This window comes from Oryx dammah, unplaced genomic scaffold (genome assembly GCF_014754425.2).
Source record: "Oryx dammah isolate SB20612 unplaced genomic scaffold, SCBI_Odam_1.1 HiC_scaffold_14, whole genome shotgun sequence".
Taxonomy (NCBI): Eukaryota; Metazoa; Chordata; class Mammalia; order Artiodactyla; family Bovidae; genus Oryx; species Oryx dammah.
Genome location: NW_024070198.1, coordinates 29616077 through 29760255, shown reverse-complemented (window position 1 = coordinate 29760255; position 144179 = coordinate 29616077). Strand labels below are relative to the sequence as shown.

General features: G+C 39.9%; 2 protein-coding genes and 1 long non-coding RNA gene across 5 annotated transcripts; 2 read left to right on the top strand and 1 right to left on the bottom strand.

The window, feature by feature from the left end:
- Nucleotides 1-16685: 16685 nt before the first annotated feature.
- On the top strand, nucleotides 16686-27837 carry SMNDC1 (survival motor neuron domain containing 1). 2 transcript variants are annotated; one of them, XM_040254412.1, is made up of 6 exons: nucleotides 16686-16920; nucleotides 18056-18175; nucleotides 22990-23132; nucleotides 23780-23941; nucleotides 25995-26148; nucleotides 26576-27837. In XM_040254412.1, the coding sequence occupies exons 2-6, from the start codon at nucleotides 18056-18058 to the stop codon at nucleotides 26711-26713; spliced, it is 717 nt and encodes a 238-aa protein (XP_040110346.1). In that variant the 5' UTR covers nucleotides 16686-16920; the 3' UTR covers nucleotides 26714-27837. The 2 variants fall into 2 exon arrangements, with proteins under 2 accessions (XP_040110346.1, XP_040110347.1); XM_040254413.1 differs by lacking the exons at nucleotides 16686-16920; nucleotides 18056-18175 and adding an exon at nucleotides 20706-20899.
- Nucleotides 27838-35208: 7371 nt separating this feature from the next.
- On the bottom strand, nucleotides 35209-128775 carry MXI1 (MAX interactor 1, dimerization protein). Of its 2 annotated transcripts, none has more exons than XM_040254410.1 (6): nucleotides 126917-128775; nucleotides 109093-109225; nucleotides 81427-81456; nucleotides 42284-42398; nucleotides 41498-41669; nucleotides 35209-35834 (listed from the first exon to the last, which is right to left on the bottom strand). In XM_040254410.1, the coding sequence occupies exons 1-6, from the start codon at nucleotides 127176-127178 to the stop codon at nucleotides 35671-35673; spliced, it is 876 nt and encodes a 291-aa protein (XP_040110344.1). In that variant the 5' UTR covers nucleotides 127179-128775; the 3' UTR covers nucleotides 35209-35670. The 2 variants fall into 2 exon arrangements, with proteins under 2 accessions (XP_040110344.1, XP_040110345.1); XM_040254411.1 differs by lacking the exon at nucleotides 126917-128775 and adding an exon at nucleotides 110633-110754.
- LOC120873621 lies at nucleotides 124489-126620 on the top strand. The gene is made up of 2 exons (XR_005723501.1): nucleotides 124489-124741; nucleotides 126478-126620. It is a non-coding gene; the product is annotated as an uncharacterized LOC120873621 (long non-coding RNA).
- Nucleotides 128776-144179: the final 15404 nt, after the last annotated feature.

Genomic DNA, 144179 nt, shown 5'->3' with positions numbered 1-144179 from the left:
ATGTGGTGATTAGCTTCGGCAATGGGAAAAACAGAATATGTGTACACTTTTCAAGTAGGGGTCATACTATAAACTTTGTAAGAGAATGGTTATTGTCTGGGAGCTCCCAGGAAGAGAATGCCAGGCCACAGAGGGCAGGAGTGGCATAAGCCAGTGAGGGCAGGGTAAGAGCTGGCTCACCCGACTCCAGCTCTGTTCCCACCCAGCTTTGGAAGATATAAGGTGGAGTGGCAGCAAGAGCAGGGATGCTCAGGAGGGCAGCTCAGGCGGGGGTGGCGCAGAGGCATCTCTTCAAAATTAATCATGACTCACACCTGTTCAGTGCGGTGAGCCAGATCTTTCCACAGGTTCCATCTTGCCTGGTTCAAGTTGGTCTCTAAGTTCAGAGAATCACTTTCCTAGTGTCAGTTTTACAGTTTTCTTTTCATGGTGCATCTGAAATCAATAATGCTGATGAGCTAGAAATGACTGCAAGCAAAATACAATGTTTTGAAGACATTTGGACCTTGTTTTGGCTTATGAGTTGCTTAAACCCAACCCATTCTAGATAGACCCATATACTGCTACTGCTACTGCTAAGTCGCTTCAGTCGTGTCCGGCTCTGTGAGACCCCATAGACGGCAGCCCACCAGGCTCCTCCTGTCCCTGGGATTCTCCAGGCAAGAACACTGGAGTGGGTTGCCATTTCCTTCTCCAGTGCATGAAATGAAAAGTGAAAGTGAAGTCACTCAGTCATGTCCGACTCTTAGCGACCCCATGGACTGCAGCCCACCAGGTTCCTCTGCCCATGGGATTTTCCAGGCAAGAGTACTGGAGTGGGGTGCCATTGCCTTCTCCAGACCCATAAGGGGGTCTACTAAATCTAGGTTAGACGCATAGACCCAAGAAATATGAATGATGGGCATGAATATCCTTCTTCCTCCTCTTCCCCAGTGTTTTCATGTTTCTGTTGGGTTATTTATCTGTTTTCTTAATGATACACAGGTTTTTTTTTTTTTTTTAAAGTCACGTCCGACTCTTTGTGACCCCATGGACTCTATAGTGCATGGAATTCTCTAGGCCAGAATACTGGAGTGGATAGCCTTTCCCTTCTCCAGGGGATACTCCCAACCCAGAGACTGAACCCAGGTCTCCTGCATAGAAGGCAGATTCTTAACAGCTGAGCCACAAAGGAAGCGATATACAGGGTTTTTAAAAAAATATTCTGCAAATATTTTCTTGTGGCCTGCGGCTTGTCTTTAACTTTGTAATGCTACTTTTGGTTGTATGCATGATTTAAATTTTAATACAGTCATTTTTTCAATCTTTTCAAGAATGAATCAACAGATTATTTGTAGGTGTATGTGCTGGAGGAGGAAGTTATCCAAGAAAATTCTTGACAAATGACCTTTCTTTTCTCTGTAAAATAAATATAATCAACTCTTAATAGATAGCTGCAGAGTCCTTAAGCTTCCTCCTTCAGCCAACATATATGAACTGAGTCTACAACAGATGCCTAGACCTGGGAGTTGGCCAGGTTGGGGGCATGGAGGCAGGGGATGAGATGGGATTTCATACATGGAATCCTGCCTTACTAGAGCTTATCATCAGAGGACTAACGTGTGTTAGATTGTGTAGCTTTGATATACTTCAGTAGAACCCCAGAGGAAGGAGAAATGTCGATAAGATCGAGTGATTGTATATGGACTGGATCTATCAGGGGAGATCATACGTCAGCTTTCTTGACTTCCTGATGCTGGTGGTGGTTTAGTCGTTCAGTCCTGTCTGACTCTTTGTGACCCCATGGACTGTAGCCCACCAGGCTCCTCTGTCCATGGAATCCTCCAGGCATGAATACTGGAGTGGGTTGTCATTTCCTTCTCCATAAACTAAGAATCGCAGAATCTCAGAACTGAAAGGAAAAATGGAAATGGAGGCTGGACAAAGTTAAGGTCTTCCTGCCGAAGGCCTCACAGCTAGTGAGAGGCAGGATCCACACTAGAACTACAGATCCTAGGTCCAGGGTGCTGTTTTACCTGCCAGTGAATCGAGCTGTCATGTTTTCCTTTGATCATAAAACAGAGATGCGAGAGCAATGCCAAAGAAAAACCAAGTCAAACAAGACAGGGCATCAATTACAACCAAAGCAAGCCCACGGCCATTTACTCTGCACAAACTGCTAGAAGCAGCTGTTATATTCACATCAAATGACTGTCTTATGAGGATACAGCAAATATGTTATCTTTTTTTCTTTTTTAGATGGGACATAAAAAAGTAAAGTGGCTTAACCTGGGCCACTTTACAAGTCACAGCAAAAATGAGAGTAAATAAACATGTGCTCTGTGTTCAATATTTTTCTCTTCATAAACCATAAAGCAAATGGCCACATATATCTGTAAACTGTAGTCACTTTCTCGTATCAGTTACATGAGTTTTGCTCTTCCACACTCAGGTTAATTGGTTCTGTTCACTCCGCCTGTGGAGCAAGCATCAAATTAGGCACCAACTCAGTAACACTGAAAACAACAACAAAAAAGGCGAGATACATTGATTGCTTATAATCAAGCAATTACAGTCAGGTTTTTCCTACCTAGATACTTAGCAGCAAACACAAAAGTAAAAATCACTTTCAACTCCCTGCAAAGAGATACATCATTAATTAGGATCAATCAGAAGTTTCTCTCCATCAAGAAAATGCCTCAAAATATTCATTCCTTATATCTTACTGTAGTAATAACCATATGTGGCAACTGATATTATGGGTCTATGTGTCAGAGAAATACCACAATGCTAATTACAAGGAATCTTTAGGATGTTCTCCAAAGCCAAATATAATGTTCACTGCTATCAAAAGTTTGCTTTTGATATCAAACTCCACGTTTCTCAAGGAGACCGAATTCTACTAGTCCCAGGCACAGCTTGCCAAATGTAGACAATGCAAAGAGCAAGATTAACCACTGCCCCTTAGACATGACGTCCTGTGTGTGTGAATGGTGAGTTGCTTCTTTAATGTTCCTGTAGAGTAGCCCAGCAGCTCCTCTGGCCATAGGATTCTCCAGGCAAGAACACTGGAGTGGGTTGCCATGCCCTCCTCCAGGGGGTCTTCCTGATCCAGGGATTGAACCCATGTCTCTTACATCTCCAACACTGGCAGGCAGTTTCTTTACCACTAGCGCCATCTGGGAAGCCTGAGGCCCAAGAGTTGCTCCATTCTAAACGCCAAGACTGAGCGACTTCACTTTCACTTTTCACTTTCATGCGTCGGAGAAGGAAACGGCAACCCACTCCAGTGTTCTTGCCTGGAGAATCCCAGGGACAGGGGAGCCTGGTGGGCTGCCGTCTATGGGGTTGCACAGAGTTGGACACGACTGAAGTGACTTAGAAGAAGAAACACCAAGAGCCCAGGATGTTTGCTGCTGGATGCAAAACACTAAGGGAGCAGACATAGGAAACAAGGAGTTCTGTGAAAGCTGGTGAGCAGTCACCAAAGTCCCATCAGAACTGGGTTATTAAAGGCATTTTTCCAGGCAGGAAAGTGGGAAAGGCATGTGACGCGAATCAGACACTAGGGGCAAAGCAGCAATGCATGAAAGGAAAGGGTAGGTTCCTACATGGCGAGTGTGGTCCATGCTCAGGCTGAGAAGCATGCTGTGACCGTATTGCCCATGGCCTTATATGCTAGGCTAACAAATGGGATGTTAACAAGCAGGTATGAGTATGTTTGGAAGATGCAGAAGGGTGGGCATGTGGAAGATCAGTCTGGGAGCCAAGTGTGGAAGATGCATCTTGGGGAAGGATTCCCAATCTTAGGCGACTGCCTCAGCCTAGGTGAGAAATGATGGATGACAGCTTGGTCTGCAGCACTGGCACGGAGAAGAAGAAATACACCCAAAAAGACACTGAGAGGGTAGAAGTAATCAAATTACTATAAGGGTGGGGGGAGTGATTCCTTCTGCTGAAACTGGAAAAAAATAAGAAGGACATCAGTATCACAGAATACAAAAGAAGGCAAAGTCAGGCAAAATAGAAAATTTTAAAAACTTCTTCATAAATAGTTGATCATGTATTTTCTGCCTGCAAAAAGGCTATTTTCAGGACATATCATTTATTCCTCCTTAAAAAAAAAAAAAAAAAACTTACCCTAAAGGCTTTTCTTTTTATAAAATTTGCCCTATTGGCTTTTGGTGTGCCAGAGTAAATGATCACCAATCGTGCCAAAAACTTTTGGAGCATCCTTCAACGACGGAAATCCTTAATCTTTGTACCTGAGATGCTTAAGCATGAGCAAGCTCTCCTACAGTAAGTGCGCACGTGTGCGCGCGCGCGCACGCGCACACACACACACACACACACACACATACACACACACACACACACACACACAAAATCAATTCAAAACAAACATCATCTGCAGGAAGAGCTAAGGTATTGTTCCATGAGCTTTTAACACAAAGAAAAGAAGATGAGAAGGTGGTTTCATGGCTTCTAAAATGAGTAGCTTCTGCAGGAGAGGCAGCCTCAGAGGTGCCAAAAATAAGGGTGCAATGGGGAGAGCACACCTTCTTCTCTAATGTGGATGCTGCAGTGTGCTGCCCACATTCCCTCTTCAGGACGGAGGGGCTCATCCTCCCAGAGGCAGGGAGTGTTAGTAGTTGACAGCTTTCAGCTTTTATTCCCCTTCACAGGGCAGCCCATATCTGTGGCTGATTATATGGGATTGGGTTCGTATAAAGTTCTGGCTCCCTTGACTTAAGGCGGGGAGCATCTCTGCAGGATCACCCTAGCTCCCAAGCTCCTACAGGATTGTTTGATGCCTTTGTTGCGACTCTTTTGCAGCTCTTCCTTTCTCCCTCTGCCCCATCCTGCTCCTGTCACCTCTCACAGCTGATGTCCCCAAGGGTTCAGTTTCAGTTCAGTCGCTCAGTCGTGTCTGACTCTTTGCGACCCCATGAATCGCAGCATACCAGGCCTTCCTGTACATCACCAACTCCCGGAGTTCACTCAAACTCATGTCCATCAAGTCTGCAATGCCATCCAGCCATCTCATCCTCTGTCATCCCCTTTTCCTCCTGCCCCCAATCCCTCCCAGGTAGACCCCAGTAAACATTCCGCAGAAGTCTGAGTTCTTTTCCCAGGGACCCTAACAAATGACCCCTATGAGGACCACAAAAAGCCCTTCGTGATCACTAATCACAGAGAATGAAGGTGTGCCTATAAAAGCATGTATTAAATGTTCTGAGTCTCGAACAACATGAGCCACATTTCCTACTTATATTCCAGCTTCTATTCTAAAGCTAACAACAGAGAGATGTAAACAGCACACAAGTGATCTAAAGGACTTTGGATATAAAGCTATTTTATTAAAAAATTATAGCAAGTACACATAAAAATGTGTCTATTAAAACCAAGAACAAGAGTTGAGTGCAGGTGATTAGCAGGCCTTCATCACTTGGATGCTATAAACCATAGTTGCTGGGTTTTTTTTTTTTTTTTTGGCTGTTTATTTTTCCCTTTCTCTTCCCCGACAAAGCTGTTCAGCAATGTTCTTTTACTAAGGCTCCATCACTGGGGGAGAAGGGGAGAAAATCGGATATCAAAAGATGCCTGTGTCTGTGACTTCCCTGGTAATCCAGTGGTTAAGACTATGGTTCCAAGGCAGGGGGCGTGGATTTGATCCCTGGTCTGGGGACTAAGATCCTACATGCTCTGCGGCCAAAATGAAAAACCAACAAACAAAAAGATATGTGTGTCCCTGCTGCCACCTAATGGTTCTCTGAGCATTACCATCTCCATTGTGTAGGGTTGTTGTTTTTTTTTTTCCCTGACTGCTGACACTATACGAATAAAATGGCTAAATGTGACCATATCAAACTACACACCACTAGTCTTACTGTGGCTAAACTCTGGGGCTCATTCTGGCTTCTGGAAAAAGTCATGCTGTCTCCTTTTTCCTCTTTACATCTGGGAATGTATACCCACCTACTGCCCATTGTTGTTTGGTCTAAGTATTCTTTTTTTTTTTTTAAATTGTTTTATTATCCACTGTGCAATTAAAGTGATATCGACTGTATCAGGTTCTTCCTGCCTTTTTTGCGATAAGCTTTTTCTAAGATAGATAAATAAACAGACAACATGAATCTGTGAGTGGGAAACACCCAAATAATAAGGGTAGCTTCAGGGGCTGTGATGCAGATGAATCCCATTAACTCTGGGTTTAAAAGATCATCTTAAGACCACTGATGGAGGCTATATATAAGAAAGCTAAACAGAACCAAAAAATTTTAAAAAGCTCCTGTCACCACATCAGAGGGCAAGGCCCATTGGACTCTCTCCTGCCTGTGGGGAAGTCAAAGCAATTCTTTCTCAAGTTTTCCTTCCTGACCTTCAAAGGGCTCCGGTGACTGCTTCCGCCTGCACTGCCCACACCTTTCTGCTAAGCTTTGACCCATCCAGCTTTCTGTGACCTTCTGTTTCCGACAATCACATAAACCTTTGAAATCTCGTATATTACTTCCGAGGTTGCTAAACTGCTGCTGGCTCCTAGATTTCCCCTTACCTATCCTGTCTGCTGCTTTTCCCCACCATCCCCCTTCAACACACGCAACACACAACAAAGCTATTCTAACTACTCTATGAACACTGTTTTCCATCTTTTGAAAATTTTGAAACACAATTCTTCAACCAAATCTGAAAGACTAGTACCATGAGCAGAAACATACATCCTCCACAATGACTGTTCAATATTTTGCCATGTTTTAATTCTTTATCTATCCATGTGTGTATGTGTATGTATATACACAAAATGAATTTCCCAATGTTTTATATAATTTTTTGATGGAACTATTTGAAGGTAAGTCATAGATGTAATGGTACTTGGTCCCTAATTACCTGAATAGGACATTCTCCTAAGTAACTTAATTCCACAGTAATAAAATGAACCATAATTCAGTATCAATTGATATCCAGTCTATAAAGAAATTTCCTAAAGTGTCCTCAAATATTCTTTTATAGCTTCATTTTTCCACACAAAAACCCAATCGGGATTTACTCACTGCATTTAATTATTACATCTTTTGTCTCATAATCTAGAGCAGTACTCCACTCTTCTTAATGACAGTACTTTCTGAAGGATTTAGGCCAGGTTTTGTATGTTACAAATTCTGAATCTGATTCTACCATCATGGTCATTTTACTTGTTTTTCTCTCCCTGTATTTCCTATAAACTAGAATTTGGGCCAAAAGGCTTCATTATATTTAAGTTAAGCATCTTGGGCAAGGTTCCTTCATAGGTAACGCTGTTTACTTCAGTTCAGTTCAGTCGCTCAGTCATGTCCGACTCTTTGCGACTCCATGGACTGCAGCACGCCAGGCTTCCCTGTCCATCACCAACTCCTGGAGCTTTCTCAGACTCGTGTCCATTGAGTCAGTGATGCCATCTAACCATCTCATCCTCTGTTGTCCCCTTCTCCTCATGCTGTCAATCTTACCCAGCCTCAGAGTCTTTTCAAATGAGTCAGTTCTTCACATCAGGTGACCAAAGTATTGGAGTTTCAGCTTCTGCATCAGTCCTTCCAATGAACATTCAGGACTGATTTCCTTTACGATTGACTGGTTGGATCTCCTCGCAGTCCAAGGGACTCTCAGGAGTCTTCTCCAACACCACAGTTCAAAAGCAGCAATTCTTCGGCACTCAGCTTTCTTTATGGTCCAATTCTCACATCCATACATGACTACTGGAAAAACCATAGCTTTGACTAGATGGATCTTTGTCGGCAAAGTAATGTCTCTGCTTTTTAACATGCTATCTAGGTTGGTCATAACTTTTCTTTCAAGGAGCAAGCGTCTTTTAATTTCAAGGCTGCAGTCACCATCTGCAGTGATTCTGGAGCCCCCCAGAATAAGTCTGTCATTGTTTCCATTGTTTCCCCATCTATTTGCTGTGATGAGACCAGATGCCATGATCATGGTATTTTGAATGTTGAGGGTTTTTTTTAATGTATTAATTTATTTATTTCTGGCTGAGCTGGGTGTTCATTGCTGCGCACGGGCTTTCTCTAGGTGTAGGAGTGGGGTCTACTCTCCAGTTGCGGTGGGAGGGCTTCTCTTGCTGCAGATCATGGGCTCTAGGCGCAGGCTCAGTAGTTGTGGTGCACGAGCTTAGTTGCCCTGCAGCATGTGGGATCTTCCCAGACCAGGGATGGAACCCATGTCCCCTGCATTGGCAGGCAGATTCTCAACCACTGGACTACCAGGGAAGTTCTGAATGTTGAGTTTTAGCCCAACTTTTTCTCTCTCCTCTTTCACTTTCATCAAGAGCTCTTCAGTTCCTCTTCGCCTTCTGCCATAAGGGTGGTGTCATCTGCATATCTGAGGTTATTGATAATTCTCTTGGCAATCTTGATTCCAGCTTGTGTTTCTTCCAGTCCAGCATTTCTCATGATGTACTCTGCACATAAGTTAAATAAGCAGGGTGACAATATACAGCCTTGACGTACTCCCTTCCCAATTTGGAACCAGTCCATTGTTCCATGTCTGGTTTGAACTGTTGCTTCTTGACCTGCATACAGATTTCTCAGAAGGCAGCTAGGGTGGTCTGGTATCCCCATCTCTCTCAGAATTTTCCACAGTTTGTTGTGATCCACACAGTCAAAGGCTTTGGCACAGTCAATAAAGCAGAAGTAGATATTTTTCTGGAGCTCTCTTGCTTTTCCCATGATTCAACAGATGTTGAAAATCTGATCTCTTGCTCCTCTGCCTTTTCTAAATCCAGCTTGAACATCAGGAAGCTCTCAGTTCACGTACTGTTGAAGCCTGGCTTCGAGAATTTTGAGCGTTACTTTGGTAGTGGGTGAGATGAATACAATTGTGCAGTAGTTTGAACATTCTTTGGCATTGCCTTTCTTTGGGATTGGAATGAAAACTGACCTTTTCCAGTCCTGTGTCCAATGCCAAGTTGTCCAAATTTGCTGGCATATTGAGTACAGCAGTTTCACAGCATCATCTTTTAGGACTTGAAATAGCTCAAGTGGTTGGGACATAGACTTGGATTATGGTGACATTGAATGGTTTGCCTTGGAAACGAACACAGATCATTCTGTCATTTTTGAGACTGCACTCAAGTACTGCATTACAGACTCTTTCATTGACTATGAGGGCAACTCCATTTCTTCTAAGGGATTCTTGCCCACAGTAGTAGATATAATGGTCATTTAAATTAAATTTGCCCATTCCAGTCCATTTTAGTTCACTGATTCCTAAAATGTCGATGTCCACTCTTGCCATCTCCTGTTTGACCACTTCCAATTTTCCTTGATTCATGGACCTAACATTCCAGGTTCCTATGCAATATTGTTCTTTACACATCAGACCTAACTTCCAACATCGTCACATCCACAACTGGGTGTTGTTTTCACTTTGGCTCCGTCTCTTCATTCTTCATTTTTCTGGAGTTATTTCTCCACTGATCTCCAGTAGCATACTGGGCACCTACCTGCCTGGGGCATTCATCTTTCAGTGTCGTATATTTTTACCTTTTCATACTGTTCATGGGGTTTTCAAGGCAAGAATACTGAAGTGGTTTGCCATTCCCTTCTCAGTGGCCATTCCATCTCCAGTGCCCCAACCACTAATGCCAAAGAAGCTGAAGTTGAATGGTTCTATGATGACCTACAAGACCTTCTAGAACTAACACTGAAAAACGACGTCCTTTTCATCATAGGGGACTGGAATGCAAAAGTAGGAAGTCAAGAGATACTTGAAGTAAAAGGCAAGTTTGGCATTGGAGTACAAAATGAAGCAGGGCAATGGCTAACAAGAGTTTTGCCAAGAGAAGGCACTAGTCATAGCAAACACCCTCTTCCAACAACACAAGAGAAGACTCTACACATAGACATCACCAGATAGTCAATACTGAAATCAAAGTGATTATATTCTCTGCAGCCAAAGATGGAGAAGCTCTATACAGTCAGTAAAAACAAGACCGGGAGCTGACTGTGGCCCAGATCATGAACTCCTGATTGCCAAATTCAGACTTAAATAGAAGAAACTAGGGGAAACCACTAGACCATTCAGGTATGACCTAAATCAAATCCCTTACGATGATACAGTGGAAGTGACAAACAGATTCAAGGGATTAGATCTGATAGACAGAGTGCCTGAAGAACTATGGATGGAGGTTTGTGACATTGTACAGGAGGCAGTGATCAAGACCATCCCCAAGAAAAATATATGCAAAAAGGCAAAATGGTTGTCTGAAGAGGCCTTACAAATTGCTGAGAAAAGAAGAGATGCTGAAGGCAAAGGAGAAAAGGAAAGATATATCCATCTGAATATATCTTCTTTCCAAAGAATAGCAAGGAGTGATATGAAAGCCTTCCTCAGTGATCAATGCAAAGAAATAGAGGAGAAACCATAGAATGGGAAGGAAAATCTCTTCAAGAAAATTAGAGATACCAAGGGATACATTTCAAGCAAAGATGGGCACAATAAAGGACAGAAATAGCTTGGACCTAATAGAAGCAGAAAACATTAAGAAGAGGTGACATGAATAACTAGAGAAGAACTACACAAAAAAAGATCTTCATGACCCAGATGACCACGATGGGGTGATCACTCACCTAGAGCCAGACATCCTAGAGTGCAAAGTCAAGTGGGCCTTAGGAAGCATCACTATGAACAAAGTTAGTGGAGGTGATGGAAATCCAGTTGAGCTATTTCAAATCCTAAAAGATGATGCTGTGAAAGTGCTATACTCAATATGCCAGCAAATTTGGACAACTCAGCATTGGACAGAGGACTGGAAAAGGTCAGTTTTCATTCCAATCCCAAAGAAGGGCAATGCCAGAGAATGCTCAAACTACTACACAATTGGACTCATCTCACATGCTAGCAGAGTAATGCTCAAAATTCCCCAAGCCAGGCTTCAATAGCACATGAACCTAGAACTTCCAGATATTCAAGCTGGATTTAGAAAAGGCAGAGGAACCAGAGATCAAATTGCCAACACCCGCTGGATCATTGAAAAAGCAAGAGAGTTCCAGAGAAACATCTACTTCTGCTTTGTTGACTATACCAAAGCCTTTGACTATGTGGATCACACAAACTGTGGAAAATTCAAGAGATCAGAATACCAGACCACCTAACTGGCCTCCTGAGAAATCCCCTGAGAAGCAACAGTTAGAACTGGACATGGAACAACAAACTGGTTCCAAATCAGGAAAGGAGTATGTCAAGGCTGTATATTGTCACCTTGTGCCAGGGTCCAGCCCCGGTGGATCCAGGGAATTCGAAGGTGGGGACGGAGTTGGCGTCTTTGGAAAAATACATATTTAATTACAGATACAGAGAGAGATTAGAAACGGATAGTGTAGTAGGAGAATTAGTGGAGAAAAGAGGCTGGATTCAGCCAGAGAAACGGGAGCAAGAAAGAAGCGACATGGTGGAATCAGTCTTTCCGGAAACTGATCCGATTTCTTTATTTTTGGGTTTGCTTATATACCTTTTGTTACACATAGGGATGAATACAGAGTCACGCGGGGGTCTTAGGGATATTACATCATCTTCTGGCCATGAGTGAGACCTGCTGACATTCTATGATCCTTTCTTTCTGATAACCAAAAACCTTATTTCTTCCAAGGGTGTTTTTTCTTAAACCAGGCACCACCCTCCAGATAAAGTTGCATTCCTATAGGGTGAGGGTGTAGTGAGTTACAATCAAGAAAGGAATTTATTTAACAAAAGGTTAACAGGATTAATCTTAAAGGTTAATACTTATTTCTCCTATATTTTTAAAGGTTAATACTTATTTCTCCTATATGTTAGTTATATTCATTATACGGGCAGGGAATATGGAGATTTAGCAGCAAACATCAGCCCAACAAATGAAAATCCTTTTACCAATGCTCCCCTTAAGATCTATTTAGTCTTAAGATAGCGATAAAGTTACATTTTTACATAACAAAGACACAGTGATTTATAACAAAGCACAGTGATCTATTACAAAAGAGAAAATCCATTAATTCAAAAAGTCTAGTATTGCTAACATCAAAAACTACTATATTTTCTTTTCTATATTCCAAATACATTGATTAATATATTCCCAGGTGCCTAAGGATATGGAGGCCTGGCGGCAATCATTGACTCAACAATGAGAAAAGCCCTATGCTAATTAAGACTCTCAAAATACTCCAAAACTCTCTGTGCTGTTTATGGTTGAGAGGTAGTAAACAATCATGTGAGTAGTGGCAGGAGTACGGATAATCCTGTCACACAAGCTAGTCTGTCAGCAGAGAGGTTTGACCTGAGACATCCTTGTCCCACCCAGAGCAGGGAATTAGCAACAATTATTGACATAACAAATGAAAAACCCTTCACCAATATAATTCCTAACCAACCCACTATACTAATAATTTCTAACTCCCCAAAAGAATTTGCATTTAGTAAGTCTAAAACATCTCATGCCTCTCAGATTGGGAGGCTGTAAACAATCACATGTGGCGGGAGGAACCTATACAGGCGGGCTAGATAACCTTCAGAGGAGTCCATAAGCTGAAACACTCTTGTCACGCCCAGAAATTTTTATTGCCTTGGAGCTGCAATTACTCCTTCTCCGAGAGAAATAGTTATGGGAGAGAACATAAAACAGACTCTGGTTTTGGGGTAGATGCTCGGGAACAGGGGGTTTCCTGAGGCTTGATCACGCCTTTGGGTATGCCAAGCCTCCTTCCTCATGACCTTTGCCATGGGCGGAATTCCTCACGCTGGCCCCCAACAATCTTGGTTATTTAATTTATATGCAGAGTACATCATGAGAAATGCTGGATTGGATGAAGCACAAACTGGGATCAAGATTTCTGGGAGAAATATCAATAACCTCAGATATGCAGAAAGTGAAGAGGAACTAAAGAGCCTCTTGATAAAAGTGAATGAGGAGAGTAAAAAAGTTGGCTTAAAATTCAGCATTCAGAAAACGAACATCATGGCATCTGGTCCCATCACTTCATGGGAAATAGATGGGGAAACTGGAAACAGTGGCAGACTTTATTTTTTGGGGCTCCAAAATCACTGCAGATGGTGACTGCAGCCATAAAATTAAAAGACGCTTGCTCTTTAGAAGAAAAGTTATGACCAACCTAGACAGCATATTAAAAAGCAGAGACATTATTTTGTCAACAAAGGTCCATCTAGTCAAAGCTATCGTTTTTCCAGTAGTCACGTATGGATGTGGAGTTGGAGTATAAAGAAAGCTGAGCGCTGAAGAGTTGACGCTTTTGAACTGTTGTGTTGGAGAAGACTCTTGAGAGTCCCTTGGACAGCAAGGAGATCCAACTAGTCCATCCTGAAGGATATCAGTCCTGATTATTCACTGGAAGGACTGATGCTGAAGCTGAAACTCCAAAACTTCGGCCACCTGATGCAAAGAACTGACTCATTTGAAAAGACCCTGATGCTGGGAAAGATTGAAGGTGGGAGAAGGGGATGAGAGAGGATCAGATTGTTAGATGGCATCACCAAGTCAATGGAAATGAGTGAGTAAACTCTGGGAGTTGGTGATGGACATGGAGGCCTGGCATGCTCCAGTCCATGAGGTTGCAAAGAGTCCAACACAATTTAGCGACTGAACTGAAGTTACTGAATGATTTGATAATTGATCATAGTCATTATTCTTTTAATGTCAAGACTGACTCATCTTTGGCCAACGCGGTCCCCTCAAGCTGGGTTCTGTTAGTTTTTGACTTGATCCTAAGAGTTTTGGGGCACTTCCTTGTTTTCTGGCAAGATGTTCCAGGCTCACGTTTGTACTGTTGTACTTTTCTGGCCTGAGACCCTAACTTCATCATTTCTCCAAGAAATACTGTTTCTTTCATGGGGAATGGTATTTAGATATCAACATATGGGCACACTCCACTAGGGTAACATTACTTCTAAGATATATAAATATATATTCAAAATTCAAATTTAACACCAGAGGACTTTTCACAAAAAATTTCTTTAATATTTGTTCCCTATTATTAGAGTTTTAACTAACAAAATTACTAATTATTCACTTTATCTAGAGTAGACAAAAGTTTTAAAATTATCTTACCTTACCAATACTACTATTAGCAATAAATCTGTGATGTTTGAGACTTTTTTTGGTTCTCTTTTTACCCTCAGAACATATTCTTGAGAAAATAGGAGTACAGTTAAACTGAGAAAATAGGGGTACATTTAAACATCACTTTCAAATAGATCTGAAGAACTTTGATGACTCTGTTATTTCTGATCCTTTTAAAGGCTTAGACTATCATCTTTTCAAATTGAACGAGTCCTTGTCTTCTGTTTTTAGTGGCATGCTTTCTATTCTCTGGTGGTACACGTGAAATACAGAATGGCTGAAAATGTACATCCTAAGACTAGGAAGACAATGCAGATTTCACTGAACAAATCAGGATTGCTATGACAGGTGAGCAACTGTATTCATCCATCAAACTTAAATGGATGATACCACCTATGTTCTGAATGCACTGTACCCCCCAAAATACTCAATAGGCAGAAAAAGCCAGTAGCTTGCCCTGCAACAAATCCCCATGTAAACATTCCGATTAAAAAGTGCAAAGGGTATAGTTATTATTACTATGTACACATCTCTCATCACATTAGGCATCTGTATAGATACCAAAAATGTAGGAAAATTTGGGGCTACTTCAGTGAAGGGATATAACAAAAGCTAAGCTAAAGAATGCAACCTCCCATTTAACCAAGATGTATAAATGTATGAATTTAGTGTATAGTTTTATGCTCTGCAAAGAGTTAGTGTATTCCAAAGGCATGGCTATGCTTTAATTTTCTTTAGGAGTGAAAGGAAATAGCTGTGGCATCTTTAAATTTTATTTGCTTATTGAGTTCAATAAAATAAATACCAGGTTTAAAGAACTAAAGGTTTTTGATACTATTCTTTTTGAAAAATAAACATGATTAAATTTTGAGTCAGAATGTTTTAAGAAAAATCCAACACTGAAAGAGGATTTTGACACTTCAAAGGAGGTGGTAAGTCAGAACACCTATTTGAAGTAGCAGGCTTAGTTAAAGCTTATACTTGCTTCAGTTTTGTCTTTAAAAACACACCAAATCATAGTGAAAAATAAATGAATACATGTAGAGTTTATAATGCTGCCTGGCACGCACAACTGTTATCTCTTTGTGAGAACTAATAACATTCAATATAACTTTTCTTTCCAAATATACTCTATGTTGCACAGAAGGAAAGATTAAAAGCAATCCTAAAAACAAAAAGCTATCAAAAAACTTTACTGGAGCTTATACATATTTTCCTATTCTCTGATCTAGGGGGTTCATGAAGAGTTCTTATGTGACAAACTTACACAGCTGTAAAATTTATTTTCAAGGAAGATCCTCCTGGCGTTAGTTCTTAAAATATACAATTAAAATAAGAGCAACAGTCAAAAACTACATCGTGTTTTTAACATATTTTTAATAATAGTGCATCCCCTCTGGTTTGTCTTCCCTCTTCATTCCAGCTACACGTGGCTGCCCTCTGCAGCAGTTTCAATTCTTACAAGTTGACTGCCACAAACCTGACCTGGTTTCATCTCTACAGGTTCTCTGACTCAATGAGGGATGTGTGTGTTTGTACAAAACAAAACAGGGAACTTTCTTTTCTGGCATTCATAGAGCCTCTTCGTGTCTTAGGTCTTTTTATTTATTTATTTATTTTTAATTAGAGAAAATTACATGCGTATGGGGGAAAGAATAAAAGTAGGAAGGATAATCAGTGAAAACATTTGGGTTCCACTCCAAATCTCTAGATAGATTTGTATATCCGTCCCTAAATAGTATATATTATTACACTTAATACACATCTCTTTTTAAACATTAAGTGCTTCCACAATCTGCTTATATTCAAGATTATAACTTGGCGACTGTTCCCTTGCAGGTGGCGTTAACCTATATAACTTAATTAAAACCAGTAAATGCTTATAAAAGGTGTTTGTTTGTTTTTGTTAATGGTACGAAAGGCCTTTGTTTACAACGGTAAACGGAAAAGGGGAGGATACACAGCTCCAGCTCCTGGGGCGGTCCACAGCCTGGGTAACCGCCCTCGAAAAGTCAAAATAGGTTTTAAATAATCTAATCTACTGTCCAATAGGTTCTGCCACAATCTAATCAGCTTTCTGTTGCCATTAAGATTTTTACTATTCTATTAATATGAAGCAGTGGTTCTCACACTCGAGCGGACATTGGTATCCCCTAGAAGGCTTACTGAAACAGGCTGCTGCGCCCATCTTCAACGTTTCTGATTCAAAGGTCTGAGGTGGGTGTTGAAAAAATAAACACCAGGCAATGCTGATGGTGCTGGGACCAAACTCTGAGAACCAGTCCCTAGGAAGAATACTGTATTAAACCCGGTTCTTTCCGCCACCCAGCACCCTGGGAACCTCAGGATTCGCCGGACTGAGCCAACACCTAAAATAACAGACTCCCCATTCCGAGCCGGAACTAAGAGAAGACGAGCCTACATCCGGCACCTGGCGCATCCCAGTACGTCATTTCCTATCTATGAGACCCGCCCTTTCCCTTCTCCCCCACCTCCTCCTCCCCCCCTTCCCCTCCCCCACCCCGCCACGGTCCACTTCACGTCCATGACGTGATTAAGGACCGGCGGCCTAGAGGGCGCTGGGAATCACGTGAATCGACAGACATCTCGCGAGGATTTTCAACCTCTCGCGAGACTTCACCCGCCTCCTCTATACCTCCTTCCAGTCCCCGGCTTTAGCCCTTTCCAGTTCACTCCCGGCTGAGACCCGAATTTCTACTCCGGGTTAACTAGTTGTCGACGCAGATTGTTTTGTTGTTGCTGCTGCTGCTGTTGCTGTTGCTGCCACCGCTGGGCTCATTTGCCCCCTACCCCTTCCCGCCGCCACTCTCCCAACCCCACACAAGGTAACGCGATGAGGGAGACAGTGAGGCCTCGTTGGGCCTCGACCTCTCACGAGTTGAACCGGAGGCCGGAGGCCAGAGGCCGAGGCCGCAGTGGAGACGCCCGGGCGCCGGCCTCCTCTTCCACGCAGAGTTGAGCCCGAGCGTCCCCGAACGGGGTTGGGCTGGTCGCGGGAGGCGTCTTAAGGACGCCCTCGGCCCTTCTGTGCGGAGCCTGTTTGCGGGTGGGGCTCCGGCTCCTCGGCCCTCGGCTCCGTTCTTGTTTTCGGTTTCCTTGGAAGTTGTTGGAATTTCGAGGTCTGAAATGGTCGAGCGAGTTGTGGCGGGCTTTGAGGTGTAGGGTGACTGAAGGGGAGCAGCCTGGCTTGCACCAGCCCTTTTGAAGTACTTCCAGGTTCCGGGCTGTGGTTGGCCGGGATTTGTTACACAGACGGGTCTCAGAAACCTTGTACGTTTGCTAATAAAGCGAGAAAGAATTCTCTCCGGTCTTATTTTCAGGAGAAGTACGAGCTGGATTTGGTGAAAGGCCCGTACTTTAGATTGCCTAAATTGGAGAGCATCTGTGATGTTTCTTTTACTGCGGAAAAATGCATTGGCAGTATTTAAGTGACTGGGTGAAAATATTTTTGCACTGTGGAGAAGTTTCTAAACACACACATTATAGCTCTTGTGGAGAAAGTCATCTGTGTAGTTAATCCAAAAGCCATTGAAGTACTGTTTAGCCCTTAAAGGTCGGAAGCCTCAACTCTTTAAACAGTTTAGTGCCTTCTATTTTATTTTTTGGTGATGATATAACAATCCTGTTCCTTGAGCCTAACACAATGTCTCTTCCCTGTTAATAGTTTAAAGAAAATTAGAAATTATTCTCCCTTTCCCTCTTATCTCGTTTTCTGTTTCTATATGGAATATATCTTACATGTTTATAATCTTCAGAATACTTGAAGTTTGTGGTTTGGCGCACAGCTTTTCTCTGAACTGAAAGTAAAGATGGTAGTAGTAATTTATGCTGCAGTGAATTATAAGGAGTTGGGAACAAAATTGGTAAGGGTTAATTCAGGCCGACAGGAAAAAAATTTTTTTTATGTTTTGGTTTTTTTTTTGGTTCTGTTTTCATGACTTTACTCTTTATTTTCACCAGATGTCAGAGGATCTAGCAAAGCAGCTGGCAAGCTACAAAGCTCAACTCCAGCAAGTTGAGGCTGCGCTGTCTGGAAATGGGGAAAATGAAGATTTACTAAAATTAAAGAAAGATTTGCAAGTAAGTATGGGGCAATACATGATAGCTTTATTGCTTGGAAAGAGTATTTCTGTGGCTTATAAGTGGCTTATTGCCTAGAATCTGTGGGTACCCATAATACCTTTGGAGGGAGTGTTTCTCCCCTTCACACCCCTTGTATGTACATGTGTGCACCCACAGAGGCATACATGACTTCTAAGAGAAGGGTTGCTTCCTCAGTTTGTGTACATCAAAACGGTTGAAACATTGTTCTTTGTTGTGTCATCCTTATATGCTCTTAAACTTTTTTAAAGTAAGAGTTAATTTTATAAGTCACTATCACTCAGAAGAGGTACATATGACTTGACAGTGGATAACATTGCTGTTTTTAAAGACTTGGAAAAGGAATTACTTCAAAGGGTAACTAAAATTAAAGGAGGAAAATATAGCTTAATCAGATTATATCAGATTATTTTTAATGCCACAAGATTTCTTTGAAAATGAAATAGAGCACCCATGCCAGAGATCCTGTGTGTGTGTAAGTGTAACAAAGCTAGCTCTAGTGCCTGTGTTAAAAACACATTATAAAAATACCTAAAGAGATGTTTGTTTTCTGCATAAATGTTACATAATGTTTGAACTTAAGGCTAGGTCTTATATGTAATTATTGTCACTTATTAGCAACTTGAAATTAAACCGAATCTATGTAAAAAGGTGATCTGAATTTAATGTGTTCCTTTTGTCCTGGAAGAGCAGTAAGTATGAAACCGGCTTTTTAAAACTTCCTCTGGGGTTTCAAGACAAACATAAAGCCATGGAAGTAAATAGATTCAAAACAATTCAAATCATCTTCATACTACATATCATTTCTCTCTGTTTATATCACCCTCTTGCCAATTAAAATGATCAGTATTTTAAGGATAGTAGAACTGCAAACAAAACTTATTTGAAATGGGGTCCAGATTCACAATTCTAAAAGCTTACCTGGGCATAATTTAAATGAGTTGAATATTTTTAGGTTCAACTTCTGGGTTTAGGATAGATGTGCATGAAGTTGCAATAGTATGTTATTTAAAAAAACAAAAATACAAACAGAAACCAAGGCACCTCTTCAGTATGTAAAAGTCAGGCCAGTGGATTTCAGGGAGCTAGTAAGAAAAAGATGTTTTGGGAGCAGTTTCTCCCATCTCAGGCCAACTTTCTACTTGTCTTAGAGAGCCTGACCTACCCCCATCTCTCTCTCTCTCTCTCTCTCTCATTAAAAACCAACTTAAAAGCAGTCCTTTTCTCCTTTGAAGAAAGTGAAATATTGTGTCAGTGTTGTATACATTGCTTCCTGTATTTAATTGGCAGTAAGAGGGAGGGGTATATGTGGAACTGGTGGAGCAGGGAGTTGGGAGTGAAGACAGCATTATTATGAGTCTTGGTATTTCAGTATTTCTACAATATATTTCAGAGCCTGGGCAGAATTATGTTAGGACATGATCTATAGTGGAAGTACTATAGGGAGGGAGATTGTTGTAGGCATTGTAGTAACCAGGTAAATGGCTTACTTAGGGTTCAGTTAATAATGACCTGTAAGTCGTTCTGTAAAATATTCTTTTTTAAATAACTATTTTGAAAAACATTGTCCAGTAGAACTTTCTGTGGCGATGGAAGTGTTCTATATCTGCTGTGCAATATTATAGCTTCTGGGTACATGGGGCTATCAAATACTTGGAATAAGACTAGGATGGCTGAAAAACTGAATTTTTAATTTTATTTAAGTAACCATATGTGGCTACCATATCAGATGGCACAGATTTAGAAGTGCACGTTCTAACACTTCAGTTAGCAATAACAGAGGATGTTTTTCCCGACCAATCTTGACCTCAAATTCTTTTCCTGTCATGGAAAAAAAGCAGTCATTTTGGTTACTAGATACAGGTTTGTTTTTGAACTGAAAATACTCAAAGATGGAACGCATCGTTTAATATTAGATAAAATTCTGAAAAATATTTTTCTATCTGCTTCCTTCTAGTAATTGTTATCTCCATTGACTATAGCTACAGATTCTATTTTGTTATAGGTTTTTGTTTTTAGAAAAATCCTTTTCCTTCCTTGCTTTCTGAGATATGCCTTGTGCCATTGGTATTTAATTCTATCTTTTATGTTTGCTGAAAAGTCTTCAGGCGGATGACCGAGTTTGTAGTCTCCTTTATATTTTTGTGTTCCTTTTATGGAATATCCTTACTCTGGTTAAGAATTTGTTTGCCCTTTCATTTATGCAGAACCCTTTTTCTGCATTTTTTCCAGTGACTTTCATTTTGCCAGTAAGACTTCTGTGTTTATCTCTTTAACACACTGTCTTTCATATAAAGTTACTCAATAGGCAGCAAATCAGTCTTCTGAAATCCTAATTTGTTTTCTTTTTCCACTTTATAGAAGTGAGTTTAGTAAAATACAGGCTAGCTAGTTGACTAGCTCCCCAGGCAGTCTGTGATAATCACAGAAAGAGTCAATTTATTAGGCTGTTTTGCTGAATAAACTGGTTCTAAAGGAGGCAGGGGTCAAGTCACTTGTCTCATATATTACAGTGGCTCTCTGCATCCCCGAAACGCCTTCCTTCAGTAAGCAGAGTGCTTGAGTGCACCCCCTTTGACCTGCTGATATGTAGATCACAACATCTGATGCTTCCTGGAATTGCCGATAACTGTAACTGCTGCCCATCTGTCAATGAAGGAGCAGTTTCAGAACTCAGACTTGGGGGAGGAAAAGTAATTAATGGTATGTACCTTTAAGAACTCCCTCATACATGAAATCATATTTATAATACTTTGGTCCATATGCACATGTGAATTAAAAAAACATTTAGAAGGGTCTTCATAATTGTTGGGAGGGGTATGTACAACATGGCAAAGTGAAAAGACAGCTAGAAATAAATGCTCAAGTGTCTTCAGTGCAGGGCCTTGGAAATTATAACTGCACAGCTTTTCAGGACCCTTCTCTTTGGTGAAAATTTATTTTCTTATGAAAACATAGTGGAAAGATGTTTTATTCTAAGAGAAGTAGAGTTCTAAATATTGAGATCTAAAAACACAGACTTCATGTTTGTGCATTAGTAGTCCAATGATCCCTAGTTAAATGAAATTATTTAATGATAGGAATTGCATAGGCTTTTGAGTCAGACTTACTGGATTACATTCTTAGTGCTAAAAGTGGTTAATTAAAAACAAGACTGGATAATTTACTCTCCTTTGTGTAGTACATTATCTATTTATTTGGACATCTCCTTGATTATTTGCAAAGGATTGTCTAATTAAAAGGTATTTGAATGGCTATTTGGCACCTAATAAAATTTCATTAAAGATATTAATCTACTGAATTTTTAACTTAAATCTGAGTCTTGTAGTATTCTCATTCGTAAAATTTTTTTATTCATAAAACTGATCTTTCTCCAAGGGCTTTAATGATCCTTTTTTTTTTTTTGGTCCTTAAGGCTCAAATATAAGTTTTTAAGAACTAGCTGGAAAGATTTAAAATCTTTAGGAGAGAAGTAATATTTCACTTGCTTGGCTATTATTAAACCTCAGTGGGAGCCAGGAGAAACTGAATAGAGTGTAACTTCGCTCATTTTTCTCCCAAAACATAAACTGTGATGTTTAAGGTATTTTATATGCAACAGCAAAGGATGAGTCTTCATCAGAGTAAAAATATAGCAGATTGGTAGCAGAATCTATCAATTTGTTTTTATTAAGTTTTTTAACCAACTCTACCAAACACCTTTGAATGAAGTCAGTAAGTGTAAGCGGAGAAGGCAACAGCAACCCACTCCAGTACTCTTGCCTGGAAAATCCCATGGATGGAGGAGCTTGGTAGGCTGCAGTCCATGGGGTCACTAAGAGTCGGACACGACTGAGCGACTTCACTTTCACTTTTTGCTTTCATGCATTGGAGAAGGAAATGGCAAGCCACTCCAGTGTTCTTGCCTGGAGAATCCCAGGGACAGGGGAGCCTGGTGGGCTGCTGTCTATGGGGTTGCACAGAGTCGGACATGACTGAAGCAACTTAGCAGCAGCAGCAAGTGTAAGCCTAAGTTAGAAAACGTATTTGTCACACAGAAAGGCTTTGCCTACCTGTGTGTTATATTTATTTTACTTTTTCCTTTTAGTTGAAGCTGTGCTAATGTGTTTAACATTATAGTGTTGGGATATTTTAAATCTGACTTGATAATTTGCTTACCCAGATGGGGTAAGTATTATAATAAATGACTAGAAAAACTACTGTTTTTTTATACATGCCTATAGTATTTTAGTAGGATCATTTTTATTACTAATAATGCTCTTTTGAGTGTTTTGGGGCTTATTTTATTTTTTTGCAGGGAGAGCATCCCTGTTGGCTAGGCAGTTAGTACTACTGCCAAGCAATGCCCTATAAAAAATTCATTGGAATTAAATACATGTGACAGTGATAATGAGATAAAAGGGATCTTGAATCTAGTTCAGTGCCGTAGAGTTGACTATTTCTCACCTTTAGAGAGATCTCTTTTGCTAAAATAGGTGCTTAAAAATAACGTACAATGTAAATTCAAGTTCACTGTATTTCTGTTAGTATTAGAGGTTAATTAAATTGAAAGGCAACTGCCTAGGTTTAAGTCCCACCACCACTGTATAAAATGTTTTATCTTAGTTTCTACATGGGGATAATCACAGTATCCATATCATAGTATCATTATGAACTGCAAATAAATATGTGTAGAGTAGTTAATGAGTGCTACATGGTATGAGAGCTGTTATCAAAAACTGAAAGAAGTTGCTTGTTGAAAGTAGGTGACAATGTGAATTATAAAGATAAAGGTTTTTGTTTTTCCTTTTTAGGAGGTTATTGAACTAACCAAAGACCTTCTGTCAACTCAACCTTCTGAAACTCTGGCAAGTTCAGACAACTTTGCTTCTACTCAGCCCACTCATTCATGGAAAGTAGGAGACAAGTGTATGGCAATCTGGAGTGAAGATGGACAGTAAGTGTAGAAAAAAACTAACTATAACATGAACTAGTAAAGTACAATGGTAAGGTGATTTTTATTCAGCTTGAACTACTCTTATTTTAGTCTTTATATGGCTGATATGGTATTTTAGTCTTTATGTGGCTGATATGACTTAAACAACCGATTTGATTCTTGGGTGGTTACATTACTATAGTTTAGTTTTTAGATTTAGAGTAAGTTTTAGGGCAGAAGAATGGCTTGGGTGCTAGAGGAGATAGACATGAAATAGAGGAAAGTGAATGGATTGTCTTTGTTTTAATACAGTCTATAAGTTCTTTTCTCCCTGGGTTGCAAATTGAGTAATGGTTGGCTCTCTTAGACTTCCGTGAAGCACATATACTGAAATGATTCATATAAGAAGTATGTTTTCTCACAGAAATTGACTAAAACACATTTAGTAGATGTGTCAGAGACTTCGGGCAATATTTTGGTTGGGACTTCCTTCCTTAAAAGCCAGTGGCTAACTCTAGCTGCTGTTTTGTATTATCTTTGCCAAAGGGACGTTTGATTGTATAAGTTTCATTTTAGACACATTTAATAGTTGAATCACTGCAGTATAAGTCTTATAGGCTGAGTACTAAACCTTTACTCACCTGCTTACAGCCATGATATCTTTACAGGTGTTATGAAGCGGAGATTGAGGAGATAGATGAAGAAAACGGCACCGCTGCAATCACTTTTGCTGGCTATGGCAATGCTGAAGTGACTCCACTGTTGAACCTCAAGCCTGTAGAAGAAGGAAGGAAGGCAAAGGAGGACAGTGGCAACAAACCCATGTCAAAGTAAGTGACTTTGACTTTAGCATTTTAAATGTAATCTTCCCCATTTGGGTATTTGAGGTTGTCTGCAGAATCTGTGCAGGCTATATTAGGGTAAGAAAGTTATAATACTGTTTACAATTGTTTTGAAGGTTAGCAGTGTATGGTTAACAGTGTCTGTTAATACGTATACCTAGGTAAAGTGAAGACATTTTGGTTCCTGCTTAGGCATTTAATACCTATTTATTAAGAGGATATCTTAAGAGTAAAATTAAGAGTATATCTCACTAAACCAGGTTCTGGGTTCCACCACAGCAAAGAAGACCAAAATAGGCCTTGTCCTAACTGCGTTTACAATCTGAAGAATAGACACATAATTCAAGAACTTTAGTGTAGAAGTAATGGAGGGAACACAACAGATACTTTTAGAGAACAAAGAAAAGGTAACAACCTGCAGTTTTGTCATGAGGGCAAATTTCTTGGAGGAAATGACATGTAAACTGAGATTTGAAAAGGACAGATGTTGGCCAGTTAATGAACTAGAAGGTATGATCTTGAGCAAGCTGCTTACCTTCTGATTCCTCATCTATAAAACAGGGATAGTAGTATCTCCATTATGGGGTTGTAAGGATTCATTCATAGCTTGAGAAAAACGTGGCACAGTTCTTGACATAGGCTTTCCTGATGGCTCAGTGATAAAGACCTGCCTGCCAATGCAGGAGATGTGGGTTCGATCCTTGGGTCAGGAAGATCCCCTGGAGAAGGAAATGGACACCCACTCCAGTATTCTTGGGGAAATTCCATGGACAAAGGAGCCTGGCGGGCTGTAGTTCGTGGGGTTGCAGAGAGTCAGACATGACTTAACAAGTAACTTAAACAAGAAGTACATTTAAAACCAAAAAATGGGGGGGAACATAGAAGTAACAGAAAGAAATCCTTTGGTTAAAAACTTGGGGCTTGAGGGTGGGTAGCTTAACAAGAGAAAGGTTAGAAAGGTAGAGGCCAGATCATAAAGAGCTAGAAAGCCACTGATGCATTTCAAGTGGAGAGGATTTGATATGTTCATATTTGAACTTTTGAGTGATTACTGGCAGCAGAGAGAAGGCAGCTACTGCTATCATCCAGGTAGTTGATGGTGACCTGAACCAAGCGAGTAGCAGTAAGGATGGAGCCGTGTATGGTTTGAGAGTTGTTTAGGAGATGGAATTAACAGTTTCCAGTTAACTTCTGCATACTTATCACAGTTTGCCATCTTTTGGTTTGTCTAGGTGTTTTCAGAACTTAATTTGCTACATAAATATATTTGAATTTGGGAAAATTATATCATTTATTAGCAATAACATTTGATTTAAGCATCCCAATAAGAAAAATAGATTGTAGAACAACATGAGATTTCTACTTTTAGTCTTTGACATTGTGTAAACCATACTTCATGGAAGTGATTATATGATACAGAGAAGTCTGAATCATATTACCTCATTTTGAATACCTCTATAATCATTCCTTTGGTGATAAGTGTTAACATAGCAGGAATTACTGAGAGAACTTTTAGGCCCTGATTGGAAAACCCTAGTTGTTTTTAAGAATTGCTAGCTATGGTTTCCCTTTGTGCTGCTGCTGAGCTCTTCCAGTCAAGATGAAATAGTTTTATCTGCATTGAATCTTTGCATTTTCCAAATGCAGCATATCATACTTGCTAACCCATTTAAAAATTGATAAAGGTTTAGTTAGCTTTTCATGTTGAAACTCATCTTTTCTTGAAACAAAACTTGTAAAAGCTATGTTAATGACAAATTAAAAGTCAGTTGAAATATTGCATTTAAATGGGTTATAGATTACTACAGTTGTGTTTAAAAGCTTCCAAGATACTGTATATTCCAAATAACATTTATTACTAGTCCTGAGTGATTGACATTGATGTTAGTGCTAGCATTGATGTTAGTGCTTTTATCTGTGGAGGGAAAAGTGTGTAAACTTATTCGATTTTGGGGTTTCTTTGGCGGGAGAGAGGTTGCACTGAAGTCATCTTTTAGTTGAGGTCATTTTGAATTGACATTTATGTGTTCTGTCCACACAGAAAAGAAATGATTGCCCAGCAGCGTGAATATAAAAAGAAGAAAGCTTTGAAAAAAGCACAGAGAATAAAAGAACTTGAACAAGAAAGAGAGGACCAGAAGGTAAAATGGCAACAGTTCAACAACAGAGCCTACTCTAAAAACAAAAAAGGCCAGGTTAGTAAATCCTTTCATCATACATACTTTGCAAATTTGCAGAGCATGGCTGTCATTAAAATAACTTTAAAATGAAAAAGGAGGTTCAATGAGATTTAAAAAAATACAACTGGATCTTGAATTCAGAATCCTCTTTAATCTTCTTCTTGACTTACTGAATATAAAATATTCCCATTAGCCACTGTCTCTGCAGTGGAAGCACTGTGAATGAATTTATATTAGGAATTATAAAAGATCTAGGTTATTTTCTTTTATAAACTAAAATTTGAAAACCTGTGTGTTATCTTACATACCACTTACTTACGTTGGGTATCACTGGAAGATTTTTTGATCACTCAAGTTTTCTTGATGTACTTTTCCTTAAAGGTGTATTATGAAATTTTCGTTTTTTTCCAAAACCAATCAAGAATTTTTTTTTTCTCTCTAGGTAAAGAGGAGTATTTTTGCTTCACCTGAGAGTGTAACTGGCAAAGTTGGAGTAGGAACTTGTGGAATTGCTGATAAACCTATGACACAGTATCAAGATACCTCTAAATACAATGTTAGGCATTTGATGCCTCAATAATCAGAAAAACTGTTGGATTTCATCTCTGCAGGGCTTTACATTTACCTTTTTATCCTTATATTTTTCTAAAGGTAAATTATTTGTTAGATGAGTAAAGAAGATACCATTGTTGTCATTGTTTGACTTCAATAGAATGAAACTTGAAATTGCATTTAATAACTGCTACTCATTTAAACTTTTTTTTCATTACTACTACCAGTTTCCTCAAAGTTTATTGGATAAAGCAACTTTTCTAGATAAATGCTGCATAAATACAGCACTTAAATGAATTATTCATCTTCTTAGTATCAGGTACCCACTTAATGGATGGTAAATACTTTTTGTAAAGTTCTAACTGGGAATTTTCAGATGCTTTGAACTTGCCACATACTCGAGCAATTCCCTGGAATATCAAGACAAAATACCAACGTGCTAAAAAGAATTTCTCTTCATTGTTTTTCTTATCTTCAGCTTAAATTTATCTGTTGCCCAATTAACCTAAAACTAGGTTAATTGGTAAATGGCAAAGTTTTCTCTTCTGCGGTTTTTCTCAGTAATTTGCTTCCTAAGCCTATTAGGCCATCTCTAAAATTGATCCAGCTCTTTATTCTTTTCATTGAATTTTAGTTTTATGTAAGAAACCATGTTTAGGACCAGCTACCTTTTCTAATGTTCTTTCTTTTTTTTTTTTGTACGTTTGCTTTCCTCCTGTGTTGATTTTCACTTAATGGTAGTGGTGACATTTTTTGGATGTGTAATGTTTATATGAGAAAACAAAAAGCTGATGTATAGCCCTGTATACAATGTAGATACTATTTTTGTAAAAAACCAAGGCTAAATTAATGAACAAGAGTACTGAATGTTTCATCATTAAAAATTTACTGTATTTCTTGTGCATTAATCTGACCATAATTTCCCTGTATATTATGTTCATGTAGCTGAGTTTATAATTTTTGTTAACTAGATCAAGTTGTCAGGATTTGTTGGTAAGTGTACTTCACAATTATCCTGAGTTGAGTTTAAGCCAAATATATGCATAGAAAAGGGTCCTCCTATTAGTGGAAGAAGATGATTTTTAAGATGTGTGTTAATTTCAGTTTTTGTATGTTTAACTTTTATTAAATAAAGTGTTTTTAAAATCTCCAGGGTGTGTTAACCGATAGGTAAAGTCTTAGCTGCCAGCATTGATACAGTGATTAAGCATACATCATTTCCACAGAAAAGAATATTGAGTAAGTAATAAAGGTTTCGGTAAATCTTTGTGTACTCCTTACATTGGACATAAGAAATTGGATCCTAAAGGAAAAAGTAGTTTTCTTTTTATTTTAAGGGCTGTGTTTAATAGAGATGTTTATAAATTTTTGGTAGAAGGAGAAAATAAAATTTTTTATTTCATGAATTTTAATTTTTTGGTAGACCTGTGCCACCTTTGGCCCTATGGGCCTTCCTTTTACAAATAGGCGTATGGCATGAAATCAAGAGCTCTGCTGTCAAAGATCTAGATGTGACCCTTTGAGAAATCCTGTTTGCAGGATGATGATAGTATCTCTGGACTAAACTTAAAAATTACGAATCCTGGGGAGACCTGTCTCATAGTGGGAAGCTGAAGTTGAGAAGTGCTTAGTGAGAAGCATGATACCAATAGTATTTTACAAATGCAGGTGGTTAACCTCTCAGTTTTATAAAATCAAATATGATGCTTGGTCTTATGAAGGGTTGTTACAAAATTTAATGTAGAGTTTCCCTGCTTGTCAAGAAAGGGGACTTGAAACTTTGAAACTGATGGACTGAACCATACTTAATGGCCCCCATGTGGCTATGGTTGCATTTGTCTTCTCAGAACTTAACATTTGACTGTGCATTTGACTTTGTTATTGACTGTTTCAAGGGAAGGACAGTCTTAACAACCGCCAAAAAAAAAACAATTTTAGATTTTAGTTGTGGCAATTTTCTGAGCCCAATTATGAAGACTTAGGCATCAAACCAAAATGAAATATTATTTGTTTAATGTAACAACTCATTTTTTAAAATGCTTGTTTCTTTTTCAGTGAAGGGGGTACATATGTGTGTGGCTTTCCATTGCAGTACAGTTTCAATGCTGTGTCTGCCTTTAAAATAGCAAAGGAAAACTTGTGACAAAAGAAATTCATCGTTTTTAGGTTGTGTGATGTCTATAGATTGAGCCAAGTATTTTTAAAGCTTTGATTTGAATTTTTGCTTCAACTTGGTATTAACTGAAATACAAAAGAAGGAAGAAAATCTATTAAAACCAATAAGGTTTTGTATTCGTTAAAATACTTGAGTTGAATAAACATGCACTGGATTGTATTAAGTATTTGTATTATACTATGAAACCACCAAGTAGTATAAATGATAATTTACAAATTCAGTAGTAAATGTAAACATTCTTTATATCTAGGAGTTTTGAGTTGCAAGTTAAACTGAATTTTTACTGCAGTGGAGAGGAAGAGCATAGCAGGTAAAATAACAGGTAATACCATAGTTTAAACAAAACCAAAGTTACCGAATCCCCTTATACTATGATCTTTTTTTTTTTAAAGCGTATCTGTATAAATGTACTCTTAAGAAACATCTCAAGAGGTTCGGAAACCAATACTGACTTTCTATGAATTTGTTTTGGCCTAGCCAGAGTAAGTATATAAAAAAACAACAACACAGATGAAGGTATTGGATTTCTGAGGGTCTTCACTTACCTTTCAGCTTATGTGTATATTAAGTTGGTGCAAATGCAATTGCGGCTTCGGACCTTGAATTTTAAGTCATAACTAGGGTCAAACACATCTTTATTAATCAAAATGGGAACCATTACAATGAACACATTTTTGCCAACAAGAAATAAGTTTATTCTTAGCATAAAAATCCAAGCCTTGGGATTCAACGAGTTCTTGGAAAGCATTTTCTGCCTCCTGCTGGTCATGGAAGCATTTTCCCTGCAAAAAAAAATCGTCAAGATTCTCAAAGTGGTATCTGGTTGGCGAGATGTCAGGTGAATAGGAGGCTGAGGGAAAACTTTATAGCCCAATTCATTCAACTTTTAAAGTGGTTGTGCAACTTGACAGTTATTAGGCAGTTAATTGGCTGTTGACCAATGCTAGTTGTAGGAGTTGCAGTTTTTGGTGCATCTCATCAATTTGCTGAGCATAGTTCTCAAATGTAATGGTTTCTCCAGGATTCAGAAAGCTGTAGTGGATCAGACTGGCAGAGGCCACCGAACAGTGGCCATGACCTTTTTTGGGTGCAGGTTTGGCTCTGGAACCTGCTTTTTGGAGGGTCTTAGTCCAACCACTGAGCTGGTCATCACTGGTTATCATATAAAATCCACTTTTCATCATGTCACAATCTTGAGAAATGGTTCATTGTTGCATAGAATAAGAGAAGGCACTATTTCAATAGTTTTTATTTTGTGGGCATGCATGAGGCACCCATTTACCGAGCTTTCTCACCTTTCCAATTTGCTTCAAATGTTGAATGACCGTAGGATGGTCGACATGGAGTTCCTTGGCAGTTTCTCTTGTACTTGTAAGAGGATCAGTTTCAACGATGGTTCTCAGTTGGTCATTGTCAGCTGATGGCTGGCCACTGCGCTTCTCATCTTCAAGGCGCTCTCCTACTTTGCAAAACTTCTTAAACCATCATTGCGCTGTAGGTTCATTAGAAGTTCCTGGGCCAGATGTGCTGTTGTGAGTTGTCTCTGTTGTTTTACAACCCATTTTGAACTCAAATAAAATTGCTCAAATTGCTTTATGTCTTAGTATTATTTCCATAGTCTAAAATATAAAATAAACAGCAAGTAATGAGTCACTAGCAAAAAAATAAAAGCATGAAATGCACGTTAAAATGATTAAGAATGTATTCCAATGTCAAAAAAGGTCAACAAGGCAGAATCGCAATTACTTCTGCACCAACCTAAGTTTCTTTGTGTGTGCCTTGAGCAGGGAAAAGCAGATCTGAGAAGAATGCTGGGCTTCTGGTAGTTGACAGCTGAACTTAACTAAAAATACCAAAATTTGGATACTTAAGCCATCTTTTAGTTGCTGGAATAAAAAAAAAAAAACCTGGCAGTTTACTTCCACCAAGCACTTGACCAGTTCATTTTTACAGAACCAGTACAGACTTGTTACTGGAATTATTAAAATTGTAATTTGTTTCCCCAGTTAATTTTAAAGAGCACAGCTAAAGAAACCATGGTTATGCTCACTTTAGCAGGATGCAGTGAATTTCTGATGACAGAAACAATTCAGGCTTGGAAGAAACACTTGACTTTAGAAAACTAGTGTTGAAGTCTGAGATCCGCAGCTAGGCTAGTCTTTAATAGATGGTAGTTGTCCAGTTGTTCATTGCCCAGAAGTATGCGGGAAGGAGGAGTAAGTATCCGTTTGGTTCTTTTGTCCAGAGTTTTTCCCTCCAAAAGCATTGTCAAGTTTAGTTGACCTAGCTTTCAGAGTAAGTGTGATGAAGCTGCTAATTTAGAAACAATTGACTTCTTAAATTTGTATTATATACATTTTAGAGGTATTTTATGGCTTTTGTGTTTTTACAATGCTATTCTGTGCCCTAGTGTGAAAATCTAGAATATCCCATTATTGTCCTACTGGTAAAGACTTTTAAAAGCATCCTCCATAGCTAAGAGCTAGAGAAAATAGAAAATTCCAAAATTATAGGAAGTTGGCAGAACTTTAAAAGAGTTTCATTTTCATTGTAAGTCATTTCCCCTAATAATTGATTACTGTATGAAAAGGTAGGGCTTCCCAGGTGGCACTAGTGGTAAAGAATCCGCCTGCCAGTGCAGGAAACGAAAGAGACTCTGGTTCAACCCCCTGGGTCAGATTATTTGGAGAAGGACATGGCAACCTGCTCCAGCATTCTTGCCTGGAAAATTCCATGGGCAGAGGAGCCTGGCAGGCTACAGTCCATGAGCCTGCAAACAGTCGGACACAACTGGGTTACTGAGCACAAAGGTAAAACAGAAGGAAGAACTGAAGCTGCCAGCCAGTACTGTTTTGATCTACACTTATTATTTAAAAGAATCAGATGTATTCCGTAAGAAAACTAGTTGCCTGTTAGATGTAGTACATAGGCCTGTAAGATTCTTTTTCATGGTGAGGCCAGCACTAAAATATTAACTGGGGCACTCTGTTATGCAGCAGTTACTATCAGTGTATAACATACTCAAACTCAGGTCCCTTTTTTTAAGGAAGACCAGGTAATCACTAAAACCAATGATAACATGACTCTCACAAAGCCTTTATTTAAAAATTACTATGGGATGTCAAAATTTCCGTCTTACAATGTATAACCTGCCACAGAATTTTGTGAAAATGAACCATTTTTAATAGCCTTTTTTGGGAAGACCCCAGAGTCAGAATAACTATAAAGTTCAAGATTAAAGAAGAGATTAGAAGGTTGCATTCATCAGAGAAAGTAGAGGAGTATATACCTCTTAATCTAGGTGCTACAAGCCCCTAGATTGTGGGGGTAGGGTTGAATTACCTATATCAGTTTTAATCCTTAACAGTCTTTCAAAATAGAGGTAGTATTTTTAACAACTTTTTCAGGAGGAAACAGTCTCCCTTAAGTAATTTAGTAACTTGCCCAGCATCCTTAACAAATGTTAGAACTGTTATTTAAATGTAGCCAAAACCCTTGTTCTATTATGCAATTTTTGGAAGGGGCTACAGAATATTTTGAGGTGGAAGGATAATAGAGAAAGGACTAAGTGGAAGAAAACAAACCCTCGAAAAAACCTTTACCAAGAAGGTGAACAGTTGGTAAACCTTTACCTAGAGGGTAAACAGTTCTCAAGAGAAATGACCCAGGAAACCGTCCATGTGGCCTTAGGTTTAGAAGCTTTGCCTCAGTAATTCTCACTGCCTTTTTAAATCCCCCTTCATAGTACTAAAAGCTGTTGTTGCTTCCCAGGTGGCACTAGTGGTAAAGAATCCACCTAAAAATGTGGGAGACACAAGAGAAACTGGTTCAATCCCTGGGTCAGGAAGATCCCCTGGAGGAGGAAATGGCAACCTACTCCGGTATTCTTGCCTGGGAAATCCCATGGACCGAGGAGCCTAGCAGGCAACAGTCCTTAGGGTTGCAAAGAGTCAGCCATGACTGAGTGAGTGAGCACACATCACAGCACCCCGGTCTTTTACATAGGGGGCAGTGTTAACTCAGGTTAGTGAGGGTTAAATGGTATCCTCCAGACTGGTTTTCAATTTGAATAATAGTATATAGCCAAAGGGGTTCCCTAAAAAGTTATTTGGAGAACAGATAATGATAAATGGCTTTGTGTCCTGCCCGAAGAAATTAAAATTATTTGGTACGTTAAGCCATTTGCAGTTAGGTTACATGGAATTATCAGTCAAGAAGGCACCTGTTCTAAAACTATAGAACAAGAAATGGCAATGATTTTAAACTGCCATTAATTCCAACCACTGAAGTGTAGTATCAACATGGACACTGAAAGATTTGCCTCTCAAGGTGTGGATGTTCATTTGTATTTTTTTCCTTCATAGAGAAGGGTGGTACAAAAAGCACTCGGGTATTCTTCATTCACAATTTTTATTTCTTGCGGTTAACTTTTTGTATCTTCAAAGTCAGTTTGTCTTTTAAAAAATTAATACTTACTCATCATACAGTCCATCCCCTTCCCCCAAAGAAAACAAATTCAGGGAAGGAGTAATTGAGGGGGCAGTTGAAATAGGTCCTATAGGTTTGTGACAAAGGCTTCCCAGCCCACCATCCTGTACATACACAGCAAAATGGCAGCGCCTCAAGTTCACCTAAATGAACTCCCAAATTCCAGCCCTAGGCAAGTGATTCCAGTGAATGCCATGGGAATAACAAAACAGAAACTTTGTCACTGGCTTCCATTTACTTTCCATGGTAGTTAGCAGTCTTCAAACTGTCTCCCTTGGGAAAGTCAAAAGTAAGCATATAGAGGAATATTTTGACTTGGCCAGGAGTAATTACAAATGAAACCAGAAATAATTTACTTGGGCCACAGAAACAAATTTCTTTGACCATGTTTTGCATTAAGTCCCCAGCACCTGAAGTAGCAAGTTCTAATAATGGGCTTCTAAAGGCATGCAGTTTTTCACACATCTACTTCAAAGAATTTCTTTCACTCAGACATACCACAATCAAGGATAAAATATTTCTGGAGGCACAGGAAGAGCACAAGAACAAATGAGTATATGATGAGGCCTTGTGTATGACCAAGATGGTTCACTTCGTATATAGAAGCAGTGAGAGCTGTTAAAAGTGCTACTTACAAAGGATAGTTTAACATACACACAACTCAACTGCACTGCTAAATATGGTTGTCTTTATTTTCTTTTTCCTTGCCCAGCCCTATCTAAACAAAATAAAACTACAGGACTGAAATTAACCCATTAAAATCAGCAATAAGTTATGAAAAATCATAAAGCTTTTTTTTTTCCTTTTTTAAGTAATTAAGGGTAGTTAAATTATTTAAAGTATACAAAGTCCAAAGAGTCAGGGTAAGGTCTCCAAGGCTTCCCAGGATAAGGGGAGGGCCGGGGAGAACCTTGGAGCTTGAAAGACAAAGGGAACACATGACATCAAAGTGCAGGCTAGAAATTTCACTTAAAATAACATTTCTGAAAATATTGACAAGAGCAACAATAGCACCTGCACAATGGGGCTGTGAGGAAGGAGAGAGACTGCCTGTAGGAAAACGGAAGCAAATCTTTACATTAAAATGAGACAAGTGCCAAACTTAACTATGTTAACTATGATAGTGTGTCTACTATAGATAATCAGATGGTTAAGAGATGATAAAAGGTAATGATTCTAATAGAAAACAAAAACAGCACTGACCTTTCTTCTACTTAGCCCAGACCTCATTCATTTTGTGCACTATAAAGAGTGAGGTGTGAGGTGTTTTATCATTATCAAATGCTGCATCAAAATAGATGATTTTTTTCCCATGTGTTTTACACTATAAAAGACGTCTATGTTTTTTATGGACAAGCTTTAAAAAGATGTCATTTTGGTTTTCAACACATACAAACAGTTATCAAAATCTGAAATAAAAATGCTGCCGTGGCTCAGACCTTGGCCTGCTAATCTGCGTGTACAACTCTTCTGGCCCACGCAGACAGAGAGGCACGTGGAGCTTTTTCCTTCTGGCCCCTCAATCCGAAATCAGGCCCTGCGTGGTAGACGCTGTCACGCACAGGGACTGCCCCACGTGCCCAAGGGCCTAAGGGCGGCTGACTGTAGAGCTGGCGATTGGGTGCCCTAGTGCTAACAATGCAGGATAAGGTTAACTTGCTTAGCATGGAATCCAACAGAAAGCTGAGCTGCGTGATGATCCCTTTCAAAAGGCTTCATGGGAGTCTCTCCTTTTGCAGAGCATGAAATGAGCTTTTTTTTTTTTTTCCTTTTTATAAAGAATTGATCATCCACAGGCTTCATGATAAGCTGTCCTAGGCTGTTTTATTTTATTTTTTTTCCTAGGCTGTTTTAATAGCTTTTTAGCTATCCAAGATTAATGCCTGATTATCTTGTCTTTACTACAGGTTTGATTCTTGTTTCTTTTTAGGACCAAAGAGCTCGGGAAGGGTTCATAATCCCATCCTTAAATGTGTCTACTCAATCAATATGATAGGAGCAAACTAGAAAAGAAAAAGAGGATGTAATCTCCAGTGTCCTCTTTCAAATCACTAAATTGAGAAAATTTCACACACATTTTCTGCTGCCATTAGAAACTGATTTTCAAATATGTATATTATGAATATTTGTTCTGCAGGGGAGGCTCTGCCCCACTTTTGGCTAAGTATTTGCTTAAATAGAGGTCTCTCGACCCTTTTGTTCAAGTATAGTTTTGCTTAGCTTTAAAGAGGAGACTGCATCATGAACCCAATTTAAGAGATTGTTTGGACTGAACTGGCCCAGTGAGTATTTTGCCCTGCACTGTCATGTCATGCTGGGTTCTAGGAAGTGAACGGAAGTTTGACACTGGCACTGGAGTAACCCTCGTCACTCCCAATACTCTGCAGGCTGCTGTGGTCATCAATGTCACTGATGCTGGTGGTACTGATATTGTCCACTTCTCCATGGGAGAACTCTGTGCTTTCAACATCCACTTCAATCTCCTCTGCCAAAGGGAAAAAAGGAGGAACATTAGTAATCTAGTATTTATGCACTTGCAAGAACTAACAGGGCATGAGGAAAAGTAATTACTTTTTGTAGTATAAAGGAATTATTATACAAACTGTTATCGGCGCTCTCTTAAGAACAGAAGGAACCAAAGATGAGAATGAATATATTTGCAAAGAAATGTCTGGTATACAGTGGTGGTCTCAATTTATGCAGCAAGTTTACTAAAGCTTTTGACACCAGTCTGTCTAGACCTCCCACCAAAAGCACTTGACCTGTTTGGGAATTAAGTGTTTAATATTGAAAGATCCCAATCCTGAGTGGTTTAACATCTGTTTTGCTTTAAACTAGAAACTAATTCTCAGTGATGTTTAAGCAGAACTCCCTTCATGGGGGTTGGTGGGGAGGGGGAGCAAAACTTAATATAGATGAACTAGAATATGTATCCATCCAGGCCTTTGGTGGTATAGTTCTATAGATTTCCAGGATTCATCATAAAGATCTCTGACTATTCAGTAACCAAAATAAGCCATCATTAATAAAGTGCAAAGAGAACACAGATTTGTCTTCAAATTAATTTTCTTTTATCAAATATAGCTTGAAATGAGGGTGTGAAGCTTAAGAGTCTCTGGATTATAGTCTATAGTAAAGATTATAGTAAAGGCATTTTACTTTAAATACTGGTGGTATTTCACTTTACTTCAAAAACAAAACATGATAAAATATAAATACATATGTGTGACCCATCTATATATACACTATAATTGTTAAATACTACATGTGCAATCAGCAATAATCATAAAAAGCAATACTTTTTTTTTTTTTTAAACGGAGCTGAAAGACTTTTCTCCCTTCAGTTCTCTTAAATTCAAAAGCCTGATGTTTCATATTGGCACTGATTTTAACGGTTCACACTGATCACAGTTGCTTTAGAAAAGTGGATTCTAGCTGAGCACAAGAAGACAGAGCAAGTTATTCTGAAGAATATAATTTTGAAGACGGCTTATTGCTTCAAAAAGTTTTAGCAGTCTTTTTAAAATGCACTCAGTTATCCAAACAAACTGTACAGATAATCCTATGAATGCATAACTATTTTCTTAATATCCATTAATCCTTCACAGGCTATTTAGTGTTTCCTAGATCACAGAACACTCATCCAACCTATACTTGGGAAACAAAATCAAAACACCCTATCCAGAGCATGCTGAATTTAAAAGTCCCTAACACTGGGAAAGAGGGCTTCCAGGTAAGAACAGGAATGGTATGATGAAGACATTCTACCTCTGAAATTTGGAGGTGGGGTGGGTATGAGCAGGAGACAGTAGCAGCAAGGGCAGCTAAAGCCTGAAGACTCAACAAGATCACACAGCTTAGTAGCCAGCAAAAGAAAGACAAGGACCAAGGTCTACCTCCTTACCAGGGTTATTTCTGCTATGCCTCTCACTTGTAAATGCATTATGACCTTGAGGCTTTTGCTGCAGCTTCTGGTGAACTTACTATTCTTCAAAACCAAGTGCCACACACAAAAAGTAAGCTTTTACATAACGACAACAAATCCACGAACTCCTAGGGTTGTGTTAAAAACTAGGGTTGTGTTAAAAACCTATTTGAAAGGTTCCCACAGAATATGGGGAATTTGGGTATTTAAAAAGAACAAGAATGACAACAATGGATTGGGACATATTTAGTACATGAAAAAATATGAGTTTACAAGATAATCAAAGAGCTAAACAAAAAAGTTACCTCTGAAGGTTGCTAAGGTGCCAATTCATTACTCAGAAAATTGATAAAGCAAAAACAAGCATTTATCCCATCTTTCCAGTAAAGACTTTATTTGAAGGTAACCAGAAAGTTGATGAAAAAATGTTCTTTAAAGAAGAAAAAGTTAATAAGCACAACAATGATAGAAAATCACTATTTTGGAACACCTAATAAAATAATGATCAGGGCAACAATCATCAATAACTGTTAAACTATTAAGCAAAAGGTTGATACATTTGCATTAATGTATCAAGATGACATCATCTGAACCCAATGACCAATGTTATCACTAGCGTGGGACAATTAAAAATACTACTGATGCACAGGAAGTACACAGCACCACCTACGAAATATCCGTGCCTCCAAAAAAAAAACTTGAATATAATCAAACCCCTAGACCTATCAACCAGTTTACAAGAAATATGAGGGCAGAACATGTTAAATGACACCATGAAGATTCATTCAGCCACATGTAGAATGTGAAAAACAGAAAAATCCAGTTTCCCAGGTTCTACAACAAATAAATGGCATTGAAAAAAAAGTGGGAAAGGGAAAACTACAGAAGTATAATTGACCCTTGAACAGCATGAGGGGTTAAGGATGCCAACCCTCCACACAGACAAAAATCTGAGTCAACTGTTGGAGTCAGCCCTCCCTGTCTGCAGATTCAACCAACCATGGGTCATGTAGTACTGTAGCACATACTTAATGAAAAATGTCTACATATAAATGTACCTGGGCAGTTCACACTTGTGCTGTTCAAGGGCTAACTGTACCTTAAAAGGTACAGACAAATGTAGACTTTGGATTCTTATTCAAACACACCAATCAAAAGATGCCTTTTTTGAGAAAAATTGATGAGACTGGGTGTTAGATGACATTAAATAGGATTATCTGATTTTATTGGGTTGGCCATAAAGTTTCTTTGGTTTTTAAGCAAAAATACAAGACAGATTTTTCACTTTCACCAAGCAGTTTACTGAACAACAAATTCAGTTTTGTCCCACTACCTTCTGCCATTTTTCAGGGAACTTCATAATTCCATCTTCCTAAAACTTGGTCTTTTTCAGTAAAGAACTGTTCCAGGTACCTTTTACAGTCTTCCAAAGAACTAAGATTTTTTTTCCATTAAGAAAATTTTGTAAGGGGTGAAATAAATGGAAATCAGAAGGTGGACTGTCTTGTGAATATAGCAGATGAATCAGAACTTCCCAGTCAAGCTATAACAGTTTTTGCCTGGTCATCAAAGAAACAAGCAGTCTTGTGGTACCCTGATGGAAGATAATGCGTTTTCTGTTGACTAATTACAGACGCTTTTCATTGAGTGCTGCTCTCACTTGGTCTAACTAGGAGCAGTACTTACTGTAATTAATCATTCGGTTTTCCAAAAGGAGCTCATGATAGAGGACTCCTTCCAGTTCCACCATATACACAAGATAACCTTTGGATGATGTGGTTGGTGGTGGTTCATTTTGCTTGCTCCGTGATGTCTTCCATTCTAGATTATTGTACAGTATCCACTTTTCATTGTCCGTCAAAATTTGATTTAAAAACCGAATGCTTTTGTTATGTTTCAGCAGAGAATCACATGCAGAAATATAGTCAAGAAGGTTTTTTTCCCACTTATGTGGAACCCAAACAGAGTAATTAACATAATCAAGTTGATGCAAATGATTTTCAGTGCTTTATTTGGATATTCTGAGTATACCAACTGTCTCCTATGCGGTATAACATTTATTGTTCTCAATTAATGTCTCAGTCTGATTGTTATCAACTTCAACCTGACTGTGAAGCATTGTCCAGCAAGAAATCTCCAGCACGAAATTTCACAAACTACTTTTGACATGTTTGAGAAGTCACGGCAACTTCTCCATACACTGCACAAATCTTTTTGTTTCAGTTGCATTTTTACCTTTCTTGAAATAATATTCTGAAAATGTTTTTTTCTTCCATCTTCAATATTAAAATGGCTATGTGAAAATTCACTGAAGTTTTAAAAAATATGCACAGGGATAGAACTATCACAATACAGTCTAATAAAATTGTTGTGAATTGGAAGGACTGATGCTGAAGCTGAAACTCCAATACTTTGGCCACCTCATGTGAAGAGTTGATTCATTGGAAAAGACCCTGATGCTGGGAGGGATTAGGGGCAGGAGGAGAAGGGGACGACAGAGGATGAGATGGCTGGATGGCATCACCCACTCGATGGACATGCGTTTGGGTAAACTCTGGGAGATGGTGATGGACAGGGAGGCCTGGCGTGCTGCGATTCATGGGGTCACAAAGAGACAGGACTGAGCAACTGAACTGAACTGAAGCAATACTAGACCCATCTTATGGAAAAAAATCAAATGAACTTTTGGCCAACTCAATATTAATTTTGTGGGACGTTATAACAGTATTATGTATTTTTTTAAGTCCTATTTATTAAAGATACATACTGAAGTATTTAGGAACAAAATGAAATGTTACCTGAGATTTGATTTTTAAAACTTCAGAAAAAATGGTCAGGGCATATGGGTGGTAGAGAACAGGTGAAAAAAGAATGACAAAATGTTGACAGCTGTACAAGCTGGATAATGGATACATGAGAGTTCATTATTCTATTTACTTTATTTAGTATGTGTTCTAAATTTTCCATAATAGGACTTCCCTGGTAGTCCAGTGGTTAGAATCCACCTGCCAGTGCAGGGGACATGGGTTCAATTCCTGGTTCAGAAAGATTCCACATACCTCAGGGCAGCTAAGCCCATATGCCGCAACTATGAGCCTGGGCTCTAGAGCCCAACGAGAGCAGTTACTGCCATGAGAAGCTTGTACACTGCAATGAAGAGTGGCCTAGAGGAACCTCTGGACTACAGCTAGAGGAAAGTCCTTGCACAGCAATCAAAAGTGATAAAAATTGTTTTTCAAATCTCCATAATAAAAAGAAATTTTACAAAATTTTCTTTTTTGTTTCAGAATCCTCAAAATCTTGTGAGCTCTAGTTTCCCAAATATGAAGTGACCACAGTTCACCTCTGGGATCTTTTATTGTGGTGTGAGCCTGATGTGGTGGGAGCTATAGATGAACAGATCATTAAAATTCAAACAATTACAATTTCTTTTCTGGTTGTTTTTTGTTCTTTAATTCTGCCAAAGACAAATGTTCTGGGACAGATGTTACGAGAAATGGAGGGTGTGGTACTTTTAAAATACAGATATAAAAATTAACATCACCAGTAATAAAACATACCAACATCATGTATCTTCCTGATACAATGAACTAAGAAGGGCACAACATCACTTCTGTGGTATTTCTTCCCTCAAATGTGTAACACCTCAGTCCAATAGAAAACATCAGATAAACCCAAGTTGAGGAACACTATAAAATAACTGACCAATATTCTTCAAATGTGTCATGGTCACGAAAGAAAGACTGAAGAAATATTTCTAAGGCAATGGAGATCTTACACTGGATCCTGGATCAGACACAGAACATTATTACGAAAAGTAGTGAAATCTGAATACGGTTAATAGATTAATAGTATTGTATGAATGTTAATTTCTTGGTTTCATAGCTGTATTATGGTTACATAAGATATTAACATTAAGAGGAACCTGGGTGAAGGGTTTATGAGAACTCAACAATTTTCTACAAAAAACTTACAACTTTAAAGTTTTTTCAAAGTGGAATATTTGAGATATATATATATGTATATATATATAAATCAAGAAAAAATGTTCTATAGTTCACACAGGCATTGCTAGACAATGTTGTGACTGCATATAAAATCTAGAATGTTACATACAGTGTTGGTGTAGAAGAAGGAAGCAAACACAATGCCACCCGTCTTACCCTCTAAATTCAGAGACAGGGATGCTTTGTGTTTCATTAGGGAAGAAGCTCACTGCCTACCTCGCTCTGAATCAGAACGATCTGAAGAAATGGTTGATCCAATGCTGTCCATTCGTATTCGTTCCATCTCTTGAGGACCCTGCAGCTGTTCCAGTCGCCGCTTTAAAAATCTCTGTTCTCGTTCCAAGTTCTCTAGCTGGTGCTGGCTCTTCCTTTCAGCTTCTTCAAGTTTCTGAAATGATACAGTGATATTTAAGTTTGTGTGTTGTACAGTACAAACAGTAAAATTAATTCCTAACATGGCAGAAGATTTCTTTGTTGACAGAGAAAACATGAATGACTATACAAGTATATGTGTGTGTATAAAAACATACATAAATATGTATTTTTAAACATCAAAAATAGTTTTTTCTTCACTTTGTGTGTGTGTGTATAATGAATGCTACATTACTAGAACAATATGGAATTTTCAAAGTCTGTCAAGTTATTGCCATAAAAGAGAAACCAGCTCTGCAGTATAGTTTGATGGAAAAACACTGAGGGACACACAGCCAAATGAAGTCATCTCCACCAGAGGGCACAACTGCCTTCCTTCAGGTATCAGCAGAGTAATTGTTATTTTCCTAGTATTCCCAGCTCTTCAAATGGCCATGCTGTCAAAACAATTTAGTGTAATCAGGTTATGTTGCTCCTATCAGATTAGCATTAGATTTTCAGAAAATTTCTCCTGAGGTCAGTCATTAAAGGAGAGTATTGTGAGCTAGCTGATATATGTGGACAGAAATCACTACTAAAAAGAGAGCAGGACTGAGAGAGTCACGTGAAAATATAAAAAAAAATTCCTACCTTGATGTGTGCTTTGGCTTTGTTGAGCAAACCAAGTGTTGTGTGCCTGGTGCAATCTGGTCCTAGTGGAATCAGAACTTTTAAGCGTTCTAAACACAGGCGAAGATGAGCTCGTCTAAGAAAGACAAAGATAAGTCAAATCAGCAGTCTGAATATTTCACTAAAAACACCTTAAAGCCTATTTTAAGACAAATAAGAACTTGCACATTATTCAGTTTCAAAAAAGTATCTGCATGCAAGTGCAGGCGAGCCTACTGGCTTTCAGTTTTCTGCCACTTTCGTTGTATGCTGCAGACATCGGTCACTTAAGATTATTATCCCCAATGGTAATCTGTCACAGGTGATTTAATTTTAACCAGTCCCATAAACTTTCTCAACTGTATTAATGTAGAAGTAGGAAAACACTGGGCAACTGTATTTGATTTTGAATGTATAAAACCAAAGGCTAGGTTAGAGGTTTTCAGCTTCACTACCTGAAAAGGCTCATGAATTTCCATTTCCTCCCTTCCACCTTTCATACACACACACACACACACACACACACACACACACACACTCCTCTCCACAACTGTCGTCATTCTACAGTGTTTATATTATTATGCATTAGTTTAAACCATATAAAATTTCTGATACTAAGCCATTTCTCCCATAAAAATGACAACTTCATATGATCCAACACAACAAAAACAGCAAAATTCTGTGGCCAGTGAGCACAGGGTGAGACAAAATACATGGCTCTACGGTCAATTCCAGGCACTGAGTCAACAACCTATAATATAGTCCCCTGCTTCCTAATATCTAAGTGTATCAGCTGTCACTAGCTTTTCCTTTTTATTTCTCTGTCTCCCTCTCCCCTCTCGTACTACCCACCTCCAATATTCTACACCTGGAAAAAAGCCAGTTGACAGAATTCTTCACCAAAAGTCACTGTGTTCTTTAACACACTCATCCTGTAGGCAGCTTAGGGAAATGTTTCCTGTATATGCTAGCAGAGAGCCTCATGAATTTACATTCCATGTACCCTGTGGGTTCTGCTGTGCTGTGCTTAAGTTGCTCAGTCGTGTCTGACCCTTTGTGAGTCCCTGGATCGTAGCCCGCCAGGCTCCTCTGTTCATGGGGATTCTCCAGGCAAGAGTACTGGAGTGGGTTGCCATGCTCTCCTCCAGGGGATCTTCCCAGCCCAGGGATCGAATGCAGGTCTCTTCCATTACAGGCAGATTCTGTACTAGCTGAGCTACCAGAGAAGCCCATGTGCCCTACAGGAGCTATGATCACCATGATGAGAATTCTGGATACATAATTTCACCCTGAAACAATATTAGTTTACATATCTGGTTCTGTGGTTCATAATGTATAACTTAATCCAGAAGTTAGTAGTATATCTGAAAAGAAAGCCCACAAATGTGTTCACAGATTAATCCTAGTCCTTAAAGAACTATAAATTGAACATTTAGCAACCGTGTCAACTGCCGCAGGAACAAAACATACTCCATTTTCTCCTCAAAGACGGTCAGATGGTTTACTAGCTCACTCGTCAAACTATGCTTTCTCTGTCTTAATACATAAGAAATAATGTCAAGAGAAATTCTCAAATGCTAGCAAGTTCAAGGAGGGATAGCAGAAGGCAGCCAATTATGTCACTGACAGGCAAGGATGTTAAGGGTAGTGAAATGAGGTTTGGCTGATGAATTGTCAAGATTCTTCTAGTACCTACTAGCCAGCATAGTTAGAGGCCTGTTAGCATTTCCGTTCCAAATCTATTGAGTTCAATAACTCAAATCTAGTAATTGGCTCCAGGCTGAAACCTGACATACCTGATGTGGATTAAAATAATTCTGTTTAATTTTCTTTAAAAGTTTATCAATGGATTCCTGGTTAATGAGATTTAACAATTTTAAAGTCACTCTCCTCCCCTGATGTGCAAACCAAAATCATAGAATTTTAATTTTTAATTGTAAAATTTCTTAGGTGAGGACTCTCACATAATCACAGACTAAAACTAAACAAAATAAGGCCCACAGTAAAAAGGGCCTTTAAACTCTTCATTAGGATTATTATGGTATATGCCTAATAACTGAACTCATATGATATGACTGGAGGGTGGAGAGAGACTGGTGGTTCTCTTGCAATAATTAGATGCTCCCAAGAGGGCTTTGAATTCAATCATGTAAAAAAAAAATTGCAAAGTTAACAAGTATTTTGCCAAAGGAATAACTTGTCATATTTAACCCCAGATATTCAGTACATATATACAACTTTTAGTTTAAGAAGTTTCAGATGGTTCCTTACTATAGTTGCATATCAAGAAAAAATGGCAGAGGGCAGCACAGAAAAAAATGGGTGGGTCAATTTCCTGTGTTGTAAAATCTAAGTTAAAGTCATATTAAAATCTAAGCAGAATGTACAGCAACATGGATAAAAGTAGAGATTATCATACTAAATGAAGTCAGTCAGAAAGAGAAAGACAAATACCATATGATATCACTTACATCACAAGTTAATGTATCTACATATAAAACAGACTCACAGACAGAGAGATCAGACTTGTGGTTCCCAAGGTGGGTGGGAGAGGGATGGACTGGGAGTCTGGGGTTGGTAGATGCAAATATTATATTTAGAATGGATGTAACAAAGTCCCAGGTATAGTACAGGGAACTATTTCCAATCTCCTGGGATAAGCCATAATGCAAAAGAATATTTTAAAGAATGTATATATATGTATGTATAACAGTCACTTTGCTGTACAGCAGAGATTGGCATATCAGTGTAAATCAACTAAATAAAAAATGATAAAGATAAAAATAAAATGAACTACGCTTTACTGTGAAAAAATAAAAAATAGGCAGAAATCAACTAACTATTAAAATATTGTTTTTTTCCTTTAAAAAAAATCATTCAGCTGTATATTTATTACATGACTTTTGTGTACTCAGCAATGTTCTTGACGCTTGAGTGGGAGAAGTAAAAAAAAGAAAGGTAAATTTTAGCAGTTTATAATCTAGACTACAGAATGAAACATATTTTGTTTCAGATGGTTCACAATGAAATGAGTCATACAGGTATCAAGGGTGACAGAATCTAAATGAAAGAAGAGATTATAACTGAAGAAGATAGCTTAATAAAAGAGGTTGAAACTTAAAGGATACTGAATTTGTTTATGAAAAAAGCATGGTAATTAAAACAGTAAATAATTTAAAAGTCAAATATTGGGAGCAAGTTTAAACCTAAAATTAAAAATACTTTAGATTTCTTCATTCACAACAAAACAACCGAGTTGGAATTCTATAAGGAAACATCAACCAAGTTCAGCAGTCTGGTGACCTGCAACAGCACTGTCAATCAGGAATTGCCCAGGCAAAAGGAGTCAAGATGCAAGCGATGTCTAAGTGAACCAGGAAGGCAGACTCCCCTCCAAAGTACTGTTAGTCACTACTGAACATTTCTTTAGTCAAGTCAATTTTTTAGACCATTCTTTAAAATTGAAGTGTAATTTACAATGCTGCATCAGTTTCAGGTGTACAGCAAAGTCATTTGGTTTTATATATATATGTGTGTGTGTATATATATACATATATATATATACATACACACACACTTTTTTTTCAGATTCTTTTCCATTATAGGCTACTACAAAATACTGAATATAATTCCCTGTGCTATACAGTAGGTCCTTGTTTGTTTTATATATAGAAGTGTGTATATGTTAATTCCAAACTCCTAATTTAGCTCCCCACCATAATTTTATTTTCTATGTTTGTGAATCTATTTCCATTTCATAAATAAATTCACTTATATTACTTTTTTAGGTTGCACAAATAAGTGATATCATATGTCTTTCTCTATATCTGACTGACTTCACTTAATCTGATAATCTCTACGTTCATCCATGTTGCTGCAAATGGCATTTGATTCTTTTTTATGGCTGAGCTGTGAAGAAAGCTGAGTGCCGAAGAATTGATGCCTTTGAACTGTGGTGTTGGAGAAGACTCCTGAGATTCCCTTGGACTGCAAGGAGATCCAACCAGTCCATTCTGAAGGAGATCAGCCTTGGGATTCCTTTGGAAGGAATGATGCTAAAGCTGAAACTCCAGTCCTTTGGCCACCTCATGCGAAGAGTTGACTCATTGGAAAAGACTCTGATGCTGGGAGGGATTGTGAGCAGGAGGAGAAGGGGACGACAGAGGATGAGATGGCTGGACAGCATCATGGACTTGATGGACGAGAGTCTGAGTGAACTCTGGGAGTTGGTGATGGACAGGGAGGCCTGGCGTGCTGTGATTCATGGGGTCGCAAAGAGTCGGACACGACTGAGCGACTGAACTGAACATTCCATTATGTGTGTGTGTGTGTGTGTGTGTGTGTCTATACACACCACATCTCCTTTATCATTCATCTCTTGGTGAACATTTAGGTTGCTTCCATGTCTTTGCTATTATAAATAGTGCTGCAATAAACATTGGGGTGTACATATCTTTTTGAATTAAGAGTTTTCTCTGGATATATGCTCCAGGAGTGGAATTGCAGGATTATATGGTAACTCTATTTTCAGTTTTTTAAGGACCCTCTATACTGTTCTCCAGGCTTCCCAGGTGGTGCTAGTGGTAAAGAACCTGCCTGCCAATGCAGGAGATCTAAGAGATGTGGGTTTCATCACTAGGTCAGAAAGATCCCCTGGAGGGGGCATGACAACCCACTCCAGTACTGTCGGGAGAATCCCATGGACAGAGGAGACTGGTGGGCTACAGTCCACAGAGTCGCAGAGTAAGATATGACTGAAGCAACTTAGCACGCATGCATGCTTTTCTCCACAGTCCCTGGACCAATTTACATTCCCACCAACAGGGTAGAAGGGTTCCACTACTGAACATTTCTTCAGTCAAGTAGTTTTAAATGTGTTCCAAGATACAGTTTATACCAAGAAAACATACCCTGAGATATGTCTCACAAAGGCCAGTGATGCCATTGTCCATATTTTGTAAGTAGGGTCCTCATGAAGGATAAGTGGTGAATGATGTCCTCTGCTCTTCTAAGGGGACAGGTATATGTGGGGGAGGCAAATGTTATTTCCTCCAGTTTTTGTATTAATACTTGTAAGTGAATCAGGCATTAGGAGAATAGAATAACAAAGGGTTAATAGAAGTTGAAGAAGGCGGAGCCACACTTTTCAAAGTGGCCATTCAAATATTATACACAGTTTTTCCAGGTGCTTATATGCCCCTTTAAGTAAATGCAATGGATTCCCTGTGACTGTAAACTGGAAAGTTAAATCAGAAAATCCATTATCTTTCATATGGAAGTTTTTTCTGTCCAGCAAATTACGGAATGAATTGTATGACAAAATTCTTCTTCCCTTACAATGGTGCTGTGCTGCTCTCCACCCTTTCCCCCAGTCTCCCTGCTGGTAACCAGATTGCAAGCTTAACCACCAATGACCTAGAAAGGCATATCTTTTGATGCCATCTGGTCCTTTCTTTTCTTGCCTTCGTTCTCATATGACTGGTGGCTCTGGAGTCTCCTGTACGGAGTTGCCAAATCATGAACTGTAAGACGCTGGCAGAAGAAAAGAGGACAAGAGACAGAGAAGAATAAAAGCCTGGTTTGATTTGAAAATCCTTATGTACTGAGAAGAAATTTGCAAGTATCGTAACATGATGTTTTTCAAGTCGTCAAGGAGTGGAGGAACCGACATGAAGAATTCATGAAAGGCATGGTCCTGCACCAACAGTCAAAGTGTAAGAAAGTTGGGGAAACTTAAGGCTGTCATTCTGAATATTCTGATGAACACTAGACTAACAACCAATAGGAAAAACATAACATTGTAAATTTACATGGTTAAACCTGATGGAAAAAAATTTAGCACCCTGGTTAGCGTTTACCCAACTTTTCACAACACATTGATAGCTCAATAAGAACTATACAACTAAAATCTTTCCTAATTTAGCATGTGTGACTATAAAGCAAAATTAGGATTAGACTGTAAAGCAAAATTAGGATTGTAGCAGGAGATGCCCTGTGAGAAAACCGGAGTCTCCTTGCAGAGAGTGAGGCAGCAAGACAATGAAAAGATAGCAAAGTAATTTTATTTTCAAAGACACTTTGAGGTCTGTTTTAAAATGAGATATAAAAGTGGGTTTTTCCCAGGGGAAGAGGCAATTCCCAGTGACTAACCCTGTTAGAGAGAAGGTCCTATCAAAATTACCCACACCTTCCAAAAGGGCAAGCCCCTTGTGGGAAAAGGAACAATTAGAGTCTGTTTGGCTTTTATTTTGGTAGATTGGGATCATTTTTCCCTAAAGGAACCAGTGCTGCTTTTGATTTCAAACCTTGTAAACTTTACTGCCAAACTGAAATATCACAGAACATGAGGGGAAATGATTTTGCTATAAAATGGCCCCTGCTAGTAGCTATGATATTTTAAAGCATAGGTATATCAACCAGAAGAGGCACACACAGTGTTGAGGGAATAGAGGGGAAAGAATTCCCTTTCAGAAAAAAATCGCAAGTATCATATGATGATGTTTTTCAAGTTGTCTCTTGAAATTCTTACCCCTTTGCCCAACAACAATAAGAAATTTAACACCTGCCCAGCCTCACAAACCATCCGTTGGCTGATGCCCTTGGAGGCACGGTCCTTCACTGGAACTTGCTTGTCTTTCATTTCTCCACTACGGGATACCAAGACTTTGCCAAGTAACTAAATAAAAATGGAAAACAAGTCAAGTGATAGGGACAGTACTTGTATTTTCCTCTCTGTTGAATGTTATGCAACGGGCTGACTCCTCCCTTGAGCCACATTCTTCAAAGCTGCAGTGGCTCGTGGCCAGGATTCCCAACTACACAACACTTTTGTACATGACAGCAGCTAGCTGCTTATCCTACACACTTTATATTCCAGCATTTCTCTAAAATGTAACATGTTGAGAATTTTCTCAAAATCTTCAAAGTTACCAAAAAAACAAAAACAAAAACCTTCCTGCTTCCTTTTCTTATTAAAAAATGACATTAAAGATATTATAGATCCAGAATCTAAGCATGATCATGCTACTCATGAATTTTATTTACAAAAACTGATTTCATATGCTACTGTTCAGCTTATCCTATTTGTGAAATAAGCTTTAGACATTCCCATAAAATGGCGCATGATAATTATATGTTTCATTTACAGTTTATATATTATCTACTTCATAAAAAAATAAACAGACTATTAACTCCCAGTGAGTAACATGGTAAGTGGCATTTTCCTAGCATCAGAATTGACTGTGGTATCATGGGGTTTAATGACAACAAAATTAAAACTTAGGAGAATAGCTAGGACCCTCTTCTCACTCTTCAAAAAAAAAAAAAAAGGTGCTTTCATTAATACTCCCCTTAATTCATCTGGTATGTTATAAAATAACCAGATAGGAATATCAACAAGTGCTATGATGAAGTTGTAAATTATATATAAACTACATAATATTATAATAATATAAATTATTCTATAGTCACATTATCCACCTCACCACTAACAGGCTCATCTATATACAGGATAAGGAATAAAATCAGTAAGGTTGAGATACACATTACTCATCCTTCAAAGATTTTTTTAAAATCACCTTCTCCCAATAAAATAAAAGTAGTTCTACTCCGGGTTAGGGAGCCAGACAGTATTTAAAGCCAGAAAGTTAAACACAGTATGCCTTCCAGAAGTCACAGTTTTCCTCAAAGATTCGGGAAAAGAACACTATTTTATATAGAAACAAACAGATAATGTAAAGTGTATTTTTAAAATAAAAAACTTCAAACAAATCTCGCATTATTTCACACTACAACCTAGGACCTCCAGGAATCTATGTTAAACTATTAAAGCAAATTACCACAGATCACTATAAGAGCTTGGGACTTCAGAACACCAATTCTGGATTACTGTTGGGATTATGTTTTTCAAAGGTTTAGAGAGAGAGAAAAAGTTGGGGGGGGGGCAAGTGAATGGGGGAGAAATGTGAGTACTCAATAAATTAATGATGACGAATAGTGGCATATTCTTTCTTAAGCTACACAGATTCTATATAGGCTGAAATTTCATTTACTCTTCACAACTCAGAGATATGAAGACAATGAACTGCCAGTCAGTCAATAACAATGACCATCAGCAAACAAGCTATACCCTATTATGCCACTGAATTACATGCTGTAAAAAAATTTTAAAGATGACAGTAGTAATCTTTATCTGTCTGAAAATGCTATAATCTGACCTGCCTACCACCCTTCAAGCCCCACTGGTCATTATCCATTACCTTTTGCAAAACTCTTCCACAAACCAAAGGTTCCTATTTTCTGACTTCTCTACCTGGAATGCCCTTTCCTCCACTGTCCAATGGGCATCTAACTCATTCATCAATCCACAAACTACTGTTTCTTCCATGAGGGCTTCTGTGCCATATCACCTTTCTCAGATAATAAACACTTGATTTTTACACTAATCACATTATATTCTAATTATCTTCCAGATTAGAATAAATCCATACTTTTTAGTCATTTCAGTTCTTCCAATAACCAAACAGAAAAATGGCCCATGGTGGGGAGAAGAGATGTAACAATTTCCAATGGATATTTCTGGGCCTCTGTAACTCACTAAAGTTGATGTAGTAATACAGGGGCCTCCAAACAGTATAATCAGATGGCAGGCCAACATACACAAGTGACCTGCTTACAGATGTTGGAATCTATACTTTGGTGTGCAGCTGAGGTCATCACCAAAGACAACTACATGTAGAGTAACTGACAATTCTCCAACCAACTCTTGTTTAGGGCTGACATCTCTCTTAATAGTGAAGCAGAGGGCTGGGAATTGCAGCCATTACAACAGAGTAACTTATTAAAGTATTGACAGTGCTGGGGACTAGGACCACAATGTCAAATCCACAGATAATTTTTTAAAATCCAATTTTTTTGGTCACCAATATCAACTTTCTGACCTTACTGACAGGCCTCCTAGCATGCAGATAATCTGATTTAAGTTTGGCCTCTGTTCCAGCTGTTGTTCAAGAAACGGTGGTAATGACAACTATGATGACAGGAAGGCAATTATTAACGAGAAAAGAGAAAAGAAAAAAAAGGTAAGAAAACCCAAGTATGAGAGGGAAAAGTCTAAAAAGAAATACTCCACACTGCAAAAGGGGAAAATATTAAATGAATGTTTTTTAATCTCATTTGATAACATGAGAAACTCATGTTTGCATAGTTTTACAAGATCCCAGGATTGCTGATCACTTGACGTCTACCTAACAGAAGCAGAAGATATTAAGAAGAGGTGGCAGGAATACACGGAAGAACTGTACGAAAAAGATCTTCACGACCCAGATAATCACAATGGTGTGACCACTCACCTAGAGCCAGACATCCTGGAATGTGAAGTCAAGTGGGCCTTAGGAAGCATCACTACGAACAAAGCTAGTGGAAGTGATGGAATTCCAGTTGAGCTATTTCAAATCCTGAAAGATGATGCTGTGAAAGTGCTGCACTCAATATGCCAGCAAATTTGGAAAACTCAGCAGTGGCCACAGGACTGGAAAAGGCCAGTTTTCATTCCAATCCCAAAGAAAGGCAATGCCAAAGAATGCTCAGACTACCACACAATTGCACTCATCTCACATGCTAGTAAAGTAAAGCTCAAAATTCTCCAAGCCAGGCTTCAGCAATACATGAACCATGAATTTCCTGATGTTCAAGCTGGTTTTAGAAAAGGCAGAGGAACCAGAGATCAAATTGCCAACATCCACTGGATCATGGAAAAAGCAAGAGAGTTCCAGAAAAACATCTATTTCTGCTTTATTGACTATGCCAAAGCCTTTGACTGTGTGGATCACAATAAACTGTGGAAAATTCTGAAAGAGATGAGAATACCAGACCACCTGACCTGCCTCTTGAGAAATCTGTATGCAGGTCAGGAAGCAACAGTTAGAACCGGACATGGAACCACAGACTGATTCCAAATAGGAAAAGGAGTACGTCAAGGGTGTATATTGTCACCCTGCTTATTTAACTTATATTCAGAGTACATCATGAGAAATGCTGGACTGGAAGAAACACAAGCTGGAATCAAGATTGCCAGAAGAAATATCAATAACCTCAGATAGGCAGATGACACCACCCTTATGGCAGAAAGTGAAGAGGAACTAAAAAGCTTCTTGATGAAAGTGAAAGAGGAGAGTGAAAAAGTTGGCTTAAAGCTCAACATTCAGAAAATGAAGATCATGGTATCTGCTCCCATCACTTCATGGGAAGTAGATGGGGAAACAGTGGAAACAGTGTCAGACTTTATTTTTGGAGGCTCCAAAATCACTGCAGATGGTGACTGCAGCCATGAAATTAAAAGACGCTTACTCCTTGAAAGAAAAGTTATGACCAACCTAGATAGCATATTCAAAAGCAGAGACATTACTTTGCCGACTAAGGTCCATCTAGTCAAGGCTATGGTTTTTCCTGTGGTCATGTATGGATGTGAGAGTTGGACTGTGAAGAAGGCTGAGCGCCGAAGAATTGATGCTTTTGAACTGTGGTGTTGGAGAAGACTCTTGAGAGTCCCTTGGACTGCAAGGAGATCCAACCAGTCCATTCTGAAGGAGATCAGCCCTGGGATTTCTTTGGAAGGACTGATGCTAAAGCTGAAATTCCAGGACTTTGGCCACCTCATGTGAAGAGTTGGCTCATTGGAAAAGACTCTGATGCTGGGAGGGATTGGGGACAGGAGGAGAAGGGGACGACCGAGGATGAGATGGCTGGATGGCATCACTGACTTGATGGACGTGAGTCTGAGTGAACTCCGGGAGTTGGTGATGGACAGGGAGGCCTGGCGTGCTGCGATTCATGGGGTCACAGAGAGTCAGACACGACTAAGCGACTGAACTGAATTGAACTGATAGCATAGAACATATAAATTTTTTTTTACTGACCTGCATTCATCTCTAAGGGAGACGACTATTGACAGCATTTGAAAAAAATTAAAACCTGGCTCCAGAGGCATATGTTCTCTACTGAAACTCCCACAAGGAACCCAATCTCCAAAGTGATTTAACAGATTTTATTTGCTTGATGTCCATTCTACGCTCAACTTAGCTGCCATGCATATATCTCATTCCCTCTCTTACCTGTTTACGAGGATTTGGTTTTTCCTTTAAAACAAACAAACAAACAAACAAAAAACGATCACTCATTCACCATATTTCTTTGGTCACACAAGAACTTTCTGTATTCCAAGTTTCAAAGTCTGGGAAATAGGGCTACATCACTGGTGAAAACAGTGGCAATTTGTTCTAAATACAAAATAGCTTATTTTCCTTTGGCAACTCTCCAGGGTTTTGGGTGGAGGGGAAGGATACTTCTCTCTGGAGAGATCAGGCTCTGAACCTGGCCTAATGTCAAAACTGGGCTGTGGGTGGGAAAGAAATGTTTTTAAATTATTTATCTTTCACATCAGTTTGGAAACTGATTAAAGATTTTTGCATTATTAACAGTTTTTCTACTCTCCAGTCTTTTGTTGGTGTTCATCCCTATTCTGGCAGCCCCCATTGGCTGATTTAATGGTACCAAGGGGCTGAGAAGTGTTGCTGTCCAAAAGAAAAAGCATTCTCTCACAGGGACTGGGAAGGCAATCTGCAGTCACAACAGTAGCTACTTGTTAATTTTCTATTTGAAACACAGTGATGTCAATAGCATTGTACCCTGCCAGCCACCATGGGGTAAAAGTACATTTTGAAACCAAAACAAACTTCCTACGTGCTGGTAAGTCAGATTTGAGACACGGAGATAACGTTCTTTAAGACACTGCCCTAGTTTTATATACAAAAACGCACACAACCAGCATTAGTCTACTATTCCACAAAAGCTGAAGTCTAACTCTCACAGCTGCATTCATACCCATTGCCCAGTACAATTTATCAAACCATAGTCCAGGATGGAAAACGGAAATGAAGAAATATTGTTACTGATTGCTAATAGAGTGGCGATCCTACTTAGCACAAACAGCACGCTCCCAGAGTGCTTTGTTATGTAAATGTTCACTTGGAAGCAGAAAATGAAAACAGCCTAACACCTTTAAAAATAGCCCCACTATTAAGATGTGATTAGTGTAACAGTTCACTTTAAGGAGGTGTATTCACTTAGGAGGAAAGACATCTTTTCTTAAATGGAACAGGAACACTCCAGCATCCCTGGAAGATGAATATTCACAATTTGGACTGAATATAAGTAACCTGAAATAGAAAGCTGAATGATTGAAACTGGTGACCAGGCTTGCCACTGGCAGACGGCACAATGGTTTGATATTGCTGGACATCTTCCAATTTAGTCAATCCAGCTAGGGATTATTTTTAAAGACCCATTTTAGCAAAATTTCCCCAAAATCAAAATGCAGGGGTTTCTGATTTTGTTTTTGTTTTGGAGAGGCAAAATTTGGGGCAGGAAAAGGGTAACAAAGAGCAATTGTTGGTCAGTGTATAATTTTTTAAATATTAATCCTAAAGTATTTGTAGGATATTTGGAATCTCTACAAGAATAAAGATACACAGAATTTTAAACATGCCACAGTCATAACAATGACAGAGAATTAATGTTTTTATTTCAAAGTTACTTAACTCTTCTGATCTTTCTCTTTCATTATACTATATCACATTTTCTTTTCTGACCACAAAGGGCCCAACTGAAGAGTAGTTTTTGAGAGTTGCTTTTGGAGGCAGCTTCACATTACACCTGGCACCAATCTTGGGCATGCTCTCTTCTGATAAAACAGAAATTTTTTTTTTATTGCTGTATTAGGGCACTGACAGATGAGCATTTTTAAGCAGGTAGAAAATGAACACGCTTTAAAAACTAGTTTTAAAAACCCTTCTGAAAAGGAAAACTAGTTTTAAAAACCCTTCTGAACACGCTTTAAAAACTAGTTTTAAAAACCCTTCTGTTAATTATTCAAAGAATTAACAACAATTACAGTAGTCTCTTAAAAGACAAACTTTTACCAGTAAAAGACTGGGTTCAAATTAAGACTGGGTTGCAACACTACACTATGCAACTTGTTTCTATTTGTCTAAATCTTAGTTTGACTCTCCTCTGGATAAGCCCAGAAAAAAAATCAAATGAGAGAAGAATCAGAGAGCTAATATTTATTTTGTATGATTCCAGCCACAATACCATTATAGTTTTCTGTTCAAGAAGAACTACTACAAGAAGTGCCATTACACTTTGTTTCTGGAGAACAGAGCTGAAAAATCTATATTGTTCAGTGGGTTTGAGAAGGAAAAGTCAGGCTGAGCGAACATGTTCCATTTTGTTAACACTGCCAATCAAAATCCTGACTGTTCATCAGGGGAGGCTGTGTGGCTCTCTCGCCTAAGTATACTCCAACAACAACATAAAAACTGTTGACTCAACCAAAGAAGGTGGTAGAGTTTGGAGGTTAAGTTTGGTTATAATTCCTTTCAGGTATTAGAAATATTACAAGGTGAAAGTCTTGAAACATCTTTCAGGATCACCAATATCTCTAACCTCAGGAAACAAAAGATACATGAAGGATCCTTTGAAATGAATAAGACCCCAAATTTTATTCAGCATTCTTCTAAACACACCAATATTTCCTGAATATTGCAAGCCAAAAAATACATGTTTTTCTGACCCAATACACGCAGCAGTAAATGCCAACTGCTTTCAAGGGAGTTCTAAGAGCCCAGTATCACCAACTTGTTCTTTAGGAAAACCCTCCTCCATTTCAAAAATAGCAGTCTTGCAAAGTCGTTCAGCTCTATCTAAATTGTGTTATGTTTACAAATGTTTTAACTGCAAAGACGGAATTTCCAATTGAAAAAGAGCCTTACTTAGAAAAGCCTGAATTTTTTTTACAGCTATGCCAAATACAAGCTGTTCTGTAAAGAAATAATTGTGAATCAGCTTGGAATAAAGTGAATCAAGACAGAAAAACCATACAGACATTACAGCCCTAGAGAAAAATTCAATAATTGGTCACACCAATGATTCAAATGCCAAAAAGTAAGTTTTTGTCAGTGACGCCAACAGGCTTGGCAAAACTTAAAATGATGGTTGTCCTCCATGAATATACCTATATATTACAGAGACATATCCCTAACATCTTCCTACTAAAGTCCAATAGCAATGTTCTTTCAAAGAACTGATCTAAATTGGTTTGATTTTATTTTCATTTTTTATTAGGGTAATAAATAGTTAGCATTCACTGGGTAAAGCAGGCCTGTCCTTGTTTTTCTTTAATCTGAAAATTCCTCCTTTAAGGTTTCAAAACTTCAAAGGAGTATACTTTCTAATTCTATTCCATTGTGATTTTTGGTGAAAAAAACCTTAGCTGTACTCCTTAATTTCCAGATTTCTCTCTTGTTCTAATTTAGGTACTGTATTTCCAGATTAAAAAGATAATTTCTCTCATCTAATTTTAGATTATTTGAAGGCTCAGCATTGCTCTTATTTCGGGATAAAAGTACTAGAAGATAAACGAGTCTATAAAAACAGATTTTTTGGTAGTGGCATAAAATCCTATATCAACTTCCCAATCAGTTTTCAGGTATACTTAAAAGCGACAGGGTTGTATGTTGAAATTTGTAAAAGTCAACGATCTACAGTTGATGTACTAGAGCAGGCATAAAGTTTACAAAGGCACAGGACTTCTCAGATATATCTTGTTCAGGGTTCTCTGGTAAAGGATAAATTGAGAAGCATTCAGATGAAATATAAGTTACAAGGGTAAATACAGGATTGCAAAAGTGACTTGGCTCTTCATCATAAAGGGCTTACTAGAATAAAATGAGCACTTCAACAGAACTCCAAAACAAAATGACATCTAAGAGAGTCTAGAGAGCTAAGGAAACAGGCCTTCGGTATTACCCTTATTTCCCTGAAGCTATAGCAGATGTATCTTCTCCAGTTGAAGGTCTTGGCTGTTTGCACAGACACTTGGGCCTTCACCTACACTGCACTACATAAGAGGGACAGCCCAAGTAGACATCCCTTCATAGGGAAAACGCAGCATTAACAATGACACTGTATTTTAGCTGTCATTAGAGACATACCAGGAAAGCAACTATAGATTAAGAGAATAAGAAGGCCTTATCATATTCTCTAAATGTGGTCCCAGGCTCATATCTGTGGAGAAGGAAATGGCAACCCACTCCAGTATTCTTGCCTGGAGAATCCCAGGGACAGGGGAGCCTGTCCGACAGAGTCGGACACGACTGAAGCGACTTAGCAGCAGCAGCAGAACGGTCATACCTATCTCATCCATGCTAAATAGCTAAAAAAGTCTACTTTCACCCCAGAATAAGTGACAAATCATACTTTAATGACTAAAAAACAAGAAAGTTTCAGATGCAGCATTTCTCTTGAAAACCCTTTCAAACATAATGACAATGTTTTAAAACTAATTCTGGCTAACTCCTACAGAGAATCATGCAAGTCACAAAAATAATCACTCCTAAGGTGTTCAGGGCTTCCCTGGTGATGCAGAGGTTAAAGCGTCTGCCTGCAATGCGGGAGACCTGGGTTCGATCCCTGGGTCGGGAAGATCCCCTGGAGAAGGAAATGGCAACCCACTCCAGTATTCTTGCCTGGAGAATCCCATGGACGGAGAAGCCTGGTGGGCTATAGTCCACGGGGTCGCAAAGAGTCGGACACGACTAAGCGACTTCACTTTCAAGATGTTCATACCAACTTCAGCCCATGATAACCCCCTGCTTTGAGTTTACCTCAACTCCCATCTGGGACACACATAACATAGCAATTAATTACATATTATTTGTAGGGGCTTTATAAAATCTTTTGTCTTCTACCTAATTGGACTAAAAATCCTCAAAAGCAGGGCCTGGAATTTCTCCTTCTCTTATCCTATCCCCAGTACCAAGCACACAGTCAAAGACTAATAAGTGCTTGTCAGCTGATTTGTAATTATCTTTATTATCTTTAAGAGTCCACTGTCAGTGCCAGGAATTAAGCCACTTCAAATGAACTCCCAGGCTTCTCTGGTGGCTTACTTGGTCTAAGTGTCCACCTGCCATGCAGGAGACCCAGGTTCATTCCCGGAGTTGGGAAGATCCCCTGGAGAAGGGATTGTCTACCCACTCCAGTATTCTAGCCTAGAGAATCCCACTGACAGAGGAGCCTGGCAGGCTACAGTCCATGGGATTGCAAAGAGTTGGACATGACTGAGCAACTAACACTTTCACACTTGCACAAATGATCTCCCATTTCCACACAAATATTTTTAATTAGAAAACATGACCTTGGGGTTAATAGTATGTAAGACTGTTAAAGAGACATTATCATAGACATCTGACTATTACCAATAACTTCTGTCATCCTAGATTGATATTCAAAGGAAGATCAAAACAAATTCTAAATTATCAAGATCATGGAAGTCTGAAACAAATCCTAAACCTAAATTTTCAACATACTTCTGAGTACAAAGTGCAAAGGGTAGAGCGGGGCGGGGGGGGGGGGAGAGGTCAAACTGTATCTTGTTGGAAACAGTAAAACTGCTGCTAAAAGACAAAAACTGTTTATCCCTAACCACTGTTTGTTGGACCTGTACTAGCATCCACCCAACTCTTCAAAGTACTCAAAGCTCTACCAAAAATGTTGGGAAACCTCCAATTAACTTTCACTTTCTCAGCAGAGGTAGGCCATTTTGCACATCGAAGCTGCCAAGTTTAAACATATATCTGAGTTTCAGCTTGCTAACTCTAAATCAAGAAATCCTAGATAGAAGTAAAATATGGTTCTTTATATTATTTCTAAAAAAATTTCTCCATAGAGGACTACTATCTGAAAAAAAATTAATTTTAAAGTACTAACCAGAAAATAACCTGAAGTTAATGTTTAAAAATCCATTTTTCCTATTCCATTCAACTATTACTAAACTAAGTATGTTGACTATAACTTTATTGTAGCAAACTGTAAGACCAATTAAAAGTTTAGAAAATAGCAGATATCTACTTACTTTATCATAAGTAAATTAACCTACATATCTTTGTATGAAAATAAAAAATCTAGGATCTCAAGAATAGGGGATAACTAACACCTAATATCTTCCCTTCCAAGCAGAACAGATCCAAGTGTGATAAACCTGATTGTTTTTAAAATTTCTTTTAAAAAAAACGCTCAACAGAGCAAGAACAAGTTTTAACACACCATATTTGAAATTCACTAGTTACAGATCACTTTCTATTTAATAAACTTGTTATCTCTACTTTAATTACTTCACAGCTTTCAGAAGAGCCAAACTCATAGCTAGTTTTTAAGCAAATCTACACATACAGACTGCTGCTAAGTCGCTTCAGTCATGTCCGACTCTGTGCGACCCCACAGATGGCAGCCCACCAGGCTCCCCTGTCCCTGGGATTCTCCAGGCAAGAACACTGGAGTGGGTTGCCATTTCCTTCTCCAATGCATGAAAGTGAAAAGTGAGAGTGAAGTCGCTCAGTCGTGCCCGACTCTTAGCGACCCCATGGACTGCAGCCTACCAGGCTCCTCCATCCATGGGATTTTCTAGGCAAGAGTACTGGAGTGGGTTGCCACTGCCTTCTCCGACACATACAGACACACATATACATAAACGCTTTTAAATTCTCACATAACAGAAATGGCTCTAGATGAATACCCTCCAGTGTTCTTGCCTGGAAGAAGAGAAGAGACGCAGGTTTGATCCCAGGGTAGGGAAGATCCCCTGGCAACCCACTCCAGTATTCTTGCCTGGAGAATCCCATGGACAGAGGAGCCTGGGGGGCTACAATCCATTGGGTCGCAAAGAGTCAGACACAACCAAAGAGACTTAGCAAATTCAATACTAACTGGCCATATTTGGCTAGAAGCATTTATGGAAATTCTCAGCATTCTGTGATGTTTTTCTAAAGCTAATAATTGTAAACTAGGAGAGACATTAGCCTTCCAAAAAAGAAGGGAAGCAGCCTAAATGTCCTTCAGCAGAGGAATGGATAAAGATGTAGTACCTATGTACCATGAAATATTATAAAAAAGAATGAAATAATGCCATTTACAGGAACATGGGTGGACCTGAGATTATACTTCACATACTAAGTCAGACAAAGACAAATATCATATGATATCACTCATATATCTAATTTTTTAAAAGGGATACAAATGGACTTATTTACAAACAGAAACAGACTTAGAGATATTGAAAACCAACTTATGGTTACCAAAGGGGAAATGTGGGTGGAGGGAGGAGGGATAAATCAGGAGCTTGGAATGAACATAAATATAATACCAAATATAAGACAGATAACGAACAAGGACCTTCTATATGTCACAGGGAACTCTACTCAATATTCTGTGATAAACTTTAAGAAAAAAGAATCTAAAAAAAGAATGAATATATGTATATGTATAACTGAATCACTCTGCTGTACACCTGAAACTAATACAACATTGTAAGTCAACTATACTCCAATAAAATTACAAAAAAAAAAGAATGTCTTCCCAAGGTGCCACCCAAGAACAATGTTCTAAATGATCATGGAAACTTCCATGTAATCTATTTAGATAATTCTACAGGCTTTTAATGATGTCAAATTAAACAGCTATCAGAATAAATCAAGTTACCAAAAACTCACACAACTGTAAATAAACATTATAGGGACGAGTGTGTATCACAAAAAGCAAGCTAATATGTAAAAGATGTTAATATCTTAGAGCTATGTAGACAGAAAATAAGGAAACAACACATCAATGGTAAGACACTTGTATAAAATTTTATACAAGACACTTGTATAAACATTTTGAGGGAAATGTTTTCATAATAACAACAACAAAAGAACAGTCTGCCATGGCTTCTAGCTACTTACAGGAAAATTTTAAGTCATAATTGAGTTTTTTGGTCTGCTATACCCAATTCAGGTATATAGACATGTACGTATATCTGTAAAAACATCACACTCAAGAAGCATTTTCCCATGGTACAACTTTAGTAGAGGGCCCATTATGAAGCACAATCACCACATATTTCCTAAGTGGGTCATATTACCTAGAATATCCTATGAGGACAAACTGTTCTCTCTGAAGCAGGAGTGGAGAACAAAAGTATTTTCCTTGGAAAGGGAAGATATTTTCAGGGCAGCAAGTATCTCACTATGTGCCTTCCTAAAATATTTTCTATCTTGAAGGGGCAGGTTTCAAAAAAAACCCAGCTATTTATTTGACTTGGCATTTAACTTTTTTTCTTCTTAATCTAACACAATGTGCATAGCCAGCTATAAAAATCAAACAAAAATGGAAATTACTAATTCACTAAGTACCTGTTACATGCAAGACCCTGGTCAGATATAAAGACATTGAGTTAGAGTCTCCACATGGGCTATATGTGATCCAGAAAGGAAGGACATTACAGTATTTATGGGTTAAAGTTCACATAAGTGACACAATGAACAGATGGGAATTTCGAAGAGATACCATTTTAGACAAACAGAAAAGACTCTGTGAAAAATGTAACTTAGCTGTACCTTGAAAGCGTGTGAAAAAGTTCTGCTCTGGGAATCGGAAAATCCAGACTCTCATCCTGACTCTGTTATTAGCTTGGTGGAGCTAATAACACTTGGAGGAACTTAGTTTTCCTTATCCATTAAAAGAGAATACTAGACTAGATGATTTTTAAGGATCCTTCCAGCTTTATTATCTATGGAAATGTAGAGACAGAATTACATTTATCACCTTTCATAAAAATCTTTCAGTTCACAAGTAATAACTCTTACTATAAAAATTCTAACAAAATCAACAAGATAGCTTCTCCTTGTCTGTCACTCCCTTCCCCAGAGGCAACAAAGTGTTTCAGTTTGACATGTATCTTTCCTATGTATTTACACATTTAATTGTTATTAACATCAGTCCAACCTAAAGGAAATCAGTCCTGAATATTCACTGGAAGGACTAATGCAGGAGCTGAAACTCCAATACTTAGCCACCTGATGTGAAGAACTGACTCATTTGAAAAGATCCTGATGCTGGGAAAGATTGAAGGCGAGAAGAGAAGGGGATGACAGAGGATGAGATGGCTGGATGGCATCACAGACTCAATGGACATGAGTCTGAGTAAACTCTGGGAGTTGGTGATGGACAGAGAGCCTGGCATGCTGCGGTCCATGGGGTCACAAAGAGCTGGACATGACTGAGTGACTGAACTGAACTGAACATAAATGAGATACTGGAAATACCACTTTTCAATTTGCTTTTTTTCATTTAATATATCTTTGAAATCTCCATATATACACATAGAAATCTATAGCATTGTTTTCAACCAATACAAAGTACACATGTTTTATCATTTAGCCATTTCCCCTTTGATCAGAATTCACGTTACTTCTAACTTGGAGTTATTATAAACATTTTTGTTATTCTTATTCATACCTTACTGTGCATTAGACGTTCAAAAGGGGCGTGTGGGGGTGAGGGTGGGTGGGGATGGAGTAAGGAATCTGAGCTAAAAACACAAAGGTAGAAAATAGAGGAAGATGAAGAAGTTCAAAACAGGCATTCTTATTTTCAGCAAAGGAGGAAATGGGAGTCACAAAATATACTAGAAGTATCTTTAGACTAGGATTGAGAGACATGGGTCCTAGCCCTTGGTTCACAAACTTTATCTGACAGTAAAAAGTGGAACTGGGTATTTTCAGACTAGAAGGGATCTTCAAGATCATTCACATACATTACCACATTTTGGAGAAACTAAAGTCGTATCTGAAAATTAGAATGTGATTTTGATGACCCCTAGCTTTGAGTTTTTACCCCACACTCTGCTAAAAGGATTTTTTTAAAAGGGTTTGAAGAGTCACTGGTAAATGCTATGGAGACACAATAAGAAGCGAGAATGTTACATTTAAAGACAGCATATATTTCTATCAGACTCAGTCAGCACAGCTTTAATTTCCAGCAAACCTTATCAACCCTGAAGAGGAAAAAAATAAATGTGGAGATGTCCCAAAATTAGGGGTGGGTTTGGCAGATTATCAAAGCAGTGAGGACATTATTAAAAAGCTACTTTGTCCAAATGGTAAGGAAGAAGGATCCCAATATACCAACCTATTTCAGATTATTTAGAGATATATGTTTTTAAATAAGCTAAGCTGTCCTCTGGCGTCTACTAACAACAGTGTGCGTTTTCCTCCTGGTACGGCACCCTCATTTAATGATCACTGGAGCCTATTAAAGTGACTGATTAGATACAACAATACAATACAGTTATAACCATAAAACCAGATTTCTGGAGCATGAGCAAATGTAAACTTAAATGTATCAGAGAATATAAAAATACATATATAACCAGGATTTAGCACATCAATGTTTACGGATTAACTTGTTACATTTCCTTAGTGAATCAGTGATAAGTATTTTTTCAAAAGAGAAAAGGTCTTAATATTCATTAGTAGTAGTAGTATTAGTTGCTTAGTCGAGTCCAACTCTTGGCAACCCAATGGACTATAGCCTACCAGGCTCTTCTGTCCATGGGATTCTCTGAGCAAGAATACTGCAGTGAGTTGCATTTCTTTCTCCAATAATATTAATTAGTATTTGTATATAAAGCTTTGAGGAATGTGTTTATATTATTTATACATAAAAAAACACATATGCTTCTTAGGGAAAATTCTCAGTTCAGTTCAGTTCAGTCACTCAGTCATGTCTGACTCTGTGACCCCATGGACTGCAGCACACCAGGCTTCCCTGTCCATCACCAACTCCCGCCCGAAACTTGCTCAAACTCACGTCCATCGAGTCAGTGATGCCATCCAACCATCTTATCCTCTGTCGTCCCCTTCTCCTCCTGCCTTCAATCTGTCCCAGCCTCAGGGTCTTCTCCAGTGAGTCACTTCTTTGCATCAGATGGCCAAAGGATTGGAGTTTCAGCTTCAGCATCAGTCCTTCCAGTGAATATTCAGGACTAATTTCCTTTAGGATGGACTAGCTGGATCTCCTTGCTGTGCAGGAGACTCTCAAGAGTTCTCCAACACCACAGTTCAAAAGCATCAATTCTAAATCACTGCAGATGGTGACTGCAGCCATGAAATTAAGATGCTTACTCCTTAGAAGAAAAGTTACGAGCAACCTAGATAGCATATTCAAAAGCAGATATTACTTTGCCGACTAAGGTCCGTCTAGTCAAGGCTATGGTTTTTCCTGTGGTCATGTATGGATGTGAGAGTTGGGCTGTGAAGAAGGCTGAGCGCTGAAGAATTGATGTGTTTGAACTGTGGTGTTGGAGAAGACTCTTGTGAGTCCCTTGGACTGCAAAGAGATCCAACCAGTCCATTCTGAAGGAGATCAGCCCTGGGATTTCTTTGGAAGGAATGATGCTAAAGCTGAAGCTCCAGTACTTTGGCCACCTCATGTGAAGAGTTGACTCATTGGAAAAGACTCTGATGCTGGGAGGGATTGGGGGCAGGAGGAGAAGGGGACGACAGAGGATGAGATGGCTGGATGGCATCACTGACTTGATGGACGTGAGTCTGAGTGAACTCCAGGAGTTGGTGATGAACAGGGAGGCCTGGCGTGCTGCGATTCATGGGGTCGCAAAGAGTCGGACACGACTGAGTGACTGAACTGAACTGAACTAGCCTTCATTATGGTCCAACTCTCACATCCATACGTGACTACTGGAAAAACCATAGCTCTGACTAGACAGACCTTCGTAGGCAAAGTAATGTCTGCTTTTCAATATGCTGCCTAGGTTGGTCATAGCTTTTCTTCCAAGCAGCAAGCATCTTTTAATTTCATGGCTGCAGTCACCATCTGCAGTGATTCTGGAGTCCCCCAAAATAAAATCTCTCACTGTTTTCATTGTTTCCCCATCTATTTGCCATGAAGTGATGGGACCGGATGCCATTATCTTAGTTTTTGAAATGTTCAGTTTGAAGCCACTGTTTTCACTCTCTTCTTTCACTTTCATCAAGAGCTCTTTAGTTCTTCTTCGCTTTCTGCCATAAGGGTGGTATCACCTGCATATCTGAGGTTATTGATATTTCTCCCAGCAATCTTGATTCCAGCTTGTGCTTTATCTGGCGTGGCATTTTGCATGATGCACTCTGCATAGAAATTAGATAAGCAGGGTGACAGTATACAGCCTTGACGTATTCCTTTCCCAATTTAGAACCAGTCTGTTATTCCATGTTCGGTTCTAATTGTTGATTCTTGACCTGTATACTGATTTCTCAGGAGGCAGGTCAGGTGGTCTTGTATTCCCACCTCTTTAAGAATCTTCCACAGTTTGTTGTGATCCACATACTCAAAGGCTTTGGCACAGTCAATAAAGCAGAAGTATATGTTTTTCTGGAACTCTCTTGCTTTTTTGGTAATCCAAGGGATGTTGGCAATTTGATCTCTGGTTCCTCTGCCTTTTCTAAATACAGCTTGAATATCTGGAAGTTCATGGTTCACATATTGTTGAAGCCTGGTTTGGACAATTTTGAGCATTACTTTGCTAGTGTGTGAGATGAAGTGTAACTGTGCGGTAATTTGAATATTCTTTGGCATTGCCTTTCTTTGGGATTGGAATGAAAACTGACCTTTTCCAGTACAGTGGCAACTGCTGAGTTTTCCAAATTTGCTGACATACTGAGTGCAGCACTTTCACAGCATCATCTTTTAGGATTTGAAATAGCTCAACTGGAATTTCATCACCTCCATTAGCTTTGTTCGTAGTGATGCTTCCTAAGGTGCACTTGACTTCGCATTCCAGGATGTCTGGCTCTAGGTGAATGATCACACCATTGTGGTTATCTGGGTCATGAAGATCGTTTTTGTATAGTTCTTCTGTGTATTCTTGCCACCTCTTCTTAATATCTTCTGCTTCTGTTAGGTCCATACCATTTCTGTTCTTTATTGTGATCATCTTTGCATAAAATGTTCCCTTGGTATCTCTAACTTTCTTGAAGAAATCTCTAGTCTTTCCCATTCTATTGTTTTCCTCTATTTCTTTGCACTGATCACTGAAGAAGGCTTTCATATCACTTCTTGCTATTCTTTGGAACTCTGCATTCATATGGGTATATCTTTCCTTTTCTCCTTTCCATTTAGCTTCTCTTCTTTTCTCAGCTATTTGCAAGGCCTCCTAGACAAGCATTCTGCCTTTTCACATTTCTTTTTCTTGGGGATGGTCTTGACCACTGCCTCCTGTACAATGTCACAAACCTTCATCCACAGTTCTTCAGGAACTCTATCAGATCTAATCCCTTGAATCTATTTGTCACTTCCACTGTATCATCGTAAGGGATTTGATTTAGGTCATACCAGAATGGTCTAGTGGTTTTCCCTACTTTCTTCAATTTAAGCCTGAATTTGGCAATGAGTTCATGATCTGAGCCACAGTCAGCTCTCAGTCTTATTTTTGCTGACTGTATAGAGCTTCTCTATCTTTGGCTGCAAAGAATATAATCAATCTGATTTTGGTACTGACCATCTGGTGATGTCTACGTGCAGAGTCTTCTCTTGTGTTGCTGGAAGAGGGTGTTTGCTATGACCAGTGCCTTCTCTTGGCAAAACTCTGTTATTCTTTGCCCTGCTTCACTTTGTACTCCAAGGCCAAATTTGCCTGTTACTACAGGTATTTCTTGACTTCTTACTTTTGCATTCTAGTCCTCTATGATGAAAAGGACATCTTTTTTGGGTGTTAGTTCTAGAAGGTCTTGTAGGTCTTAGAACCATTCAATTTCTACATGTAAATTCTACTTTTACATGTAGAATTACTACAGGGAAAATTCTACTTTTATACAAATATCTACCATTTTTCAATATAAAGTAAGTGTGTATGTGAAAGTCACTCAGTAGTATCCAACTCTTTGCCACCCCATGGACTATACAGTCCATGGAATTCTCCAGGCCAGAATACTGAAGTGGATAGCCTTTCTCTTCTTTGGGGATCTTCCCAACCCAGGGATTGAACCTAGGTCTCCTGCATTGCAGGCAGATTCTTTACCAGCTGAGCCAAAACAGAAGTTTGAATGAGACACAGTTCTAAGCTCATTTTTCCAGCTGCTCTTTAATTCTGTGTGTTGGCGGGGGCATTTACATACATACATATATATGTGCATATATATATATCAAGGAAAATGCTTTGGAGACAGCAGAATAATATTTAAGTTTTTAATAGGCCTATAATTGCTGAACTTAAAAATTCACAGAACTATAAAACTTTTCATGTAGGAAGGGAATTAGAGATCATCCAGGTCTCCTTCTTTTTACAGCTAAGGAAAACAAGAATTTAGATAACTTGCATAATGTCTACAACCTACCAGTAGTAGAGATGAGAAGAAAAATTATTATCTTCTAACCTGGTATAATTTTCACACCAATGCATTACATATTCCCAAAGAAGTCATCTGTGTTAGACTACAGGTATTCTTTTTGACAATTCAGCTCCTAAATCACATTTAGTATTAAAATCTACCTTCCTCTATTGGCTTTCCCATAAACAAAATAAGGTAATTATTTATACTTATTAGTTCATAAAGTTTCAACTTTTCTTGATTTAGAAGCTATGAATATAAGCAATAATGTCCCAGGGCTGAATTAATTATTTTCCAAGCAAATTTGTCTTCACCAACTGATTAGCAAGTAACCATATAAGAAAATTCTATTCTTATTACTGAATTCTTTAGACCTGTAGCTTTTCAATCCCAAGACCTGTGGGACTTGCAAATGGTATTGTACACTAGAATTAAGCACAGAAAAAGATAAACATGTACAATAACTATCCTCTTCTCTCCAACAGCTGAAACATATCAAATGGTCTGAATCTCTTTATTTTTAGAATGGAAGATACTAAAAGAAGTATCTCATGTAATAAAAAGATTTCTTACTGATGTACCTCTTGGCATGCTTTAAGTGCCAAAATTTGTACCAAAATTGAAATTTCTTTACATAAAGAATACAACCGTTCAACAAAACTACTTGAATTGTAATTATTAAATCAGTACTTATCAGAGCATTTACACAGCATTAATTACTGTACACAACAAAAAGAATTCAGCAAACTAACACACTGCCTTAAATCTAGTGAAATTCTGCTGCTGTTTAATTACTATGAACATCAGTGTAAAAGGTACAGTCAATTTTATGGATTAAAAACATTTTTTAAAGTTGATATAAAATAGATTTTTGTATACTGTATCACCTAAACTATATCAGGAAAATCTATTAAGCTATTCTTTTTAACTGATAAATTCATATTTTTAGAGGAAGTGTTTTCCTAAACAAGTAACAGTTGCACTGAGATACACAATCTGCAATCACATGGATAAAAAGCTACTACACCTTCATTATAATACCATGTCAGTTATCTAAAGTCTGATATATTTATACATAATTTTAGAATCTGAGTTTCAAGTTATAATATTTCTTGGTTATTTCTGAAACCAAGAGATGATCTCATCTCTTCCCAGGTATCCACTGTAGAATTCATTTAAACTTTAGGAATTGGATAACTGAAGTTCTGAGAACACTTAGTTTCTAGAATGCAATCCTTGTCTGAGTCAGCCTCTGTCACCTTGCAGCCTGGGTCAGCTTAGCCTTAATGAGCTATTTCTGACAAAGGTCAATATAGAAACTGCGAATCTATCTAGACACTGCTGCAATGACTTCACTGCATAGGCTGCATTTTAGATGTGTAATTTTATCCTGGATATGCTTCCTCTATTAACCATAAATTTTATCTCGAAAACCCACCCATTACTTCATCTCTATCTCATATAACATTCAATTCTAACTCTAACAGGTGCCTATCTCTGCACTTTGACAGCTATTTTTAGTTTTTCTAGTTTTCAGCATTCCTACCCCTATAAAACTAAAGTTAAAAAATACTCTTGCACACAATAAGAAAGGAATCAATTACATGTCTTTCTGAAAAATGATGATGTTACTTTGTACACTGTTTGATGTTAATTTCTATATTTATCTGGTTCTATAGTTTCATAAACAGTCGAATTTGAATATGTGTTCCTTACTTTTTTTTAACTTAGTACTGTAACAGGGCTCCTACTGTCTAAAAAGTACAAAGAATAAAATTAACTTCTTTAGGACTTACACATGAATTTAAAAAACAAGGGTGTCAGTTTTCCATCTGTAGACTAAAAAGAGGAAATAGTCATCATTTTTATTTGCCTATCAGAAAACTAGATCAGTAGCTATTTCCTGGTCTCTGGACAATGCTGTTTCTCCTTCCCTCCACAGCTACACTTTTAAAATTTTGTAGTTCAAAGTCTAACAAAAACAATCAAGTTATATTTTAGTATCCTTAAGTGAAACAAACAATTATTATATTCTTTTAACATATGATTTTAACTTTGTTAGACTTCATCGTTAATTAGGGGCTCTTAAAAATCTTTATTCCCTTTTTATATGCAGAACTCAATCTTTCCTCATTACCAAGTACTCAAAGCACATTAGGTAGTAGCAGCATACAATATGTTGGAAACTTATCTATGGTTGATAACATGTCTTAAGTAACTGTAAAGTGTTGAGTCATATGTACCACGCCATCAGACAGTGATGAAATCAGCACTTTTTAAGTGCCAAATCGTGAGGTCAGTGGACTTTTTCAGACCTTTCCCCCAGACAATGTTTACTGGTATGATGAATGGATGACCACAAAGTTGGTGAGCAATTAGCCACTTTAGTGAGTGTGAAGTGGTATCTTATAGCTTTGATTTGTATTTCCCTAGTGATTTTGATGTCGAGCATCTTTTCATGTACTTACTGACCATTTGTATATCAGTTCAAATCCTTTGCCAATTTTTATATTGGGTTGTCTTTTTATTGTTTAAAGAGTTCTTTATATATTCTGGATATAAGTCTCTTATCAGATATGTTTTGCAAGTATTTTCTCCCATTCTGTAATTTGTCTTTATTTTGCTTACGGGGCCTTCTGAAGAACAAATGTTTTAAATTTTGATAAAGCCCAATGTATCTGTTTTTCTTGTGTTTGTTGTACTGCTGGTGTCTTATGTAAGAAACTACTGCCTAGGTCAAAGTCACGAAGATTATTCTCAAGTTTTCTTCTAAGAATTTTATAGTTTTAGACCTAGACTCAGGTCTATGATCCATTCAGAGTTCACCTGTGTATATAGTGTGAGACAGGGATCTAACTTCATTAATCCACATATAGCTACCCAGTTGTGTCAGTGCCATTTGTTGAAAAGACACTGAATTGTCTTGGCACCCTTGTTCAAAATTATTTGACCATAAATGTAAGTGATTATTTCTGCAAACTATTCCATTGATCTATAAGTCTTATCTATAAGTATATGCTTATCTACAAGTATAAGCATACTTAGGCCAATACCACACTGCCTGGTTTCATAGTTTTATTGTGTTTTGAAATTGGGAAGTATGAGCCTTCCACTTTGTTCTTTTCAAGATAGCTTTGGCCACTCTGGGTACCATGCATTTCCATATGAACTTTAGGATTAGTTATAAATCCCTGCTAAAAAAGAAGCAGAGATTTTGACAAGGTTTGCATTGAATCTGCAGATCAATAGAAGGCGTACCACAATATTAAGTCTTCCAATCCATAAACACAGGGTCTCTCTCCATCCATTTAGGTTTTAATTTCTTTGAACAGTGTTTTGTAGTTTTCCGTGTACAAATCTTCCACTTCCCTTGTTAAGTTTATTCCTAGGTATTTTATTCTTTTAGATGCTAACAGAACTGTTTTCTTAATACATTTTCAGATTGTTTTCAGATTGTTCACTGCTTATCTATAGAAATTCAATTAGCTTGTATGTGTCAATCCTGCCCTGCAACTTTGCTAAATTTTTTAATGAGCTCTAGTTTTTATGTGTATTCCTTAGTATTTTCTATACATAAGACTACAATATCTGCAAATAGAAATGCTTTTACTTCTTCCTCTCCTATCTGAATGCTCTCACCTTCATGTCTTGGGTAGAACCTCCAGTACAATGCTGAGTAGAAGCAAAAAGAGCAGACATATTTGTCTTACTCCTGCTCTTAGGGGAAAAAATTTAGTCTTTCACCATTACGTACAATGTTCAGTTCAGTGCAGTCACTCAGTCATGTCTGACTCTTTGTGACCCCATGAACTGCAGCACGCCAGGCCTCCCTGTCCATCACCAACTCCCAGAGTTCACTCAGACTCACATCCATCGAGTCAGTGATGCCATCCAGCCATCTCATCCTCTGTTGTCCCCTTCTCCTCCTGCCCCCAGTCCCTCCCAGCATCAGAGTCTTTTCCAGTAAGTTAACTCTTCGCATGAGGTGGCCAAAGTACTGGAGTTTCAGCTTTAGCATCATTCCTTCCAAAGAACACCCAGGACTGATCTCCTTCAGAATGGACTGGTTGGATCTCTTTGCTAGCTGTGGGTTTTTCATAAATGCCTTTTATCAGGCTAAGGAAGTTATTATAAGGTATTTTCATGATAAAATGTCTATCTTAGTAATAAACCAAGGCTAGAAAAAATTTAAACTGAGGGTTCCAGAATTATTGGACCTAATCTACAACTGTAGATGTCTGATCCAGCTGCAGCTTACATATTTCAAACTGACAGTACAGGTTTAGTTTCCTTAACTCCGTAACTTAGTTTTAGCACAAGCATATATTCTTTAGATACTATTAGTTGAGGTAAGAGTTTTAATGATCTTGAGAGCTTGTCTGGAGGTTCTAGCAAGGGAGCGCAGCTACTCCTATACCCTTGACTGAAGACCGGTCCTCCTCTATCAGGGATGGTTGTCCTCTTTGACTGAGCATGCAGCTTCGGGAGGGACACACACAGAGCGGTGAGGGAGGAAGGGGACACCCGCCTAGCTAGTCAGATCAGCTGAATCAACCCTGGCGATCAATGGGGTGACAGATGTCGCAACCAGATCGCCTGGATGACCTAGAGGGATGGGATGGGGAGGGAGGTGGGAGGGGGGGTTCAGGATGGGGAACACATGTACACCCATGGCGGACTCATGTCAATATATGGCAAAACCAATACAATACTGTAAAGTTAGTAGTCTCCAAAAAATAAAATAAATAAATAAATAAAATTTTAAAAAAGTTTTAATGAAAGTTATGGCAAACCAATTTTGCAACTTGTTTTTTCCCTAACAAATATACATTTTTTTCTAGAATGTATATACTGTACAAAGAAGTATATGTTCTTTTTAAACAAGTGTCATTCAAGCACCCCAGATATGCAGCTAAAACCAGTTCAGATATGCTCTTCCTACCACAGAATCCTAAACAGTCAGGTGATGTACTAAGAAACAATTGCCTATCCAATGGTCAAAGGTTTACTCTTATATCCTGTTCCAAGATAAAGTAGACCAAAACAATCACTCTGTCAAAATGTCCATGCCAGATGAGGACATGTACATAGTCTAAAAATATATATTGTATTCATTATCATGTCCAAACCACTAGGATAAACATAACTAATACATCAAAACTTCTAACAAAAAAGTTGAAATTATTTATGATATTCTAGTCTCCAAGTATATATAAATCTTTACTTCAAAAAATGCTTAACAATTTTCAACTCTTGGAGTGAGAAAAACATAAATACCTCACAAGTTGAGCTTGAACTCTGCCAAGTGTTTACTCGTTACAAAATTACTTGTCTTTTTCTTAGTGTGCAATATGATATCTTAATGAACTGAAAAAGTCAATTACCCTTTTAAAAAAAGAGCACTGATGCTTTTCTTATGAGCAAAATAAAGTTCTGCACAGTAAACATTCTTTGGTATGTCACCAGGTATCAAGTTTTCTTCATATAATTTATTTACACTTAAAAAATTTTCTATTTACCTCCTATGACACTGTTTTATTATAATAATATGTCTTTTGAGCTAAATAAAAGAGTATTTTATGTATTGTCATTTTTCAGTTCAGTTCAGTTGCTCAGTCGTGTCTGACTCTTTGCAACCCTATGGACTGCAGCACGCCAAGGCCTCCTTGCCCATCACCAACTCCCAGAGTTTACTCAAACTCATGTCCATTGAGTTGGTAATGCCATCCAACCATCTCATCCTCTGTCATCTCCTCTTTCTCGCCTTCAATCTTTCTCAGCATCAGGGTCTTTTCAAATGAGTCAGTTCTTCACATCAGGTGGCCAAAGTATTGGAGTTTCAGCTTTAGCATCAGTCCTTTCAATGAATATTCAGGACTGAGTCATCATAATTCAGTGTGCAATATTATTGATTATAGGTATGCTCAATATATAGCACATATAGTCATGTTTTCATTCAATGAACAGTTACTAAATGACTGCTATGTGCTAAGGGTAAAAAAAAGACCAAGTCCCTGTCTTCCTGAAACTGACAGTCCAGCAAAAGAAGTCAAATAACTCAAACAAATAAATAATTTTTACAGATATAAATAAATGTAAGGTGACAGAAAAGGCAAAATGGGATAGAGTGACTGGTGGGCACATACTGTTCTCTAAGAAAATGACCTGAAAACTGGGAACTAAATAATGATAAAGGAGTAGAGCAAGGGTTTTACAAGTAAAAGAAACAGCAGGTACAAAAGCTCTAATAAGATGGAAAGAAACAACACAGTGTATTTGAGGAAAAGAAAGAAAACTGTCATCCTAGACCATACGAGATGAGGGATGGAGTGGTAGGACTTTGTTGCCACAGATTTTATCTAGTTGCAACATGAAGCCAGTGGAAGACTAAACAGACTAAACAGAAATGGCATGACCTGACATATACTTTAAGAAGATCACTCTTACTGGTATGTAAAAAATAAAATGTAAGGAGGAATGAACAGTACCAGTTAACAGAAAATAATAATCTTTTTTCTTTGTATTCTTTCTTAGTCTTCTCTCTCCCTTTCTATTCCCAATTCCATCAACTGAATACTGGTTCTTATATCCTTCTCCTACCTGGGCTATTTCAAAAATATCCAAACTAGTGTCCCTGCTTCCATAACTAGTACATGTGTGTGTAAGTGTGCACACATGTACATGCATGCATGTGTGTGAATGTATGTGTATACTTTGATCAAAAGCCCCCAAAACTCATTACTACCAACAAAATAAAATCCAAATTCCTTGCTTGACATTGCAGCCTAATATCAAACCACCTATCTGGCCTCACTTCCCACTACTAATGTGATAGACTATGTTGTTGTTGTTCAGTTGCTCAGTTGTGTCTGACTCTTTGCTACCCCATGACTACAGCATGCCAGGCTTCCCTGTCCTTCACCATCTCCCGAAGCTTGCTCAAACTCATGTCCATTGAGTCCGTGATGCCATCCAACCACCTCATCCTTTGTCACTTTCTTCTCCTCCTGCCTTCAATCTTTCCCAGAACCAAGATCTTTTTCAATGAGTCGGCTCTTCGCATCAGGTGGCCAAAATACTGGAACTTCAGCTTCAGCATCAGTCCTTCCAATGAATATTCAGGGTTGATTTCCTTTAGGATTGACTGGTTTGATCTCCGTGAAGTCCAAGGGACTGTCAAGAGTCTTCTCCAACACCATGATTCAAAAGCATCAGTTCTTCAGTGTTCAGCCTTCTCTATGGTCCAATTTTCACATCCATACATAACTACTGGAAAACTGATAACTCTGACTATACAGACCTTTGTCGGCAAAGTGATGTCTCTGCTTTTTAATATGCTGTCTAGGTTTGCCGTAGCTTTTCTTCCAAGGAGCAAGTCTCTTTTAATTCATGACTGCAGTCACCATCTGCAATGATTCTGGAGCCCAAGAAAATAAAGTATATCACTGTTTTCACTTTTTCTCCATCTATTTGCCATGAAGTGATGGGGCTAGATGCCATGATCTTCATTTTTTGAATGTTGAGTTTTAAGCCAGCTTTTTCATGAATCTCCTTTTCACCCTCATCAAGAAGTTTTTAGTTCCTCTTCACTTTCTGCCATTAGAGTGCTATCATCTGCATATCTGAGGTTGTTGATATTCAACTTAGTACTATGACTATGTTAATCTTGTTAGCATGTGAAATGAACAAAATTGTAAGGTAGTTTGAACATTCTTTGGCATTGCCTTTCTTTGGAACTGGAATGAAAACTGACTTTCTGCAGTCCTATGGCCACCATTGCATTTTCCAAATTTGCTCTTACTCGACTCTTTCACTCTATAAAGTCTACTCAGTTTTTCCTGGACAGAGCTAATGACCTCCTGCTTCCATGGCTCTGATCCCTTTCCTTAATCTTTCCTTAAACTCAAAGTCTCTCTTTTCTTCATGGCTCAAGATACATTCTCCTTGACTATCCAGGCAGTAGCTGTTGACTATAACCATAGCATTTTACATCATGACCCAGAATATACAAGTTTCACAAATCTACATTTACCTTTACTTCAAGCAATATTCTTTGGTATTTCCTATCCTACTCTATTTCTTTTTCAAATAACTCACTAAAATGACTGCACAGGCTACTTAACGGGTTTCAATCTTCAGTTTAAAAAACACTTTAAATGCATCTTTCTAGACACGCATTGGTAACTTAACCAAATCCTGATATTGAAAGAGGAAACTTATAACTATCAAACTACAATGGCCTTAATCTTAATGGTAAGTACATGCATGCTAAGTCACTTCAGTCATGTCCAACTCTGTGTGACCCCACGGACTGTAGCCCACCAGGTTTCCCCTGACCATGGGATTCTCCAGGCAAGAATGCTGATGTGAGTTGCCAAGCCCTCCTCCAGGAGATTTTTCCCAACCCAGGGATCAAACCTGCATCTCTTGTCTCCTGCATTGGCAGGTGGGTTTGTTTTTTTTGTTTTTTGTTTTTTTACCATTAGTGCCACCTGGGAAGCCCAATCTTAATGGTAGGACAGGGTATTTTATGTATCACTTTATCTACCACAATGCCAAATGCAGTATTTATTAATCCTTACTGAAGAGAAAGACTATTTGCAATCAGACAGGATCATGATTAAGACTGTTTTGTGTTCCCATCATCTTATGGTTAGTTTTCAACAACACTTTGATCTATTCTTTCTGCTTTCCTGCCTTACAGGATTAAATAATGGTTTTGCAAGGTGAGAGAACACAATAAGTATTCAACAAACACTCATTTTCACCTTTTCATCAGAGGTATTATGAGAAAATCTCTATACGGAGGACACCTACTACCATTCATTGGGCATGCTTCTCTTTTATCACAGATACTCAGGTACTTCTGCGCTGCCTAGGAAGGCATTGTAAGTCCAGTGTCCTCATGTGGTCCTTTTACATTTGCCAAAGCTGGGATAAGAGTAAGCCTTTTGTTTCAATGGAATGACAGTTATTAAGGTTGAATGGCCTCACCTGCTGTCAGCACTAAGGTACTTGACCATTAAAGTTCTATTAAAGTTGTTGACTCTTTCAAAAACATCTTCAGTAATTTGAATTAAGAAAATGAAAAAGCAAGGAAGTAATCTAAAATCTGTACTGAATGGTTTTTTCCTCTGGCAAAGGACCCAACTTTTAAGATAAGCCAATGGGGCAATGTAAATTCCTAATTCTCAAATCTCAAAGACTCAAAGGTAAAATTAGTTTTACCATGAGATGATTCCCATAGGCTCCTGAGGAATGCAAGTCATCTACAGGTATTTTACTTCCACCTCCTGAGTCTGTTATGACCCACTGCAGGTCTAGGAAGACAAGGCGAACATACAAGTGACAAACGCTCTCTACCACCTAGACCAGGCTCGGGCTTTTAGGCAGAAATAAGCCTCCAGGACCTATCCAAGAAAGAATCTGAATTTGTTTATCAGGTCTGAAACTACGAAAGACTGTAGGCATCCCAGGGTAACTGTGGGCCAGAGCAAACTACTCTGTGCTCCAGACCCTCTGAAATCTGGAAGTATGAACCTCAGCATTCACTGGCAATTGTGTCCTCAAGGCCAGACCCAGGGCTTCAGCAATGCTAGGGCTTTGTTTAAGACAGCCATCTGGAATTACTCTATCATTCACTAACAATTTAAAATCATCTACTCTAATTCTCCCTGCATTGCTCCAGTAAAAAACACATAACTCAGAGAAGCTTTATATGCAAGATTTTAGAACTAAGTCCCCCCCCAAAAAAAACACCCAAACTTTTGACATGAAAGTATTATATTTAGAATGGCAAAATTTCAAAAATATGAACTGCTTCAGGAATATTTTTTCAGAATGAAAACAAAATCGAATCACTCTTTTGACAGTGAATTATTCTCCTCATTACACTGAAAAGCAAATCAAAGGTAAAGTCAAAATTCTATTTATTTTAAAAGATGTCAAATCTAGGTTAAATTTTTTTAACATTTCAAATAAAAACAGCACCTTGGAAAAAAGAGCTATTAAATACAACTTGGTAGGGCCTTAAAAAGTATAATAACAATACAGGCTTAAATATTAACAATATTCTTGTGCTACTTTCTTGCTATTTGGCTAAAACATCTCCCTCCTTTAAATCATCCTGTGTCTACCAATATTTTTGCTTTTTTTTGTTAGATCCACTTTTCAGAAACAGAGCACAGGTTACTAAACCGAATTCTTCCTTTAGTATTCATCCTCTGACACATTCCACTAAAATAGAGATTTATTTATATTGATAAATACCCCTTTTAAAAACAAACATATCTTGGGGGAAAAAAAGGTTAATTCTATATTACCTTTCAACCTCAAGGAAGAGAAGGAGGGAGGGAAAAAGAACAAGAGAGAAAGGAGAAAGAAGAAGACCTAATCTCAGGAAAAAAGACATTAGGACTACCAGAAAAGGACAGAAAAGGATGAGTGAACCATGCCTTAAGAGAGGCAGACTAGGAAACCAGCCAGAAAGCGTAAGTAAGTAAAATGGAAACAAAAAGCCTTCACTGGACACAGCAGAGACTGTGTACAGTTAAGGCGATAAAAGCTATGTATGTTACACAGCACTACAGACAAACAAGTACTAAACAATTTACAAGGCATATCAAAGTAATACTATGGGTGATAAGGTTATCAATAAGTCATAACTGATATACAGAATGCATTGAACAAAGTTTACGCAAGGATTTTAAAAGCTCCATTCCAAATACTGTACTTAAAAAGTCTCTTTAGTTTTAAATGTTTTTGCTAGATTTCCAATGAGGGTCTCCCAAGGACCACATTCAAGTAGGTGAAATAATTATAAAAGCCACATGTTTATTAGTATTTAAAACATATGGCTCAAAATACACTCTGTGCTCTAAAGGTCAAAATAAGGTTTTATTTTTAGAATCTTCAAAGCTGTCATTTCTTGGTCTTTTTGCCATGTTTAAGCTAGCCAGATACTTCTTTTAATATGACAGAAATATAAGGCAGAAAAGAGATTCTTTAAAGCCTGCCAAACTGCTTTGCCTCAAACTAGCAAAATGTCTTTGACTAGACCACTGAACTATGCTTCAGTTTTATCCTTCACTTAATATTAAAGCTAACATCTTCTGATACATGTCAAATGCTAGACACCAAGGTTACAAACTGAACAAAACAGAATCCCTACCTTTGAGGCAGTCAGAATCATTTGACAGAAAGAGACATATAAACAAATAATTATAAGACTACCTGATTAAGTTTCATAATAGGAGATATGAACAGAGCATTGTGCAAATAAAGTAGTAAAAGCCACTAAATGAGCTTGGAGGACTATGCTAAGCCTTTTCAAGAGAATTTGACATTTAAATTCATCTGCAGTGAGGCAGTTGGGTTAGTCAATCTGTAAGGACCCTTTTATTGTAAAAAGGGCAGGACAAAAAGTTGAAGGTCATAGAGATCTTGTTTGTCAAAAGGGCTGGTGTACCTAGCTATTCTACTTCTGGGTATTTATCCAAAGGACTTCCCTGTAGCTCAAATGGTAAAGAACCTGCCTGCGATGCAGGAGACCAGGGTTCGAACCCTGGGTTGGGAAGTTCCTCTGGAGAAGGGAATGGCAATCCACTCCAGTATTCTTGCCTGGAGAATCCCATAGACAGAGAACCTGGAGGGTCACAGTCCTTGGGGTCACAAAGAGTCAAACATGACTGAGCAACTAACACACACACACATCCGAAGGACAGGAAAACACTAATTTGAGAAGATATATGCACCCCTATGTTCACTGGAGCCTTATCTACAATAGCAAAGACATGGAAGCAACCTAAGTGCCCACGGATGGATGGATGGATGATGTGCTATTTGTGCGTGGTGGCTCAGACAGTAAAGAATCTGCCCGCAATGTGGGAGACCTGGGTTCGATCCCTGGGTTGGGAAGATCCCCTGGAGAACAGCATGGCAATCCACTCCAGTATTATTGCCTGGAGAATCCCCATGGACAGAGGAGCCTAGCAGGCTACAGTCCAAGGGGTCACAAAGAGTCAGACACAACTTAGCGACTAAGCACAGCACAGTGTGTGTGTGTGTATATATATATACACACACACATTCATACGTGTGTGTGAGCATGCACATGTGTGCACATGATGGAAAACTACTCAATCATAAAAAAGAATGAAATCTGCTATCTGTGACAACAGTAATGAACCTTGAACGTATTATGCTAAGTGAAATAAGCCAGAGAAAGACAAATACCTATGATTTCACTCATGTGGAATCTAAAAAAACAAAACAAACAAAATAAAACAAAAACAAACGTACAGATACAGAGAACAGATTAGTGGTTACCAGAGGGGAAGGAGGTTGTGGCACAGGGTGAAATGGATGAAGGGGGTCGACTATATGGTGATCACTTTTTAGTGCATACAGGTTCAAAATATAGTGCTATACATCTGAAACTAATATAATTTTAAAAAGTTGATGTAAATAATTCCAGTTTGTTGCTTATTAATTTAACCTCTGTATCCAAAAGAGAATATTTTACTTGTACAATCCCCATCATCTCTCCCAAACTTGTTTTCTTACTATATTCCTTTTCTTGGTAAATAGTTAATACCATCTAAAACTTAAGCTTCTATAGCCAACTAATCACCCATTTCTATTGATTATATTCCCTACTATTTCTATATTCTGTCTATTTCCAATTGCTACCACTCTCTCTTACAGTGGAGGCTTCCTAAGGCCTCCAAAAGAGTTTTCCTGTCTCTGAGACCTCTTCTGCCAATCAACCAATTCTTTACATGGTAGCCAAAGTGATTCTTCCAAAACATAAATCTGATCATATTTCAATTCACCTTAAAATCATACAACTACTTCTATTGTTCCCAGAAAAGTCCAAACTCTTCAGTAAAACTGTCAACGTCTGGCTTGGCTTGCCTCATGCTATAGTCTTTTATACTCATATTGAACTTCTAACGTGCGCATGCTTCTAAGTCGCTTCAGTTGTGTCTAACTTTTTGCAGCCCTACGGACTGTAGCACACCAGGCTGCTCTGTCCAAGGAATTCTCCAGGCAAGAATACTGGAGTGTGTTGCCATGCCCTCCTCCAGGGGATCTCCCTGACCCAGGGATCAAACCCACGTCTCTTACATCTCCTGCATTGATTGGCAGACAGGCTCTTTACCACTAGCATCACCTGGGAAGCAGTTTCCTCAATAAACAAAGCTCACTATCCTCTGAAAAGCATTCCAAGATTCCATCAAGAGAGAATCAGGTGACCTTCAAAAATGATCTTTCAGGATCCTCTGCTTCTCTATCATCATATTTACCATACTACACAGTATTGTAACTACTTATCTGTCTCCTGCAGGAAGCTATAAACTCCTTAAGGTCAGAAACTGCCTTACACATTCTTGTCTTCCTTATGTAAAGCATTATACCTGCCTGGCACTGACATATAGATGGTACTAGATAAAGATTTGTTGAATGCATGAATAAATGAATGAATGAAAGAACAAACTGCAAGGAAAGAGAAATTCAGTGACCTACAACTTGCCATAACAGTTATTAGCAACATTACAGAAACCTAATCCTTTAGCAAGACCATATTTAAGCCATGAGCCTATCACAATTAACCTGTTTCCAAAGACAGATATAAAGAAGGCTCAACATAAACCCAAAATTCAAATGAACTTGAAGTGTGTTTATGTCTTCCAGTTTAGACAGCATAAACTTACTACTTTTGGGAGATAATACACATGTATCAGATTATGATATATTACACATGTAAAAACGTTTTAACTACATATGTAATATTATATTTTCACAGGTCAAGTGCTGAGTTTGCTTTTTAACATATATGAAAGCTACACCTCATCATTGACTCACCGATTCTTTTCCAGCTCATTGTGTGTAGACCTAAAAGGGAGGGAAAAAAGGGGGGAAAAGAGAATTAGCCATGTTGTTTGCTAAGGCTATAAAAAGGGGGGGTTAGTTTAGGTATTGCTAAATAAATTCACTGAGTGAATTTAACAATGCAATATATGGACAGACTTCTAGATATCTCACTCATCAAGAAGTAGTAGTCTATGTTCATTAAGACTTCAGATAGAGCATTTTCAGTTAACAACTAAATATTTTGAAATTAGAATCTCACTGTTATTTTTAATAAAATTAATATGAGCACATGTTCTCTTGCCCATTTCTAGGGTCCTACATTTTAGTGGTTTGTAGACACTCTATCAGAAAGTTTAATTCAAACATAATCTCATTCTTTCATTTTTTTAAAAAAACAGTGTGTGTACTTCCGTGTCTTCTATCTCTATTTACCCACTCTTAAACAGGGAGAAAAAAAGTTTTGGCCAGCACAGAAGCTGAAATAGGCTTGCCTTATTGCTAAACAATACAGACAAATTCAAGCCTCTTTGTGTGTGAAACATAAACCAAAAATGTCATACAAGGAAAAAACAACATCAACAGAAAAGATATATTACTAAAATAAAAAAAACACAAGTTTTAAAAGACTGGGAGGATATACCTCAAAATGCTAACAATGGTTGTCTTTGTGACTTTTTTCATTTTACTTACAACTATTTGTTATAATAATATTACTTACCATCTACTGAACAAGTTGAGTGTCTGCTCAACAGTAACATACATTATTTCATTTTATCCTCCAAACACCCCTTGTTTTAAAAACAAGAATGCTGAGACTCTGAGAGGTAAAAAGACATGATCTTGTCCTAGGAGTTTTAAGTTGCAGCCATGATTTAAGCCCATGTCTTTCTTACTCCAAACCCCAACTTCCTTTTTTTAAATTAATTTATTTCAAATCCCAACTTCTTAATTTAGTGATAAGCAAAGATTAAGAGCATGGACTCTAAGGCCAGACTGCCTTGGATCAAATATTGTGTGGCCTTTTAAAAATCTCTTCCTTTCTCTGTGCTCAGCTTTATCATCTATGAAATAGGAAAATAACAGTATTTGCTTCATATGATTGTAATGAGAAATATACATGTTTATACTGAACAACAAACTCGATCTAAAGTTAACTATTAGAATATCATACTAAATTCTCCTGAACAAACATTTTTACAACAATTTAGCATTAACAATAACAAAATTTTATAAAGAAAAATTTAAGTTCTTGTCATCAAAACTGCGGAGAAGGCAATGGCAACCCACTCCAGTACTCTTGCCTGGAAAATCCCATGGACGGAGGAGCCTGGTAGGCTGCAGTCCATGGGGTCGCTGTGAGTTGGACATGACAAAGCGACTTCACTTTCACTTTTCACTTTCATGCATTGGAGAAGGAAATGGCAACCCACTCCAGTGTTCTTGCCTGGAGAATCCCAGGGACGGGGGAGCCTGGTGGGCTGCTGTCTATGGTGTCACAGAGAGTCGGACACGACTGAAGCGATGCAGCAGCAGCAGCAACATCAAAACTGAAACTTCAATCATTTAGTGTATTCTGATTAATGTCAAAAGCCTTCAGAATATTTCATTACTGATTACTTTAATCTGATTTATTATTCTAATGGATATTTAATAATCAAATTCCTAAACTTCAACAATATTTTTATCAGTCTCATAATTTGTGGAAATTTTACTCACTGTCTTAGTTCAAGAGCCAAAAGGCTTGAGTTACTGTCTACTGTCCACCTTTTGCTTTCTGAGCATTATCGTAAGGTCCAAGTGACACATGATGAAAATGACTGATTTTCAACAGATTATCTTAATAAGAAAACACCTCTCTCAAAAGAGAGAAATTTTAAAAAATCTCAGGATGCTTTAAGAGTGCAGCCAAATTAATGGCAAGGATATGTACGATTTAGAAGAAGCTATAAAAACACAGACTTCTTAGTATAACACAAACTCAGACTTCAAAACTCAATAAATAAATTACATCCAAATCTCTACCACATATAAGTATTTATAAACAGGTTTAAGTTCTTTCTTGTTTGAATAAAATGTCAAACTAAATTTAGAAGAGGTAACAGGTATATTTTAAAGAGATTTAAAACAAAAAACATTGTTCAAAATTTGAAAGGGTGATCAATAATAAAATTTTCCCAAAATAAGACATCCCCACTTGGTGAGTAAATTTTGGTTTAATTGCCTTTTACGGAAAAGAAAACTCAGAACAAGCAAAACAAAAACAATGAAATTTTAAAGTAATAAATGAAACAATCTATTTAGAGAGAGGTATTTACCATATACTTATTCCAAACAGTATGGCATCCCACATATGGGGATGCAAAAGATACATACCCAAAGATAACCAATTGCTGAATTCCAGTATTATACTGAACCTATTATCAAAGCCAGCACCAAAAGAACGTTATCTGAACCACTGCTGTGAACAAAATTAAAACAGCAGGTTCTTCCCACCTCTGTCAGATTTCTATTATTTATCTTCTTCCTAAAAAATATTAAATGATAGCTAAGAATATGAACTTTTTCACAAAACCAGAAAACACATGCCATATCTAATTATACCACTAGTAAAATTTAACAAGATTTCCAAATACCAAGAGGCAAAAATGATCACATATATACTAATCTTTATCATATTGCCATGTTCCCTCAACTTTAAAAAAAATCCATCAGTAGTGTTTACTCCTATTTTGATGACATTTTTGCCTCTAATGTCAGGTCAACAAATACTGCACATTTTCAATGTTCAAAACTATCTTAGGTTGCAAGGAATCAAAGACAGTCTCTAGCTGGTAGATTAAGATATACACAGGAATAATTATGTAAAATAGGCAAAATAAATATACGAAGAAAGGCACAAACTATTCTGGGAATTTAAAGAAGGCAGTGTTTACTTACAAATGGGGCTCTCAGAAAATGGGGCTTTAGAAAAGGGAGCATTTGGTCTGGGGCGTTTGCTACTACCAGAAACTAGACCTGGTAGGGAGAAGACATTTCAAGTGTGGAAAGGATACAGCAGAAGCAAAACAAGCTGAGTTGTGAAGTCCAAAGCAAAGCCACAGAATAAAAATGGAAAAAAAGTTCTGAGTTTAAATATTAGCCCTATCACTCACATTAGCTGTAGAACTTTGAACAAATTATTTAACTTTTCTAGTTAACAGTTTTCTCATTTGTAAAAGTGGAGTAACACCACATGCCTTGACTGGGTGGGTTACTCTGAAAATTAGAGAGTAATGTAAAAGCATCAGCATATAGTAAGTATTCAGTAAATGCTAGCCACTGCAAATATTCTTATTATTTTTAACAAGACTGAAAATATACTACCTAAAACAATGTTAAACATATTACATGGGGCAACAAATTGAGAGTTCTCAGTAACATTTGGAATTAGCCTGGAAACAAACAAACAACAATAATGATTTAAAAAGAAAATAAAGGAAAATATAAGTGTTTTGATCATTTAGTTGACTGTAAAGACACTAGAAGACTGAAAGCATGATAGAGAGGAAGGTGTCTAACTATACATACACGGAGAAAATAATGATCCAAACAGTGCTGGCAAACAGAGTAGCTGAATGCGTCACATCCCAGCACACGCAGAAGCAACCTTCCTGAGGTTGCTTCCCTGAGCCTATGTGTCCAACCAAGCCTTTCCAATAATATGCCATTAAAATAGTCCATTATGATAAATTCCCTATAAAGCTAGAATATTCTGAATAATCCATCTGGTTAGCACACTTTTCTTCTCCTAACAAAAATGCACCTCTGAGAGTAAACCCTATGAACGGTCTTCCTTTCAGACACCCTTCCTCTGAATGCTTAACAACTTCCAAGGACAGGAATAAAGACATTTCTATTATTTATCATCAAATCACAGATACTCTTTTTCACAAATAACACCCCTTTAAGAGACATGGTAACACATTTCCTATTTGAATGGGAGTCATTATCTCAACCAGATCTGTGATTTTTCATTGACTACAACAGTGCTCTGATACATAAACTTTTAATTCTTTAGGGTGCAGTTTGGTGGCAGTCAATGAAATGAAGCATAGAATTGAAATTGCACAAAATGGTACTGTTTGGCTCAAGACTAGTACTACCACAGAAGGAAAATAAAAGACCCCATTCCCAGAATTAATATTCTCTTCCAACAAAAGAAAAGACCTCTATCTTTGTTGGATTAATGAGCCAAGCCCTAATTTGTTAACATTCTCATTTCACTTACTTTCCAACCCTGAAGTGCCTAAGGGATGGTGTCCTCCACACAATGAAAAAAACACATTCTATGAAGCTAAGTGAGTATTTTCTAACTGTAACCTAAAGCTTATACTTCAGCTCTGTTAGCGCAGAGGTCTCCAAAGTATATACCTGAAGGGGGTTGAAAAAGAAATAGCTGAAGAGTAAAACTTCTATTTCTGTTTATTCTTCTTCTTCACTTTTATACATAACCTTAATACTCTGGTATTTATAAAATATTAGTACAGCAATATATGTATAAAATTGTTAATACATACAAACATATTAGGTATATTTTTTGCTGCTAGTGGTATATAAGTGGTCAATAAAGTTTGAAGAACACTAGAATAGGAGAAAATCATGCTTACTGCCAATAAAGTAATTATTTCAAAGAAGTAGTTTTATACATTTGTTTCTATCATTTAAAAAAAAATGTTTTAAATACATATTCTTAAAAAACCATTAAAGACAGTAAAACTTTAATACTGTAGATAGGGAAAATGCCTCATAAGAAATATACTACTTCTTTCATAACAATAACAAAAACAACCACAATAACTAAGACCATAAAAAAGCAAGTGCCTAAAAAGGATGCATAGCAATAACTCCAGTTAATAACTTACATATCAAAGTTGAATATAAGCATATCTTATGACTCAGCATTTTCCCTTGCAAGCATATACCAATCATATATATATATATACACACACACACACACACACATACACATATGTTTGTTAAAGAACACAAGAGAATACTCATTCTTTTCATACTAGCCAAAAACTGGAAACTCAAATGTCCATCGAGAGTATTAGGTTGGTACAAATGTAATTACAGTTTCTGATCATACATTTTAAATCATTATAACTAGGGTTCAAACACATCTTTATTACCAATACCAACAACCAATACCATCAACACATTTTTGCCAATGAGAAATAAGTTTATTTATTCCTGTAGCATCAAAATCGTGGCTCAGGATTTGACAAACCCTTGGAAAGCATTTTCTGCATCCTTCTGGTTATGAAAGCAGTTTCCCTGCAAAAAGTTGTCGAGATGCTTGAAGAAGTGGTAGTTGATTGGCGAGAGCTCAGGTGAGTAAGGTGGATGAGGCAAAACTTTGTAGCTCAATTTGTTCAATGTTTGAAGTGTTGGTTGTGCAACATGCAGTCAAGCCTTGTAGTGGAGAAGAATCGGGCCCTTTCAGTTGACCAATGCCAGGTGGAGGCGTTTTAGTTTCCAGTGCATCTCATGGATTTGCTGAGCATACTTCTCAGATGTAATGGTTTTGCAGGAACTCAGAAAGCTGCAGTGGATCAGACTGGCAGCAGACCACCAAACAGTGACCATGACCATTTTTAGTGTAAGTCTGGCTTTTGGAAGTGCTTTAGAAGCTGCTTCTCAGTCCAACCACTAAGTTGGTCTTTGGTAGTTGTCATATAAAATCCACCTTTCTTTGCACATCACAATCTGGTTGAGAAATGCTTCATTGTTGTGTAGAGTAAGAGACGACAACACTTCAAAATGACAAGAAAAGGTTTGCAGTCAGCTAATGAGACACTTATTGAGCTTTTCCACCTTTCCAATTTGCTTCAAATGCCAAATGACAGTAGAATGATTGATGCTGAGTTATTTGGCAACTTCTCATGTAGCTGTAAGAGGATCAGCTTCAATGATGGCTCTCAATTGGTCATTTCTACTTTTGATGGCCAGCCACTGCACTCCTCATCTTCAAGGCTCTCTTTTCCTTTGCAAAACTTCTTGAACCACCACTGAACTCGACGTTCGTTAGCAGTTCCTGTGCCAAACGTGTTGTTGATATTGTGAGTTGTCTCCTCTACTTTACAACCCATTTTGAACTCAAATAAGAAAATCACTCAAATTGGCTTTTTGCCTAACATAATTTCCATAGTCTAAAATAAATATAAAATAAACAGCAATGTCATTAGCAAAATACAAGAAGTGAGAAATGCACATTAAAATCATGCATAACATAATGACATTTATTTAATAATGTATTCCAATATCAAATGGCAAATTTCAACAATGCAAAACTGCAATTACTTTTGCACCAACCTAACAGAATAGATGAATAAATTGTGAGACATTCACATAATACTATAGAGCACTGATAATGAACAACTATCATGGAATAACATGGATGACTTTCATAATTTCAACACAATGCTGAATGGAAAAAGGCAGACACAAAAATACATACTGCCTAACTCCATTCAAATAAAGTAAAAAACTGGCAAAACTAATGGTATCAAAAGAAGATTGGTGGTTACCTGGGGTAGGGCTGACAGTGAGTCTATAATATCTTATTTCTTCACCTTTGTGAAAATTTATCAAGCTATACACTTAGGATTTATACTTTTCTGTATGTACATTTTCAAAAAAAGATGAAAAAATTTCAAAAATAACACATGATTCAAATTGAGTAAAAATTAGCTGTAAGTACTAAAATCATACAGAGTAAGTTCTCTAAGTAGAAATCAGTAACAATAAGATAACTAGGAAAATAGCAATACTTAGAAAATAAGTGACAAAGAACAAATGACAGAGAAATTAGAAGATATTCTGAACTGAATAATGAAAACACATCATACTAAAATTTGCTGGATGTATCTAAAACAGTACTTTTAAATATTTAGCATTAAATTATTCTATTAGTTAAAAAAAAGGCTAAAAATCAATGGTCTAATTTCAACCTTAAGAAACTACAAAAAGGAGCAAATTAAACCCAATGAAATACAGGAAGGAAATAAGAAGTTGCAGGTTAAAAAAAAATCACAAAGAAAACAAAGTATCTTCAGTTGGATGATAAAGAAATACAACATTTCAAAATTTGCAGAGTGCAGCTAAAGCACTGTTTAGAAAAAAAATGTTTCTAGTTTTAAATCCTTTGAGGTAGGAGGCAGGGGTGGACTACAAAATCAATTCTTCCACCTTTCAGTTCAGTTCAGTTCAGTTCAGTTCAGTCGCTCAGTCGTGTCCAACTCTTTGCAACCCCATGAATTGCAGCACGCCAGGCCTCCCTATCCATCACCAACTCCTGGAGTTCACTCAGACTCATGTCCATCCAGTCAGTGATGCCATCCAGCCATCTCATCCCCTTGTCGTCCCCCAATCCATCCCAGAATCAGAGTCTTTTCCAATGAGTCAACTCTTCACATGAGGTGGCCAAAGTATTGGAGTTTCAGCTTCAGCATCAGTCCTTCCAATGAACACCCAGGACTGATCTCCTTTAGAATGGACTGGTTGGATCTCCTTGCAGTCCAAGGGACTCTCAAGAGTCTTCTCCAACACCACACTTCAAAAGCATCAATTCTTTGGTGCTCAGCCTTCTTCTCAGTCCAACTCTCACATCCATACATGACCACTGGAAAAACCATAGCCTGGACTAAATGGACCTTTGTTGGCAAAGTAATGTCTCTGCTTTTGAATATGCTGAAAAGAACCAAACTAAGCCTACAGAAGGTGAGCAATGGATCTCAACTGGGGGCTGTTTTTCCCGCCAGAAGATATCTGGTCATGTCTGGAGACATTTTTGGGCTTCCCTGGTGGCTCAGTGGTAAAGAATCAGTGCGCAATGCAGGAGCTGCAGGAGCTGCAGATTCAGTCCCTGGGTTGGGAAGCTCCCCTGGAGGAAGGCATGGAAATCCACTCCAGTATTCTTGCCTGGAGAATCCTAAGGACAGAGGAGCCTAGTGGGCTACAGTCCATAGAGTTGCAAAGAGTCAGACACAACTGAAGCAACTTAGCACACATGCACGTACAGAGATATTTTTGGTTATCATACTGGGGAGATACTACTGTATTCTGTGAGGAGAGGCCAGGGATGCTGCTAAACATCCAATGATGCTCAAAACAGAATTATTTGGTCTATAATGTCAATAGCACTGGAGTTGAAAAACTCTCAAGTAGAGAAAGAAATAAGAAAGCCAAGAACAGGAATTAACAAAATAAAAGACAGGAAACAAGAGAGAGTATCAATAAAGCCAGGAGTTGATTAAAAAAAAAAAAAAACCACAGTAAAACTGATGAACTTCTTCAAAGACTGATGAAGAAAAAAGGCAAAAATTACCAATACAAAAAAACCCTAAAGAAGCCAATTATCAGGGATGAAAGAGAGCACATCACTACAGATCCAACATACAATAAAGGATAATAAGATACTATTATGAACAGCTTTATGCCAATAAATTCCACATTGAGATGAAATGGGCAAATTTCTTGAAAGATAAAAATTATCAAAACTAACTCAAGAAGAAACCGAAACCATGAATAGTCTTGCATCTATTAAAGAAATTGAATTTATAATAAAAAACCTCCCACATAAAACAACCCTCCAAGCCCAGAAGTATTCATTGGCAAATTTTACCAAGCATTTATGGAATAAATCATACTAATTCTACAGAAAGTATTTCAAAAGATAAAGGAAATGGTAACATCTCCCAAATCATCTTCAGGATTATATTGCCCTGATATCAAAACCTGACAAATTACACTGAAAAACCACAGATTACCATTCCCTTGTGAACACAGACACAAAAATTCTTAACAAAATACTAGCACATTTATAGAAACTATCAGTTTTACAATTAAAAAAAAAAAAAAGCTTGCCTGGTCTTTGTTTCAACTTCCAAGGACAGAGCTTCTGAACCGTTGAAATTTCCTGTTATAGGAATTTCCTCAGTTAGAGCCCTTGGACTACAACTGAGTTCGTGCTAAAGAAATTATTTTAAATCAGGCACTAGTTATGCCAGAAAGATCAATCATGTAATTAGAGGATTTGGGCTTTAAGCAACTGATAGCAACCAACCTCCAGGGAGAAGAGGGTCAGAGAGATGGAGTTCAATCACATGATCAAGGATTCAATCAATTGTGACTGCATAATAATACGGGAAAAAAAACAAAAACAAACCTCTAGAATCCAAGGTTCAGATGAGCTTACTGGTTGAGGAATACATGAATCTGCCAGGAGGGTAGGGCATTCTAATTCTCTAGGAAGAGGACACAAAAGTTTCATGCCCAGGACTCTCTCAGACCTCACCCTATGCATTTCTTCATTTGGCTGGTCCTGATTCATATTATTTATAATAAAACTTGAAATCATAAGTATAGTACTTTCATGAGTAGTTCTAGTAAACTACTGAACCTGAGGGGGCTGTGAGAACCCCTAAATTTGTAGCCAATTGGTCAGAAGTTTGGGTGGCTGGGAACTCTTGAACTCATGTGTGGCATTTGTAGTGAGGTCACTCATGTTGGGGACTGCACCCTTAAACTTGTGGAGTCTGCTAACTAGAGATGGTTAGTAGCAGTATTGCAAAATACACCATGATCAAGTAGGGTTTATTCTAGCAATGCAAGAAGTTTAAGATTCAAAAAACTCAATGTAATTAACCATATTAACAGAATAAAAAAGAAAACCCATATTATAATCTTAATAGATGAAGAAAAAGCATTTGACAAAATTCATACATCCATTCATGATAAAAACTTTCAGCAAAATAGGAAAGAAAGGAATTTCCTCAACTTGTTAAAAGGCATCTACAAAAAAACTACAGTTATACTCAGTGGTGGAAGAATACATATTTTCCCATTATCAGAAGCAAGGCAAGGATGTTTCCTCTCATCAGCTTCTATTCAGTACTAGAAGTCCTAGCCAATGAAATAAGGCAAGAAAAATAAATATCATACAGAATGGCAAGGAAGAAGTAAAAATGGCTTTAATGTGCTGTGCTGTCACTTCAGTCATGTACAACTCTTAGTGACCCTATGGACTGTAGCCTTCTTATCTATCCATGGGATATCTATCCAGACTCTTCTATCCACGGGATTCTCCATGGAAGAATACTGGAGTAAACAACATTATATAGTGTATATTTAGAAAATTCTAAGGAATGTGCAAATTACTAGAAATAATAAGTGAGTTCAGCAGAGTCAGTTTTAAAGGCCATATACCAAATTCAATTGCTATTTACAACAGCATCAAAGAATATTAACTACTCTAACAAATATTAACTCAACAAAATATGTGCATTACCCATACTATAAAAAACTACAAAATACTGAATTAAAAAAAAAACACACTAAATAACTGAGTAAATGGGGAGATATACCATGTCCACACAACAAAAGATTCAACGTTGTTTGCATGTGTCAAGTCCCCCCAAATCAATCTATTGATTCAATGCAATCTCAATCAAAACTCCAGTAGGCTTTGTGGTAGAAACTGAAAAGCAGATCTGATAATATATGTGAAAATGGAAAAGACCTACAATAGTAAAAGGAACTTTTGAAAAAGAACCAATTTGGAAGACTTACATTACCTTATTTCATGACTTATTAGAAAGACTACAGCAATTAAGATACTGTGGTATTGTAGTAAACATAAATATTTAGATCAATGGGACAGAATAGAGTCCAGAAATAGATTCACATATATGTGGTCAATTAATTTTTATGAAGATGCCGAGGCAATTAAATGTAGAAATGCCTTTCCAATAAATGATACTGAAACAACTGGATGGCCATTTGCCAAAAAATGAACTTCAACTCTTACCTTACACCTTCTATAAAAATTTAACTCTAAATTAATCTTAGATCTAAATGTAATACTAATATTATAAAACTGCTAGAATAAAAACATTAAAAGAAAAATTTTACGATCTTGAATTATGCAAATATTTAGTACATAACAAGCATGTACTTTAGAAGGTAAACATGTAAACTGAACTTCATCAAAAAATATAACTTTTGTTTTTCAAAAGACACTATTAAGAAAATGACAAAGGCAAACCACTGAGAAGAAAACACCAGCAAACCACATATGTAATAGAGAACTTGTATCCAGAATTTACAAAGAAATCTTACAATAAGAAAACAAACAACTCAATAATATAAAAAGTAAAAGATATGAACAGATACCTTGCCAAAGAAGATATATCAGTGGCAAATAAACACATAACAAAATGTTCAAAATTACTTTGGAAAGTGCAAAGTAAAATAGTGAGATACTATGACACACCTACTAGAATTGCTAAAATTTAAAAGACTGAAAATACCAAGTGCTATCCAGGATTTGGAGTTACTAGAAGCACCCTACACTGCTAGTTAGAATGGAACATGGTCCAGCCACTTTGGAGAATAGTTTGGTAGTTTCTTTATAAAGTTACACACACAGTTACTATGAGACCCAGAATTCTAGGTAGCTAAGAAAAATGAAAACACATTTCCACAGAAAGATCTGTTTGTAAATATATACAGCATCTTGTCTTATGATAGCTAAAAACTATGCACAACCTAATGTCTATCAACTGGTAAATGATTAAACCGTGGTAGATTCATACAATGGACTCAGCAATATAAAGGACTTAACTATTGAGTCACAGGACAATATGAATGAATTTCAGACAATATTACACCAAGTGAAAAAAGTCAGACACAAAATAGTATATATATGATTCCACTTATATGAAATTCTAGAAATGGAAAAACTATAGTGACAGAAAACAGATCAGAAAGTGGAGACAGGAAACTGACTGTAGGAGCATGAGATAATAATGCTTGAGGTGATAAAAAAAAGTTCTATATCATAATTGTCTTGGGAGTTGTGTGACTTTATACACATCAAGTCACTGAATCATAACTTAAAAATTGAGGAATTTTATTGTATAGAAATTACACTGCAACAAAACATTTTTTTAAAGTTATAAATCTCATCCTGCAATTGGGGCAATACTCTAATCTACTGCAAAGTACTCAAGAATGAGACTAAGACATTATTTTCTTATTCCAGAAAACCAATAATAAAAATTACTAGAAAGTGCATATTTTTAAAACATAAGTGATTTGGAGACTATCTGGACTTTTCATCTACTTAATTTTTTTTTCATTTCTGGCATATGATTAATCTGCTGTCAGTCAAGAGTACAAACAATCAAACCTTCATCTTCACAACAGGAAGTCAACAGATAACAAGCAGGATAAGTTTATAACTTAGAAATATGAAAGCAAACAGCAGAAGAAACTGTTAAACAATTGGAAGTGGCAGACTCTAGGAAGCAAAAATTGGATGAGGAGAGATGAGGCAGGGGAATGTTATTTTTCTTTATAATCCAATTAGTATTAACTTTTAAAACTATATACATATACTCTTTTTTAAACATTAAAAATAAATGTAAAATAAAAGATAACAGCTCTCTATTCTTAGTGCCAGAAATTAAGATGCATCTAATACATACTAAAGTTATACAATATTTGTGAAATAATCATTTCTTAGGTTAAAAAAAGCAATAATGGAAACCACAGAGGATTGTGAAGATTAAAAATAACGCTCTTAAATGTATTTTCAAAAGTTCAAACAAGACACTTAAAAAGACAAACCACTAATCATCTAGACTGCTTCAACATTCTAAAAATCCTTAAAAATGGAAAAAATATGTGATTTCCTAAATCATTTGACTTCCAAATTGTAATTTAGTATTTTAGGAAGGACTCAGGCATGAAATAAACATTTGGTAGACACTTGTTGAAACAAAAAAAGCCAAGTGGTACCATAATTAATAGCACTACTCATAACAAAAAGCCCATAGATACTAATTTCCATTGTTAATACACTCCTTTGCTATAGTACCAGAAGCAAACATAGATGTTATACGTGTATCTATTTCAAAGAACCTTACTGTCTAAAGAAAATATATCACATTAAAAAGTGATTCTCAAAGGGAGTAAGGGAGGAGAGGTTGGCAGGAGAGCTGAATTCTTGCTCTGGTTGCAGTAGAAGAATGGAGGTGACACTCCCCACTCCTTACTGGTTTATTTCAAGTTTTAAAGCAATCACTGCTGTGGAGATCATTTTGTAATGTATGCGTGCCTGTGTGCTCAGTCGCATCCAACTCTTTGTGACCCCGTGGACAGTAGCCTGCCAGGCTTCTCTGTCCATGGAATTTTCCAGGCAAGAATACTGGAATGGGCTGCCATTTCCTACCCCAGAGGATCTTCCTGACCCAAGGATTGAACTCCCGCATCTCCTTCTTTAACAGGGGGATTCTTTACCACTGTGCCAACTGGAGAGCTCTTTGTAATGCATGGAAATAATAAACCACTATTTTGTACACTAGGAACTAATACAGTATTGTTAGTCAATTATACTTCAAAAAACAATCAAGCTCATAGAAAAGGAGATCATATTTGTGGTTACCAGAGGCCAGGGGTGAGGGGAGGGATAATCGGATGAAGGCAGTCAAAGGTATAAATTTCCAGTTAGAAGGTAAGTATCAGGGAGGTAACGTACAACATACATGAAAGTTGTTAAGACGGTAAATTCAAAGAGTTCTCACCACAAGAAAACAAAAATTCTTTTCTGTTTCATTTTGTATCTATATGAAATGAATGTTCCCTAAACTTACTGTGATAATTACTTCATGATGTATTTAAGTCAAATTATTAAGCTGTACACCTTAAATCTATATAGTGCTGTATGTCAATCATATCTTAATAAAACTGGAGGAAATAAAAAAGGAATCATTGCTTAATATTCATTAATCCATTCCATCTTTAGTTCTTCTTAGCATCTGTCATATGTTCAAGATCCTTCACTATTTTACTATAATAAATAAGACAGGTAAAGAGAAGAGTGAAAAAGTTGGCTTAAAGCTCAACATTCAGAAAACTAAGATCATGGCATCTAGTCCCATCACTTCATGGGAAATAGATGGGGAAACAGTGGAAACAGTGTCAGACTATTTTGGGGGGCTCCCAAATCACTGTAGATGGTGATTGCAGCCATGAAATTAAAAGACGCTTACTCCTTGGAAGAAAAGTTATGACCAACCTAGACAGCATATTCAAAAGCAGAGATATTACTTTGCCAACAAAAGGGTCCATCTAGTCAAGGCTATGGTTTTTCCAGTGGTCATGTATGGATGTGAGAGTTGGAATGTGAAGAAAGCTGAGCACTGAAGAATTGATGCTTTTGAACTGTGGTGTTGGAGAAGACTCTTGAGAGTCCCTTGGACTGTAAGGAGATCCAACCAGTCCATCCTGAAGGAGATCAACCCTGGGATTTCTTTCCATCCTAAAGATCAGTCCTGGGTGTTCATTGGAAGGACCGATGTAAAGCTGAAACTCCAATACTTTGGCCACCTCATGCAAAAAGTTGCCTCACTGGAAAAGACCCTGATGCTGGGACGGATGGGGGCAGGAGGAGAAGGGGACGACAGAAGATGAGATGGCTGGATGGCATCACCGACTTGATGGACATGAGTTTGAGTGAACTCCGGGAGTTGGTAATGGACAGGGAGGCCTGGCGTGCTGTATTCATGGGGTCGCAAAGAGTTGGACACGACTGAGCGACTGAACTGAATCTTTTTTTTCAAGTTATACTGATACATATTATAAAATTCACCCATTTTTAAGTGTTTTTGTAAAAAATCCAATGAGTTTTTGTAAACTTACATATTGTGTAACCATTACCAAAGTCCACTTTTAGAACACTTTTATCACCCCTAAAATGCCCTAATGTCCACTTGCAGACAACCTCCATTCCCACTCCTCATCTACCACTAATCTGTTTCCTGTCTCTATAGTTCTGCCTTATAAATACAAATTTCATATAATGGAGTAATATCTGACTTTGTTCACACAAACTTTTTTTGTGTTTCATCTATTTTGTCATATGTATGAACACTTTTTTTTTTTATTACTGGGTAGTATTCCATTGTATAATGCACTGTATTTTGTATAATGCACTCACTAGCTGATGGACATTTCAACCGTTTCCAACTTTTGCTGATTATGAATTAATGCCATTACCATGCATGTTCAAGTCTTCCCGTGGACTCCTGGAGAATAAGAGCTCTTCATCTTACAGAACAGTTGCCTTACACTGTTACACTTTGCCATTAACATCCAAGTTATTTTTCACATTTGTAAAATGGTCAACAATATGAAGCACATAACAATACTTAATAAATATTAAATTCCTACTGATATTTAAAATGTTTGTTAAAAGAATAAAAGAAACATGTTTCTCAGATATTTCTGATAATATGGGTCTTAAAATGTTAAAAAAGAAAATTTGTCTCCAATGAGTATATCTGTTACAAATAAACTGACAATGAGAATAAAGCTATTAAACATCCCTAGATCCATTTCATACAAACCAATCAATTAAGCCTAAGTTTTTCTAAAAGTCTTCTCAAAATTATGTCAACATTGGTTTAAATGTTACCTTCAGGTCTACATAATCATGCTCAAAGTATTCAGTCATTCATTTACTTAGTATTTATTGAGTACCTACACTGGAAATACTAAGTACTCTAAAATTTCAGTCTCTTCTCTCATGTAGCTCACATTCCATCATCTATTTTTTTTGTTAAAAGTAAATAAATAAGGCAGGATTTATTAAGAAAACTGCACCTATACACCATACCTGGGGCACTATATTCTTACAATGTTAGATAACCACCATGTAACTCTTTTAAACCACACGCGTATGTATGGCTGTCCTTTTGCTGTCCACCTGGAATTATCACAACATTGTTAACTGGCCATATTTCAATATAAAATAAAAAAAGTTTTTTAAGTGTTTAAATTTTATACAAACAAATCATTCTGTTTCTTTAAACAGTCAGTGAACTAAATACAGTGTTTGGTAAATTCCATTAAAATATAGACTGAGCTTTAGGTAAACACCCTCCCCCCTTGCCCAATAAACAATGGTTCTATAGAAAATTGAAATTCAAAAACTTCTTTTTGACATACAGTGCTATTTATAGGAATGTAACCTGCCTTCCAAAGAACAACTGAGTGGGTAACATATTAAAATGATAAAATGAAGTACACTGAACCTTTAGAGCCAGACCTAGAAATCTACATTTTAAATTGTAACTTACATGCATTAACTGTTACCAACAAAGACTATAAAAATCAACCCAACAGGCTAAGTATTAATGACAGTATATTATCTAGAGTTTTTGTGAAGACTGAAGATCACCTGTTCTGTTATTCACATAGAAGACATTGAATTATGGTGATCAAAATTAAAAACCTAAAACTTTACTTCTTCTAATACCAAGGCAAACTTACCACATTTTACTCTCCAGTCTCTTTCATTACATAAAAGGAAAAGTTCCTTAAAGTTCCTCAAAGAGAATCCTAAATTGCCCCTAATTAATCAAAATGAGAGTAAAGGAAAATCAGTTGCTTTATCAAAATATATGACTGACTAAAGACTAAAATTATGTTCTTCTATAATTTAAAAACGCTCATTTCAAATGGCTTCAAAGCTCTCATTATGTGGCCTCCACAAATGGTGTTTACATAGTGTTCTCAAAGACTATCAAAAGTATTTCCCATGATAAACAAAGACAAGGAAATAAATACCACATGGAAATCCTTTTATACAATGTCATAAAACTAAATAAAAAGAAAATCCGTAACACTTTTCCCTGAAAAGTATGCAGTAATGTTAACAAAATTGTCTACTAAACCAAATAATTTCTCTTATAATTATTCATTCAGTACAGTTCAGTTGCTCAGTCGTGTCCAACTCTTTGCGAGCCCATGAACTGCAGCACGCCAGGCCTCCCTGTCCATCACCAACTCCCAGAGTTCACTCAAACTCATGTCCATCGAGTCGGTGATGCCATTCAGCCATCTCATCCTCTGTCATTCCCTTCTCCTGCCCCTAATCCCTCCCAGCATCAGAGTCTTTTCCAATGACACAACTCTTTGCATGAGGTGGCCAAAGTACTGGAGTTTCAGCTTCAGCATCAGTCCTTCCAAAGAAAACCCAGGACTGATCTTTATTTTTTTTTTTTAATTTAAGAAAACTTATTTTTTAATATAAATTTATTTCAATTGGAAGTTAATTACTTTACAATATTGTATTGGTTTTGCCATACATCAACATGAATCCACCACAGGTATACATATTCCCCATCCTGAACCCCCCTCTCTCCCCCTCAACCTGTACCATCCCTCTGGGTCGTCCCAGTGCACCAGCCCCAAGCATCCACTGTCATGCATCGAACCTGGACTGGCGATTCGTTTCATATATGGTATTATACATATTTCAATGCCATTCTCCCAAATCATTCCACTCTCTCCCTCTCCCACAGAGTCCAAAAGCCTGTTCTATACATCTGTGTCTCTTTTTCTGTCTCGCATAGACACGTGTACCCCAATGTTCATCGCAGCACTGTTTATTATAATAGCCAGGACATGGAAGCAACCTAGATGTCCATCAGCAGATGAATGGATAAGAAAGCTGTGGTACATATACACAATGGAGTATTACTCAGCCATTAAAAAGAATACATTTGAATCAGTTCTAATGAGGTGGATGAAACTGGAGCCTATTATACAGAGTGAAGTAACCCAGAAAGAAAAATACCAATACAGTATACTAATGCATATATGTAGAATTTAGAAAGATGGTAAGGACTGATCTTTAGAATGGACTGGTTGGATCTCTTTGCAGTCCAAGGGACTCTCAAGAGTTTTCTCCAACACCACAGTTCAAAAGCATCAATTCTTCGGCACTCAGCTTTCTTCACAGTCCAACTGTCACATCCATACATGACCAATGGAAAAACCACAGCCTTGACTAGACGGACCTTTGTTGGCAAAGTAATGTCTCTGCTTTTGAATATGCTATCTAGGTTGGTCATAACTTTCCTTCCAAGGAGTAAGCATCTTTTAATTTCATGGCTGCAATCGCCATCTGCAGTGATTTTGGAGCCCCCAAAAATAAAGTCTGACACTGTTTCCCCATCTATTTCCCATGAAGTGATGCCGTGGGAACAGATGCCATGATCTGTTTTCTGAATCTTGAGCTTTAAGCCAACTTTTTCACTCTCCTCTTTCACTTTCATCATCTCCTCTTCACTTTCTGCCATAAGGGTGGTATCATTTGCATATCTGAGGTTATTGATATTTCTCCCAGCAATCTTGATTCCAGCTTGTGCTTCTTCCAGCCCAGCGTTTCTCATGATGTACTCTGTATATAAGTTAAATAAGCAGGGTGACAATATACAGCCTTGACATACTCCTTTTACTATTTGGAACCAGTCTGTTGTTCCATGTTCAGTTCTAACTGTTGCTTCCTGACCTGCATACAGGTTTCCCAAGATGCAGGTCAGGTGGCCAGGTATTCCCACCTCTTTCAGAATTTTCCACAGTTTATTATGATCCACACAGTCAAAGGCTTTGGCATAGTCAATAAAGCAGAAGTATATGTTTTTCTAGAAGGCAGCAGCACCAACAGCATATGTTTTTCTGGAACTCTCTTCCTTTTTCCATGATCCAGTGAATTTGATCTCTGGTTCCTCTGCCTTTTCTAAAACCAGCTTGAACATCTGGAAGTTCACAGTTCATGTACTGCTGAAGCCTGGCTTGGAGAATTTTGAGCATTACTTTACCAGTATGCGAGATGAGTGCAATTGTGCAGTAGTTTGAGCATTCTTTGGCATTGCCTTTCTTTGGGATTGGAATGAAAACTGACCTTTTCCAGTCCTGTGGCCACTGCTGAGTTTTCCAAATTTGCTGGCATACTGAGTGCAGCACTTTCACAGCATCATCTTTCAAGATTTGAAAGAGCTCAACTGGAATTCCATCACTTCCACTAGCTTTGTCCGTAGTGATGCTTTCTAAGGCCCACTTGACTTCACATTCCAGGATGTCTGGCTCTAGGTGAGTGGTCACACCATCATGATTATCTTGGTCATGAAGACCTTTTTTGTACAGTTCTTCTGCGTATTCTTGCTACCTCTTCTTAATATCTTCTGCTTCTGTTAGGTCCATACCATTTCTGTCCTTTATTGAGCCCATCTTTGCAGGAAATGTTCCTTGGTATCTCTAATTTTCTTCAAGACAAAACATAAGAAATTTCACCCTAACACTATGTTATGGAATCCCTATATCTCCTTGAATGCATGTTAAGTTTAATCAGTGAACAAGTATGTACTGTGAATCTATAGCATTTTCACAGTAACCTATTGTAAAAAACTAAACAACAAGCGCACTCTCAGAATGGAACTCGTTCATATGCAGGAGACTTCCTATAGGAGAGAAGTCTGCAACTCAGAATAGGGCCCTCATCTGGCCATACTGCTACCTTGATCTTGTACCTCTAGCCTCCAAAACAGTGAGAAATAAATTTCTGTTGTTCACAAGCAAAAAAAATTGTAAACAAATTTAAGCTATTTACTTATTCTCTGTGCCAGCATCTGACATAAATAAAAACTGCCCTGTCTATAACATCTTACTGACTTGTATTATTTATCATTTTTACTATATATACTCTTTCCAAATATATCACAAACACGCATAACAACAATTCTATGTATAAGTTCAACAAATCTGGTTACAAATTACTTTAAGGGAACAGTTTCAATAGCTAGCAAATAAGGAAGCAAATTGCGAAGGGTAGAAAAGAGCTGTAGTGGGAAAACATTAAAGCAGGAGGTACAGACCACACACTTCAGGCATTTCCTAGAGCAGACAAGGAGAACACTAAAACCCATATAACTCAGGTTATTGTCACTGAGTCTTAGTTTTTAGGCAGATTATCACTATGGACTGTTTGCTAATTCCAGAGAAACAAATCCCAGGGATTTCACTCATCTTCTAGTTGTACCTGTAAAAGTTACTTTGCACATCAGTCCAGTTTCCTTATTAATAAATAAATAAATAAATTCCACTTTACCTCACAGAAATGTTCTGAAATTCAAAAGAAATAATAATGTACATTAAAGGAATCTGTACACAACTAGTATATTAAATGCAAAGTGTTACTGTTACTATTATTGAAAATGGATTCCATCCTTTGATCCAGCAATTCTACTTCTTCAGGTCTATCCTAAGGATCTAGGTGGACAAATGCACAAAAGTATCTATATAAAGATGTTCACAGTAGCCCTGTATGGAATGAAAAATTAACATTTTAAATGTTATTAACAGATAATTGGCTTAACAAATTATGGTACACACATGAAGTAGAGTATTATGCTGTAATCAGAAATGATTTAATAGACATGTGAGAACTTGAAAAAATGTTCAGGATAAGTGAAAGCAGGATTGCAAAGGTTCACAATCTCAAGATGCCTTCTCTCATCTTTCAAACTTGATCAGGTCCTCTATTATAACCTTCATAGGATCCTCCAGCTTTCTTCTATTAAGCTCATCATAATTTTAAATAATATATTTATATGTTTACTTGAATAACATGTGTTAGATGATAATGAAGAAGGTATATTAATACATATGTCTATATAGATACATACATACACACACAGACAGAGGGGGGAAAAAGTCTGCCAGTATTTTAAAATGTCAGAAGCCAAAATGAAAATAAAAATATACAAGCTTAAATTACATTAGCACTATCAAATAGAAATGGGATCTGGATACGTATTTTGTCAAAACCACACCACAAAACCTCTTTGATTAGATTAGTATTTGGGAAACTGTCTTCACTTAAGGAAAAACAAAGAATCATGCTGCAATATATCCAAAAGGAGGCAATGCTGTTTCATTTGTAAGGAGAAATCCAGAAGAGAAACCTTTCTTCAGGTCAAAAGTCCTGCCTGGTTAGAATTATACAGCTTAAAATCAGGCTTGATATTAAACTCAGTCACTTAAAGCTATAAGGCTTGGACAAATCACTTAATCATCCCTAGTATGAGTTTTAACCATAAAATAAATGATAATATCTTACCTTCGTAAGGCAGAGAGCTATACCAGATGAAATCCAGAACTCCCTTTCTGTGGTTTGTGATCTTTTATACTTTAGCATCAAATGACTATTCCACCAAAAAGCCTTCTATCAAATAGGAACAGCAGTTGTTCCACCAACTTACAAGCCATGATCATGAAAGTCTCCTTCAATTATACTTCTACAGAGGGATATATTTCTCAGAAATCCAGCAACCACAAACTTATGCCTCAATACGTCTGAGTTTGTTAAAGTATATAAATAATTCTTCAGAAGTTTTCATTTTAAATTTGGTTTTAGTGGAAGACAAAATATCACAGAACACATCAGATCACATCATTCAACATATAGAAAGTACTTGAAGAACAATACTAATATCTTTAAGAGTTTAACTACTACTAATTTCTACTTTTGGCCTTGAAACTTTGAGAGTTCTCTATTGGACAAAGATCCAGTTCTTTAAGACAGAATAACTGAAAAACAAAGACTAGTAATAAATTCCTCAAAAAATAAAAAATAAGCCTTCATTCAATTATCCTGTGAACAAATAGGTACATGTTTAAGAATAAAAATAGAAGATATATGTCAAACTACTTCCCCTAGAAAAAAAAATCCTCTGCAACTATCCTAGAAAAAGAATTCACCCTACTCCTGAAAAACAAAAACAAAAACCCTAAAAATCTATGAAGATGACAGACAAAAAGGATATAAAGCTGAAAATGTAACAATATATCATTCCCTCAAAAATAAGACTAAAACATTTCATTATTTTGTATTTTAAAAAGTTAAACTAAAGTCTTAAAAGCAAAAGAAAAGTTGTTTTGTTTTTTATGTCCTCAATCTTAGCAGACAGTACTGAAATACTGCTGCTGTTATAAGATTCTTTAGTATCCAAAGAATACTAAAGAAATAATGAAATTCAACAATAAACTGGTAAAGGTATACCTCGGAGATACTGTGGGTTTGATTCCAGACCATTGCAATAAAGTGACTCACAATTTTTTTTTGGTTTCTTGGAAAAAGCAAGAGAGTTCCAGAAAAACATCTATTTCTGCTTTATTGACTATGCCAAAGCCTTTGACTGTGTGGATCACAATAAACTGTGGAAAATTCTGAGAGAGATGGGAATACCAGACCACCTGACCTGCCTCTTGAGAAATCTGTATGCAGGTCAGGAAGCAACAGTTAGAACTGGACATGGAACAACAGACTGGTTCCAAATAGGAAAGGGAGTACATCAAGGCTGTATATTGTCACCCTGCTTATTTAACTTATATGCAGAGTACATCATGAGAAACGCTGGGCTGGAAGAAACACAAGCTGGAATCAAGATTGCCGGGAGAAATATCAATAACCTCAGATATGCAGATGACACCACCCTTATGGCAGAAAGTGAAGAGGAACTAAAAAGCCTCTTGATGAAAGTGAAAGAGGAGAGCAAAAAAGTTGGCCTAAAGCTCAGCATTCAGAAAACGAAGATCATGGCATCCGGTCCCATCACTTCATTGGAAATAGATGGGGAAACAGTGGAAACAGTGTCAGACTATTTTTTTGGGCTCCAGAATCACTGCAGATGGTGACTGCAGCCATGAAATTAAAAGATGCTTACTCCTTGGAAGAAAAGTTATGACCAACCTAGATAGCATATTCAAATGCAGAGACATTACTTTGCCGACTAAGGTCCGTCTAGTCAAGGCTATGGTTTTTCCTGTGGTCATGTATGGATGTGAGAGTTGGACTGTGAAGAAGGCTGAGCGCTGAAGAATTGATGCTTTTGAACTGTGGTGTTGGAGAAGACTCCTGAGAGTCCCTTGGACTGCAAGGAGATCCAACCAGTCCATTCTGAAGGAGATCAACCCTGGGATTTCTTTGGAAGGAATGATGCTAAAGCTGAAACTCCAGTACTTTTTGGCCACCTCATGCGAAGAGTTGACTCACTGGAAAAGACTCTGATGCTGGGAGGGATTGGGGGCAGGAGGAGAAGGGGACGACCGAGGATGAGATGGCTGGATGGCATCACAGACTCAATGGACGTGAGTCTGAGTGAACTCCGGGAGATGGTGATGGACAGGGAGGCCTGGCGTGCTGTGATTCATGTGGTCACAAAGATTCAGACACGACTGAGTGACTGAACTGAACTGAACAGTATACATACAACTTAGGTTTATACTACATTATAGTCTATTAAATGTGTGACAGTATTATGACTAAAAAAAATGCGCATACCTTAAGAATATTTTATTATTTAAAAATGCTTACCATCACCTGACAATGCAGGGTTGCCACAAACCTCAATTTGTTAAAAAAAAAAAAAAAAAACACCACAGTATTTGTGATGAACAATAGAGGGAAGTACAATAAAACAAGGTATGCCTGTATTTTCTACTTTATAGATCATCTTAAAATAAAGAAAATTACTGTATATGTGTCACAATCTCATACCAGTATTTACTGCCAATATTTGACAGATTTCTGGTTCTTTGCATAGACAAGTTTTGGTATCATTTTACTCTCATGACACAGGATGATAACAATATTCTTTAATATTAATTGCAGTATTTTATAGGGTAGTCTAATCTATGTGTTTAAAAGAAGTGGCAGATTGAAGATTTTTATTCTTCAAATACTGTACATTGTTTTCCTTTCCAAATGTATTGTCAGTAATATCCTTCCAAATACAAAGCAATCAGAGTTTGCCAAAGCAGAAGTTGCACATTCTTACATTATTTCTATTCAGAGTCTAATATAATACTTGGCACAAAAGAAAAACTCAGTTCCAATTTCAGATAGTCTACTTGGAGTTTGAAAAACCTTCAATTCTTCAAAAACCTACTGTTTAAAGAGCACTGTGATAGTTACTGGGAATAAATCTTTAAGCAGAAGAGATTCAATCCTTGCTCCCATGGGGTTTTTAGTCTAATAAATGAGACATGAATTTATCAATCATATAACTATATTTCCTACAAACTGTGATAAACATTGAAGGAAAAGTATGGATGCCATGAGGTATGTGACCACCTGATCCACTTTGGCAGATGAGAAAATGCTTTCCTGAACAAGTTATTACTGAGCTGAAACAAGCATGTAATTAGTGATAACTTGGCAAAAGGGGAAGAAAAACAATTCTCAGAAAAGAACAGAGTTATGTGCAAAGACCCTGAGGTAGGAGGAAACATGGTGTATTAAAGGAACTGAAGGAAGGCTAGCCAATTTAATTCATCAGAATTGCATTTGGGACGAGAGTGGTTGCAGGGATACCAGTTAGGAGGTCACAAGAGCTGTTCAAGTAGAAGTAATTGTATCTTGGATTAGGAGGGTAGTAATGAAGCTAAGAGAAAAGGCAGGTTCAAGAGATATTTAGGAGAAAATTGGTGTTACACTGAAGCCATGTAGAGCTGTGTTAGTAGAGTTTTAAAGATGAGAGACCTTGGTATTTTTCAGTTGTGAAACCAAACAGTAAAGAAGCTGGGAATTTATCTGATACTACTCAATAAGCCAGAGAGCAATTGTCGCCAGTTGTCTAATAGCAGTAACACCTTAGCAAGGGTGATTTTAGGAAGTGTGCCAGAAGGCCATGAACCAAGACTACAGTAAAGTCAACCATGAATTTAAAAAATAATTATGTACTATATATCCCACACCCTAATTCAAAAGGATCTCAAATGATAAAATTAAATTTTCATGGTACATGCTTTTAATGTCACATTGTATCACTCATTTTCTCTCCTTTATACTTCTATGAAAGCAAGGTTTCAAGACTTGGGAGAAAGAAAGAATAGGAATTTATAACATTATGAGTCAACTCTCAGCACAAGTTTATAAAGTAACATTTTATATCAGGAATATCATATTATACTAGAGAATATTGGGGGGGGGGAGTAAATCAACATTGTATCTTAAGTATGCTACAATGTCAGGGAAACAAATGTTACTTTATGACATACCTTCAAGATGCTTAATAGGAACAGCAACTTCCATATAGGTATATATTTGATAGGAAAACAAGACACATGTATTTATCAACTCTATTCCTTTCCTTGTTTCAGATGACTAACATATGAAAAATTTTACCAGTTTTATTTGTTTTATGTAACCAGTATAATAAAATCTTTATTAAATGTAGTAATAACAGGGAGTCTATAGTGTTCACTTACAAATGAAACAGCAACACTATCTCCCCAATACCCCAGTACTAGAATTTGATCCTTTGCTCCCTACTCTATGAAGCAGAAATCTTAAAATGTAAAGAGAAATAATTTATAGTGTTCCCCTTTAACATACTAGTTCTCATCTAAAGCTGCTGCTGCTGCTGCGAAGTCCCTTCAATCATGTCCGACTCTGTCCACCTCCATAGACAGCAGCCCACCAGGCTCCGCCGTCCCTGGGATTCTCCAGGCAAGAGTACCGGAGTGGGGTACCATTGCCTTCTCCCTCTCATCTAAAGGCTCAACCCTAAATCCCACATATGGGTAGACCTTTAGATAATATATCCTAAAATTTTTTTTCTTTCTCTCTTTTTGTCTTTCTTACTATTTATATTTCCATGAAAAATTACTTAGTCTTAGGTCGTCCAATGTACATGTAATTATTTTCTCTTGAGTACTACTAAGAATAAAGTGGCATACTTGTAGTCTTATACATTTTCTGACATGCTGTGCTAAAATACACAATAATTAGCAATGTGGTCTGACACACAATAGTAGACTCCTAAAAAGAACACTAGCATGAAAGAGAAATTCCAAGCTAAGCAAAGTGTAAGTCAAGAGATGACAAACACATTAATGACCTGTAACATAACTGGTAAAATCTAGAAATACACATCTAATTTATGCCTTTGTAATTCTTGAGTTGTCAGTAAAAATGTCACATCTGCAATGATGGGATGGTGTACTGAATAACCACTATAGTAAAGTGAAAGTGAAATTGTTCAGTCGTGTCCGACTCTTTGAGACCCCATGGACTACAGCCTACCACGCTCCTCCATCCATGGGATTTTCCAGGCAAGAATACTGGAGTGGGTTGCCATTTCCTTCTCCAGAAACTGATCTCTAAAACTGTCAATAAATCAGTGTCACAGAGCTTCAGGGGAAGAAGAGACCTTGGTGAGGATGTAGTTAGTCCCCTCAAACTATGACAACAGTTAAGGATGGAGAAAAAAATGTAATGAGATCATATACTTGATTTCTAGAAAGTAGGAAACAATCAATATATACTTATACCATGGCAGAACCCAGGCTTGATTTCCTATCTAGTACTCTTCCTATGCCTCAAAGTAAAAAAAAAAAAGAAATTTTTAGTCTATGCATGGATTGGAAGACTCATAAACTCCTGAATATAGGTTTTAATTTCTGATAGCTTAACCAGAGAAACTGTGAAGGGCAGGAAAATTTATAAGTAATTCTTGTTTAATGCTGCCCATTTTGTTTAATATGCCTACATATTTTCATCCCAAATCTGCCAAACCACAACAAACACTGTAGACGCACACATAAACATAAATACGGCACAACACACTTACGGCTAAATAATTTTACACTTTTAAAAATTATTTACAATGTACAGAATAGTCTAGTGAAGAAAAGAAGCCAAAAAAGGAGACACAGATTTAAAGATATTAGTGACTTGCCACAGTAATGTTAGAAAGGCAGAGTGGAAAGATCCAACGTTCTGAGCAGTGTTATGTACAGGAACCTCAGGTTTTCTGCATCAGTGAGTAAGAGCCCCTACTCCCGCTCCCTCCCAACCCACATCTTCAAGTGCTACCCAACTTCCTGTCTGGAGTTCTCCAAAGGCTCCCAGCAAACTTAGTTACTCAGAGAATGTTCTGTGCCCTTCCAAAATGAACACTTACATTCTCTAGAAAAAAAACTTCGGAAAAAACATCTCATTTAAATCCTTTCATCATGGAAAAGGCACGCACCAGCTGGTTTTAAAACAGGCTTTTTGAAAATTTCATGAGATGAATCTTTAGAATACATAGGCCCTCTAGAACAAAAACACTGAAGATAGCCAGACACTACCAAAATTTTTCAAAAAAAGAAGTCAACTATGTCTGAGTATATATCCAAGTAAGCATTTTCTAGTATCTGTTTTGATTGAAGGATAAACATCTCTTTCCTTTTTTTTTTTCTTTAAGAGCTCCCTTACCAATTAATTCTTATCATCCTTAAAAAAAATAGACCGTGACCAGCTTCCGACTGCATCTAAAGATTTTTATTTCTTTACCAAAACCCTTGTTTCTGCTTTATAGCCTCCTTATTTCTGATTTTTAAAAATTCTTGCATCTCTCAAGTTTAAAGCTGGCCCAAGATTACTTTTAGCATACGGCTGCATGCATGGACACATGCGGCCGAATCTCTAAACTTACTTTCCCTCTCAGTCACAGACATCTCCACTTAATAATCCCCAGCAAGAACTTATTTGGTTGTTTTGCCAGATTCTATTCTTTCCCTTCTACACAAAGTCAGGTTAGGATTCCTAGACTTAATTATTTTAAAAGGGCCAAATTCTGAGGGATGGTGATAAAGGCACCTGCTTGGCTGATAGTGTTGCTCTACACTTGCTATTAGAGGTCAGTTGGGTCAGCGCTTCTGCCTGAGTCTGTGCTCCCTCCCTTCAGCTGCCCTTTCCAAACCTCTGCAGCTCAATACCTGTTGGCAGTGCTGGTGTTGCTGCTCCCGCTGCGGTGTTTCTGTGCCCGGCTCAACCTCCGTGGGGGCTTTGAATGCTGCAGCCGGGGGCTTGGCATGGAGGGGAACGTTGAGGCATAGCCATGTTCACACTCTAAACAAATGGCAAGAAAAAAAGAGGAAGAGGTAAGAGGGCAAGAGGAATATACCCAAATTCCTGGATCTACAGATCTCTAGTCCTTTCAGTAACAGGTTGCTGAAAACAGACAAGAAAAAGAGGTAAATTTTTTCCATTCTTTCTGATTGGAATATAAGATTCCCAGTCCTTGCCTGGTCATCAATCCTGTGATATTATATACAGACCCAACTCAAGCTTGGAAGGTGTAGTAACACCTCCTCTAAACCAAGGAACTTCTCCCTCCTCTTCAAAATCCTTTTCTCCAAGAATTCTTGACTCAAACACCTTCATTTCTGAGACCAATTACCATTCACCTAAATTATTTCATTTGTTTCAAAATCCCTTTTGGTATAACTGTACCCCTTCAAGGTGTCTCTCTAAGCCCCACATTTTTGTGTACTTCAAACAATTCAGTCACCTCGTTCTAGGAAGACATTTTCTCACGACACCACAATTTTCAGGGGCTGCACTCAGCACCCCAATCTCTTTACATCGCCCTTAGTCTCTGTTCCTAAGGGAATCCCAGTGCATCCTATTTGGATGTGCAGAGGTCACTTCCTCACAAGTACCTGTCCACCTCCCTGCTCTTCAGCAGGCATCCCCGGTCTGGGCTCTGGGTCCGGTCTCCCCGACCCCGACAGGCACTCCTCTCGCCCCCTCCTCCGGTTCTTCGCGTTCTCTTTCCTCCCGGGTCCTCAAATCACCTCCACTCTCAACACTCCTCCCCTTTCCTCCCCTCCCGTCCACCTCCACTCAGGGCAGCCTCAGGTTCCAGCCTGACGCCTCCCTCAGTCTCCCCAGGAGACAGTGTCCTCCCCTGCTCCCCTTCCTGAACATACACACACCCACAGGGGCCCCTCACACACATGCACACGAACTGCCTCCTGTGCCCCTTCATTCACGTGCTCACTCCCTCTCACATCCTCCCCCTCACATAGGCACAATTCTCCTGACACACGCACCTCCCTTAACCCACCCTCCTCACACACGCACCCCTCCTCACACACGCACCCCTCCTCACACACGCACTTCCCTCACATGTAACTCTTCCTCACACGCACTTCCCTCACACACACACCACTCCTCACACACGCACCCCTTCCTCACACGCACCCCCTTCTCACACACACACACCCCTCTTCACACGCATCCCCTCCTCACACGCGTCCCTTTCTCAAACACGCAATCTCCTCACACACAGTCCCTCCTCACACACGCACCCCCCCTCCTTGCAACGCACCCCCGTCTCACACAAGCACCCCCTCCTCACAGACACCTCTCCTTACACACACACCCCTCACACCAGCCGCACCGCACTCCCCGCGCGGGAAGAGGAGTGCGCGGATTCAGGCAGTGGCAGAGGTGGTGGCGTCCAGCCGTTACCTCGGTCCCGGCGCTCCAAAAACTCGGCAGCCTCCAGCAGGCGCTGCACGTTGATCATCCGCACCTGCTCCATGGGCACCGCGGGCGGCAACCCGGGCCTCTCCGCGCTCCCTTCCCCAGCCAACAGGAGGCGCCGCAAGCGGCTACAGTCCGGCGCCGCCCCGGGACATGTGCGGCAGGCCGGCGGGCCAGCCCCGCCGCGGCTCGGCGCGCTCTCCGCCGCCCCCACCACCCCCGCCGCCCCGGCCACCCCGCCGCACCCGCGGCTCCGCTGGCAACCCGCGCGGGGTTTGTTTACCTCTCCGCGCGAGCACGGGGGAGGGGCGGGGGCAGTACCGCGACCCGCCCCCTCCCGCCCCTTCCTCTATCTCCTGGGAAATGTAGTCCCGCCCTGCCCGCTGCTCGCCGGGACTCGTAGTACGCACGACGCTTTAGTGCGCCTGCGCCTTACCAAATTCCGCAATGGCCGCCGGGAAACGTAGTCCGTTTGATTTTCTGCCTCCCAGGTGGAAAGACCAAGAGGTTTTCTGGGCTTTGCTTCTTGGAGGGAAGGATTTGAACGACTGTGGGTCTACTCCCGGGGAACCCTTTTCTCAATGACTCCTGGAAGGTGCCCAGGAGCTGAAGCATGTAGTTCCACAGTGCCCCGCTCCAGTTCTCCATATACTACTACTTTCTCCTGGAACTTCGCGCCTTGGTTACCCTATCTGCAGAATAGATTCTTGAAAAGCCAAAAATCCCAGCTGAGGAACACGAGATGATCCCATCAGAGGCAGAGAGAGCTCCCATAGGCCCTTCTTCACTTCATAGTTCACAAAGAGGTAGTGTTTTGTTTTTTAACCTTATTTTTAAAAATTCCTTTCCCCTCCCTCAGCCCCTCAATCGTGATTTTGGAGACTGGCAAAACTCCCTGGTGCTACAACTGAGAGATACAGTTCGGTCGCTAAGTGATTTGGTGCTGGAGTCACACAGGGCTCAGTTAAAATCCTGGCCCTTCTACTTACACTAACTCTGTGGACTTTTCAGACCTCATGTGCCTCGCGTCTATATCAGATGTAATGACTCCATTTATCCAAACACTGAGGGCCTGCCATGTACCAGGCACTGTACTAGGCATAACGTGTACAGTAACAGATGAAATAGACATGGGCCTTGCTCTCAAGCAATGTATAGTCAGCAGGGCTTATTGTGACAATTAAAGGAAATAATACCAGAAGTTAGTACGTGGCGCTCAATAAATGGAAGCTATGATGATCGTTTCTCTCCTGTTCTCCTCCACAGAGAGGGAACTGAAAGCAGAGGCTTAAGACTGCAGGACCACATTGAAAGACTGCCAATGACTGCCCACACCCAACCCTAGCCCCACCCCCACACGTCTTTCCGAGTCCTCAAAGTCTAGACCAGAGTTTCTCAACCTCAGCATCACCGATATTTGGGGTGAATAATTCCTAATTGGGGGAGGGATGGGGTTGGTGGAGACCTGTGCATTGAAGGATATTCAGCGGCATCCCTGGCCTCTACCCACTAGATGCCAGTAGTACACCACCAACTCAGGTATGACAATCAAAAATGTCTCCAGACATTGCCAAAAGCCTCTTGGGGCACAGATCACCTCTGATTGATAATCTCTGGTCTAGGGCAAGGAAAGCCAAGAAGATCATAACTGTTGAAAGCTCTAGAAGCAACCTAGGAATTGTGTAAACATCCATAACTTTCCCCACCCTCATTATTTTATCCTGCCCATGGACATCCAGAGTAACAGGAAGCTCTTGGTGAGGGGAGAATTTCCCCTTCCCTGTGGTCATTCCAGTGGCTACTGCAGAAAATACCATCTCAGAATGAAAATGTTATTCTCAAAAATGTTATGGGCTTCATGCTGCATTCTAATATTCTCTCCCCCTTTTTTCCCCCTAAAGTGAACAAGATTTCCAGTGAGGTCAAAAGCTGCAAAATTCTGCCAACCTTTTAAAATATTACACTTGGCACCACATTTAAGAACCAAATAGATGTTCGATCAAATACACGGAGACCCAAAATGAGAGATGTTCACAAGCTACAAGATAATTTTTTTAAAGGCGTTGAAACAGGAACTGTCCTTTTTCAGCTGTTAGCTAGGTTGCTTCAGATCTGGGCTTTCCCATTGGGTGTTGGTAACAACCACCCTTCATTCAACAAGGGACATGTTGGGTAGGGGGAGAAAGGAGTTATTTAAAAGAAAATACCTATTCACTCAGAACATCTGTAAGTTGAGGGTAGAAATTATTAGGTGGAAAGTTTCTACCACTTGCAAAACCACTTTAAGCTTTAGATCCTAAATTGCTAAGGGCTACCGCAGGAACTTAAAAGAGGTAGTTTTATAACAAATAAAATTCTACCCTATGAGAGGTAAACCTTGTGACATGCAATCAAGGAAAAAAGTACAGACTGAAAATACACATGGGTTCAAGATGGGTTTAAATCCACACATCATAAGCCCTAGCAGGTTATTAAGAGAAAGCAGGATGCTTTGGTGCACATGCCTGACCTTTCACAGTTGACCTCCAGATGAATTAACCAACCTTTCTTTTAAAGCTATGGCCAAGACGGAGTGGAGGAGATGGAAAGTAGTGTGAGAATCACCAAAAAGCTACCTGCGTATGTTGAAGAAGAGATGAGATGATGGTGATGGTGGGCAGTGTTAAGCACTGGTTTCTGTACAGAAATATCCAGCCTCTTCTAACAGCAGTTGAAGGTGCCACTTCCTTCTTCCTGCTCCAGCTGACTCCCAGAGTTCTTGCGTGGATAGTGGCCACAAGGGCCTCCTACAGCACAAAGCTTGGGGCTGTAGCCTAGAAAAGGATGTCACTCACAAACCATCGTAAGCGCCAGCCCAGCCTGTGGGAACCCAGAGGCAGCCATGGCTTCTCTTTTGCAGATAAATCCAAATAGCACTACAAATGCAAATGGGGAAACTGAGGAAAAGCAGGGCTTCTAAAGTCTACTGACAAAAGAACCTGGAATCTTACTCATAGTCTCTGGTTCTTCTGTCCTCTCCCTCAAGGGAGTATCTCACTCAGGGGAGTCTCATTTGATGGTGGAAAAAGTCCTCCAGAGTCCCCCAGCCCTATAACAAACACAGCCTGGATGGGGACAGTCTGCCTTCTGGAGGAAGCAGGCAAAGTCTCCATTCTTAGGGGTCCTTTTCCTGAACGGTTTACTCAAGGTAAAATTTCAAATGCCTTATTGCAGATTCATGAACAGAGGAGGAGCCTGATCTGTGTTACATCACTTCTGCAGACAGAAAAGAGGAAAAGAGGGGAAGGGGCCCTGAGGTTAAGGTACAAGTCACTATTAGTGCAAAGTCACTATTAGTGACACCTGGTGCTTAAGAGAACTTCCTTGAAACTGCAGTGTTTACTGTGCAGGGCACTTTTTCCCGAAATTATCCTTAAGGGTGGTGGGGTGGGGGCGGGGGAGGGGGAGGGGGCGGGGTGGGGGGGTGGTCTTCAAATAAGGTTGGGAACAGGGTGAGTCCTGAGCTCCTAAATAAGAATCATAAGAGTTATACATCTTTCCATCCCCCACCCCAGAGTGGCAACCGCAGCGTCCTCCTGGCCTCTCCCCTCGGAGCCCAGAAACGTGAAGAGCAGCAAAAAACCTTTTCTTCTGCCGAGTGAGTCAGCCTTGCCTAACTTCATGCGTAAGCTCTCCTCGAGTCAGCGGCAGCTCAGAGCTGCGGGTCTGTGTGCAGCCGAGATAAATTTGGGTCTAGAAGGGATGACGTAATGCTAAATCCGAGAGGTGGCTGCCGCCTCCCAGGGCTCCAGTCGCCAGGGCTGCCGGCTGACATCCCAACCACACGGAAAAGCACCACGACCCAGGTGCCTGAGCTGGGGAGAAAGGGAAAGAAAGGACATGGGGGTGGGAGGAAATGGCACGGGGAGGCAGCGGTACTCTTAGATCGCTGAATCTGGAAGTTTTGTTGTTTTTTAACTTTGGATTTCTGGTGAGATCAGGACACTGGCAGAGGCTCAAACAGCTGCACTTGACTTCCATCCTGGCCTATGTCTTCTCTCTTAGAAAAGGGCTTCTTACATTTTATTAAATGGCCCTTATTACAGCAGCCTATTTAGGTGACTATAATGAATGTGTTAATCTCTGGAATGTCCTTTTCCTTCTTTTTTTGCATTAACGTGGGTCCAAGAAGAGATCTGCATTGCAGGACTTAATTAATATGCACACACAAAATTCTTGCTTACCCCGGAGCACTTCACTTGAGGCTGCAACTGATGGAAGCTCTTGCTTCGGCCATCCCAAATGAATATTCCTCCAAATAACATTTCATGTTTTTTTTTTTTTTCATAGAAGTTTGTATCATTAAGCTTATTCTGCAGTCCAGCCTCCATTTTTCAGATGAAAAAACTGAGGCTCAGAGAGGTATGGTAACATACCAAGGCCACACAGCTATCTATCAAACTGATAGAGCAAGGGTTAAGACTCAGTCCTCCAGACTCTCATCCAGTGCTGTCTACCCATCTCCCTAATTCTTTTTCCAGTTGATCTGTGGTTTTAAGAATAAACAGATAAATAAAGTAGAATACATTTTATGGTCTTTTAAATTTTATGGAGCTCCAAGGATTAACCCTCTCAATATCAAGATCGAGTTATATTCCAAGGGGATCCAAAGCCTGTTCTGTTTTGTTTTCTGTTCAAAGGTCTTAGGAAAAGGAAAAATCAACTCCTCTGCTGGTGATGACCACAAACCATGGGCCCAGCCACACTACCTCATTTTAATTAGAAGACCAGCACAGGTAAAACCTCTGTTGTATGGAAGTAGCTTCCTTCATTAGGAATGTCTACTTTTTTCAAATGACATTTCATCTTGTGTTGCGGTGGTCATGTATTATTCTCCTTAATTTCTGATTACAATCCTTTATACTGATAGATTTTGTGACTTTCAGCCATCTCTGGCATATATATCCTGGTCAGCCATTGTATGTTGTTCTTTAAAAGACTGCTGATTCCATGAGTGAATATTTTATTTAGAATGTTTGCATCCACATTCAAAAGCCAGAATGCACAGTAATTTTTTGTTGGACTTATCAGGTTTTGGAGGTAATGACCTAGTCTTTCAAAGTTAGATGCAACTTGATTTTAAAGCCTTAAAAAAAAAAAAAAAAGAAAAGAAAAAAAGATTACCAGAGGCCTTCCCCTGCTGTTAAGAGGATGGCCCACATTCTTACACAGCCCTGAGTAAGCCTCCCTCCCCTGGCAGAAGCCTGCCTACAGTAGCCCTGCCTCCACCCCTTGACATCACCACTCCCTTCCAAGCAGCAGAAACTTGTGGCGGTCACTCTTAGGGCCCAGCCAGACCCTGGACACATCCAGCCTTGCTACCTTGTGGCTGTTTTCAGCTTCAGGTACAATAGAATAAAACACCAGGCCCTTGCTTGCCCAAGGACGTGTGTGATCTCACCATCTCTTCCAACTCCAGCATGCTGATTCCAGGATTCTGGGATTCTCCAGAGATCCAAGAATAACATGCCTCCATTTGCCTATAGCTGCTGCATAATAAGAGCCAACTATGTGTGTGGTGCTACTCGTACAGTCAATTCATTTAATCCTCAACATATTCTGAGATTCCTGTTTCCCATTCGAGGCCCAGAAAGGTTAAGTGATTTGCCCAAAGTCATACAGGTAGCGAACAGATTCAAACCTGGATTTCCTAACTCTTGGACCCCATAGAGTACATCAGGGTATGTTTTGTCAGACAAGGTCAAACAAAGTTGGTTAAGGCAATGGCCTCAATCAGGATAATACCATCCACTTGGAGGCTTTGGAAATGTGTAGAAGTGTCTTTCTTGAGTGTCACCATGACTTGGGAGTTCTACTGACATTTAGTGAGTAGGAACCAAGGATGTTAAATCCGGCAGTATTCCAGATTAATCTGCTCAAGAGGAATTGTCTCATCAATAGTACCACTGTTGATAAGCACTAGGTCAGAGGTTAAAGGCAGAGAACTCATCGTTTGTTCAACAAGTATTTCTTAAGCCTCTGTTACCTGCTGCACACTAACCTAGATGCCAAAGAGAACAAAGGATAAAACTACTTGTGGTCTCCGTCCTCAAACTGCTTGCATTCTAGCCTGACAGACTGATGATAAGCAAGTAAAAGCATTGTAAATTGTGATAAGTAGAAATAAGGGATAAATAATAAATGAGGGGGAGGATGGTTTAAGTGGATGGAGGGATCAGGGCAATCACAAGGGTGTTTGGCCAGCTCCTCAGACTTTCATAAGCACATAGGTCACCTGAGAATCATGCTAAAATGGAGTTTTGGGTTCAGCAGTTCTGGGGTGGGACCTGGGAGACCCATTTCTGACAAGTTCCTAGGAGACACCAAGGCTATCCATCTTCAGACCACACTCATGCCAAACTGTAGGGGTGATGGCCATGCAGGGATTTGGGATTTTATTCTCAGTGAGACAGGAAGGAAACTATTGAAGGGCTTTAACCAAGTAAATGATAAAGTAAAGTTCTATTTACGATCACCCTGGCTTCCTAGATCTTGACGGAGGAGAGGAAGAGGTTGGACCAACGCCGTTCGACCAGAACCAGCTGGCCCTCGCTAGTAAGGTGGCAGCCAGGGCCTAAAGCTCATCTGTGTGGCTCACACTTGCCAAGCACGGGCCAGACCAGTTTCCCTACAAGCTCAGGCGCCTTCGGGAAACCTAGTAGAGTCTGACAGGGTGTGGATTCACACCCCGACACCCGAGCATGCAGAGCCTCAGGAGCCCTACTGGTTGGGTGAGTTCCCCAGGGGGTGCTAGGCCAGGTGGTACTGCAAGGGCAAGCAGAACACCCTCAGCCAGTGCCTTGCAGAACAAGGGCCCCGTCTGCTTTGGTGTCATCGCCTGAAGAACCCAGAGGCTCTGGCTGTCCTCTCTTTGTTCTAAGATGCATGGGAAGTGAAGGGAGTCACTCCAGGGAGGCTTCCCCAAGGGCACCCTCAGCCTCATCTTCAAACATTCCACTTTCCATGTCTTGCCTCTTGCTCTCTGACACTTCTCTAACAGCCCTGAAGTCTCCTAGGAAGAAAGCCTGGTTTTGAGTCTCAGCCCCACTCTTTGTTAGCAGGTAGCCTTGGGAAAGTTAGCTTGCCTTGCTAAGGCTAAGGCTTTCCTCATCCGTAAAATGAGGATAATGATAGCACTCTCCTATTACATGAATGTCAGGATTTAATATAAAGCACTTAGCATTGTGCTAGTGCATAGTAACTGCTCATTAAAAAGACACCATTATCACTGTTCCTTTGGAAAACAGAGACAACAATACACTTGTCAGCAGCAACCCGCCCCCACCCCGGGGACAGGCTATCAGACTCCCAGGAAACAGGCAAGTATTATTTATTGATTTCTATTTGTCTGTCACTTGCACTGGAATATAGAACTCGACCTGGAGATCATACACATTGCACTTTGGAAGCACCAAGCTCCTCACAGGTGTTAGAAATTACATGTTGTATTGAGCTAAACTTCACAGCTGGTGGAAAAAAGCAAATAAAGTTGTATGCAAGGCACTCAGAATCTTGGGAGTCAAGAAATATAGTCGAGATGGTCAGGTATGGTTGAAGTAAGAAGGAGATAACACAGGATTGTACAGTAGTTCTGGGCCCCTGTAGAAATAAAAACAAAGGCTCACACTTGCCACTCTTGATCAGAAACAGAGCGGCCCTGGGCATGCCCTCCATTTTAATTCAGTGGTATTAAAACGGTCCCAAATCATCTTTATTCAAGTATAGTTGCTAATGGCAATAAAAATACAGAGTAAAATATCTCAAATAACAGGTAATCCAAATCCCCTTTTATTAGCTTTAAACGTCCCAATCTTTCTCTCCCTCAGGACACTGTGTTTATCTTTCTAATTTTGCTATGTTTAAATTTCCTCAGCAGACACTGTAGTTGGATATTAGAGAGATGAGGCCAAAGGCATGTTCGATGGGACAGCAGGCATGGTAGAAACATTGGTATGGACAATCCTCCAAGTGCAGAGTGCCCCAATCTGTAAGGAACTAAGAATGGACTGTGTTTATTTACAAGGTTGCTTACCCAGTACTTGATTTCCTAGGCTTGGGCAGCTTAAAAAAGGGCGTGGGGGAGAGTCAGATCTGTAAAAATTATAAGGATAAACACAAAACACAAAGGATTTTAAACATCAGGCAGGGGAATGGCAGGGTACATGGAGGGAGGAGATGGACTGTTCTCTCTTTTTTTTTTTTTGAAGCCCAGTATAAATTTTTGTAATGATGGCTAGAACCAAAGACACAAAGCCCAAGTCAGATGCAATCCACATTGTTGAGGTTTACTTTAAGACAAGTGAAACTTCTAAAATCTGGCACTAGAATAGAGTTTAAGTCCACGATGGCAGGGACTGTATCTCTGGGCCCTAGCACAAAGCCTGACATAAAGCAGTGTGTACGCCTTAAATACCAGCTTGATGAATGGATGGATGAACAGACTCACAGAACACATTTAGGGAGAATTCCGGGCATGCAACATAATTCCACATTTTATAAAATTATTTGCCATGCGGGCCTTTTAAAAGAGAGGTTCACTAACCTAAATTAAAAAAAGAGAGAGAGAGAGAGAGATCCTATTTACATATATTTCCTGGAGATGTATTGCTCAAAATGAGGGTCACCTGAACTTTCAAAATATTTCACAAGCGAGGGGCCCAGCAGAGCATTCTGCCAAGATGAGGAAGCAAAGAAGGAACCTCCAGCTCAGATGGGTGGTGGCAAATGCCCATTCGTTTTGGCCAGAGAGATCAAGTCAGCTGCTGACAGTTTTAACACCTCCAGCCAGGCCACTCAGGGACAACAGTATCAGAGAAAATGACTTCCCTTTAGTTTAGCACAAAAGTCAGAGAGCAGGTGTCGCTCCCGTTGGAATCAAAGCTTCTTCTTGCCAGTGGAGCCAGAACTCCACCCTCCACCCACAGAGGGAGGCCCCTCTGGGAAGACCTGAATGCCTCCTCCTCAGTTAAGGCTGGAGAGCCGTCCTATCACTGTCATCACCTTTGGGTTCCACCCACTCCCCCTACCATAGATGTATAAGAAAATATTTTTTCTAAATGGTGAATTCAAATTATCTTCATTTTGAAAGACTATTGAGAATGTTGCAATGACCTTTGCAATAACCGGACACACCCTGCGATCAGTAAACCAGGGTTGAGAATTGCTGATTTTATGAGCACCTGACCTGTAAAACAAAAGCCCAGTTTGGGGCTCTGCCTGAGACCCATTCTCACATCAGGCAGGACTTGGTTCTGCCTCTGCTGTGTCGTCTTGGGCAAGCCACCATCCTTTTCTGGGCCTCAGCCTCCCCATCTGTATAGTGAGGATGATGGAAGCTCTTTGACCTCTGGGGCTTTTTCTGGCATTGATGTTCTGTCTTACCACCTTGTCTCCTTCAAAAACACAACTGGAAGGGAATGGAAGGAAGGATGGGAAAGAGAAGAGAACTACTGGGTCAGAAGGCCAGGCGACCGTAAACCTGCCCTCATGTCTGCCTGCTGAGAAAGGCTTTCTTCATTCTGCAGGAAGATTCCCATTTTTTGCTGGGTTATTGCCTTTTATACTTCTTTTTCTGTCACTCTGTCTTTTTTAACTCAAAAGTCACAAAACCATAACTCACCTCCCCCAAAAGGGGTCATCTGGAAGCCAGAGCTGTCAGGGGTTAGGTGTGTCATGCCTGGCATACTGGTGGTATCTAAGTGAGGACCAGCCCAGGGCAACCATGTGCTTCTCCTCCAGAAACCCAGTTTAAATCAATATTTATCCAACTGTATTTATAGAAAGTGGTGGTGGTAGGGAAGAGGGGGTGGGGTGGGGAGGCAGGGGGATCTAAAACAGAACAAGCCACAATGACTGATGCAAATCTTCGTGGCCAATTCGTTTCTGCAGGGCCAGGCTTTTTTTTAAAAAGGCAAAAGACTCAGCTTTTGATGAACCTGCTGTTGGCCCCAGTACCATAGCAACAGCCCCAAGTCCTCTAATATGTCCAGAGGACAGACTTGGAAGAGCAGCGTGAAGGGGGTGGTGTTTCCTAGGAGCCTAAACTTGAGTTAGGGCCAGGAGAGTTGAACAACTCTGAAAAACGAAGACAAAAAAAAAAACCCTCTCTGGTTGGCTCTTCTGTCTCCAGCTTCGTTTCTAAACCTTTTCTAAGCAGGGTGTGTGTAGGAAGACCTTAGACAATCAACAAGGTGTTACAAACACCCGCTCTGCTTCTGGTTGTTGGGCGACCTCAAGCCGGTCATTTCACCTCTCTGGACTTCATTCCTTGACTGGAAAATGCATACACACATATATGGTTATATAAAACTGCAGGCTCGGTCCAATCAGAGGCCTCGGTTCAAAATTCAGCTCCACTATTACTATGGGATCTTTGGGCAAGTTACTCAGTTACCCCCTCTGTAAACTGGAAGCAATTAAAGTACATATGCTACGTGGTGGTTGTGAAGTTTGGGAGGAGATAATACGTCTTTAGCTCCATGTTTTACCAAGTATAGTCAGTGCTCAGTAAATGGTTGCCGGTGTTGGTATCATGCAGTGCGATTAGTTGCTGCTGCTGCAGTGCTGACACCCTCTTCACTTCCTTCAGTTCTACCTCCAGATTTTGTCAGCCATTCTCAGATGAAAATCTCCATTTCTAAGTGTGCCAAATAGGAGAGTGTTTTGGTCAAAGACGGCAGGTAGGTGAGCAGCTCTTGTTCTGTCTTGGATCTGATAGAGCTTCTTTTCCCCCACCAAACCATGAATGACTCAATTCAGCTTCTCTAACTTCGTAAGGTCCAGATGCTTTTCCTGGGTCCCCTCCACAGGGTACCCAGTCCCTGGGAGCTCTGGGACTCTGAAAGCTACAACAGTATCCCCGAAAGTCCACTTCTGGCATTTAGCAATGGGCAGAGATCAAAAAGAGTTGAATCTGGGGAGCATAATTTAGGATATAGAGGAAACAGAAGCCTAAGTTAAGAATGCTGTTTATACAACTTCACCAAAAACAAATACCTCACTCCACTCCCATCATAAATCAACTTACAGAGTTTTCAGGGGGAAAAAAAGAAATTGCACATCGTAAATGCTCAATACATAATTTGTGGAATGAATGAATGAATGAATCGTAAGATGCTTGCCACGCAGAAATGTGATCTACATAAACACTAGTTGCTATCAAAGCCCTCAATTTTAGCATAATTTGCTCTGTAAACAAATAACTGATCCATCTGCAGGGTCACAGCTGATGCAGTTTCAGCTCTCCGGGCCTGACCTACCATCTCTGTATAGGCCCTGATCTTTAGAGCCCAGGAGCAGTGTGCATTGATTATGGGAGACATCTTCCCTCCTTGGAAGAGATCAGTTATTTCCAACTCCAAGTCTTCAGAAAGTCTATCATGTGTCCTTTCTGCCTTCAAAACTGATCACTGTGTCATAGCCAGTAAATGACAATCCAGGCAATCAAGGGATGTATATTAATTGTCTCGTGTATGTCCAGTGTTATGCAGTGGTGACATATACTGAAATACTGTTGAGTGATCTTTTCCCTTAAGATGTTAATCATCTCCCTGTGAGGATAAAGATAATGTACAGCAAGCAAGTAGAGCATTGCTGATTATCAAAGCTCAGAGAAGTGACTACTTATTGAGCACCTACTATATTCCAGGTACTTTAAATGAAGTGCCTCAGTTGTTCAGCAGTGGCAGGAGGCTGATGCTATGGTTATCCTCATTTGACAAAAAAAGAAATGAAACCTCAGGTTAGGCAACTTGTGCCCAAGGCCATACAGCCAGTAAGCAGTGAAGGAGTAACTTGGGCCCTGCTCTGAGTGACTGTAAAGCTTTCATTCTCCCATTCATTCCGTGACTTGAGAAATATCCAGGGGAGGCTTCCTGGAGGAGGTGGGATCTGACCTCGGCTTTGAAGCTAGGTTAGACACAGATAATCCCAGGGGAGTAAGAGAATGAGGGCATGCTAGACAGAGGAAAGAGTCTGAGTCAAGCACAGAGGGATGACTGTAAAGGCTGCTTGCTGGTGGACCTGCTGGACGGGAGTAGAGGAGATTAAGTTGGGAAGGCAGGGTGGGGCCAAATGACACCATACAGCCACAGCTTACTCTGTCAGCAGGCAGAGGCTGTTCTTTGGCCTGTCCATGCCCCTAGGAAAGCACCTCACCTTCCAACCCAGGTAATGCACTCCAGAGAGCCAACCAAGGCTTCTACTCCCATTTAATCATTCTTTTCTATCTTAAGCATTGCCCCCAAGCCACCTTCCCTAGACACTGGGAAGCCCTCTTGTGTCCTGTAGATTCCGCTTGCCTGCTCAACAACTTTTATGCACAGAACACCCCCTTGTGAACTCATTTCTTTTTCTCTTTCGTTTTTCACCTTTTCCAAAACAGGAAGTAAATTTTTTTTCAACTGGTCAGTCCTAAATTGCTACCCCTTCACTGCACCCTATGTCAGAGGTTATTTACATATAATTTCTGAATTTGTGATAACAGGGTCACAGTATCCATAATTAATATTTCTGGAGGCTTTTAATTTGAGGTTCTTAGGGATTCACATCAGTTGGAAGTTTGGGAGAATGTACTTGCATCTTCTAGGGAATCCTTGCCTTGCACAGAGCAGTCAGTGCTGAGTGACTCAATTTGAAAACCCCAAGAAAACTCATTATATATACTGAGAATAACTCACCACTGTGGACACACTTGGTGAGCTCTCCTAGTACGGAAACCTCAACGAGGCAATGAAAAGCAGTTCTGGTGACAATGGAAAATAAGGCAAGCTCCTGCCAAGTAAGTACTTTTTTGCACACAGTAAAAGCGGAACGTGTGAACTCGTGACCAGAGCCTATCGGTGCATTTCGAGAATGTCTCACAGAACCCGAAATGGAGAATTGAGGTTCAATACCCTTCTCGGGGTGAAGAGCGTCCCTTTAAGGAGGGATTGAACCAGCTGGCCGCACTACAGCTCCCAGAGATTTTCTGGCTTGCCTCCAGGCTCCACCCCCCAGTCTCTGGCCTCAGCAACGCATGACGTCAGAGGAAGCTGAGGCTGCCGATTGGCTGAGCGATGCTGCTAGGTCAAGTCCAGTCAGAGGAAAGAAGTTTGTCTCCATGTGGAAACCATGTGTCTCTCGCTGGGAGGGGGAAGTGGTGGAGGCGGAGAAACTGAGATCAAGTGATTACAGGAGAACTGTCTGAAATGAAAGCGAGGAGGTTGTGCACCTGAGCAGGCCAGTATTGTCGTTTGCAGTAGTGACCTAAAACCAGAAACAAACCTTACCCAACAAACAAAACTTGAGTCCCGCCACCATCATAAAAATAAACAGCTAGGGTCCTTGCTTCCTTCCAAAAACCAGGGAGGGACCTGAGAAATGCTGGAATCCTATCGGAACGCCTAGATTCCCCTCCCTCCCCTAACGACTGAATGATGTAAGCGTTTCGGAAAGCGGGGCTCTGAAGCAAAACAAGCCCCGCGCTCGCGGAGGAACTCTCAGTGCCCGAGCCCGACGCACGCACGACCCGCCCCCACACTCGCGTTATTGCTGTGCACACGCGGACTGCCGTGACGCGCGGGCATTGTGTGCATCGAGCAGAAAACAACGGCGAGCGCCGCCAGCGCGAAGAAGCACCCCCGATTAAATGAGGCAGATGTAGGGCCCGTTGTTTTCCGTACGGGGAGACCTAGACCCGGGCCGGAGCGGGGGCGAGAGTGGGGAAAATAAAGTGGCCCCCGTGGGCCGCTCCAGTTTGCAAAGGAGATAATAGAAGGCCCTGTGGACGGTCGCCCCATAGTTTGCTGCAGGTCCCCCTCGCCTGTGTGAGCTCGTGGGGAGGGGGCTAGGGCCTAGAACAGGGTCCCCACTCTCGGGGAAATCTGGGGGCCGCTGGCATCACGTCATGCTGAGCCAAACAGCGGCTGCGAAAAGAGGCAAGAGAGCTAAAAATACTCCAGCGGGGAGCCGGCCGGAGGAGGAGGGCAACCGGGCCGAGGGGCTGATTATGCACACGAAGTTGAGGGCGCCCAGGTTCCCGAGCCCCTCTCGGGGGGTGGCAGCGCGGACGCCTCGGTAAGGGGACCGGGAGGAAGCCCCTTGGCTTGCACGGTCCCCGGAGCCCGGCTCCACTACCTCTGGCCCGCCCCGTGCGGGGCAGTCCGGCCCGGCGCGCCCGGCCCTTTGCTTACGTGACTGGTGGCCACGCCGGAGCCCCGGCGCCGGGTAAACAAGGAGGTGGCGGCGGCCGAGGCGGTCGGGGAGCGAGGGTGGGGGCGGCGAGGTGGGGAACAGAGGTCTCCGATTGTCTGCGAGTGCGAGGGGCGGGGGGCGCGGGACGCGGAGGAAGCTCCAGCAGCTTCTCGTACACCCCTCTGTGGAGGGGACCGGGCGGGGGCAAACCAGGTTTGCCACTCACTGCCAAGGTGCCCTTTTTGGGTGCACCCCCCGCCAAAGCCGGCGCCACGGGACAGACTCGGGGGAATGGGGGACCCGGGCGGGGGGGGGTGGTTAGAGTAAGAAATCACGCCCCTCCCCCCTCCAACAAAAGCAAACACACCAAACAAAACCGCGTCTTCACCCACCTCCCCACCAGCTCTGACCCTACAGACGAAGGCATACTGCACCCCACCCCACACCCCGAATAATCGCAAACTGATTCGGCTGCAACCGCCGGCGATGCGCCTTTCTCGTAACCCAGGCACCCCGAGAAAACAGGGATGGAAGAAAAGAAAAGAACGCACAACCAACCTCCCAACACAAATCCTCGTTTTTGCCTTAAGCTACTGCACGATTTCGCTGCCATCACGCGGTTACTTTTACCCCGAAGGCCTGGGGTGTCGGTCAGCTAGGGTGTTTTTGTGTTTGAGGGTTGTTGTTGTGTTTGGGGGGGGGGTAGGTTGCAAGACCTGACACGTTGCAATCGGACCATTTTTCTCCCTTTCTTTCTCTCACCCCCCCTCTTTTTCTCTCATCTCATTGATCTTCCTACTTGCTCGGACAGATTAAACAGCTAGCTTTTCTCTAGTCTGTGGCCTGTCCGCCTCGGCCCCTTCCTCCTCGCAGCTATTATTATTTGTGAGAACCGTGCTGGAGACGCCGCACTCGCGTGCCCCCGTTAGGGCGCTGAGGCGACGGCCTGGGGAGGATTGGGGGACCCAGGCAAAAATGAAACAAACAAATACGAAAAAGGAGGCCAGGCCGGGGAGGGGCTCCCAGCACCCCCCCCACCCCCCGCCCGCAACCATTTCTCTCCACCTGAATCTGGGGTGGGGGTTGGGGGAGCAGTAGAAAGCCACCAGGAAGGCATCTGCCTTCCTCGCCCAGCGCGCTCACTCGGGAGCCGTATCCCGGAAAATAAAGAAACAGCACATAACAGCCCACACCTTCTTCCACAACTATTGTTTCCTGCGAGATCCCAAAGTTTCCTTCTCTCTGAGTCCCCCTCGCCAAGTTTCCCGGGCGCAGCACCGCGGGTCCCGGGCGAGCTGCTGGCGGTGCTTGGTTTTGCCGGCCTGTTTCTTTGGCGGGGGGGGGGGGGGGGGGTCGGGGGCAGGGGCACCCAGGGCAGCAGAGGCGCAGGGGGACTGTCTCCGTGAACGCGATGGCCTGAGCCCAGCCTTGCAGCGAGAAGAGAGGAAAAGCCAAAGTAGACAGGAGGAAGAAGCAGAACCGAGCCAGCCGGAGCCCACGCCGTGGAGGGCTGTTTGCTTGTTGTTATCGTTGTCGAGTGTCTATGTGTTTTCTTTCTGGAACCGCCGAGCTCTGCCTACAGTTTCCAACTTTCGTCTTGTAATCCCCACCCCACCCAGGAATGAGCGACATAAAAACAACACTTGTCTGCCCGAGAAGGCTCCGGGGGGGAAAAAAAAGGAGAGAGGGGTAAAAAAAAAAAAAAAAAAAAGTAAGAAAGGCGACCTCGAAGAGATGAGCTCTCGGCTCAGTTGTCAGCAAACAACAACACTCCCCCGCTCCTCGGCCCAGCGGTTCTCCCACCCTCCCGGAGACGGACAGACTGACGCACCGACAGCACCCCCACCACCACCCCCCCGCCTACCCCCTGCTCGTCTTTGTTACATCTTTAGCAGCTTTGTGCGTGCGTGTCCTTTCTCCGGTGTCATCCGCTTTACTGCCGAGGGCTAGATGTGAGTGTGTTGGGGAGAGAGGGGCTAAGCAGGCGTCAGGGGTCGCCCAAGTGGGCGAGGAAGACAGAGCCCGGCGCCGAAGAGGAGCCAGGGCCCCCAAACTTACTTTTGTTTTCTTTCTCGATCTGCTCCAGGTAGCTGGCGGCCTTGAGCAGAATCTGCACGTTCTGCAGAAAAGTGTTGATGTGCTTCTCCATCGAGTTCTCGCTGGTGTTGAAAATGTCCGAGAAGGGGCACCTGAGCTTGGCCCCCGTGGGCTCCTCCGGCTGGGCCGGGGGCTGGGGCGCGGTCACGGCCGGGGGCGCGGTGGGGGCCAGCCCCGCGCCCTCGCAGCGCGCCTCCTTGCGCGGCCGCCCGCGTTTGCCCATGGAGGGACCGCGGGGTCCGCCAAGCTCGTCCTTTTTCGGGGCTGCGCGGCCCGGCCGAGCTCCGGGCCCCGGGGGAAAGCTGGCTGGCTGGAGCGAAGAAGGCGCCGAGGCGAGAAGGCGACCTGACTTCCCGAGCCTCGCTGCGTGCTGTTGTGTGTTTGAGTGTGTGTGAGTGTGTGTCGGTCTCGCTGTGGGTCTGTGTGTATGGGAGATTGAATGAACCTACAGGACAGACGGAGGCGCTCTGGCGCCTGGGTCCTAGTGCGAGCCTGTCGCCATCGGACTGGTCAAAATGAAAGGCGGAGACAAGCGAGGCAGGGACCGCCCCCTGCCAGTCCTGGCACACTACCCCGCCTGTCCCCAATCTTATCACATTGTAGAGCGTAGTATTTAAACCCAAATGGAAGAAATACTCGAGGGCTCTGAGCGTACCCACAGAAAAGCAAGTAAACTGTTGTCCTTTTACTTCACGTGAAAATAATACCAATGCCTGGCACCACATACTAGATTCTAACGGTAGCTGCTATGACTTAAAAAATAAAAGTCCAGTCCAAAAAAATCATACACGTTACCTCAAGTTCTCTCAATAGACACTCCTACACACACACACACACACACACGTACACGCACACACACAGAGGCACAGGCATCTGCCTTCACAGGGCCAAATGAAATCCCCAGGCCACCAAATCCCAGTTACAAATTTACTCACTCTTTCTTTCTCCCTTCAAATGCAGAGTTATTTTCCAGGAAGGGGGAGGAGATGGAAGCGTCTCTCCCCACACTCCTCTTCCCAGCCTTAGTCCAGCTGTGCAAAGCTCACAGTAGGGAGCCTCCACGCCTGGCTTTCTTTTATTTTATTTGGCAGAAAGGCGGACGTGGTAGCCCAGGAACTTCCCACCCCTACCGTGGCTGAATTCCACCTTTTGGTTCTGAAGACCCCTACCCTAGGCGACACTGTTCCATTGCCAGTGCAGACCATTCAGGGTCTTCAGGAACCATGGATGCTTTCCAGGCCTGGGAAGTGTGGTGGCAGTCAGGGCCCTTGGGGAGTGCCATAGAGAGGCATTCAAGCCCCAGCTCTGCTGCACACAGACTGGACTGTGAGTGTGCCTGGGCAAGTCCCCTAACCTCTCTCAGCCTGTTTCCCCATCCTTGAAACCTCTGATAAGATTCATGATTTGATTAAATTATATCTGCAGTCAGCATGCTGCCTGGCTCATAGTATGATCTTTTTCTTCCTATATAGACCCAGATAAGAACCTGAGTCCCCTACTTGGCAGCTAAAAGGAGAAATAAGTTATAAGAAACAAGACTCTTCTGCACTTTGCTGAAAAACATCTGTGCAATAAGCCTATCTAAATATTGTTGCCTTGCAAAGTCTCCTGGAGGTTTCCTCCAGGGAAACCATTTAAACAGAAGACACAGGGAATGCTGCCCCCTGGAGTTGTGCAACCCAGCCACTTTGCTTAGAGACAGCTTCACACACACTTGTCAGGAAGACTTTTCCTGGAAATGGAAACTTTTGGAAAAAAGGAGAGAAAGTGTGTTTCTTTGTAAAAAACACTATGTATGTATGTAAAATAAATTCATGCACCCTCATTGAAGTCTTGTGTATTTTTAGACTGCAATAACCTGCTGCTGAATCAGTATTTGGCATTTTAAAGCCGATATATTCACATTTTGGACCATAATATAATCATACTACACATATTCCCTGCTCATTTTCCATCTTAATTGATCTCTGCATCCTTTAGCTAGGGTAGAGAAGAAGCTCCTAAAAGCTGTGAGATAAAAGTTCACCTTCACTGGTGGCTCATTCCCTGGTAAGGAATCTGCCTGCAGTGCAGGAGACCTGGGTTCGATCCCTGGGTTGGGAAGATTCCCTGGAGAAGGGAATGGAAACTCATTCCAGTATTCTTGGCTGGAGAATTCCATGGACAGAGGAGCCTGGCAGGCTACAGTCCATGGGGTCACAAAGAGTTGGACGTAACTGAGCGACTAATGGTTTCACTTCACTTTTTTTCCATCTTCACAACAGCTATTTACTTTTTGTTCTGTTGGAACCACAATCTGAGTTACTTATATTTTAAAGTCAATAAACATCTAAGGACTTTAGGAAGTATAAACAACTTTTATCCAATGCCATTTTGCAAAAATTGATCTCCCTTGCCCCTGGTGAAAGTGAGACAAAGAACTTTCTAAGCCCAGAGAAAACCTTGGTTTCTGATTCCCTGGTGGAGGTGTGGGCCAAATGTGTACATATACCGTACTTCAATCTGCATGTATACACACCCAGCAAGATAGGCACACCCCACACATGAGTGCCAGGGCAGGGGTAGAGTGTTTTGTCATTATTTATTTATTCCTGTTTCATCTCTCATAGGTCTGTGAGCTTCAGAAAGCCCAGTGGGAATCTTCAAGCTGGGCCACGGATCTGACCAAAGCCAAAATAAACAATGGCTTGAAGAAAATCTACAAAAAAGTGCTGATTTGCACTATTCCCACAGTCAGCCACAGCCCCCACCATCATTCCCATGGAAAACACCACTGCTGGTGCCAAATCAAGTCTTCCCTCCCATCATAGGGGCATTGTTTTTTGTTATTATGTGAGTTCTTAGCGTCAGACAATGGCACCACAAGAGACACAGTGGAGGCAGGAGAAATGCCTTTTTGTTTCACAGAATCTAGGCTATTGTGCCCCAGAGTCTCACAAACAGTGGAGTTGCATACATTCATTTTGGTAACGTGTCTTTGGAACGATGAATGTGCTAAAGCTCGAAGGCTCTTCCTTATTTTTTTTCAGAGCCCATCAAGTGTTAAATCATGTGAGCATCCCTCCTCCCTAACCATTCCCCAATCAATAGATTTCTCTAATAAAGTTGGCTCCAAACGTAAAGAGGGGTGTTTCAGAAGTTATATCACAGGGCAGACTGAGCTGGCTCACAAGCTCAGTGCCATTCCTGACTACCTTTGCTTCCTAGGAGGAGCTGTTCATACCCTTTTTCTTTCTCTTGGGCCTTTTTTTTCCATCTGCGCTGAGTCTTCATTGCAGAGCACTGGCCTGTCTAATTGTGGCGCACGGGGTCCAGAGCATGCAGGCTCAGTAGTTGTGGCACGCAGGCTTCTCTCTAGTTGCAGTGCATGGGCTTAGTTGCCCCATGGCATATGGGATCTTAGCTCCCCAACCAGGGATCGAACTCGCATCCTCTACATTGGAAGGCAGATTCTTAACCACTGGACCACCAGGGAGGTCCCTCTCTGGAGCCTTGATTCCATAAATAAACAGGCCTCTTTGGAAACTTGCTGAGAATATCTGCAGGGAACAGGGAGGGAATGAGAAGGCAATCAGCCTGTAGGAACATGTGAATTATGTTAAAGAAAAGCAGTGAATTTTTGCGGTGCCCAGTCAGGCCAGCCATGATGTTCCCAAGGACCCTAAATGTCTTGGGTGCCCACTCAGCCTGGGTCATATTTTCTCAACCTTCTGTTTCTTTGCTTGGCCTATTTGGCAATATTTTTCCAACAACCTTATTTGCATATTAAAGCAAAATCATTCTTTATTTGTCCTTCTTCCCCCCCAGACTACACTACACTCTTACATCAAAGGAGTTGTTTTGCCTGTAATTATGTCTTCAGGTACCCAGAGGCTAGTTAATTACTGAGGCTGTGATATGAGAGCTTCCCCCAGACCTCCCCATCCTGCATTTGGATGGGATGCCCTTCCCCAGCCTGGACCACTTTGGTTCTCCTGGGCTCCTTAAGCCTGCCCTTCCTCCTCACCTGTGCTCCCCTCACTAGCCCTTTCTGCCTGAAGCTACCCTCCAACATCTAGCTTTTCCTTGGACCTTGTTAGCACAACTAGTCAGGTTCTTCTCTGCTCTTTGACCTGTGGTCTTTGCACTCAGGCTTGGTAAATACCATCAAGAGATCTGTCCCCTGCGTTGTCTCTTGAGTCCTAATCCTCAGAGCTTCCCTAGCCAAGCTTTTCCTGGGCACCTTTCCCTTTGAAAGGGATTGTTGGCAATGATCTGATGAGCTGGCTCAGGACTCCCTCTCTCCTTGGGAGCCTTTATCTTGTCTTTATCTATTAGAAGTGGCTTCAAGGGAAGCCCAGGAGTTTCGAAGTGGTGGTTGGGGGTTGGGGTGGGGGGAAGGTTAGGAACTGTTAGGCACAAGCAGAATAGCAGGAACTAGAACTGTGGGACTCTGCCTCTCCCACTGGCTCCTGCACAGGCTTAGAAGTGCTGACTAGGCCTCCTTCAACCACTCCCCATGCCCCCACCCCCACCCACACACTCACCAGTGGGTGTAGACATGGGCAGAGGATAAAGAGCCTCCACCCTACATTGGAGCTCACCCGGATGTCATCTACTCCTGGGCATTATCTCTGCTCTTCTGGACTCTGCCCTCCCTTCTCCTGGACCTCTGAGGTTGGCAGGCCCTTCCTGTCTCAGGCAGCTCCTGGGCTTCTCCCATGCAATACCCAGTTCTTAAAGGGTTTGTTAGACTATGAGCTCATCATGGGCAGGGAGCATGACTTGCTCCCCAACCATCCCAGGCCCCTAGCACCTAGCATGGCACAAGTATGGCCCAGAAGAGAGGCTTAGGCCATGAAGGTCAAAGAGATGAATGACCTTTCCTTGCCTGGCTGAACCTTGGTGCTGGCCTTTCCTGGCTTCCTTGCTCCAGCATGGTAAGAAGAGGCACTGAACACTGCAAAACTATTCCTGAGTCATTCACATTAAAGTTTAAATATCAAAATGCTGCCTCTGTAGAGAAGCCAGAAACCCATTGAGCCAGATGGTGGAAATTCCCTTCCCCAAAAGTGCAGTGGCCCAGCCACCCTTTCCCCATTCTTACTGGTGTACATATCTGGGGACAAGATGAGTCTCCAAAACAATAAATTGCCTCTAAAGGAGAATCTTCCAGAATCACCAGGCAATGAAGTCAGTGCCCTGTGACCAAAATGAGAATCATACAGAGCTTACTTTCGTCACACCTTCTTATTCTCTTGTGTATCCTGGGGGTAGGGGCATTCCTACAGCAATCTATTTTCTTTAATGTCTCCATATTTTTTTAAACGAATTCAACGAAGATTCCAAATTCAGGTGCTTTAAGGTACCAGTGACTGACACTAGCTCAAATATGATCATTTCCAGAGACATTTGGAATTAAAAGATGGCCAGTGCCTTAACCTAAAGGAATACAGCTCTAATGGTGAAATGTTAGGCTTTAGGGGATGGAAGGGGAAAGCAGTATGCAGGTGGCAAAGGGGCTTCCCCCAAATGATGATCTGGTTGATTGTATAAGTCACTCAAAGCCTCAGTCTTCTCATCTGCAAAGTGGGAAGAACAATCTTTGCCTTGCTGAAGGGGTATCTATAAAAGAACTTTGGAAACTGTGAAGTATTGTGCACATGTCAGGGTAGTAATGGGCTGAGAGAGTCCCAGAAGATTTTCAGGAAAACAGAAACAATGGCAAAAAGATGTGAGAATTTGGGGCCATTGCATGGCTCTGTCATTTTGGAGAAATAATCTCACCATCTGCAGGGTCAGGGGTCTCCCCTACAATGGGAGAGTGCCATTGGCACTCAGCCTACCTCTCTCCCCCAGTCTGAGAAGCATCCTCAATTCATCTCCTCCATGTTCAATAATCACAGACAGGGATGTCACTGTCCATCGGGGTTTGGGATCAACTTGAGAGAACCAGATGACCACACTGAGCTGGTAAAATTCTAGCCAGAAGTAAAGAAACTGGCAATCTCAGGTCTGGGAAAAACTTTCCTCCCTTTGATTCTCTTTTTTTTTTGGAAAACAAACAAGAAACACTTGGAAGAGACCCATTCCTGTCTTCAAAGAGGTCTGGGGGAACAGGAGCCCTGTCTGTGACCCTCTGGACTCAGCAATCTGGGAAGCAGCCCCCACATTGGGGGCTACACAAAATCTCCAGGGAGGAAGCAGCCTGGAATGGTGCTGCTTCTAGTTTCTGACCTTTTGCCTGGATGCCTGTCCACCACCCATGCTCTTCTCACCTCTGAAACCTTTTCTTCCTCTCCCTTCGTTTTTCATCTCTCCTGCCTGAGGCCTGCAGTTTGCACTCTCCCCTTCCTAACCAAGAGCTGAATTCTCTTGGGTGAAAAGGCTGATGGGCACTGAAGTGTGTGTATTTATCAGGGATAACAGACATGTGAGCATGTACTAGACATACAGATGACTTCATTCCATCAGAAGACATAGTCTCCCACACGTCAGTCTTCTCCAAGGTGTTGGGACACAGCAGTGAGCAAAGGGTCCAAACTCCCACCCTCACAGGACTTATTTCTTATCCAGGTATACACAGGACATAGGACCGGTGGGTGTGCGTGCAGGTATACATATAGGCACATACACGCACACAAAACCCTTTACTCCCATGCTTTTCAGAAAATGAAAGGCAAACTCCAAGCTGGAGCCAGAGTAACAGAGATTCATACAGCAGGGCTGTTACATTCTGTTATGCATCATAGAAATATCATGAGAGACTATGAAGAGTTTGCCTTCACTGGAAACCCTTTCTCTTTTGCTTACGTGGGAAATTAACTTTTGTTTGCATACACTGACCTTTTATGTGGTTCCACGTAGTAAGGCACACTACATTATGTATCCGAATACTGAAATTTTAAAAAATTTTCGTGTTATTCTAATTCATAGAGTTCTAAAAAGTCTCACAGGCATGTGTAGCCTGCCAAAGAGTCACGTCAAAACAACTGTCTAAAATTACAAGTTACCTGGAAAAGTCAGAAAAGTAATCAGAGGCTATTTCCATATAACTACACCCTAAAAACACCCATCCCAGACAGGCAGGCACATGAGAATAACATGTTGGCATATAGTCACAAGAATCTGCCCTAGACTTTTGATTCTTAATTGCATCATTGTTAGTGTAAAATTGAGTAGAAAATCCCAAATACAGAGGCTAGAATTTGGACATTTTTCTCCACTTCCTGGTTCACTTGTCAAAGGCCTGGGAAAACTGGACTCTGTCAGATCTTAGTCTGACTCAATGTTAAGGGCATATCTTCTCATCCTGTTAGTTTTTCATACTTTGGATGTGAGCGTTTTTAATTGTACTGTACATACATGTAATGTGGTCCCATATTTTGTTAGAGACACTGTAAGACACTGTAACAGCTAGTATTCACAGAATGCTTGAAGCCCTGTTCTCCATGCATGATTTTATTTTAATTTTTATTTTATTTCATCCTCAAAACAACTCTAAAAGCTATTGTCATCACTCCCATTTTACAGATGAGGAAATTGAGACTGAGAAAAAACAAGTGCTTTGTCTCAGATAGCACAGCGAGCGAGTGCCAGAGCTGGGGTGCTCCCTGGTCTCTAGCCGAGGAACACAGCAGGATGTTCCTTCTTCCTGTTTATAACCCACTTACTTTCATCTAGTTCTGTCCAGGCACATGGGTTGGGTATAAGTTTATGCAGTCTCACTAGTTGGGTTTATGTACATAACAAGGGTGCTTATGGCAAATCCTCATTAGATTATAGACTGAACATTTCTCCAGGAAAGGAAACTTGGATTCTCCCTTCCTAGGTTGTGAGTTCTTCCACAGCTTCCACGGCCTCCCCTGCAGTGCCTAGTAAGTGCCTTGCATAAAATAATAAAATAGAATTCCGTGGACAAAGGAGCCTGGCACGTTACAGTCCATGGGATCACAAAGAGTCGGACATGACTGAGCAACAATTACTCATAAAACAACTGTGCAATACACCTTGTTTGGGGACTTCTCCGAAGTCCCAGGGGCTAAGACTCCACTTCCAATGCAGGGGGCACGGGTTCCATCCCTCATTCGGGAGTTAAGATCCCACATTCCATGTGGCATGCCCTTCCCCCAAAGAACCACACACACGCTGTTCAATTACTAGGAACTTTGTTCTGGATCAAGTCAGGTGCAGACAGCACCTTTAGTGTTATTTATCAGACACTGTCAATCTTCCATTGATGGCCAAGCTAACTTCTCATGATCTGTCCACCCTTTTCCACAATTAGCCTCACTGCTGGGCTAGAGGACAGACACCATGCCACTGAAGGTCCTAAGAAAACATACATATTGGCCACCCACCTCAGAGGTTGCAAAGCTTAGTGCAATAAACAAGCGCACTTAGAAGGATTGTTGGTCACGTAGGGAAGAGGTTCTCAGCCTGGGCTTGTGCCTTAGAATGACCTGGAGATAGGATTGCCAGATTTATGCAATGAAAACACAGGTATGCACATTTTAATTTGAATTTCAGATAAACAGCAAATGATATTTTAGTATAAGTATGACCCATGCAATTTGGGAAACAAGTGTGTGTGTGTGTGTGTGCTAAGTCAATTGGTTGTGTCTAACTCTTTGCGACCCTATGGGCTGTAGCCCACCAGGCTCCTCTGTCCACGAGATTCTCCAGGCAAGAATACTGGTGTAGGTTGCCATGCCCTTCTCCAGGGGATCTTCCTGATGGAACCCGCATCTCTTACATCTCCTGCATTGGCAGATGGGTTCTTTACCACTATTGCTGCCTGGGAAGCTCCAGTTTGGGGGACATGCTTATGCTATTTGTTGTTCATCTGAAATTCGACTTTAACTGAGTGTCTTGTGTTTTATCCAGCAACTAACTGGAGAGCTTAACCTAGTCAACTAAATTAGGTCTCTGGAAATGGGGTTCAGATACCAATAATTTAAAAGATTTCCTAGGTGATTCTTCTGTGCAACTGGGCTTGAGAATCACTGATAGAAGGGACCTAATATGCTGGAAGGCAAAGGAGGAGGGGTTTGGCTTAGGGTGTGTAACCCCTGAGCAGAAAGTGGTAGAGACATGTAACAAACTTCACTTACCCCAGGGTCTGCTTCCAGGCCACATTCCAGCTGCCAAGCACTGGATTGTGCAGCCAGCATCACTTCTCCAGAGCCACACCAGGGGGCCCAGCACCATTTCCAAGGAGCTTGGTGCCCTCCAAAGGCACCAGTCTTCCGCCTACCACCTCCACCCTGATATAGCAGAGCTAGCAGGCATCAAATTTTATTTCCTGTGTGTATCTGAATTAAGCAGGCACCCAAATTTCAACTATGTCTTCAGGAACTCAGAGTATAATCTGCCTTTGAGAAATGACACAGCACACGGGTTAAAAGCTTGGGGTTTAATGCTAAGTAGAGATGGGTTCAAATTCTGTTTCTGTCATTTTCTCATATATATGTTTGGGCAAGTTACATAACCTCTCTGAATCTCAGTTTTTTATCTGCAGATGAAAGTGACAATTATACTTACCTCACAAGTTCATTGTGAGGCTCAGATGAGATAATGCCTGTAAAGTCCCCATTGCCTAGTATGGAGGAAGCATCCAATAAGTGGTGGTTTAGTTGCTAAGCTGTGTCCAACTTTTACGACCCCACGGTCTGTAGCCTGCCAGGCTCCTCTGTCCATGGGATTCCCCAGGCAAGAATACTGGCATGGTTTGCCATTTCCACCTCCAGGGGATCTTCCGACCCAGGGATCGAACCCTGGTCTCCTGTGTTGGAGACAGATTCTTTACCATCTGAGCTACGACATAGCTGTTGTTTCATCACTTCCACCTTTCCCAGATGGTTCTGTAGATCTTCCTCTCCCAAAGCTTGGCAGCAAAAATCATACAGGTGGGGCTACAGTCCTGTCTGACCTAGAGCTCCCCAAGGAATCCAGCATACAAGCTCAGACCCTCTTGTTCTCAGCCTTCTGGCTTTGAGCCCTTAACCAAGCCTTGTAAGATAGGATTACTGATGCCAAAGAGAAAGGCGGATTGCACAAAAAGGACCTGACTCCCTGAATCCCACTTATGACTTTGTCACTGACCAATCATGATCTTGGGCAGGTCATTGCACTTCTAAGTTTCTTCATCTATCAAATAGCTATAGGTCAGACAGTCACATCTAGCCACAATGCCCTGTGATCAGCTTGCTTGTAGAAATTCTGGCCCTGAGTTCCTAGCCACTCTCCTCAGAGAGCTAAGATTCTTTTTCACCTGTTCCCAGGCTTCTGAAGTAGAGATTCAGGGTTCAAGCAGGACAGAGAGCTCTGAATTGTGGGCTTCCTGCCTTCTCTTTAGGTACATAACATACTCTGCTAAAAAGTCCAATATATACTCTTCTTTATATTTTCCCTTCAAATAATGGAGGAAAACTTCAGTATTTATTCTGACTTTTGTCCTTCTTAAAGATGAGTCCAGACTCACCACCACTGGCATTGCCAAAGTCCACAGGTACAAACGGAACTGAAATGTGAAGGGGTGATTTTAAGAGTGTCATTCAAAAGCTAAAGTGCCCCCTCCAACTGGAACACCCTAGATACACCTGTCCTTTTTCTCTTAGGTAACCCCTTACTAATCCTTTTTCAAATTTCACCTGCCACTGAGAGTCCACTGCTGCTGTCATTTTTAAAGGACAAACCTGGTTTTCAAGTGATAATTGCACTGGCCATCTGTCTCCATTAGCCATCCCCCACCCACCGTCTTTCTCCAACCCCTAAATAACTGAGATAATAGTGCAATAAAAGAATCTGGTTGCGACAGACAGCATTTTGTCCATGTGTGTTCAATACAGGATGGACCTATAAATACACCAAGTTGCAACAGAAAAATCTTCTTTGGTTTCCCCAAGTTTTCTTGGCTCAGAGCTAGAGAAACAGTAGACTCTCATCTCTGATGAAGATCATTTTATGAGTGTGGATCCTGAGGAGTGGTTGTGTTACCTTTTTACAAGGGGACATAATTGGCTAACATCCATGCTGATGGATAGTCTGAGAACACGCCTATCTCCATTAGTGCTTGAGATAAAGTTCTAATCAAAGTGGTCATGAACTTCTTTTGAAGCTGCACAGGAAATCTCTGGGAAACATGGTTTAAAAGACTCTAGTTCAAAGGAAACTCCTCCTTTATTAATAATATTCAGAGATTTTTTTTTCCTGATTTGGTTTTGGTAACTTGCTGTGCTTAAAGAAACAAAATAAGAACTGGGGCACTGTTTCTGGGAAATCCAACCCAAAAGGTTGGGAGAGGTTGCAGATAATTAATCTGGGGGGACTTTGTCAGCAACCTTGCAGTTTGGGCACGCTGAAGCAAGCCTCAGTAGCTGGTCATTTTGGTATTTTTTAAGATAGCCATCCTGGGTATGAAGCTATATTCACCTCCTCCCTTTGAACTATCAAAATGTAACATCCTTTGATGGGGTTAATTTTACTCTGATTACAGATTTACCCAGAGAGGATCCTTGCATAGTTCAAGACTGATTATCCCTTTGGAAAGAGAGTCACGAAATATCTCATGAAGATAGTCTAATAGCAAAAGATTTTGATCACTTAAAAGTGTTGGTAAATTATGCTAGAAGTTAGCATGATACTTAAATTTCGGTGGGTTTTTTGCTTTTGTTAAGAGATGTAAGTAAACACAGTGAGGAAAGAATTTCCACTTCTAAGATGAGGTAGACATAAATCTTCTCTGTTCTTTCTACTAAACACAATTAAAATCCCTGGGCATTATGTAAATAGCAAATAGAAGAAAACTCTTAGAGGTACAGAGAGAGGGGCAGACCAGCTAGGGATCTCAGGACCCAAGGAACAACACAGTGGGGAAGTCTCTGTGTTTTATTTTTCTCTCATTTATCCCAGACTTGGAGTTGAAGAAGCTAGTGCAGACAAGAAAAAAGAGAGACAAACAAAAGTCTGTCCTCTCCAGCCAAATGATCAAGAAAGGGGTAGCTTAATAAGACAAAAAAACTTTTGGATAATAACCACTCTGCTTCAGCCAAACACCACAGAAAAACTGTGACCCCACCCATACTCACACTAGTAAAGGTCAACTGGGGAGAATAGACTTCCATCCTAGCTAGGCTGTAACAAGGCTCCCCGACATCCTCTGCCAAAATGGTCCCAGAAAAGGCAGAACAGAGAGCCAGGACTTTCACCCCTACCAGCTGGTGAAAAGGACCCCTCTCCGTCGGTGTTAGTGCAGATCACATAGGGAATTCCTGTCTGCACAGCTTAACAAAAGGGCATCTTATCAGGTGTCAAATGAACTGAGAGGGGAATCTGGATTCCAATCTCCGCAGAGTGGTAACAAGGCAGCGCCCTGCCTCTCTCTCTTCTGCCACAGCGGTGTCAAAGGAAATCACGTGAAACCGAGGTTTAAATAAGATGCAGAGTCTTATAATATGAAGATGACCAAGCTTCAACAGAAAAATCATTCATCATTCTAAGAACCAGGAAGATCTCACATCAAGTGGAAGAAGGATGCCAATACCCAGATAACAGAGAAATAGCCATGATGAAAGTAGTTCAAGGATCGATTACAAAACGCTTGAAACAAATCAAACAATGCTCAGCGCAGAAATCGAAGATCTACAAAAGAACCAACGGAGTTTTAGAACTAAAATCACAATAACCAAAATAGAAAGCTCAGTAGATGGGCTCATCAGCAGAATGGAGGGGACAGGAGAAATAATCAGTGATTTAGAAGATGGCACAGTAGAGATTATCCTGTCCGAACAACTGAGAGAAAACAGGATGAAAAAAAAAAGGACGGAGACTCAGAACATGGGACTAGAGAAAATCATCTAAGATTAAAGTCAGTGGAATCCCAGAAGGAGAGGAGAAAGAGGGCAAAGCAGAAAAAAAAAAAAAACAAACTTGAAAAAATAATGATTGAGAATGCCCCGAGTTTGTTAAGACAAATACACTGATTCAAGAAGCTGAGTGAATCCCAGACAGGATAAATTCAAAGAAATCCATGACAAGACATACCATAATTAAATTTCTGACAACTAAAAACAAAGAAAAAATCCTGAAAGCAGCCAGAAAAAAAAGTGTAGATGTAAACAAGATTATTCTAAAATTTGTATGGAAAGGCAAGTGTAAAAGCTGAAAACATAAAAACTCTAGAAGAAAACATAAGGAAAATGCTCCTTGACTTTGACCTTGACAATGATTTTTTTGATATGACACTGAAAGTGCAAGTAACAAAAGCAAAAATAAACAAGTACATCAAACTGGAAAGCTTTTGCATAACAAAGGAAGCAATCAACAAAATGAAAGGCAACCTACAGAGTGGGAGAAATTATTTGCAAACTGTACATCCATAAGGTATTAATATCCAGAATACATAAAGAACTCATACATCTCAAGAACAAAGAAAAAAGAATCTAATTTTTAAATGGACAAATGCCCTAAATAAACATTTTTTTCAATGAAGATAGCCAATAGGTACACAAAAAATGGCTCAAGATCACTAATCATCAGGGAAATGCAAATCAAGACCACGACAAGATCTTATCTCATACCTTTTAAAACACACACTTGTTGTGTCAGTTGTGTCTGACTTTTTGTGACCCCATGGACTAGAGACAGCCAGGCTCCTCTGTCCATAGGATTCTCCAGGCAAGAATTCTGGAATGAGTTGTAATTCCCTTCTCCAGGGCATCTTCCTGACTCAGGGATCTCTTATGTCTCCTGCACTGGCAGACAGGTTCTTTACCAGGTTCTTTACTAAGTGCCACCGTTTAGAACGGCTATTACCAAAAAGATAACAAGTGCTGGTGAGGATGTGAAAAAAAGGGAACTCATGTGCACTGTTGATAGGGAATGTAAACTGATGCAGCCACTATAATGGTATGAAAGTTCCTTAAAAAATTAAAAATAGAATTATCATACCATCCAGCAATTCCATCCCTAGGTATATATCTGAAGGAAATGAAATCACTATCTCAAACAGATATCTGTACTCCATATTCATTGCAGCATTATTTACAATAGTCAGGACATGAAAACAACTTAGGTGTTCATCAACAGATGAATGGATCAAGAAAATGTGAAGCACACACATACACAATAGAATATTATTCAGTCATAAAAAGAAGGAAATCCTGCCATCTGCAACCACATGGGTAAATCACAGGAGGGCATCCTGCTAAGTGAAGTAAGTCAGACAGAGAAAGACAAATACTGTATGATCTCTCTTACACGTGGGATCTAAAACAAAATGAAACAAAAAACCAAGAGCATCTGAACCCATAGAAACAGAGTAGATCAGTGGTTGCCAGAGGCAAGGTTGGGGAAAATGGATGAAGGTAATCAAAGAGGGCAGACTTCCAGCTATAAAATGAATAAGTTCCAGGGATCTGATTACAGCAGGGTGACTATAGTTAATAACACTGTATTATATACTTGAAAGTTGCTAAGAAAACAGATCTTAGAAGTATTCACCAAACATACATACAAAAAGGTAACTATGTGAGGTGATAAGTTAGTTAACCTGATTGTGGCAACCATTTCACAATACATACGTGTATGAAATCATCACATTACATGCCTTAAATTTATACAGTCTTATGTCAATTATATCTCCATAAAACTGGGAAAAGAGAACCATAAACATACACACTGACAAGTTTCTTGTTAAGAAAGATGTTACCATTGGGGAAAACAATAAACGAGTAGACGGGATCCATAATTGTATTAAAATAAAATATTTAAAATTAAAAAGTAGGGGGAAGGGATTAGAGTTAGCCATAGAAGATACAGCCATGTCCCCCATTCTTAAATACAGAAGATACGTATGTCAAATGTGGAGGCCACATGACAGTCTGGCTGAGGAGACATTGTCTGCCCAGAATCAGAATCTAGCACATGTCCAGACAATTGCCCAAAGGAGACGTGATTATAGAAAAGATGGCCTGGCAATTGGTAACGTGGGTCCCGGGGCCCAGGTAAGGTCATGGGCATTGTCCTTGGGAGATCAGATTGCAGATGAGATTCAGAAGCAAGTGGAGCTTGCCAGGTTGCTCTCTCAACTTGCCTCTCCTCCCTCCCAGCTCTCTCAGTCCTCCAGCCAACTAGCTTGGATTGCTTTTAGTCTTTTTTTCCCCATCAACTTAGAAAACTTAAAGTAAATAACACAAAATGCAGAGAAGAAAAAAATAAGATAATAAAACCCATCAAAATCCCAGCTGCTACTTACAATATCTTGGTTGATGTGCTGTGTGTTCAGTCACTCAGTCGTGTTTGGCTCTTTGTGACCCCCATGGACTGTAGCCTCCCAGGCTTCTCTGTCCTCAGAATTTTCCAGGCAAGAATATTGGAGTCGGTTGCCATTCCCATCTCCAGTCTTGGTTAATATATACACACAAATACACCTACTTTATCCACTTCAGGCCCTTAATTTGTACCACCCTTCCCTCTTGGGCATGTTAAGTGATAAAGCTATATTATCATAATGCAGAAACATCCTGCATAAGGCCCTATATTACATGTGCCTCTAGCAAGATCTTCCCTAAAAGAATATTCTCCCAGGCTACCTTATATAAATATATGTACACTTTTTATTTTAATAAAAAATGAGATCATACTGTACAGGCTGTTTTGTAACCTCTTTTTCACTCAATAATGAATCATGAACATCTTTCCAGGTCAATAAATATGCTTTTACAATATTTTAATGGCTACACAATATTCCATTGTATGACACTACCATAATTTATTTAACTAGCCTCCCAATTGTAGGCATTTAAATTATTTCCAAATATTTTTTGCTGCTGTAAACAATGTTGCAATAAACATCCTGGAACAAAATCTTAGTCCTTAATTATTTCCTTAGGATACATTCCTAGAAGGGAATAGCTGGGTATATGTTTGTACATTTTTAAGCTTATAAAAGGTTTTGTCAAATTGTCCTGCAGTTAATTTGCTCCCTTTCTCTGCATACGAAAATATCCCCCCCCTCTTCCAATACACATGCAGCATCCCCATCACTTGGGTGCCATTCTGATTTTCAAGGAGCTGCCAACAATTTCCTGATCAGTTCTTAACTGATGCCAAAGATTTAGGCTGATGACAAAGTTCAGAGCTTCCCACAGCAATTTGCATTTTAGATGCAGGTACCTGAGGTGGGTGGTGTGGCTCCTTTCATGGACCCGCCTCTGTAACATCTGCTCTAGCGCTCAGAGATCAGAAGAGGTACTTTTGGGCTATCCCTGACTATTACTCACCACACTGGAAGGCAGTTTGCTGGGAGCACCCCTCTGTCCCTTCCCTTTTGGGAAGGAGTGAATCCATTCAAAACCAGCAGAACCTAAGTCTCTCAAGGTGGGTACCTTGAGACCAGGACAGGCATATATTGTCTCCACTTCCAGGATTATCAACTTCAGGAATGGCAGCACCTGATTGTAACACAGTTCTGGTTTCAAATACAGCACAGAATCATCTCCAGCTTGCCATCCTCCCTGCAAGTGGGCACTCAGTCCACATCCCTGAGAGTCTGACTAGGCTACCTGTGAGCCACGTGTCGAGAGAAGAGCATTGGTTCCTTTTTTTAAATTTTATTTATTTATTCATATTTTTTTTTTTGCTGCGCTGGGTCTTTGTTACTGCTCACAGGCTTCCTCTATCTGCAGCGAGTGGGGGCACCTCACTAGTTGCCACGTGTGGGCTTCTCCTTGCAATAGCTCCCCCTGTTGTAGAGTTCGGGCTCTAGACGGTGGGCTTAGCAGTTGCAGAGCACGGGCTTAGCTGCCTCGTGGCATGTGGGATCTTCCTGGACTAGGGATTAAACCCATACCCCTGCATTGGCAGGTGGTTTCTTATCTACTGGATCACCAGGGAAGTCCCAGAGCATTGGTTCTGAAACCAAGGAAATGGGGGTCTTAGGTCCCAACTCTCCAGCAGGGAAGCTGGGGATCAGGAATAAAAACCTCTTTCCTCTATATCATCCATCGTGATAACTGGGAGAAAGGATGTCCTGTTTCACGTCTCTTGCAACCTAGCAGGACTGGACAATGGGAAAATGTCTGGTGAGAAAGCCCTCAGGACGCGCTCATCCTGTGTTTATTATCATTGTTATCCTTAATAGTACCTGAGCGCCAAAGAATTGATGCTTTTGAACTGTGGTGTTGGAGAAGACTCTTGAGAGTCCCTTGGACTGCAAGGAGATACAACCAGTCCATTCTGAAGG

Excerpts from the sequence above, each read along its gene's own strand:
- SMNDC1 (XM_040254412.1), top strand. The coding sequence starts at position 18,056 with ATGTCAGAGGATCTAGCAAAGCAGCTGGCAAGCTACAAAGCTCAACTC. Across the intron at positions 18,176-22,989 it reads AATTAAAGAAAGATTTGCAA|GAGGTTATTGAACTAACCAA; the intron begins GTAAGTATGGGG and ends TTTCCTTTTTAG. Across the intron at positions 23,942-25,994 it reads GGCAACAAACCCATGTCAAA|AAAAGAAATGATTGCCCAGC; the intron begins GTAAGTGACTTT and ends CTGTCCACACAG.
- MXI1 (XM_040254410.1), bottom strand. The coding sequence starts at position 127,178 with ATGGGCAAACGCGGGCGGCCGCGCAAGGAGGCGCGCTGCGAGGGCGCG. Across the intron at positions 81,457-109,092 it reads AACACCAGCACTGCCAACAG|GTCTACACACAATGAGCTGG; the intron begins GTATTGAGCTGC and ends CCTCCCTTTTAG. Across the intron at positions 35,835-41,497 it reads TCGTTCTGATTCAGAGCGAG|AGGAGATTGAAGTGGATGTT; the intron begins GTAGGCAGTGAG and ends TCCCTTTGGCAG.